Source organism: Magnolia sinica, chromosome 6 (genome assembly GCF_029962835.1).
Source record: "Magnolia sinica isolate HGM2019 chromosome 6, MsV1, whole genome shotgun sequence".
Lineage (NCBI taxonomy): Eukaryota > Viridiplantae > Streptophyta > Magnoliopsida > Magnoliales > Magnoliaceae > Magnolia > Magnolia sinica.
The window spans coordinates 62644401-62788579 of record NC_080578.1 but is presented as its reverse complement, the minus strand read 5'-3'; the positions used below and the strand labels follow the sequence as shown (position 1 = coordinate 62788579).

The following is a 144179-nucleotide window of genomic DNA, read 5'->3' as shown; positions in this document are numbered from 1 at the left end:
GCGTATGCCTCGCGACAGTTGAGGAAGCACGAGGAAAACTACCCTACGCACGACCTAGAGTTAGTGGCCGTCATCTTTGCATTGAAGCTCTGGAGACATTACCTCTATGGAGAGGAGTTCGAGCTCTTTTGCAACCACAAGAGCCTCAGATACATATTTACACAGAGGGACCTAAATATGAGGCAGCGACGATGGATGGAAACCTTGAAAGACTTTAAGTTCGAGGTCTCCTACCATCCTGGCAAGGCTAACCTTGTGGCAGACACATTGAGCCGCAAGAATACGATAGCATTTGCGACTCCGCTAATGATAGATGAGTGGAACATGGTAGAATTTGTGCGAGACTTCGAGTAAAAGCTTACGGTAGAGGAGCCGTTCGAGAGCGTCACACACATTCGTGTGCAGCCACTCATTGATGATAGGATTATTGTGGCTCAGAAAGACGATGAACTATTGGCAAAGATGAGAGAGCAGGTGAGCGATAGTGAAGACTCGGAATGGAGAGTTGGTATGGATGGGTGTTTATGTTATCATGGCCGCCTATGCCTCCCAAACCTTCATGACTTGAGGAGGGAAGTTCTCAAAGCTGCTCACAATTCAAAGATGGCGATGCATCCTGGTAGTACGAAGATGTATCGAGATATGAAGCATTCATACTGGTGGGACAACATGAAAGTCCACATAGCATATTTTGTATCCCGTTGTCTTACGTGCCAGTAGGTCAAGGCCAAACATCGCCGACCTCCTGGTTTACTACAGCCCATGCCCATAGCTGAATGAAAATAGGATTTCATTTCTATGAATTTCATCTCAGGGTTGCCGAATATGAAGAAAGGACATGATTCCATTTGGGTGATTGTGGACCGGTTGATGAAATTGGCTCATTTTCTCCTGATTAGAGTCTCAAACTCAGTAGACAATTTGGCCAGGCTGTACATTAAGGAAATAGTGCGTCTACATGGAGTCCCTATGAAGATCATATCGGACCGAGACACGCGATTCACATCTATCTTCTGAACTTGTATCTAGAAAGCAATGGGTGTGAAACTGAAGTTCAGTACCACATTCCACCCACAGACTGACAGGCAGATGGAAGGGGTGAATCAGGTGTTAGAGGATATGTTGCAGGCTTATGTGCTTAATTTCAAGGATAGTTGGGATGACTGTCTTCCTTATGCCGAGTTCACTTATAACAACAGCTTTCAAGCAAGTATTGGCATGGCCCCCTACGAAGCACTGTATGGGCGTCCATGTAGAGCACCGCATTGTTGGGCAGAGGTTGGCGAGAAGAGTTTGATTGGCCCAGAGTTAGTGCAGGTGACCTCAGAAAAGATCGACATTATCAGTTGTCGACTACTTGCGGCACAGAGTAGACAAAAGAGTTACACCGATACGAGACGGCGACAGCTAAAGTTTGAGGTCGGGGACCATGTGTTTCTTAAGGTTTCCCCATAAAGAGAGTCCTCCAATTTGGAAAGAAGGAGAAACTCATGCCACGATTTATTGGTCCATTCCAGATACTAGATCGAGTGGGTGTGGTAGCGTACCGCCTTACTTTGCTCACACCACTCGCAGGCATGCACAACGTGTTTCACGTATCGATGCTGAAGAAATCAGTTCCTGATCCTTCCCACATCATCAAATGGGAGCAGGTACAGTTGAGTGAAGATGCTATTTACGTACTGCGACCGACGCGTATTCTAGACAAGAAGGAGCAGGTGCTGCACAGTAAGGTTATCCCGCTTGTGAAGGTACTGTGGACACACCACATTGAGGAAGAGGCTACTTGGAAAACAGAAGCCAAGGTCCGTAACAACTACCCTCAGATTCTCGAGGAGTACGAAAAGGTACTAATTTCGAGGATGAAATTTTTCTTTAAGGGGGGTAGATTGTAACGTCCGGGAAAAATCCGTATAAAGACCTGAGTATCACCTCAGGCGAAAATCACTAAGGACCGAATTCTTTAGAAATTAGGCAAAAAATGAATTAAGTACTAAACTAAATTAATTAGTAGATTAGATCGAACCACTTTTTATACGAACTGTAAAACCCAAAACCAGTAGAATCACTAACTCTACATCACCTAAAAACCTAGGATTAGTCTCAAAACCCAGTTGCTCTCAGGAGCAAATTGAAACTCCGTATCGGACCTGGACCGCGCGTCGAAAGTCTAATTGCCCTGAAACTATATAGTTATGACCGCCTTACTAGGCTTGAAAATAATCGTGAGAATCGAACCCAAATGTATCAAAAAATGCACAACTAAAGCTTTAAGCGAAGTGTGTGAGAAACGCGAATATCTTTAGAAAATAAACTCAAACTTAAGTGATTTGGGCCATTCACTTGCAGGCCAAAATTTAAGGATTCAGACAGTTAGATTCTGACCCAACTACACCCTTGGATCAGGGAAATTTTCCTACACCTGTCAGTGTACTTATGGCCCTGATCAAGTAACGATAACCATTGAACTGAAATAGGTCCGCTGTGGTCGATCCATAAATTCGATTGGACTGAAATCTTAACCTGACATAGATCCATTGTCAGGGAACTTTTTCCAAGCTATATGCAAACAATGGACCTCCGAATGAGCTCCGTTAGCCCAAAACAGATGTCTTTTGGCCATATCCTAAGTATACCATGGCCCTGAGGCCATTGACTTCACTTCTGGGCCTATATAAGACACTAAATCCACCCCTCTCTCATTCCATACGAATTCCCTAAACCCTAGGAGAGAGAAGAGAGAAAAGAGAAGGAGAAGGTGAGGAGAAGTGAGAGAGAGTTGTGGTTTGTTGCTGGGATTCATTCCCGTCACTCCACATGCTGAATCCCCTCCTCTGTGTTGCTATACCGGCAATTTCGACTCCACTTTTGGGTAAGGAATCCTAACCCTAATCTGTTTTAGGTATCTAAATAGGTAGATCGGTAAAATAGCTAACATATTTCATGCTATAGGTAGTCGTTGTTGTCACGCCCCAAACTCAGTAACCGGACTTACAAGGAACTCGTGGCCGGTTCTGGCTGTAACAGCCTCCGTAGTACCCTATTCTCGGCTCCTGAGGCAAGTTCCGATCTTGGGATCCTACAAGGAGGATTTCCATAATAGTATAATCATTTTCAATGCGAGCATACCCAAGATCACAGTAAGTAGATCTGGAAATAACAAAGGATACATATCACAAAATCCACTAAGAATTTGAACTTTTATAAGTTTACATCAGGTTCAAAAGAACACACATAAGGTAATAGGGAAAGAGAGAGAAGTCAGCAACACTGGAGTCCTCAAGCTCGACTTTACTCCACGCTCTGCTATTACGACGCCTGCCTAGAGTCTCCTGCATGCATCAATCATGTATAAGCTTATAGCAACTTAGAGGGTGGTGTAATGTGTATCAATGGTGCATAGAAGAATAGCAGGAAGTACAAGGAAAGAATATGCTTAATGAGAATATCACTAGCCTTACCAAGGCTTATCATGAATACCATGCAATGACTACTGGACATTATACCAAGTCAATGCATGAAAGGCTTATACGGCCAATGCTAATGCGATGCAAGTAATGTCAGTGCTCAAATTCAAACCACATGTCAAGTACATTTCCAATCATAAGGTAATCACCGGGTTCCATTACACTGCTAAATAACTTCCGCTCTACAGACCCACACAGTCAAATGAGCGTAAGAGACCTCACTACCTGGCTGTGGACAGCCAATCACCAATAAGGCCTGAAGGTAACGAACCCATTTCACGAGCTAGTCAAACTCAGCCTAATAATGCCCTCCCTCACAGGCAGATAAGGCCACATCCCTGCCTAACGACTACACGACAGTGGGTGTCACAGCCTAATGGTATAAGGCCCTCGTGCGCTCATAGTTTCCACTCAGTCACGGTGTTGGGGCATTCCCTTAGTACCATGGAAGTTTTGGAAATTTCACCTATGGGCATCCTATGCACCCGGTATGCTCAAGTAATATTTTCGGTGTCCACACATACGGCCATCCATGAATGTCCCTATGGAGGCAAGGCCCTAGTGAAGCAAGGGCGACATCACCATGAAATGTGATGCCAATGCATGAGTCATACATACAAATCATACACTTACTGCAAGCACACAATGTGCACGAGGGGAGAAACTCCATCCCTTAATGACCACCATACAATGCAATCAATTCATACAAATGATGCATATGGGTCACAAAAATGTAAGTGTGCTACCTGTGGAATACGGAATCCTCCATCCTAAGGAGGGTCAAGGTCTAGGCACATGGACAGGTATTCTAAGAAGAAGAGAAGTTCTCTAGTAGGGGCCCAGTATTTGGGATGGCCCTTAAGCTAAGAGAGAGCTATGGCCCTAAAGAGGGACGGTCCTAGCCAACCCAAGGTGGGCCTTTAACCACCTATAAAGGCCTCTATGGGACTACCTTAGGGCCACCAAGGAGGACATGCATCCTCAACTGGGTCCCAAAAAGGTAGCTCGCTACACAAATGATAAGAGATCTAAGGTCTAAGCAATGTATAGTCTAATGGGCCATACCCCAAGCCCAAATCATAGACCATGAAGTGAGCCCTCAAGTGAGGTTTGGGTCCAACCATAAGGATCATGGGTTCACTCATTGTGGTGGGCTTAATGGGCAGCCCATTATCCTAACATATGGGAAATCCTTATATTTAACACAAGTTGGGCCTCACATCTTAGCCCAAGTATGGATTTATTATAGTGGGCAAGCAAGGGCCCAACTACTTGAGTATTTGGCATATAAGACCCATCACAATGGCGTGGTAAATATAGGACCCAAGGGTCCAACGGGCCTATCAAAAGTTCTAGCCCAACCAAGGCTATAAGGCCCATTAACTAGAAGACTAGCCCAAGAAGAATCCAATTAGAATGGGCCCTTAATCATGCACTAATTAAGCCTAAGAATAAAATTAAAATGGCAAGATAACTGACTCAAATCCTCCTCAAATCTAGTGGGACATACTTCCCTAAAACAGACATTTATGAGGCAGCAACATTGGGCCTATTACTGAATTTCCAGCCCACCCGCTTTCTAGGTTTGTTGGAGTCCCGCAAATAAATTAATTTATAGCATTTATTTTCTAATGACCCACACACATCACTGTGGGCCCCACCAGATGAGAGGGGAATGCACAACACACACTAGGAGTGGGTCATGCTGCTGGAATGCACAACACACACTCAGATGTTCGTTGGGTCTGAAATCTTTTAGAGTGATATTTCCATGAGTGTGCCATAGCCCCACAAAATTTCATAATTTTTAGATATTCTTAAGTATTTTAATTAATTTATATAATACAGTCCGTCCAGAAAATCAGACTGACATGGACGTCCCAACGTGGTGGGACAGTCCGGCCCTTACCACGGTGTACACAGAGGTCTATTGGCCCCAAAAATAGGTAGGTGGGTCCCACCATGAGTAGACCTACCTCCAAAAAATTTTAAAATTTTTGGACATCTAGAAATATTTTAATTCATTTAAATAAATCAAGTTATCCTGAAAATCGGACTGATCTGGACACCATAATATAGTGGGCTGGTCCAGCCACCACCATGGTGTGTACAGGTGTCCATTGGCCCCAAAATTTTGTAGGTGGGTCCTACCATTAGTGGTCTACCTCTTTGTAAATTTTCATAATTTTTAGATACCCAAAAGTATTTTAATAAATTTCAGAATTCCAACCTGTCCACGGTAGATTGTTGCTGGAATTGCATCTGTCCCTATATTTGGGACCACATGGAGTGGGCCTAGACCCACCCAAACCCCTGAAAAATTAGGGGAAAAGGTGGCTCTACATCTGGATAACAAGTGGGGTCCACTGGAGTGGCCCACTTCTTCTAAAAAGTCAGGTGAATATAGTGTTTTTTCTCCATACTATATTGTTGAACTGTCCAGAAATTTCTGGACAGTTAGCCATCTTTGGCCCAACCCATGGGCCTCAAACATGGGTAGTAGGGGTGTGGGCCTCATACCACATCAAAGTGGGATCCACACACTACAAAAACCCTAAAGAAATTTTGGATAAAAAGGCATGCAGATAGGTCTAAACAGTAACTCAAAACGCATGCTCCAACTGGGCATGAAATCTTGACAGCAACATAGGCTCTCCATATTTCAGCCCATGCAAATAAATCAAGGGATCCATAGCCCTGATTCCTCATGTGGGGTCCACCCTGATAGGTTCACAAAATTTCAGACCCATCAGAGCTCTCAAGCCTCCATAAAAATCTATTTTAGAGGCCATCCAAACCATGCATGCATGATTGGGCATGGACGTCCAATCAAGGTGGGCTTGACGTCCCGTCTTGCTAGGGGCCTAAGATGTTGCTGACCTACTTTGGTGGGCCACACATCATCAGAGAATGTATAGAAGAAGATAAGAGAAAGGAGGGAGAGAAGGAGCAAGATCAGCCATAGGTGGGAGGTCCGGCCACTAATGGGTCACCCACACACAAATCCACACCATCACTATATCATACACTTACATGCAAGCCAAGATACATCAAAATAAGTTGTTGGATGATAGGGATCCCTTCCCTACATGCATTCAAAGGCCTAGGTGGCCCATGTGATGCAAGAATTAAGAGGAAATCATCATAGTGAGTCCATGGAAAATGGCCCACCATGAAATGGATTGTGAAAGATCTAGGCCCTTGGCCTTCATCCTAGGAGCCATGATGGGCCTCCACCATGGATTGGTAGGACCTACATGCTTCCATGCATGTAGAAGAAAGAAGAGAAGAAATGGAAGAAGAAGAAGAGATGAAGAATGTTGATGAAGCACCCACCTCAAAGCTTATCCTCCTTCTTCCACACTTGGGTTTGATAGCTCCAATGGTGAAGTTTTAATGGTTAGGATAGGTTTTTAAGGGTTAGATTGGGAGAGATCTAGATTGGAAGGGGCTGGAGAATTTGAGGATTTTTGAAGAAAGGTTGCTAGCTAGAAATGAGGAGGGAGAGATAAGGAGAGAGAGAGAGAGAGAAAGACCATGATGGGTTTGTAAGAGAATCCATCATTACCATAGGGGGGAGTTTACAAAGTTGTAAGTTAGACTAGGCCTCTTGGTGGTGTTTATGGTTGGTGGTGTTAGTTATGGATCTTTGTGTAGTGTGTGGGTAGAGTATCTTGGAACTTTTACCTAGGGTGATGGTGGTCCACATACATTCCACCTAAGTGAGCCACATGATCAATGGTCATATAATGAAATGTACACAACTTTTGATCTACATATCGGATTTATACGCGAGATGTGGCGTTGGAACCGCAACGACGATGTGATCGCAATGGCACAGGTCTTGGGTCAATCCGAGTCGAGTCTACATGACCGAACTCAAGGATGACTGCAAACACTATCCGAGGGTCGCGGGTCGCTGGAATTTGACCGGTACGACCATGGGACCAAAATAAAGTAGATGTTACTCACACACACACATGCACACATGCGAACTCGAGTCAGGTCTCACAGTTTTGCCGTAAACAAAGGTGTAGTGTACGAGCCAAGTTTGTAATCGGTGTACCGACGAAAGGTGTGGACTATAAACGTTTAGGTTATAGTTTTCAAGGCTTTCAATGTCAGTTAATGGTTTATAACTGACTTGATTGCTGTCACATGTGCTTAGATACGATGTTTCCATGTATTATACATATATATGAACTATGTTGAATATAATGCATTCCATGTGTTTGTTGAAATGTCTGAATGAATATGGAATTATGATTTGTGCTTATCATGCTTATTAATTGAGAATGCATGATTGTTGAATGTGTGACAACTCCTTTGTGAAGGGATTCGTCATAATATATGTTATGACTAATTTATTACATATATGTTGAAATGTGTAGCCTAAGTGTTTGATAAAATGTCTGAATGAGTAAGTGTTTGATAAATTGTATTTTATAAGGGTGTTGAGATAAGATTCTCAACCACCTTAGCTACAGGTATAGATTCCTTCATGTAACCTAAATCCAATTACAAGATTTATATATGAAATGCATGTGTATGATGTCATGTTCACTATGTGTTATATAAAGTGCTCAAATGTTTGCAATGCTTGAATTATTTGTTCAATACTGTTATGACTACCATATGTGAATGTTATTGCTTTGGAGTGTTATTGGGACTACGACATAGTCCAGGCAATTGGTAATGACTTTCGATTAAGTGGCTGCATCAGTTTCGCCATCACGGACACGTTCGATGAATCCGAGTCGTACGGTAATTATCGATAGTGGTTAGGCCACAAGGAGTGCGTATGCACTCCATGTCGATCAATTTAGCATGCGCTCATACCAATCGAACTTGTCAAGTAACCCGGTTGTCAAGTAACCCGATTGGGCTATGGTACCATGATCCGCTAAGACTCATGAGCCGGGCATGGTGGTATGGGACACCGTGTTCGAGCTGTCAGCCTACGCTGGGGTGACGAGCCTCCCCGTAGTGACCAGTGAGTAACTCAAACTCATGAGACGAATACGGTGGTATGGGACACTGTATTCGAGCTATCGACCTACGCTAAGGTGACAAACCTTCCCGTAGTGACCTCGAGTATAAACCAAGGCCTACGCTGAGGTGATGAGCCTCTTCGTAGTGACCTGAACTTGCCTATCCACTACTTTCAGATCAGGGATGATGTTGCCCTATAACTTGCCTATCGTACACAATTAGCTAGGATTGACGACCCTATATGGATCATTATTTAGGTAAATGATATAAAGGGAGGTACCTTAGCTTCCCGAATCTGCTATATGAATAGGTCTAATTAAGAACTTAGCTAACATGACCATACACCGCATTGCACATGCCTTTGGCGTGGGAGTTGAGCATAGTGGGAGTTTAGCATGTGCGACCATGAGATGATGTCGCTGAGGGAGTGCAAGCGAGGGCATGCATCATTAATACATATCATCCTTGCATTAACCAAAGTACTTACGAATGCTTGTTGTATTGCTTTATCATTACTGCTTGACAGAATTTATAACATGTTAACCTTTGCCTTATAGCTCCACTGAGTTGATCACTCACTCCCACTCTGGGATGGTGTTTTAAAACACCAACCAGACTCTGTTGTAGTTGCAGATGATGTTGCGGCTTATGAGTCGGAGCCGGCCTTCTATGATGACGAGGAGTTCTCCTACATGAAACTCTCTGGCGGGTCTATGTAGACTTAAAGTTACATCACAGGGATCGCAGGGATATGGACTATTTGAACATTACACCTTATTATTTTATAAATTTTGGAATTATACATGTAATTATTTAACCTAGTGACATGATCATACTCTAGGGTTCATATCCACTTATACACCTTCTATATTTATCATAATCTTCTGCTTGATAAATTTAATCATCTCTGGAGTATGATATGCTAATTTAGTATAATCCCATTCATGTTTAATGCACTAATACGGACAACATGTAATCATCATTTTCTATGTGGTATAAGTGATGTGACGGATCTTGGGAGTTGAGCCTTGGCTCGACCCTTGAAATTCGGGGTGTTACAAGGAGAGAAGGTAAAAGAAAGAAGTTAAAAGGAAGAATAAGAGAGAAAGGAAGAAGATTAGGGAGAGAGAGCCAGACTCGAACTTGATTTCACTGAGTCGGGACCGAGTTCATTCCAGTTTGGGCTATGACTCAGTGCGAGTCATGTGGTCGGACTCGAAATTGGGACTGAGTTCAGGTCGGGTTTGGCTGCCAAGAAGAGAAAGAAAGAGAAAGCTAAAGGAGGGGGAGAAGAAAAGAAGGAAAGAGGAAGAGGAAGGAGGAGATTGTAGTATGTTTGGTTTTGCTGAGTTGACTCGGTTGAGTTCACCGTATCCGGGGATGAGTTGTCAACTCGGCGAGGTAACTCCTTTCTTTCAAACTTTTTTGAGATAAATTTAGGGCTAGATTAGGGCTATCTTCAGTTTTGATATTTTAATTGTTAGAAAAATCATCTAACCTCTTTTTGGAATCCACCTCTTTCAATTAACAAGTGGTTGTCTTGTGAACGTGAGTTAACCATATATTCCCTAATTTGAACATCAATTATAGTTAAACAAAATTATTAAGCCCTCTTTGAATTGAATGTAAGATGTCCAAATTCTCAATGCAGATCTAGCTTGGAATCTAGTTTGAGGGCATTTTTAGGGTCATCTCAAATTAGTAAGGTAAAGGACCTATAGAACTATTCAACTAAACTTTTCGTAGTCAAACATATGTTAAATGACTGATTGAAATGTGGAAATTGGGTTTCCTAATTTTTCATATTTTAATCTATAACTGTTGGAGTACATTTAAATCCATTAAATCCTAACAATTCGTGTATGGTATTATAGGCTAGAATGGGCATTTAGTGATCCTTAGTGATATCTAATCAAGCAAGGAATAAATTCACATCTTAAGGTGAGGATCAACCTTCAAGCTTTTTCCACATCTTGATAATTATCCCTGTTATTTTTCTTTACACATTTATCTTATTAATTGGTTAATGTAATGAATTGCTTTTATGAATTTTGATTCCTTAAGATAATTGGTGAATTGGATTCAATGTGAATTAAACGCCTCTAATCTAATATGAAATGTATGCTTTAGATGTGCATGTGATATCTCGATATTATTATACATGATTTATTCTATCATCCATGATTACTTGATAGTGTTTTTAGAAAATCCTTAAACTAGTGGCCACCTGTGTTGTGGATTAAATAAATTTACATTGTGGACTTATCACCTGGTGGATCATTTATGCCTATATGGCTTTTGGGGAATAACCCTTCTTATCATACCATTATATCGAATATTCGGCCCTTGTGGCTTTTATGAAATAATTGCCCCACGTGGCATTAATGAATTATTTTATATAACTTTGCGGTGGTAATTTCCACTTTTTGGACAATGGTTGGCCACTAGTTGAAGAAGTTTCCCCTAAAATATCATATTTGTTAGTCTCATGAGCCAGGAATGGTGGAATGGGACACTATGCCTGAGTTGTCGGCCTATGCTGGGTGACAAACCCCCAAAGTGACCTTTGAGCTTTCTTAAAATGATTATTTAAAATTGAAATAATAATGGTTGGGCTAATCAAGCATTCTCATGGCATATATTATGGTCTTTTCCGGGTGGTTAATTCACCTTGGGCGTACCTGTGTACTTTTCCGGGTGACTAATTCTCCTTGGGTGATCTATATATTATTATGGTCTTTTATGGGTGGTTAGCTCGCCTTAGGTGTACCTTTATATACTTTTTCAGGTGACTAATTCTCCTTAGGTGATCTATATATCATAGTCTTTTCAGGTGGCTAGTTCTCCTTAGGCGTACCTTTGAGTATTTTTCTGAGTGGTTAGTTCTCTTTGGGTGACTTTTTACCAGCTGGATGCACATCCCCAGGTCTGTGAGCATGTGCATGCATCCATGCATTTAAACAAGATCATCTTTGTGAAATTTATTTAATGAATGTGTATCTAATGAACCTTATCCGATTTTCATGATAATCATTGTGTAATATTTGCTATACACTATCTTTGTTAACTATGCTTGATTATCTTGATGTTATGATAAATCTTGAGGGGTATACCTCACTGGATAGCCATTGATGCTATCGAACCGTATTCAGTGTGTAGGATACACAGAGGATGTGTATGCTGGTGTTCTTGTGGAATGGGAGGAGCCAGATGATCTTGCAACTCTCTATTCCTGATTTTATTTGTATTTAATTTATACTATTATGTTGTAAATATTTGGACATTGGTTTGTATAAGTTTTCGGGTAACCGCTTGAAATATTTGGTTTTGTATACTTGGACTCCCTCTTATACTGTATTTGCTTATACTCCGCTAGTTTACTAACTCTGATGGAAAAAAAAAAAAAACGTACGCGAAAATTTGGGCGTTTTCAAAAGTTAACACTCAAGTTTTTGGAACATGAGTAGTGTACTCAGGTTTTAGCAACTAGGGTGTTACACGCTTAAACCTTGCATACAACACATCTAGATCTTGGGTCCATGCTTTAGAATAAAGAAAAATCACAAATAGATAACAAGAATAATGAAGATCAGATTTTGGAAGAAACCCACCACCCACCAAGAAAATGGTTTCTAGATTCAAGAAAAACCACAAAATATTTATAATCAAGGAACAAAGAACTTAAATCTAGAAGAAAAATGCTTAAAATCGACTTACAAGAGAGATGAGAAAATGGGTTGGCTGAATGAAGCATCAGCAGACCGAAGAAGAAGAATGGTGAAATGAGCAAATGGGGTTTCCCCCCTTTTTGTACATTCATGCGCTGTTCGGCTAGCCCGAGTTGCTCGATTAGTGCCGGTCTAGACAAAAATCCAAATATTTTTATATTATTTTATTTTTATTTTTTCATTTTTCTTTTCTTTTCTTTTCATGCATACATTATTTACATATAAGCAATAAGAAATAAATGCAAAAAGAAAAGTAAAAACAAAATAATTATTTAACAACACATAATCTAATATCATGCTTTAAATTTGAGAACATGACACTGTCAAGTGGCTTAGTCAGGATATCTGCAAGCTACTTCTCAGTTTGAATGTATTCTAGTATGATAGTATTATCATCAACTAATTCTCATATGTAATGATATCTTATGTGAATATGTTTTGTACGAGAATGTTAAATTGGATTTTTCGATATATTTATCGCACTAGTGTTATTGCAATATAAATTCATCCTATACAGAATTGTGTTTCTTGCTCAGCCATGATATAAGGTTGTTTCCAATATCGAAACATCCACCACTAGTAGATTTTCTATCATCCACATTACATGCCCAATCTTCATCAGTATATCCTTCAATTTGTACAGATATATCAGGTGGATAACACAAACCTAAGTTAACAGTACTTGCAACATATCTGATTATCCGTTTAACAGCGGATAAATGAGATTCCTTAGGATGATATTGATATCTGGCACAAATGCCGACACTGAAAGAAATATCAGGTCTACTGGCGGTGAAGTAGACTACCAATCAGGTTGCGATAAAGTTGAGAGTCAACACTCTTACTTGGTTCATCCTTTGATAATCTAAGTGTTGAACTCATAGGAGTGTTAAAATTCCTAACATTTTCAAAACCAAACTTCTTTACCAAGTTCAATGCATATTTGGTCTGGGAGATGAATATTCCATCTTTGAGTTGTTTGACTTGTAGTCGAAGAAAGTAATTTAGCTTGCCGACCATACTTATTTCAAATTTGGATTTCATAAGATCTGCAAAATTAGAAGAAAGATTAGCACAAGTAGATCCATAGATAATGTCATTGACATAAATTTAAATGATAAAGATATCATCATTATATTTTTTGACAAATAGAGTTTTGTCAGCACTACCCATCAAAAAATTGTGACTAACCAGAAATTTAGTCAATACCATACTCTAGGGGCTTGTTTTAAACCATACAGTGCCTTTTTAAGATGGTATACATAATCTGAAAGTTTGGGATCTTCAAAATCCTTTGGTTGTTCAACGTAAACTTCCTCACTTAAGTCACTGTTTAGAAAAAATACTTTTAACATTTATTTGATATATTTTGAACTTTTTAAAACAAGCAATGGAAATAAATAGTATGATAGATTCAAGACGCGCATCTGGCGCAAAGGTTTCATCATAATCAATACCTTCAGTTTGAGTATAACCTTGCACAATACCCAATTCACCAGATTTATTTTTGAACATTCATTTTGTTCTAATCACATGTTTATCTATTTGTCTCGAAACAAGATACCATACATTATTTCTTACAAATTGGTTTAATTAATCTTGCATGGTCAAGATCCAACTTTCATCTGCTAGTGCCTCATTTACATTAGCAGGTTCAATATAGGAAGTGAAGAAAACATGATTGCTTATATTTTCAAGCTGTCTTCTAGTCTAAACACCAGCGTGAGGGTCACGAAGTATTTGATTAGTCGGATAATCTTTAACTAACCTTAACTTAGTAGAATCTGATTTAGATGATGGTTCTGCTTGATTAACCAAACTAATATCATTATCATCATCATCATCTTGATCAAAACTGGGAATGATCAGTTGATCATCAATTACTACATTTATTAATTCTTGTATAACTCTAGTTCTTTATTTAGAACCCAGTATGCTCGACTATTTAAAGCATAACCTAGGAATATTCCCTCTTTGCTTTTAGCTTTAAATTTGTCCAAATTTTTTCAGTCTTGTAAAATAAAGCATTTGTTTACAAAAGTTCAGAAATATTTAACAGTATGTTATTTGTTAAACCATACTTCATAAGTTGTCTTGTTTTTAGTTGATCTAATATAAACACGATTATTATATAATATACAGTACTCACAGCGTTAGCCCGTAAACATTTAGGCAAATTCATGCTATTTAGCATTACACTAGCCATTTATTGTAAAAATCTATTTTTCCTTTTAACAACTCAATTTTGTTGAGGTGTTTTTGGAGTAGAAAATTCATACAATATACCATGGTCATTATAAAATTTCTCAAAATTGTTATTTTCAAATTCAGTTCCATGATCACTCTTTATTCTGATCACATATAATTCATTTTTAGTATGGATTTTTTTATAAGCTTTCTGACTTCATCAAGAACATCTGATTTTTCTCTTAAAAAGGCTATCCATGAATATCTAATGTAGTCATCAACTATAACTAGGAAATATTTCTTTCCGCCTCTACTCGCCATTCTATTTGGTCTAATTAAATCCATATGGAGTAGTTTAAGAGGTCTTGTAGTGGCTAAGAAGTTCACTTTTTATGACTATTCCTAATTTGCTTGCTAATCTGACAGGAACCACAAACTTTATTTTCTATCTTTTTCAATTTGGGTAAGCCACATAAGTGATCTCTTTTGCTCTATTTATATAGATCTCTAAAGTTTACATGTCCAAGACGTTGATGCCATATTTCAATCTCATCTGTTTAGACCATGTCGCATGAATGATTTGTTAAGCAAAAATCATCAATTATATAACAATTTCCAGACGTTCTGTGACCATTTAATATTACATATCATTTATGATTAATTATCTCACATCCGCGATTCAAAAATTTCACACTATGTTTATTATCACATATTTGAGATATGCTCAGAAGATTATATTTTAAGCATTCAACGTATAAAATATTTTTGAAGATAGGTAAGTTGGGAAGTTGTAAACTGCCTTTACTAATAATCTTGCAATTGCTACCATCTTCGAATGTAACTGAGCTGCCATCGATTTGGTTAATGTTTGATCAAATAGCTTTATTACCTGTCATGTGTCTAGAATATGCACTATCTAAGTATCATCTTGAATGGCTATTTGATTTGAAAGCTATGTGGATAACAAGACACTTAACCTTTGGAACCTATTTTATTATGGTTCTAGGTTTAGGAGGGTCTCTTACCTTTCGTTGTGTTTGGGAGTTAGGATTTCTTATGTTTTTGTTTACTCATTTCTTACCTGAGTTAGATTTTAATAGAGCAAGTCCACAATTTTATCAACTAAAGAAGGATTTCTATTATAACACTCCTTTGATATTTGTGGTAGTTAGCACATTTTTTTACATTATAAACTTAAAAGGGTTTTGTATTTTTTAAGTTATTATTTTTACAGTTTAACTCTTTTAGAGTTTCTGCTTTAAAGTTCAAGGATTCTCCTTTTACAAAAGTAGGAAGTAGAATCCTTAGACTTTAAAATGTTATTTTTAATATAATCCAGCCTAAATCTGTCACCACATCGCCAAGATGAGGTTAACAACTTTTCAAGTTTCTGATCACCTTGGGTATATTTCCAAGTATCCTTTGAACTTTGAAGGGATGAGACTTCAAGTTTTCATATCTCATTTTCAGATTTAAGTTTTTGTAATTCAGAAATTTTCAGACTTGAATCTGACTTAGTTTTTTCAAAACAATCAGAAAAATGAGATTTTTCTAAAACAACCTTTTCAAGTTCACAATTTTCTTTTTAAATTTTCAGTTTGGCTACAATCTTGCAACTTTCTCTGTATAGGGCATCATATACAACTTCAAGATCATCTTCATCTTAAGAGTCACTTCCTGGAGTTTCATAATCAGATGTTTCGCAATCATCTGAGGAAGTGATTCTGGCTATAGTCATAAAGGATTTCAAAATCATTTGTAGTTTCCTAGTCTGATTCGTCAGTTTCTAAATTAGTTTCAAATTCTAATGATTCATCTCAAGTACCTATCATGCCTTTTCTTCTTGATTTATCCTTTTTAGGACATTTAGAGGCAATATGCCCATATTTAAAACAATTGAAGCATTGGGTGTCTTTTGTTTTAGATTTCTAATAGTTTGAATTTTCTTTTCTTTCATCAAACTATTTTTTAAAATATGTTCTTTTCTTATTTTAAAAAAATCTATAGAATTTCTTTGTGAACATAGCCATATTGTGCTCATTTTCCTCAATATCTGAATTTACATTAGAATCCTTTGATTTAGATTTAGAGGATTTAAGGGCAATGGACTTGATTTTAGGTGCTTTGAAATTCAACTCATAAGTTTGAAGATATCTAACTAACTTCTCAACCTTCATCGTATCAGTATCCCTCAATTCCTATATAGAAATAACTTTCGAATTTAACCTATCAGGAAGTAATCACGGTATTTTTGCGCAAACCTTGCTTTCAGGGATTCTATCTCCAAGACCCTATGTAGAATTAACTATGTCATTCAATTTCGTCTATAAGTCCATAAAAGATTCATTTTCTTCCATACGAATTTCCTCAAATTTGGTTGTAAGGATTTGAATATTAGACTTTTTGATAATGTTAGTTCCTTCATGTGTCATTTTAAGAATATCTTATGCTTGTTTAGTTGTATCACATGAAATGATTCTTTTGAATTCATCTAGGGATAGAGCACAAGTTATTGCATTTAAGGCTTTTGTATTAACACTACTTTTACTTTTCTGAACAGTCATCCAAAAAGTATAAGCTGTTTCTTTCCTGGACGTGGTTCCATTCTTAGCTAATACTTGCATCATAGGAGGGATCCATTGTGTCACAGTAGCTTGCCACGCACTCTCATCAAAGGATTTAAGGAAAATCCTCATCCTGGCTTTCCAATATGAATATTTTGAGCCATCAAAGGGAGGTAGCCTGATAATGGATAAACTTTCAAATTTTGACATCTTATAGCTCTAGATCTAGCTCTATGAAGAAAATCCCAAAAAAAGCAACCTCTCTCTGATAGCACTTGAAAGATGAGTTATCGATGTCCTAGAGGGAGGAGGGGTGGTGGTGAATAGGACATTACCAAATTCTTTAAAATAAAGCGGAATAAATAATCTCAATCTCCCAAAGTATTGAAACCTTGATCCCATATAATTCATAGGACAACATTCACCTAATATTTTAGGCAGGACAACCTTATATCACGTTGTCTTTGAAATCAAACTTTCAAATTAACAAGTGGCGACGAAATAAATATAGCATTTACCACAAAGAATGAAATAAATATAACATTCACAAAAAATAATGAAATAAACAATCACCACATAGGCACAAGGGGTTGTAGTGGTTCGATGCTTAAACCCACACCTACTCCACTCTCAAAATTACTACCCTGGTAATTTTGGATTTCACTATACCAAGGTTTCCACATGTTCACCTTAACCTCTTACAGTTCTTGTGATTTTCATGGGCTATCACATATCAACCTCTTTTGTAATTTTCACAGGCTATCACAAATCAACTCACAGAGATTTCTGGGCTATCTCAGAAAAACCGAATAAAGAATATAATTGACAATTGTACTTACCTTCAAATGACGATTCGAAGATGTGGTCGAAGCTTGAAGTAACGATCTTCTTTCTTGAGTGTCAAGGAGGTAGTATATGCTTAACCAGAAAGAATATAGCGATCTAATGTATTTCGAGAAATGTAAAACCTAATGTTGCAGATTCAATTCTCTATTTCTCAAGTGGAGTATAGATTACTCTCTAAAATAAATTTGAGATCAGCTTAAGAACGAGAATTGAGTAAGCTAGAAAGAAATTATAAATACCGCACAAATAACTTAATGAGGACTTGAGCTTCTCTCTTACTTGCAAAATGTTTTTGAGTGAATTTTATTGTAAAATAGAATGAGAGAAAGTCTCTATTTATAGCCAAAGGATATGAAAATTCGGTCATCCTATAAATAAGTTTGGCTGGATGAATTCAAACGATTCTGTTTCAACATCTATCGAATTGCACGGGATAAGATTTATACAAAATTCAGCTAGCCAAATTTCCTCAAGAATTCGAGAATCCTTTGCTGGAAAATGACCCGAACTTTCCTCGGGCTAGCCAAATTTTAAGTTAGGCTAATCGAACTTCAAATTAGTATCACGCCCCAAACTCGGAAACCGGGCTCACAAAATTTCCGATTGCCGAATCCGGTACCAACAGCCTCCGTAGTATCCCATTCTCGGATCCTGGTACCCATTTACCAGTTTCCGATCCAAGAATCCTACAAGGAGGATTTTCAACATCAGTTTGATTCGTAATAAGCATAACCAAAGGTATAACCCACAAACAACAACCAAAAACTCCATCACATTTCCACTATGATCAAAAACTTATAAGTACAGTGCGCATAAAGGGAAATATAATGATGATAGACAAAAGCTCCAAGGTGATCTATTATGCGCTCCTGCCTCAGCGCTGCTGCGATCCAACGTCACCTACACGCAACGGTCTTGCATAAGCTTACAGAAAGCTTAGAGGGTAGTGAAAGTGTGTACGTAATGTAGTAATGCAATTATACAATATCAGAGTAATGCGGAACATGTTAAAGAATCCATGAACACTATTGGCTGTACCAAGGCCATGCAATGCAAGGCATGAATGATGTCGGCCATACTAAGGCCATGCAATGCAAGATACAATTCAAGCATACCAACCCTTATCTAAGTCCACATATCAATACAGCTCAACTCTGGAATATCACCGAGGTCTAATACACTCTAAACCAGATTGTCACCCCATCACGCGCAACAAGGTGAGTGGAAGAGACCTCACTATCTACCTACCAATATCAGGGACCTCACTATCTACCTACTAATATCGGGCCTAGCTCGTCGATAGTGGACCCATTCCTCAAGCTGGTCAAACTCAACCTAGCTTTGCCCCTCCTCTCGGGCGGGTAAGGCTGCACCCCCTTCTAACCGACCACGACACAGTGGAAAGCGCAGCCATCTGGTATTCGGCACTTGGTGCACATCCATCCACTCGGTGTAGACGTTGGAGCAACTTCCTAATACCATAAGGGTTTAGAGACTTTTACCTAAGGACATCTATAGCACCCCATGTAGAATAAGATTTTCGGTATCCAATCCTGCCAACCACGATATGCCTGTGGAGGCGATGGCCTTGATGTCGCTAGGGCGTATAGTAACCATGTCACACAATGCGAAATGCATGAATCACACTATCCAGTCATACAGCAATCCTACGCGTATCGTGCGCTCATGTAGGGCATCCACGCCTATCCGAGAGTCCATAAATAATCTGCCCGAAGGCATATGCTATGATCATTTACTCCTCATATCAAGCATACATATGATGCGTATGAGCATGAATCATGGAACTATACTAAACATGTTATATGGTGATGGATTCTGTTCATAACGAAGATGGGCCTAGACGGCCTAAACACTACAAGTATGGGCCTAACAATAGGCCCTAAGGAGAGTTACAATGTGGACATTTAACCATTATTGCTCTTACAATGTGGATGTCAAACCATCATTCCTCCCAAGGCATGACCGCCAAAAACATCATCACATACATCATGGTGAAATCTCACATCGTAATGGACCTCATATACATCACATTCAGCCCACACAAAGGCCTCACATACGTCTCATTGGGCCTCATATACATCAAATGGGCTAGTCGAATGGGCCGATCAAATGGGCCGATCAAAATGGGTTGCATCAAATAGGCTGAATCAAATGGGCCGATCAAAATGGGCCACATCAAATGGGCTGATTCAAATGGGCCTCAGCAAATGGGCCGATTCAAATGGGCCAAAGCAAATGGGCCGATTTAAATGGGCCAAATCAAATGGGCCGATTCAAATGTGCCGAAGCAAATGGGCCGATTCACTAGGTCATTCATCTATTATTATAGATCATTCTAGAGTATTATTCAAAGAGAGAAAGAAAGTGGTGGCAAAGGGTCCCACAATTAAGATTCCAGTGGGCCCCACCATAGGGTTTATTGCCCATCTAGTCCGTTCATAATGTCACAAAGACCTAGATTTAGAGGAAAAACAAATATTATATTGGTCCAAAACTCTTGTAACCCAAAAAGGGTTTTAATGGTAGACGTTCTATTTCTGCTATTTTCTGCAGTGTGGCCCACATGATACAAGATCTATCTTATTTTAGTCACAAGCCTTGGGACGAGCTAGCTAAATGGATGGACGGCTGGAAAAACCACATCCATCAGGGTGGGGTCCACGAACATGACCCACCATGGCGAGCATGCCAAAAATAGGTGGATGGTTAGGATGCAACACATGCATCAGTGGCCCTATGGAGATGGACGGCATATATTAAGCACATACCTCCCGGTGGGGTCTGCACATGTGGCCCACCAGACGTAACGGACGGTCGGTTTAGATGGGACACAGCCACACCACATGTGGAACCCCAGAACGTGCTGACGTTAATCAGCAGATGGGTCCCACCATCTGGACGGTTTAGATAACACGTGGGACCCAAAGAACTCTTTGACGTTTAAATGGCAGTGGGTCCCACCACCTGGCAGATGGCTGGCGTGGATCTTTAACTGATGGACGGTGTGTATATGGTACACGTCACAATCAGGCCCACCGTCCTAGCCCATGGACGATGGGGATGTACAACGTACCTCATAGGTGAAGCCCAGGCCACTGGATGAAGTACACCAGCCAACATCCTTCTCAAAAAAAGGTGGGTCCCACATGGGGGACACACGTACAGATGCATCAATATGTATATTTATTATATACATAATATATAATACCATATCATATTGTAATATTATAATATATAACCATGCCATATATATATATATATATATATATATATATATATAGATCTATAGATATATATTTATATATATATATATATATATATCATCTCTCCAACGTCCAGCCACTGGATGTTGCTCCTACATCATGGTGGTCCCACGTAGTGGGCCACTAGATTTAGATCAAGCTGATATTCATCCCTCCCTATCGTCTGGGCCTATGTGACGTCCGGTCATGTAGGCCCCAACTGGGATCAAGGTGACCCACTTGTTGGACATCATGGATAAAATGCACACATCATAGGTGGGTCATAATTGTGGAGAAAGAAAGAGAGGGAGAGAAAGAGGAAGGGAGAGAGATCGGCGATGACGGAGGGGCCCCGCCACTTTGAACCCCTCTTGGATACAAGCATACATCAAGGTGGGTCCCATCATATGTGGGCCCTAAAATCACAAAAGGGAAAATACGAAAAGGAAGAATGTGGGTCCAAGATCACCACCATCCACTTCTTCTTGGCTCCTTAGAAAGGTAATCACCTTAGCTTTGATTTCAATGGAAGATGATGAAGTTTTGATGGTTAAGATGGGAGATGAGAGGGTAGGAAGTGGGCCACACACAAAACTCTCTCATGAAGATTTAGGAAAGCTTGGACGTGTGACTCTTTGGTTGCTTGGAAAATGAGTTTGAGAAATGAGAGAGAGAAGGTTGTAAGGAGAGAGAGGGTGTAACGTCCCGAATCTTCAAGACCCGAGTATATGACCCGTGTCCCAAAAACCCGAGTGTTAACCTTAAAGGATGGTCAAATTCGAGTATATAATTTTTTCCTTTCATCAGAGTAAGAAAATTAGCGTAGTGTGGACAAATCGACATAAAGAAAAATTTTATTATCATTCAAATATACAAGAAGCTGCCCATAATGACTTATACAAATCAATGTCTCTGAATTTAACAAGTACAAGATTTACAAGAATTTAATACATGAAGAATATCAGAAAGCATATAAATATATGCCGCAAGATCACGCAGCTCCTCTAGGAAAATGCAGCCATGCATCCCTGCGATCATACTCTGCTCCTCATCAAGTCTGAACATATATACTACTAAAGCCACCTGTACTACCTGTACGGTTATATATTTGATAGATGAGTGGCCAACTCAGTGTGAATTTCCCTCAAGATTACACAACACCGCATTAGGAAAGCATAGTTATAAAACAAAGTATACAAAACAATACATGATGCAGGTCTTGTTAGATGCATGGATGCGTGAATGCAATCATCACCCCCGGGATGCTCATGCCTGTAGACAGTGAGCCGTCACCCATGCAATCATCGAACCTGGGAAACATCATCCAGTCGGAATCATTGAACCTGGGAAACAACATCTAGTCGGAACAATATGTGCCATGTATGCATGATAAGCCAAGTCATTATTAGTCCATTTACAACCAACCAATTTAGATAAGCTCAAAGGTTACTACGGGGAGCACATGACCCAGCGTAGGCTGATGGCTCGAGCATAGTGTCACATTACCACTATCTCCGGCCCATGAGGCTACCATCTTAAGATGTTTAATGGAAACCTATCAACTAGTGGCCAATCATATTACAGTATATAGGGCTTACCACCGCATGGTTGCACGATATAAAACATCGAACCCACATAGGAAAAATACTAGAACAAAGCCGCATAGGGCGATACCAAAACAACCACGTAGGGCAATTATCAAAATAGGCCACATAGGGCGAGTGTCAAAACTATGCGATAAAAGACCATTCTTGAAAACCATTGGACAAAACAACCCTAGATGGTAGGCCCACATCAATGGTCAATTTAAACCACTCTTCAATAACCTCTAAGCCGAAGGTCCATTTCAATCACAACCGGTCGGGTTACATCCCAAGTATGGGTGTACATTTATAGGCAGGGGTTTCCCACTAATGTACCAGTTTAAAGTCCATAAGCAATCCACCAATAATCCACAAGCATAAACAAATATACAGGATGAACGTTAGGTATGAAATATAGCAATTCAATTTCAACAATTAACACATGTGCTTATATAATGGAGATATCATTTATAAATTAAGATAAAACTAAAACTTGAGCTAATGAGAAGATGGAAAGCTCAAGGGGAAGAATCATCACCTCATGATCGAATCGCCACTAGTGTTGCTAAGTGCTTGCTCCCTTAGAATTAAATCCTACCACAGATCATGAGCTTATGTCATTAGATCCAAGTTCCACACACTACCTAGGGTTTGGATTTGTTTTAGGGTTTTAATATGGAATTAGGGCTTCATCCTGGGGTTTTAGTTCTAGGAGTCGAACTAGGGTGTACGTATAGCTTAAACATAATGTAATGATATGGTTAGTTACAGTTTTAATGTTAATGATATGACTAATATTTGTGACCATGGTAATACTAAGTATTACAATGTTAATTAATGATTAGAAAAATGATTATTAACCTTAATGTTATAATTAATGTTAGCTAACATGGTGATAATAATTATTATGATAATAATAAATACTCTGATCTATTATTAAGGTAACACCTATTATAGTACTAAATCAATCGATTTACTATAGGAGGGAAGGTTGACCTATATCTTAGTTGAGATTAGGAAATCTATTAACCAACTAAACTACAAACTGGAATTTCAATGAGAGGTAGAAGAACGGACCTAGTCGACTCGGTTGAGTCGACTCGACTCACTATTGCTCGCCTCTCTCTTCTTCTTTCTACTCCCTTTCCTTCTATGAATGACAAGTCTATCAGCCGAGCACCCACCCTAGTCTTGGGTCATCAGCTGGGTCAACTCAGCTAAGTATTACAGTGCCTCAGTGAGTCGAGCACACTCAACTCGGCAGCGAGTGCAACTTGCACTTGCCCACTCACCCTCTCTCTCATAAATCTCCTTCTCCTTCTTTCCTTCCTTCTTCTCTCCTTTCTTCCTCTACTCCCTGCTCTCCTTCTCACTCACGTCCATTATCTGGACTCAACAGGACTCAACTCAGTTCACGACTCGCTCGAGTCATGCTACTGCAGCAAACAGCAGCCAGACGCACTGCCTTCCTTCTTTTTCTTCTCATCTTCCTTTCTTTTCTTCTCTTTTCTTTCTTTCTTTCTTCATCAGATCTGTCCAATAAGTCTGCTGGACCAGACAATGTCTGGACTTAACCAGACCGCACCCAACTCGATCTAGACTCAGTCCAGATTCATCGACCGTTAGGCCCAGCTCGGTGCAGCAACACGGTCGTACCTCCCCTCTCTTTTCTCTCTCATCTTTCTCTCTTTTCTTTCCTTCCGTTTCCTAGTGTCCAGCAAAGCTGGAGCAGACTCAGCTCGGCAATGAGTCAGATTAGCACTGACAGCGGGTGTGGTGCAGTACAGCCTGAGTCGAGCTCAACCCCCCTGCTCTCCGCTTCTCTCTCTTTATCCTTCCATTTCTTTCTTTCTTCTTTCTTCTTCTTCTTCCTTTCTAACATGTCTAACAAGGTCAGGACTCGGTTTAATTGAGTTCGAGTGAGCTAGCAACTTGGTGAAGACAATCATGGCCGTTAATGGCGGATTTAGACACGATGCTTCTACCTCTAATCTGCCTCCTTCAGATGATTTGTATGGATCCTAGAAAGCTCATAGACAAGCCTTTTCGAAGTTTGAGGAAGGTTTGTTTGGTGGTTTTAAAGGAATGAAGAAAATGGCCATTTTCGAGTTGAGGCAAGGGAGTGGGAGAGAGACCCGTTGTAACTCCCATCTCTTGGACTTAAATTGGGCCCTGAACTCCCTCAGGATCGTCGGATGAGACTGGAAGGCCAGGATTGAATCCCGCTATCCGGTTTTCTAGAAAACAGTTGGCGGAAGTGAGGTTTTGGGTGCCGGTTTCCCAAGAGAACCCTATCTCACGTGAACAGTAAATAGGTGGTTGAGATTGCCCCATTTGGGACGGTCGAGATGAGCCCTTGCTAGCTCATGTGGATTGCCAAGCTGGCACATGGAAAGCAGTTTTCATTTTTTGGAAACAAGTGTTAGTATGGGCTGTTTATGTCAAGAACCGTGCGCACGCACATGTGTTTTCGTGTGCGAGAGAAGTTGGGTTTTGGTCAGGACCTTGATGTGCACAAGATGGACGGTTTGGATCATGGAATCGGGTCCACCCTCATGGGCCATGATCATAGACATGAACAGTTGTCCGTCTGCTGTTGAAAACAGGAGGGAGAGAGAGAGAGAGAGACTTTCTATTTTAAGAGAAAGCTCGGTCAAAGGAGCTTTGAATACTCCTGCTAGTACGGTGCACAGCGAGTACATCCCCTATGGTGCACATGCGATGCAAGTGTGGGGTCCACCGTGATGTTTGTGGAAAATCTACTCCGTCCATTCCATTTGGAAGTCCCCAAGCAAGGCCCGGGATCAAAGACCAGGCCGATGAATGTCTAGGTGGGGCCCACAACTTGATTTGGGTCTCGTTTATGGATTTCCTATTGATCAGTTGGTCAGATCAATTCGAAATTGAACGTCAACGGTTAAAGGGGTTCAAGGGTCCATTTAAGGCTTTCATCATGTATTATTAACCAATGCTAATATTAATATGAATTTACTTGTAGTTAAAAATTCATACATATATATAAATATAATTTCTAATATTAACAGGCTACTATATACATGCTATTAGTCATATATTTATTAATATAAAATTCCTAATATACAATATCATATCACACATATGTATGAATTGAAAATTATACAATATCTCTTTTAAAATCGCATTATTAAATGATATACTATCTTATTAAGATATCTAATAATTTTTGCATACATGTTTAATACTATGCTAACATTTATAATTCAATTATATATTGTAAAATTATTATCCACTATGTTTAGTTAATGTAATATTATTTTCATAATATCTTATATACATGCGTATCACTCTATTACAATGCATTTTCATACTTTATTTATTTGATAAATAAATTATCAAAATACATCCATAATCTTTTAATCCATGTTTGTGTAAAATTTATAATATAATAAATAGATAAGATAATATACTTAGTATCTTCAATTTAACCATTGGATGATTTGACATGTGGATAGGGATCACCTTCGACGGTCGGATTTAAACTAGGTTGCGCGTGAATGTTCACTATGTTAGGTTTGCAATTATCCTAAATCTTGGTTATATGGTAACACCCGAGTACTGAAAAGTACGGGGTGTTATAGAGGGATGGGTGATGGAGTGATGGGTGAGGTGAGAGATTTGTTAACTTTTAGGGTGGATTGTGTAAGAGGGGTATGGGTTGTGTAAGGAATTGTTGACTTATGGGATTGCTTGGGGATGTGGTGTGAGGTGATATGTACTTGACCCTTGATGGGATTGATTGATTGATTGAGGTGACATGTATAGAGATTCTCTCGAAATTCACACGTGCATCGTTTTCCTCGAACTGAACGCGGGCCGACATCTCCTGGCTTGGGTATCAGACCGGCGCATGAGACGTGGCATCAGAACCGCGGCGACGGCGCGGTCGCTTGGGTACAAGTCTCGAGTTGAGCTTACTCTGGTTTATAAGACTCGGCTTAGTATCGCTCGCAAACATTGGATATGGGTCGAGGGTTGCCGAAATTCGATCGGAAGGACTGTGAAAGCCTACGGAACGATACAATCTAAGATACGAGCCTTATAGCTCTCCCCTCCTAATAAAAATTTCGTCCTCGAAATTTACACATTCATCCCAACTAGACATAAAACATGTGGAAAAGGAAGCATAAAATCACCATATAAAATCGGAGACAACATACAAAATATAGCACATAATCAATCATCAAAGAGATGGGGATAGTGCTCTTAAATCTCGGCCTCGTGCTCCCAAGAAGCCTCCTTTACAAAATGGTGACCCCACTGAACCTTCACCAACGGAATGAACTTGGTCCGGAGGACCTGCTCCTTCCGATCAAGGATACGAACTGGCTGCTCGATGTAAGAAGCGTCCTCACGAACCTCCAGCAGCTGTCAATTAATAACAGGAACTATATCTGACCCACACTTCCTCAACATAGAGACATGGAAAATGTTGTGGACGCCAGACAACTGAGATAGTAAGGCAAGTCGATAGGCCACGGTACCAACACGCCTAGTGATCTCAAAAAGTCCTATGAATCTTGGGGTAAGCTTGCCCTTCACTCCAAATCGAACTACGCCCTTCATGGGTGAGACCTTAAGATACACTATAACGTCTCGAAAAAAATCCGTACAAAGACCTTAGTATCACCTCAAGCAGAAATCACTAAGGGCCGAATCCATTAGAAATTAGACAAAAATTAATTAAGTACTAAACTGAATTACTCGGTGAATTAGCTCGAATTACTTTCTATATGAACTGCAAGACCCAAAACCAGCAGAATCACTAACTCTACATTTCCTAAAAACCTAGGATCAATCTCGAAACCCAATTGCTCTTGGGAGCATCTTAAAACTCCGTATCGGATCTGGACCGTACGTCGAAAGCCCAATTAACGTGAAACTACACGGTTATGACCACCTTACTAAGCTTAACAACCATCTTAGAAATCAAGTCCAAATAGTATCTAGAAACGCACAACTTGAGCCGGAAGTGAAGTGTGTGAGAAATACAAATATCTTTAGAAAATAGACTCAAATTAAGTGAATTGGGCTGTTCACTTGTAGGCCAAATATAAGGTTTCAAACCGTCAAATTCTAACCCAACTACAACCTTGGATCAGGGAAAATGCCCTGTACATGTCAGTGTACTTGTAGCCCTAATCGAGTGACGATGGCCGTTGAACTGAAACTGGTTCTGCGCGGTCGATCTACAAACCCAATCGGACAAAAACTTTAACTTAGCATAAATCCAATGCCAGGGACCTTTCTCCAGACCGTATGCAGGAAATGGACCTCCAGATGAGCTCCGTTGGCCCGAAACAAACAACTTTTGGCTATAACCTAAGTATACCATGGCCCCGGGGCCATTGACATCAGTTCTAGGCCTATATAAGGGCTTTATCCCACCCCTCTCTCACTCCATATAAAATTTTTAACCCTAAGAGAGATAAGAGAGAAAAGAGAAGGAAAGAGTGAGGAGAAGAGAGAGAGAGAGTGAGAGATAGTTGCTGGGATTCGTTCCCACCGCTCCACGTGCCAAATCATCCCTCCTGTATCACTACACCATTGAATCCAAAACTATTTTTGGGTAAGAAATCCTATCCCTAATCTGTTTTAGGTATCCAAATAAGTAGATCTGTGAAATAGCTAACCTATTTCATGATCTAGGTAGCCGTTGTGCCGTAGACAAAGGCGTAGTGTTCGAACTGAGTTCGATGCGAGTTTACCGATGAAAGGTGCAGACTATAAACATTTAGGTTATGGTTTTCAAGGCTTTCAATGTCAGTTAATGATTTATAACTGACTTGATTTCTATCACATATGCTTAGATGCGATGTTTTCCACGTATTGCATATATATATGAACTATGTTGAAATTAATGCATTCCATGTGTTTGTTGAAATGTTTGTATGAATATGGAATTATGATTTGTGCTTTCAATGATTGTTGTTTAGCAATACATGATTGTTGCACGTGTGGTAACTCCCTTCTGAAAGGATTTGTTATAATATACATTATAACTAATTTATTATATGTATGTTGATATGTGTAGTCTAAGTGTTTGATAAAATGCTTATTAAAATGTATTTAATGAGGGTGTCGAGATAGGATTCTCAATTACCTTATCTATCATTATAGTTTCCTTCATATAACCTATATCGTTGCTACGTACCTTATGGGGTGAAATGTCTATGTATGTTAACAAGTGCACTATGTGTTTGTTAAAATGCTCAAATGAGATTTATATTTAAAATGGTTGTCACATACTGTTTTTGGCTAGCACATATGAATGCCTATGTGTTTGAGTATGATTGGGACTGATACGTAGTCCAGGCAATCAGTAACAGTTTACGACAAGTGGCTGAACTAGTTTCACCATGACAGATACGTCCGATGAATCCAAGTCATACGGTAATTATCGATAGTGGTTAGGCCACGAGGAGTACGTATGCACTCTATGTTGATTAATTCAATGTACGCTCATACCAGTCGAGCTTGTCAAGTAACCCGATTGGCCTAATGTATGTTCACCATGTATGGACGCTACTGTTTGAATCTAAGGTACCACTTACCATTAAAAAAAACTCGTTTAACCTTGGTACCATGATCCATTAAGACTCATGAGCCAAGCATGGTGGTATGGGACACCGTGGTTGAGCCGTCGGCCTACGCTGGGGTGGCGAGCCTCCCCTAGTGTCCAGTGAGCAAACCAAACTCGTGAGCTGAAAACGGTGGTATGGGACACTATATTCGAGATGTCGACCTACACTAAGGTGATGAGCCTTTCCTATAGTGACCTTAAGTATAAAATAGGCCTACGATCGGGTGAAGAGCCCCTCGTAGTGACCTCGAGTGTGAATTAAGCCTACGCTGAGGTGACGAGCCTCCGTAGCGACCTAAAATATAAACTCACGAACTTGCCTATCGTATATGATTAACTAGGATTAACGACCCTAAATGGATCATTATTTGGGTAAATGATATAAAGGGAGGTACCTTAACTTCCTGAATCTGCTGTATGAATAGGTCTAATTAAGAACTTGGCTAACACGACCATGCACCGCATTGCATGTGCCTTTGGCATGGGTGTTGAGCATAGTGGGAGTTTAACATGTGTGACCGTGAGATGATGTCGCAGAGAGAGTGTAGGCGAGGGCATGCATCATTAATACATATCATTCTTGCATTAACCAGAGTACTTAGGAATACTTGCTGTACTGATTTATCATTATTGCTTGACTGAATTGATAACATGTTAACCTTTGCCTTATAGCTCCACTGAGTTGATCACTCACTCCCACTCTGGGACGGTGTTTTAAAACACCAACTAGACTCTGTTGTAGTTTCAGATGATGATGATGGCGAGGCTTGCGAGTTGGAGCCGGCCTTCTGCGACGATGAGGAGGAGTTCTCCTACCTAAAACTCTCTGGCAGGTCTATGTAAACCTAGAGTTACATCACCGAGGCTACAGGGATATGGATTAGATGATATTATACTTTATCATTTTGTATATTTTGGAACTATACATGTAATTGTTCAACCCGGTGACATGATCATACTCTGGGGTTTATATATCTATCACAGTCTTTTGCTTGCTTAATTTAATCACCTTTAAAGTATGATATGTTGATTTGGTATAATCCCACTTATATTTAATGCACAAATATGGACAACATTTAATCATCATTATCTATGTTGAATAAGTGATGTGTTGGAACTCGGGAGTTGAGCATCTACTCGACCTTAATTTTTTTAGCATTACAAGTTAATATCAGAGCATGATTTGGATTAAAGTGGACCTGGGTTATGGTAACACGATGCACTCTCACATACTTTGACTTAGGAGGGAGCGATAAAATGTAGAAACGATCGTAGGATTCCAAGTTTCCCCAATGGGCGAAACTGTCCATTGAAACAGGACCTGTACGCGTCTATGATCATGTGAGGTGATCCCAGTTCTTTTCTAGACTATCAATCGATGGGTTTAGATGATAATTTAACATATTCCACACTCAAATAACCTGAAAAGTGTGAATGTGCATGAGATGGAACCCGTAACGACTCAAACAGACTCGAGGGCCCAAACGACGCAAATTGGGGGGGGGGGGGGGGGGACCAAAGTGGACCCCGCACATTTTTGGCACCCTGTGGGAGATGCCATCACCTCTAGGGTGATGCCATCACCCTAGGTCCAATGGACCACGATGGCATCGCCTCAACCACGAGGCCTCGCGGTACAGTTCGTCCGGGCCTGTCGGGCCACAGCGGGCCAGTCCTTGTACACATGTGTGGGGCCCACGAAATCATGTGGGGCCCCTTACATCTTCCCCATTTGCTTCTTTTCCTCTATTCCTACCCCTCCAAGCTTTCCAAACCTCTGAAAATCCCATTTTTCTCTCTCTAAGTTCCCCTCCATTCTCATATCATCTTCTTCTTCATCACCACATACACACCTCCCACCATTCCTTTTAAACCCATCTTTTATCTCCCTTATTTTCCTCCTATTGGGCATACAAACCCTCCTTGTTGTCTCAAAAATCTCAAGGTCCAACAACCCATCATATCCCTCCATTTTATTTCACTTTCATGGCTCTTTTTGAGATTGTGGTTGCTGTATTTTCACTTTCTACACTTCTTTCTCTCATGGGAAAGAAGAGGGCTTCCATAGATAAAGTCGGGCCTAGCCGCCTTACCCGTTCAAGGAGGCAGAAAGGCCTCGAGGCTAGCACAAGTGTCGATTGGGAGCTAAGGATAAAGCGGGATCTTAATCCCAGCTTCCTCTCGAAAGAGCTCTACTAGCGGATATGGCACATGGAAGGTTTAAAGGCCTTAGAGTTCTCTTTGAAGCACACATGGACGAGAAACTATTTAGGCTTTATCCGGTGATGGATCTCCTGTTGGACGCCGGGTGGGGTCCCATAATTGAGGGTAAGTCTCATGCGAATGAGGGCACTGTCTGAGCCTTCTATGCTCATATACGAGAGCCACTGCTGGAGCCTCTACAATTCTCTATCCCCGTGGGAAGGCGGGAAGCCATTGCCAATGTGGGCTTGATAGCCCGACTCATGGGGATGCTGCTTGGTGAGGTTCATGCTAGCGAGAAGAGTCTCAGGAGTGTACATGAAAGAAATCGACATACTCAATTCCTTTGTGGCTGACTGGTCCACTGGAATCGATGCAACTACCTGTCAGCGACCAAGATGACTCACAACTTCTGCCTGCTTCACTACATATTCACGCACAATATGTATCCTAAATGGAGCAATCGCTTCGAATGCACAATTTTGATGGTGGACTTCTTATATCGAGCTGAGCAAAGAGACAAGCTGTGCCTGCCTATGTATTTGCTACTACAGATAGTTCAGACTGCACGCTCTCCCAGGACAGGCATTTCACTCCCATTCAGCCAACTTATATGCAAGCTTGCTAGTGAATTCGATTATGAGCTTGGCTCAGAAAGGCTTGCGCCGATCCATTTCATCAACGACACTACTCTCAATAACATAAATATTGGGCCACGACAATATCAAGCCCGACTTGATGAGAGTAAGGATGAGACGGGAAGTGAAGAGGAAGAGAGTGATGAAGAAGGCGGAAATGAGATAGAGGAAGAAAGTGAGGAAGAGGAAAAGCAAGAAGAGGAAGAAGAGGAGGCCCAAGACTCTGATGGGGGCTCTCCACCTGCTAAACATGAGCCCCACCGTGATCGGGCTGCTATAGAAGCCTGCTTGGATCAGATCAAGGAGGGCCAGGTTGCTCTACGACAGGAGGTCAGTGAGACCCGGGCCAAGCTTGAATAGGGTCAGGCCTTCATGAAATAGAAATTTAAGAAGGTGTCTTGGACCTTGAAGGCTATCCTATGCTGTATGTAGGACAAGGGTTCACCTCCACCATCACCAGATTCAGACGACTAGTCCCACGTTGTAGTCATCTTTGGGTTTTCTTTGTTTTCCTATTTTCTATATTATAGCCTTGATAGGCTTAGTAATATGGTAGAGTGGTTGGCATGTGTTAGTGTTTAAAAGCTTGTTTAGATTAGCTCACATGCATCTTCTGTCATAATCCATGTAATACTACATCTCATGTATTGTGACAATTTTGGTTAAATGAAACGCATGTAGCTCCTTTTGTTATGAAATGTGTAGAATGCTTGAGAAATTAAGTATTGTATGCTAAATTTCACGTACGTTGCACCCTATGTTGTATATAGGGAATGCCACCTAAGGCCACATGGAGTACAACACGTCTTACACTTGGCGACTCGATTGACGGGGCACCTCCCCTAAGAGATAGCCATACGGACCCTAGTTTGGGCCCGAATCACGAGACTATGCCAGATTCTCAGCCAGCCACCGGCCCCACAAATGGGCCGACAACTTTTGCACCATTGGTTCCAGAGCAAAACCGCGTGTTTACCTCTGTACCACATGTGCCTCAGGCGGCTCCTCCTCCTGATAGGTCGGAGCAGATGATGCTCTTTATGCAGCAGCAGCAGTAGATTTAGACCACTATAGCAGGGGCCCTTGCCCAGAATATGAGTGTGGTTCTGCCTGCATCACCTATGCACCCTACTGGGAATATGAGTGCCAACGGCCTATTTAAGCAATTTTAGCCCTTCCAGCCTCCCACGTTTGCTGGTACTCACAGACCTGAGGAGGCCGAGTATTGGCTTGACCGTATCTCTAAGATGCTGAAGCCACTGTAATGCACTAAGGCAGAGCAGGTCGAGTTGGTCACCTACATGTTCGAGAAGGAGGCCAGTCTCTGGTGGGACAGCATCCTACGGACAATGGCTGCTGAGTATGTATGGACATGGGAAGCTTTTGAGACCTGCTTCCATAAGAAGTACTTTCCCCTCACGTACCGCAACGAGAAGGAGAGTTCCTTCACCTCCGACAGGGAGGAATGACCGTGGAAGAGTACGAGAACCGGTTCACAGAGCTAGCCAGATACGCTCCTTTGATCTTAGCAAATGAGCCAATGAAGATGCAGCAATTCTCTGAGGGTCTGCGGCCTAAGATTCGCTTGAAGATGTGTTACGCTAGCATTAACAATTATGCTGAGCTAGTGAGCATGTCCCTGCGAACTGAGCAGGATGGGAATAGGCTATCCCTTACACGTGTACCTATGATTCCTAGGCCTCGGCCAGATTTACCGAGCAGGTCGCTCCTCGGCAAGAGGCCTCGTACAGATTCTCCTCCTTGGCTTACAGCTCCATCGACACACCGAGGTGACCTAATGTATATTATACCTACTGCAAGAGGTCGAGCCATTCTGACACTTATTGCTTCACAAGGATGAGGGACAACGGCTTCATGCCCCCTCAGAAGATTAACCATTGGATGCCACCAGTTATCTCGGCTCCACCTCTACATTTTGTACCGCCTGCACAGCCTTCTTACTGGCCACCTGCACCTCGATTTAGGTCATCTCAGCGACCTATGGCACCGCAGCCAAACCATTCTCAAGAAGCTCGTGTGTACTCACTCTCAACTGAGACATCCAAGAAGGCAGTTACAGCACCGCTGGCCTTCGAAGTCACGGCACATATCCAAGGTACACCAGTCTTCTTATTAGTGGACATCGAGTCCACTATCTCTATAATATTATGCGTAGCAGTCAAGCGACTAGTGTTGAAAATAGCCCCTACGAAGGGGTGAGAATCCTTACTATCACAGGGACCTTTTCAGACATTACCAAGATTTGTAAGGATTGCTTGATATACTTAGGAAGCAGGATGGTACTCGTTGACCTGATTGTTGCCCCATTATACCATTACAATGTTATCCTCGGTATAGATTGGCTCACCGAGATGAAAGCAGAGATCGATTGTGATACCAGAGTGGTGACAACCCGTGCACCTGAGGGCACGGCCTTTACTTTTCCAATTCAGGTCAGTTTGCCCTGCTGCATGAGTTTTTACGCTTCCTTCCTGTAGAATGTTGATAGTCCGACACTGAAAAACACACCTGTAGTCTGAGATTTCACGAATGTATTCAGGACGATACCTGGATTACCTCCTCAGGGCGAGATCGATTTTACCATCGACCGTGTACCTGGTGCGACACCGATTTCCCTATCGACATATCGCATGCCTCCCTGTGAAATGGAGGAACTGAGAAGGCGGATCGATGATCTGCTGAATTCAGGTTTCATATGGCCTAATGTGTCTCCTTGGGGAGCACCTGTGTTGTTCGTGAAGAGGAAAGATGGATCACTGCGATTGTGTATTGATTATCGCAGGTTGAACCAAGTCACAATGAAGAACAAGTATCCTTTGCCAAAGATATATGACCTATTCGATCAGTTGAAAGAGGCACAGTATTTTTTAAAGATCAACTTACAGTCAGGGTATCACCAGTTGCGCATCAGAGATGAGGACGTGCAGAAGACAGTGTTCAAAACCAGCTTTGAGCGCTATGAGTTCCTTGTGATGTCGTTTGGACTCACAAATGCACCTCCCATGTTCATAGATCTGATGAACCGGGTGTTTTGGCCATATCTATTCTGATTCATCATCGTATTTATAAATGACATCCAAATATACTCCAAGAGTCGAGAGGATGACGAGGAACACCTGCGAGCAGTCTTCGATACGCTTAGGAAGATCCAGTTGTTTGCCCAGTACAAGAAGTGTGACTTCTGGAAGGAAGAGGTCAAGTTCGTGGGACATGTGGTGTCCAAGGAAGGAATAGCTGTGGACCTTGATAAGGTGACCGCAGTTCAGGACTGGGAGCAGCCCGGTTCGGTGACTAAAGTGAAGAGCTTTCTTGGCCTGGCAGGTTACTACCGTCGATTCATTAGGAACTTTTCCAAGATAGCTAGGCCGTTGTCTCAACTTACTCGAAAGGATCTTAAGTTTGCCTAGAATGAGAAGGCAGAAGCAGCTTTTCAGGAACTGAAGGACAAGTTGACGTCCACCCCTGTGCTAGTATTTTCAGAGTAAGGGGTCAAGTATACCATCTATATGACGCTTCTCGTGTTGGTTTGGGTTGTGTCCTTATGCAGAAGGACAGAGTGATTGCTTATGCCTCGCAACAGTTGAGGAAGCATGAGAAAAACTACCCTACACACGATCTAGAGTTAACGGTCATTATCTTTGCATTAAAGCTCTAGAGACATTACCTCTATGGAGAGGAGTTCGAGCTCTTTTACGACCACAAGAGCCTCAGGTACATATTTACGCAGAGGGACCTGAATATGAGGCAGCAATGATAGATGGAAACCTTGAAAGACTTCAAGTTCGAGGTCTCCTACCATCCTCGCAAGGCTAACCTTGTAGTAGATGCATTGAGCCGCAAGAAGACTATAGCATTTGCGATTCCGCTAATGATAGACGAGTGGAACATGGTAGAATTTGTGTGAGATTTTGAGCAGAAACTTATGGTAGAAGAGCCGTTCGAGAGCGTTGCATATATTTGTGTACAGCCACTCATTGATGACAAGATTATTACGGCTCAGAAAGACGATGAACTATTGGCAAAGATGAGAGAGAAGGTGAGCAAAAGTGAAGACTTGGAATGGAGAGTTAGTACGGATGGGGGTTTATGCTATCGTGGCCGCCTATGCATCCCAAATCTTCATGACTTAAGAAGGAAAGTTCTCGAAGCTGCTTACAATTCGAACATGGCGATGCATCCTGGTAGTACGAAGATGTATCGAGACATAAAGCGCTCGTACTGGTGGGACAACATGAAGGCCCACATACCAAACTATGTATCCCGTGGTCTCACATGCCAGCAGGTTAAGGCCGAACACCACCGACCTCCTGGACTGCTTCAGCCCATGCCTATAGCAAAATGGAAATGGGATTTCATTTCTATGGACTTCATCTCAGGGTTACCAAAGACGAGGAAGAGGCATGACTCCATTTGGGTGATCATGGACTGATTGATAAAATTGGCTCATTTTCTTCCGATTAGAGTCTCAAACTCTGCAGATAAGTTGGTCAAGCTGTACATCAAGGAGATAGTATGTCTGCATGGAGTGCTTATGGAGATCGTGTCGAATCGAGACACGCAATTCACATCTATCTTCTGGACTCGTATCCAAGAAGCAATGGGTGTGAAACTGAAGTTCAATACCGCATTCCACCCACAGACGGATGGGCAGATGGAATGGATGGGCAGACAGAACGGGGGAATCAAGTGTTGAAAGATATGCTGCGAGCTTGTGTGCTTGATTTCAAGGACAGTTGGGATGACTGTCTTCCCTATGTTGAGTTCGCTTATAACAACAGCTTTTAGGCAAGTATTGGCATGGCCCCCCTACAAAGCACTATATGGGCGTCCGTGTAGACCACCGCATTGTTGGGCAGAGGTCGGTGGGAAGAGTTTGATTGGCTCAGAGTTAGTGCAGGCAACCTCTGAAAAAATTGACATTATCAGGCGTCGACTCCTAGCAGCACAGAGCAGATAGAAGAGTTACGCTGATATGAGGCGGCGACTGCTAGAATTTAAGGTTGGGACCATGTGTTTCTTAAGGTTTCCCCAATGAAGGGAGTCCTTCAGTTTGGCAAAAAGGGGAAGCTCACGCCACGATTTATTGGTCCATTCCAGATTCTAGATCGAGTGGGTGTGGTAGCGTACCGCCTTGCTTTGCCCACCCCACTCGCAGGCGTGCACAACATATTTCATGAATCCATGTTGAAGAAATATGTTCATGATCTATCCCACATTATCAAATGGGAGCATGTACATTAAGTGAAGATGCTACTTATGTACTGCGACCGACGCGGATTCTAGATATGAAGGAGCAGGTGTTGCGTTGCAAGGTTATCCCGCTTGTGAAGGTACTATGGATGCACCATACTGAGGAAGAGGCTACTTGGGAAACAGAAGTTGAGGTCCATAAGAACTAACCTCAAATTCTCGAGGAGTACGAAAAGGTAGTAATTTCTAGGATGAAATTTTTCTTTAAGGGGGGCAGATTGTAACATCTTGGAAAAAAAATTTGTACAAAGACTCAAGTATCACCTCAGGCAGAAATCACTAAGGACTGAATCCTTTAAAAATTAGATGAAAATTAATTAAGTACTAAACTGAATTACTCAACAAATTAGCTCAAATCACTTTCTATATGAACTGCAAGACCCAAACCAACAAAATCGCTAACTCTACATTTCCTAAAAACCTAGGATCAATCTCAAAACTCAGTTGCTCCCGGGAGCATCTTGAAACTCCGTATCGGACCTGGACCGCATGTCGAAAGCTCGATTAACATGAAACTATACGGTTATGACCATCTTACTAAGCTTGACAACCATCTCGGAAATCAAGTCCAAATAGTATCCAGAAACGCACAACTTAAGCCCGCAACGAAGTGTGTGAGAAACGCGAATATCTTTAGGAAATAGACTCAAACTTAAGTTAATTGGGCCGTTCGCTTACAGACCAAATATAAGGTTTCAGACCATCAGATTCTGACCCAACTACACCCTTGGATCAGGAAAAATTTCCCACACATGTCAGTGTACTTGTAGCCCTGATCGAGTGACGATGGCCGTTGAACTGAAACTGGTCCTTCGTGATCGATCTACGAACCTCATCGGACCAAAACTTTAACCTGGCATAAATCCATTGCCAGGGAACTTTCTCCGGACCGTATGCAAGAAATGGACCTCCAGATGAGCTCTGTTGGCCCAAAATAGATAACTTTTGTCTATAACCTAAGTATACCATGGCCCCGAGGCCATTGACTTCAGTTCTGGGCCTATATGAGGGCCTTAACCCACCCACTCTCATTCCATACGAAATTCCTAACCCTAGGAGAAAGGAGACAGAAAAGAGAAGGAAAGAGTGAGGAAAAGAGAGAGAGAGTGAGAGATAGTTGCTGGGATTCGTTCCCACCGCTCCACATGCCGAATCATCCCTCCTATATCGCTACACCGTCGAATCTGAAACTATTTTTGGGTAAGAAATCCTAAACCTAATCTGTTTTAGGTATCCAAATAAGTAGATCGATGAAATAGCTAACATATTTCATGATTTAGGTAGTCGTTGTGTCGTAGACAAAGGCGTAGTGTTCGAACTGAGTTTGATATGAGTTTACCGATGAAAGGTGTGGACTATAAACGTTTAGGTTATAATTTTCAAGGTTTTCAATGTCAGTTAATGATTTATGACTGACTTGATTGCTATCATATATGCTTAGATGTGATGTTTTCCACGTATTGCATATATATGTGAACTATGTCAAAATTAATGCATTTCATGTGTTTGTTGAAATGTTTGTATGAATATGGAATTATGATTTATGCTTGCCATGATTTTTGTTTGGGAATACATGATTATTGTACGTATGGCAACTCCCTTGTGAAAGGATTTGCTATAATATACATTATAACTAATTTATTACATGTATGTTGATGTGTAGTCTAAGTGTTTAATAAAATGCAGGAATGAGAAAATGCTTGTTGAAATGTATTTAATGAGGGTGTTGAGATAGGATTCTCAATTACCTTATCTATCGTTACAGTTTCCTTCATATAACCTATATCGCTGTTACGTGCCTTATGGGTAAAATGCCTATGTATGTTAACATGTGCACTATGTGTTTGTTAAAATGCTCAAATGAGATTTATATTTGAAATGGTTGTCACATACTATTTTTGGCTAGCACATATGAATGCTTATTATGCTTGAGTATGATTGGGACTGATACATAGTCCAGGCAATTGGTAATGGTTTACGACAAGTGGCCGAACTAGTTTCGCAACGACAGATACGTCCGATGAATCTGAGTCATACGGTGATAATCGACAGTGGTTAGACTACGAGGAGTGGGTATGTGCTCCATGTTGATTAGTTCAATGTACACTCGTACCAGTCGAGCTTGTCAAGTAACCCGATTGGCCTAATGTTTGTTCACCATGTATGGACGTTACTGTTTGAATCTAAGGTACCAACTACCATTGAAAAAACTCGTTTAACCTTGGTACCACGATCCACTAAGACTCATGAGCTGGGCATGGTGGTTTGGGACACCGTGGTCGAGCTGTCGGCCTACGTTGGGGTGACGAGCCTCCCCGTAGTGTCCAGTGAGCAAACCAAACTCGTGAACCGAATATAGTGGTATGGGACACTGTATTCAAGCTATTGGCATATAATAAGGTGATGAGCCTTTCCCATAGTGACCTCGAGTATAAAATAGGCCTACGATCAGGTGACAAGCCCCTCGTAATGACCTCGAGTGCGAATTAAGCCTACGCTGAGGTGACAAGCCTCCTGTGGCGACCTAAAGTATAAACTCGCGAACTTGCTTTAAGTGCCCTAGTTTGTCAATTAGCATGAGTGTTGAGTCAGCTAGACAGCAGAGCCTCATAGGAAGATCAATTCAAAGAGTCTGCCTCAACTAGATGTGTGCAAACTTGTCATAGGTAAATCTAACCCTCACATCCCATGTCCCAAAACACCCCTTAAAACAAACTAAAACACCATAGGGTTTTTAAGTTAAGAAAACTTTTTCAAAATAAAAAAATCTCTAAGTTTTCTTGCTTTGTCGATTTATCAATAACAGGTTCAATAAAATCGAGATGTGTTGTCGATGTCCTCGAAAGCTCAATCGATAAAATCGACATAAAGTGTCCAGCAACTACATATACATCTGGATGGAATTATCGATGTATCAATACCCCTATCGATATCATCGATATTTGAATCTCAAGTTTATCGAAGTAGACTCGATATAATCAACAACAGAGTATTTGTGTCCCTTTTTTATAGGAAAATCATGAAGACCTTCGATATATCGAAGTACCCTTGATATCCTCGGAATTCAAATATCGATGATATCGAAAGTCCTTCGATGATATCAGTCTTGGACACAGTCTTTCTAGTAACATTTTTCAGGTGGTTTTTATTTCTAATCGAGGGTCACTCAATAAAATCGATATTCAAATATTGATGATATCGAGATAGGATAATGGCATCGAGAATGGACATAAACTTGTCCGGTAAGCTTACTAAAAATCCTTTGGATTTATTGATGCATTGACACTGCCTTCGATATCATCGATATTCAAATTTCGATGATATCGAGTGTACCTCGATCATATCTTTTGGCCTGAAAAATTTCAAAGCAAGTCTCTCTCATTTTTCAAATATCGAGAAATCGATCCTCGTTTCAATAATATCGGAGTTTGAAATCCAATAACATCGACACATGTTTCGATGCCCTCGACTAGTTGGCAAAAAGTTTCAAAAGCATATGATATTTGAGTTTGTGTCATCGAGCAGAAAGTCGATGTTATCGAGAGTATATGCTCAATGAGACCCTGCTCGATGATATCGAACTCTGTCATAAATACAACCGTTTTATATCCGTTGGAACTTTTTTCCTATATATAAAGAGCTTGTCTTTAGTAGTTGTGAGAGAGAAGAGAAAGCTTTTGAGTGTTTAAACTTAGATCATTTACCCAAAGCCCTTTCTCTCAAGGGAGTTCTTCCTCCAATCCACCCTTATCATTGATATTCAATAGAGTGGATTGGGGAATGAACTTCTGCATTCAAGGATCCTCCAGCTACCACCTTAATGGCAAATCATTAAGCTGGGATGCCTTGAATGCATAGATGATTGGAATCATTCTATCTCATTTATAAGAAAATATTTGAGAGTAGGATTCCATCATAACCTTGACCCAACTCGTCGCCATGCATTAGTATATCTTCTGAGTTGCGGTTCAAGGAAGCAGAAGACTCTTCATCAACAAAGGAGGAGATCTTCATCAACGAGCTAAAATGGGACTCATCCACTTATTTGTAAGTAACTAGAGTCCAGAGGACCCTTTTGATCATTCCTTTGTAGGATTAGGTCTAAGGTGTTTCTCACCCTTGCAAGTCCTCTAGGAGGCCTCCAGCAGGAGTGTACATGGTGGGTACATAGTGTTGACCCTTGCTCTGTGGAGAGCATAAACATCCGGTTAAAGGTGAACCTGTTTAAAACCTTGGGTTCAAGGTGAACCGTGTGAAACCTCTGTTAGGGTCTTGTCGAAGATCCCTAGCCAGTGTGCCTAAAAGTAGGTGTGATGTATTGACCCTTGCTCGTGAGAACATAAATAGTCAGCCTAGGTGTAGGTTGTAAAGGTTAAAGGTGAACCTAATTTAAAACCTTGGGTTTATGGTGAACCGTGGGAAACCTCCTTAGTGAAATCCGGCACACTCAAGGGTTGAGTGCGTCTGCCGGGAGTAGAGTGGACAAGTAGTCGTACCACTATAAAAATGATTGTGTTTGTGATTGTTATTTATTTCCTATTATTTGTGTGATTTCTTTAGACGCTCGCATACTTGATCACACTTCACACACAGTCACATCCATCATAAACTCTAAACTATTTCATGTTTATCATTCAATAGTTTTGTAATTGGATCCTCAATTTGGCTTGGAATCCATTTGAGTTACTCTGATGATATCCTAATGCCTTTCATGCCTATTCACTCAGGATTAGATTAATAGGATTTTTAATAAGCATAAAATATTTAAAAAGTCCTATTCACCCCCCTCTAGGACTATTGGCATACTCCTTCAACTAAAGCGGTCTTCACCGTAATTTCAATTGGTATCAGAGCGGGTCTTTAAGAGCTCCACCGCCTAGACATTGATCTTGACTAAAGTTGGGAATATGGCCAAAGGAGAGAGCTCATCGGTCACTAGGCCTCCAATTTTTGATGCTCAAATTACACATACTGGAAGGCTAGAATGCACTACTTTCTGAGATCTTTGGATCATAATGTTTAGGATATAGTTGAAAGTGGATATGTGCCACCATCTGAACAAATTGTACTTGATAGTGGCACAACCATCACAAAACCCAAACCCAAAGAAAAGTGGACGACGTTCGATAAAGAAAAACAAACTACTGAAGCTAAAGCTATGAACGCCATCTACTGTGCGGTGTCCCAACATATTTTCAATCAAATCAGTATGTGTGGGACATCTAAGGAAGCATGGGATTTGTTGGAAACAACCCATGAAGGTACAAGCACTGTGAAGAGATCTAAACTGCAACTCCTGTCTTTATAATTTGAAAGTCTCAGAATGGAAGAGCATGAGACCTGTATGGAGTTTTTCACAAAGTTGAATATCATTTGCAACTCCATGGGTGGGTTAAGAGAGAAAGTTCTGGTACCTAAAATTTGTCAGAAAATTCTAAGATCCCTACCGGAACGGTTCAATCCTAAAGAAACAACCATTGAAGAATGTAGGAACATTGACGAAATGAAAGTAGAAGAACTAATAGGTTCCCTATAAACATTCGAACTACACTTCAAACAAACCCAAAAATCCAAAAATACTGTCCTAAAAACGTCAAAGAAAACAACAAATGAGGACAGTGGAAGTGAAAAAGAAGATGAAGATGAGGAGGTGGCTTTGCTGGCACAATTATTTAGGAAATTCTTTCAAAAGAATCGTGGTTGTCCTTCCAGAGAAAGAAAGGTGGACAACGGACCTTCTGCAGGTAAATTTGGTAAAAAGGCCAAAGAACCACAATGTTATGCCTGTCAGAAGTTTGGACACCTATCGACTGAATGCCCAAACAGAAAAACTAAGGGCAAGACAATGGCTGCCACATGGGATGATACAGAAGAGTCAAACTCAGAATCTAGTGACTCAGAGAGCGATGGTGACCAGAAATCCTTGAAAATTCTTATGGTCTCCACTACTCCAATCATTCCCATTGAGACTGAGAACGAGAAACCGTAAGCCACTGAATCATTTCCGTCAGATAATGAGGAAACTAAAAAGGAAGAAAAAGAAGAAAAAAACAAGCTACAAGATGCTTACAATCAACTGTACATTCATAGCATCAAGTTATTAAAAGACTTGGAATATCTGAGAACAAAAAGGAATTGCTGAAAAAAGATTTGGATAAAACTCTGGAAATTAATACACACCTAATCAATTATTTATAGCAATCTCACTCAGATAATGATAGACTTGAAAGAATTAACACCTTTCTTAAATCCGAGTCTGAAAAACTAAATAAACTGGTTGAGCAATTAAAAGACAAAAACATGCTCCTTCAAAACGAAAATCATACACTCTTGTTTGATTTAGAGGAATCCAGAAAAATTGCTAAGATAAACTACAAAATTTCCCAGAGTGGTGAGAAGTTAGAAAAACTCTTAGGTATGGGAAAACCTAGAAAAGACAAGAGCGGCTTAAGATATGAAACAAAGACTAGAAATGGAGCACCAACAACTGGAAAATCTGCTGCCTCAAGTAGTAATAGAGGAATTACTCCAGTTTGTCATTTGTGTGGTGATTCGGGTCATTATCAGGTTGAATGCTTGACACCTAGGAGGCCTCAACATTACTCTGGTCAAAAGCTTATTGGAAAATTCAAACCAACCAGAGAAGTACAAAATGTCATGAATCCACCTAGGAATATGGATAAAATAGATTCACATCCACCACCACCTAAAATGACTAACACAGAGCAATTGAATTAAGTGGTCAAATTGAACACGAAAATAAAATCTACTACTATTAAAAATCCTGTCACAAAATGGGTCCCAAGAGAAAAGAAGACTTGTCTGGTTACTCACTCTAACCATATGCCAGGCAATAAAACTAAGTGGTATCTGGATAGCGGGTGTTCAAGACATGTCACAGGTGACAAATCCCTCCTTACAAATTATTCAGATCTTAATAATGGGATAGTCACCTATGGAGATGGAAGCACCGCTAAGGTAATTGGACAGGGAATCATTAAAGGAATCCAGTTGCTTGAAAATGAGAATGCCTTCTGCATAAAAGGATTAACACACAATCTTTTAAGCATTTCTCAAATATGTGACACTGAGCATGTGGTTACGTTCAATGAGGAAAAATGCGAAATCCTGGACCTCTTAGGAAAATCAATAATGAAGGGTTCTCGCACAAATAACCACTGCTATGTCATTAAAGGTAAAGGAAAGGATGATCCTTATGCCTAGAAATACTGAACATAGAGAAAATAAATCCAGGTCATGCATCAAGATCTAGATATTTTTGCTAAAATAATGCAATTTTGCTGAGCTTTTAATGATATATCTGAGGTTTCTCACCTCAATCTTTTTTGTATATAAACATCTTCATGTTTATAATTTTGATTTGTACAATGCTTGTACAAAATTTTGTTGTGTATGTTATCGATAGATAGATATACTAATAGTATACATGAAAGGTTGTCTGAATACTGAAAATTAAAAACATTCACCTTTGAGATACCTGTCGATACATCGAGTGATTGGTTCGATTACATCGACCATAAATCGATACCATCGACGAACTCTCGAGAAGCTGAATCGTCGGGACAATTGGACTTCCCTCTGATCTTCATTGAAAATATCAAATAGGGTTCCCTGATGTCATCGAAACGATGTTCGATTATATCGACGGTTACTACTAAATTAATGACGGAAGAACGGAAAAAGACACTCACTGGTTGATCTCAGGATGGGATTACATTTCTCAGAACAGTTTTCTCTTCTCAAGCAAAAATGTCTAAAGGCGGGGTTCCTACACAACATGTCTCAACAGAGAACAAGAAAGGTAAGAAGAGTGCAACTGACTCATCTCCTTGTCTCAACTTAAACTTTGTGACAGAACAAACTATTTAGAGAAAATGCATTGAACCTTTTGGGATTCCTGGTATCTTAGAACTAATTGGGTGGAGGTATATCATGAATTTTGGTGGAAGATTTCAGCATAATCTGGTGCATCAGTTTTTGAGTTTGATCTTCAATGTTGAGAATAATTCTCCAATCATTACAGTTGCTGTCATAAATCAGACGGAGCACATCACCCCTAGACTAATAAGTCGGTTGATTGGGGTAACGGTTACTAGGATACCTGTATCAGAACGAAATATGAATGGTCTTGGTGTATGGGGAGAAGTTACTCGCGCACTATGTGATGGTGCTACTATACCGAGAAATGCAAAGAATGCTCTTCATGTTAAATACCTCAATCCTACATACAAAATCCTTCACAGCATTTTCAGCACAAATGTTTATCCCTGTGAAGTCTCTGGAAATAAGCTTTCTCCATACATTCTAAATGTTTTATATGATGTTCATCTTGGTATTCACGTCTGCCTACCCACCCTCATTCTTCAACAATTAATTCAGGTGTCTTCAGATGAATTCATCACTACACTTCCATTCCCATGTCTTGTGTCCAAGCTATCACGACAATTTGGGTTGTCTCCTACTAACGATCTTCCACAGCCATGCACCTGGTTTAATCATGAAAACATCTGCAACATCGTTGCCAACTCATCTCGTGGGGAAAAATCGATTCAAGCTCAAACAAAGGCCATCCTGTGCACAGCCCCGTCTCAGTTGAGAACATTCAAGCTATCACCAAACAAGACACTATACAGGATCTGCTTAATAGACAATCCTACATAATAAAAAGGCTGAATGACTGTGAATCCTATCTATTGGAGATTAAAACCATGCTAACAACTCTGCAACATGATACACAGCAAATTCTGGATGTCTTACCAGAGCAGTAAAAGGTTTTTGTCTATGGTACGATCAATGCATCTCATAGCTGGATCCTTCCTTGAAATGCTTAGGGTATAAATATCTTTTTGAATGCTCTTCGCTCATACAGAGGTGTGATGCATTATCAACTTACAATGTTGACAAGTCTCTTTTTGGTATAATATCCTCTGTGTGAGATATATTTTCTTATGACTCTCGATCATACTACCAATCTGGGGTAGTATGTGTTTTGGATATTTTTGAATATGGCTGAATATAATTCACTTCTATTTACTGCCATGATTATGTTTTAAGATCTCCTGGTTTATCTAGTTTCTGATATGGAATGCATGTGATGTTTTTGATGATTATTTTATTTGCTTTTATCACTGCTTTATTTGATCTGATATGCATCCATAATTTCTGAAAATGATGTCCGCTCAAACTGAATTAATCATTATACATCTATATATGCATGCTCTGTGAATGCTGGTTCGCTCAAATACTACAAACTTTAATCAATATCAACTGTTATACCTTTACCAATGGCTGACAAAAAGGAGGAGAACATTTCAAACACCCCACAAGGAAAATTGCATATCTACTTGAATGGTGATGCAGGTGTTAGGGGGAGCAACTGCACCAAGATAGGGGGAGTTTGAAGTCAAGGGGAGCAGCTTTTAAATCCTTCTGAATGATTATGTGTGTGCCCACTAGATTAAATTGTAAAATTGTGTAAAGTGTATGTACACACAATTTAGGATGTCAGTATACAAGTTGTTCTAGGGTGTTTTGGTATTTTGTCACGTAATTGACAAAGGGGGAGATTGAAAGTGCCCTAGTTTGTCAATTAGTGTGAGTGTTGAGTCAGCTAGACAGCAAAGCCTCATAGGAAGATCAATTCAAAGTGTCTGCCTCAACTAGATGTGTGAAAGCTTGCCACAGGTAAATCTAAGCCTCACATCCCATCTCTCAAACTACCAGGTAAATAAAACCCTTAAAACAAACTACAACATCATAGGGTTTTTAAGTTAAGAAAACTTTTTCAAAATCAGAAAATCTTTAAGTTTTCTTGCTTTGTCGATTTATCGATAACAGGTTCGATAAAATCAAGATGTGTTGTCGATGTCCTCGAAAGCTCAATCGATAAAATCAAATGAGGACATAAAGTATCCAGCAACTACATATACATCTAGATGGAATTATCGATGTATCGATACCCCTATCGACATCATCGATATTTGAATCTCGAGTTTATCAAAGTAGACTCGATATAATCGAAAGCAGAGTATTTATGTCCCTATTTTTTATAGGAAAATCATGAAGACCTTCGATATATCGAAGTACCCTCAATATCTTCAGAATTCAAATATCGATGATATCGGTCTTGGACATAGTCTTTCCAGCAACATTTTTCAGGTGGTTTTTATTTCTGATCGAGGGTCACTCGATAGAATTGATATTCAAATGTCGATGATATCAAGGCAGGATCAATGGCATCGAGAATGGACATAAACTTGTCCAGCAAGCTTACTAGAAAATCCTTTGGATTTATCGATGCATCGACACTGTCTTCGATATCATCTGTATTCAAATTCCGATGATATCAAGTGTACCTTGATCATATCTTTTGGCCTGAAAAATTTTGAAGCAAGTCTCTCTCATTTTTCAGATATTGAGGAATCGATCCTCATTTCGATAATAATAGAGTTCGAAATCCGATGACATCGACACGTGTTTCGATGCCCTCAACTAATTGGCAAAAAGTTTCAAAAGCGTATGACATTTGAGTTTATGTCATCGAGTAGAAAGTCGATGCTATCGAGAGTATATGCTCGATGATATCGACCCTGCTCGATGATATCGAACTATGTCACATATGCGACCGTTTTATATCTGTTGGAACTTTTTACCTATATATAGAGAGCTTGTCTTTAGTTGATGTGAGAGAAAGAAGAGAGAGCTTTTGAGTGTTTAAACTTAGATCATTTACCCAAAGTCCTTTCTCTCAAGGGAGTTCTTCCTCCAATCCACCCTTATCATTGATATTCAATAGAGTGGATTGGGGAATGAACTTCTGCATTCAAGGATCCTCCAGCTACCACCTTAATGGAAAATCATTAAGCTGGGATGCCTTGAATGCATAGATGATTGGAATTATTATATCTCCTTTATAAGAAAATATTTAAGAGTAGGATTCTATCATAACCTTGACCCAACCCGTCACCATGCATCGGTATATCTTCTGAGTTGCGGTTCAAGGAAGCAGAAGACTCTTCATCAACAAAGGAGGAGATCTTCATCAACGAGCTAAAATGGGACTCATCCACTTATCTGCAAATAACTAGAGTCTGATCATTCCTTTGTAGGATTAGGTCTAAAGTATTTCTACCCTTGCAAGTCCTCTAGGAGGCCTCCAACGGGAGTGTACGTGGTGGGTACGTAGTGTTGACCCTTGATCTGTGGAGAGCATAAACATCCGGTTAAAGGTAAACCTGTCTGAACCGTGTGAAACCTCTATTAGGGTCTTGTAGAAGATCCTTAGTCGGTGTGCCTAAAAGTTGGTGCGATGTGTTGACTCTTGCTCATGAGAGCATAAACAGTCAGCCTAGGTGTAGGTTATAAAAGTTAAAGGTGAACCTGATTTAAAACCTTGGGTTTAGGGTGAACCGTGGGAAACCTCCTTAGTGAAATCCGGCAGACTCAAGGGTTGAGTGCGTCTGCCGGGAGTAGAGTGGACAAGTAGTCGAACCACTATAAAAATGACTGTGTTTGTAATTGTTATTTATTTCCTATTATTTGTGTGATTTCTTTAAACGCTCGCATACTTGATCACACTTCACATACAGTCACATCCATCATAAACTCTGAACTGTTTCATGTTTATCATTCAATAGTTTTGTGATTGGATCCTCAATTTGGCTTGGAATCCATTTGAGTTACTCTGATGATATCCTGATACCTTTCATGCCTATTCACTCAGGATTAGATTAATAGGATTTTTAATAAGTATAAAATATTTAAAAAGTCCTATTCACCCCCTCTAGAACTATTGGCATACTCCTTCTTCAACTAAAGCGGTCTTCACCGTAATTTCACTTGCCTATTATATGTGATTAACTAGGATTGACGACCCTAGATGGATCATTATTTGGGTAAATGCTATAAAGGGAGGTACCTTAGCTTCCCGAATCTGTTGTATGAATAGGTCTAATTGAGAACTTGGCTAGCATGACCATGCACCGCATTGCATGTGCCTTTGGCGTGGGTGTTGAGCATAGTGGGAGTTTAGTATGTGCGACCGTGAGATGATGTCATAGAGGGAGTGCAAGTGAGGGCATGCATCATTAATACATATTATCCTTGCATTAATTGGAGTACTTAGGAATGCTTGTTGTACTTCTTTATCATTACTGCTTGATTGAATTGATAACATGTTGACCTTTGCCTTATAGCTCCACTGAGTTGATCACTCACTCCCACTCTGGGACAGTATTTTAAAACACCAACCATACTCTGTTGTAGTTGTAGATGATGATGGCGAGGCTTACGAGTTGGAGCCGGCCTTCTGCGATGACGAGGAGTTCTCCTACCTGCAACTCCCTAGCGGGTCTATGTAGACATGGAGTTGCATCACCGGGGCTACAAGGATATGGATTAAATAACATTACACTTTATCATTTTGTATATTTTGGAACTATACATGTAATTGTTCAGCCTGGCGACATGATCATACTCTGGGGTTTATATCCACTTACATACTTTATATATCTATCACAGTCTTCCGCTTACTTAATTTAATCACCTATGGAGTATGATATGTTGATTTGGTATAATCTCACTCATGTTTAATGCACAAATATGGACAACATTTAATCATCATTATCTATATTGCATAAGTGATGCATTGGAACTCAGGAGTTGAGCATCTGCTCGACCCTCGATTTTCAGGGCGTTACATACACATGGTCCCCTACATCGAACTCCAAGGGATGATGCCGGTGATTAACAAAACTCTTCTGTCGGCTCTGAGCTATGCGCATCCTTTGCCTGATGATATCGATAGCCTCTGACGTCTGTTGCACAATCTCGGGACCTAGGAGACGGCGCTCTCCAATCTCGGTCCAATAACTCGGTCATCTGCAAGGTCTGCCATATAGTGCCTCAAAAGGAGTTATACCAATGGTCGCTTGATAGCTGTTGTTGTATACGAACTCAGCCAATTGTAGATGCTCATCCTAGCTACCCCCGAAATTAATCACATAGGCCCGAAGCATATCCTCAAGGATCTGTTTGACCCTCTCGGTCTAGCCATCGATCTGCGTATGGTACGCGGTGCTGAGCTACAAAATCAGTCCCCATCGCTCTCTGTAAGCTCCCCCAAAACTGAGACGTGAACCTCGGGTCTCGGTCAGAAACCATCGAGATTGGAACGTCGTGCAGTCTCACAATCTCCTCGATGAATAACCTCGCAAGCCAGTCCATCGGCCAAATCGCAAGCATCGCAAGAAAATGTGCTGACTTCGTCAGACGATCCATAGCAAGTCAAATGGCGTCATGACCACGCTGAGTCCTCGGCAAGCCCATAATGAAATCTGTCAACACATGCTCCCACTTCCACATCGGGACACTCAACGGCTGCAATGGACTAGGGGGTCTCTGATGATTGGCCTTGATATGCTGGCATGTGTCACACTCGGCCACAAAACTGACGATCTGACGCTTCATCCCCACTCAAAAATACTGTCACCTCATATCATGGTACATCTTCGTCGAGATAGGGTGGATAGAAAATCGTGATCGATGTGCCTCGGTCATAAGGTCTCTATGCAACTCAGGGATATCCGAGACACATAATCGGCCTCTGAAGCGAAGTTCACCGTCTGAACCAATCTGTCAATCTGCCTGACTCTCAGATGCCGCCTCAACCATATAACTCTACAATGACTCATCAGCCTACTGAGCCTCGATCACCCTTGCGACAAGAGAGAATTGAATCGATAGGCTCGATAACTGCACGATAGAAGACTGCAGGCCAAAATCGAAATCATATTCTACTATATCCTCGAGCATCCTCCACTCCTGGACCATCATATGCGCCACCAGGCCTTATGGCTAACGACTGAGGGCATCTGCCACTACGTTTGGCTTGCCCAGGTGGTACTGAAAATCGAAATCATAGTTCTTTAGAAGCTCCATCCAGCGCCTCTGCCTCATGTTCAACTCGGACTGCGAGAAGAGGTACTTCAAGATCTTGTGATCGGAGAAGAGCTCTAACCTAACCCCATAGAGATAGTGCCTCCACACCTTCAGTGCGAAGACAGCTGCAGCCAGCTCCAAATCATGAGTGGGGTAGTTCGGCTCATGGACCTTGAGCTAACGAGATGCGAAGGCCACTGGTCTCCCATGTTGCATCAAGACAGCACCCAAACCAATATTTGAGGCATTGGTAAATACAACAAATCCATCACTCCCAGAGGGAAGAGTGAGGACAGGAGTGGACGTGAGGTGGTCCTTCAACTCCATAAATGCTCGCTCACAGGCGTCTCTCTAAATAAACTTTGTGCCTTTCCGAGTTACCTAGTCAGCGAGGCTACAATAAGAGAGAAGTCCTCAATGAAACGCTGGTAGTAGCCCGCCAAACCAAGGAAACTATGGATCTCGAACGCGTTCGTGGGCTGGCCCCACTAACGCACTGCATCAATCTTTGAGGGGTCCACTGCGACGCCCTCCCACGTCACCACATGACCAAGGAACTTCACCTCCTGCTACTAGAACTCGCACTTCTCCAGTTTCGCATACAGCCGGTGTGCGTGGAGGGTCTGCAAGGTGACCTCCAGATGCTGAACATGCTCCTCACAGTCCTCGAAAAAATCAGGATGTCATCGATGAACACCACAACTAACTGATTGAAATATGGGCGGAAGACCTCGTTCATCAACTGCATGAAATCACAGGTACATTGGTTAGTCCGAAGGACATGACCTGGAACTCAAAATTACCGTAGCATATCCTGAAAGTCATCTTCAGAATGTCCTCCTCTCGGACCCAAATCTGATGATAACCGGAACGCAGGTCAATCTTCGAAAAGAACTGTGCACCCTACAGCTGATCAAACAAATCATTAATCCTCGGGAGCGGGTACTTATTCTTGATCATGACTTTATTGAGCTTGTGGTAGTCCACGTAGAGCCTCAATGAGCCATCCTTCTTCTTCACAAAGAGTACTGGCGCTCTCCAAGCGAACTGCTCAGTTGGATAAAGCCTAACTCGCGCAACTCATCCAACTGCTTCTTTAGTTCCCACAACTCTAACGGTGCCATACGATACGAGGCCTTCGAAATAAGCGCGGTACCAGGCACGAGATCAATCTGAAACTCGCTGTGTCGACAAGGCGGTAATCCCAGAATCTCCTGGAACACATCGGAAAAATCAAAAACCACAGGCAGCTGGTCGATACTCACCGCCAAGGGCTCCTCTATGGCACACGACATCATACAAGATAGCAGCTCTCCTCTGAACTCGGCAATGAACTGAAACTGCAACAAGCCGGGTATACAGAACATGACTGTCCTCGCGGAGCAATCCAATATGGCGTGGTACTTGGCAAGCTAAACCATGCCCAGGATTATATCAAACTCGGACATCGGCAATGCAAACAGATCGGCAGGAAAAAAGATATCCCCAGCCAGAATGGGGCAAGACGAGCAAAATCGGCCCAACACTGCAGTCTTCCCCAAGGGAGTAAATACTGACAAGCCCTCACGAGCAGACTCCAATGGCAAACCAGTCGATCAGAAGAAACTCTCGGCTATAAAGGAATGCGATGCACCAGAATCAAACAACACATATGCAATCCATGCAAAGACTAAAAGTATATCCTCGACAACCCCTCCAGATTACTGAGGATCCTGATGAGCCGCTTAGAACCTATCTTGAGTCGGCTGGGGAGGTGTTTGTCCCCTCTGAGCGTGCTGCGCTGTCTCTGAGGTGGTCGAAATTGCTGCCTCTATTGCTACAACCTCAGAGGCTGGTGTTGATGTTGCTGTTGAGGGGGCCTCGATGGTGGGGGCTGTTGTTGCTGCTGTTATGGGGGTCTATGCCACTGCTGTGGTGGAAGCTGCTATGAACCTCTCGGCTGCTGCTGCTACTGGGGGCGGGGACACTCCCACATACAGTGCCCCGTCGCACCGCACCTAAAACAGGTGCCGATGAACTGCCTCGGAGTTGGTGCTGGAGGTGCTGCTGGCGCTCGGAAGGCTGAGTGACCTGTGCACCTCTGCTGTGGTCAACGCTGCTAGGAGTCACCGAAGGGAGCTGCCTCTTCCAGTCGCTCCTCTGACCGCAATCACTTTGAGAACCGGTCCACTCAGCCTTAAAAATCTGGGCCTTCCGTACCACCTCTTCAAAAGTTGGGAGCTCATGCCCAATAACACGGCCTTGGAGACCGTAACGGAAGCCGTCCTCTAAGCGGCGGGCTCTCCACTCCTCATCATTTACCAAATAAGGTGCAAATCTAAACAGCGCTACAAAATGAGTCGCATACTAAGCTACTGTCATATCACCCTACACTAGGGCCTCAAACTCCAGCGCTCGCTATCGTCGAATGTGATCAAGAAAATATTGTTGGTCAAACCAATCAACAAAGTCCTCCCAGGTCCACTCAAAATCGGCGCCTTCTACTCGGGAGACTGATGCCCACCAGTGCTCAACCTCACCTTGGAGAAGAAATACAGCTAATCGGACCCGCTGCTGGGTCGTACATCCCATCATATTAAATATCTTCTCCACATCGGAGCGTCATCTCTCAGCTGCTGTCGGGTCTGGCTGGCCATGGAAACGCGGAGGATCGAGCTATCGGAACTCTTGAAGAAGGGCGCTCGCGCGCTCCGCTCTACCTAGGCTGGTGAAACGATAGGATGCCTGCCCTGTCCCTGAAGAGCGGTCATCACTACCTGTAACATCTGCTGTAACTGGGCAGCGCTCACACGCACGGTCGGATCCACACCAGTCTCGGGTAGAGGAGTTGCATCCTCTGGCTGGGCAGTAGGAGTCTCTGGTGGTGGAGTGGGGATCGTAGGTGGTAACGCGGGAGTTCCAAGTGGTGGAGCGGGATTCGCTCGGGTCACTCTCCTGGGCTGCATGTCCTACAGGAAAGAGAAAAGTCGCCTATTAACTTTGAAAACTCTCGAAGGCACGCAATTAAGGGTCTGCAACAAGGATCGCTAAGTTATCCAAACTCGAGACTTAATCATCCAGAACTCATAACAGACATGTAATGTTGTTCTTAGTTATTCCCAAGTTATGTTTTAATACCAATTTCTATTACGCCCCAAACTCAGAAACCGAGCTCACAAAATTCCCGATCGCCGAATCTGACGCCGACAGCCTCGGTAGTACCCTATTCTCGGCTCTAGATACCCATTTACTAGGTTCCAATCCTGTGATCTTATAAGAAGGATTTTCAACATCAGTTTGATTCGTAATAAGCATAACCAAAGGCATAACCCACAAACAACAACCAAAAACTCCATCACATTTCCACTATAATCAAAAACTTATAAGTACAGTGCGCATAAAGGGAAATACAATGATGATAGACAAAAGCTCCAAGGTGATCTACTATGGCTCCTGCCTCAGTGCTATTGCGATTCAACGTCACCTGCACACAACTGTCATGCATAAGCTTACAGAAAGCTTAGAAGGTGGTGAAAGTGTGTGCGTAATGTAATAATGCAATTATACAATATCGGAGTAATGCGGAACATACTGAAGAACCCATGAACACTATTGGTCGTACCAAGGTCATGCGATGCAAGGCATGAATGATGTCGGCCATACCAAGGCTATACGATGTAAGATGCAATTCAAGCACCCAACCCTCATCTAAGTCTACATATCTATACAGCTCAACTCTAGAATATCTTGGGGTCTAGCACACTCCAAACCAGATTGCCACCGCATCGCGTGCAACAAGGTGAGTGGAAGAGACCTCACTATCCGCCTACCAATATCGGGCCCAGCTCATCGATAGCGGACCCATTCCTCGAGCTAGTCAAACTCAGCCTATCTTTGTCCCCTCCTCTCGGGCGGGTAAGGCCGCACCCCCTTCCAACCGACCACGATACAGTGGAAAGCACGGCCATCTGATATTCGGCACTCGGCGCTCATGCATCCTAGTATAATAAGGGTTTAAGGACTTTCACCCAAGGACATCTATAGCACCTCATGTAGAACAAGATTTCCGGTATCCAATCATGTCAACCACGATATGCCTGTAGAGGCTATGGCCTTGATGTCGCTGCGGCGTATAGTAACCATGTCACACAATGCAAAATGCATGAATCACATTATCCAGTCATGCAGTAATCCTGCGCATATCGTGCGCTCATGTAGGACATCCCTACCTATTCGGGAGTCCATAAACAATCTGCCCAAAGGCATATGCTATGATCAGTCACGCCTCATATCAAACATACATATAATGCGTATGAGCATGAATCATGGAACTATACTAAACATGTTATATAGTGATGGATTCATTTCATGATGAAGATGGGCCTAGACGGCCTACACATTACCAGTATGGGTCAAACAATGGGCCCTAGGGAGAGTTACAATGCAGACTTTTAATAATCATTGCTCTTACAATGTGGACATCAAACCATCATTGCTCCCAAGGCATGACCACCAAAAACATCATCACATACATCATGGTGGAATCTCACACCGCAATGGGCCTCATATATATCACATTCAGCCCACACAAAGGCCTCACATACGTCTCATTGGGCCTCATATACATCAAATGGGCCGGTCGAATGTGTCGATCAAATGGGCCGAATTAAATGAGCCGCATCAAATGGGCCGATCAAAATGGGCCGCATCAAATGGGCCGAAGCAAATGGGCCGATTCAAATGGGCCAAAGCAAATGGGCCAATTCAAATAGGCCGAATCAAATGGGTCAATTCAAATGGGCCGAATCAAATGGGCCGATTCACTAGGTCATTCATCTATTATTAGAGATCATTCTAGAGTATTATTCAAAGAGAAAAAGAAAGGGGGAAAAAAAAAAGGAATCATATCAAAGGATCATCTGACCATACCACACTTAATAGTGGTGACAAAGGGTCCCACAATTAAGATTCCAGTGGGCCCCACCATAGGGTGTATTGCCCATCCAGTCCATTCATAAGGTCACAAAGACCTGAATTTAGAGGAAAAACAAATATTATATTGGTCCAAAACTCTTGTAACCCAAAAAGGGTTTTAATGGTAGACGTTCAATTTCTGCTGTTTTTCTGCAGTGTGGCCCACATGATACCAGATCTGTCTTATTTTAGTCACAAGCCTTGGGGCGACCTAGCCAAATGGATGGATGGCTGGATGAACCACATCCATCAGGGTGGGGTCCATGAACGTGGCCCACCATGGCGAGCATGCCAAAAATAGGTGGATAGTTACGAAGCAACACATGCATCAGCGGCCCTATGGAGATGGACGGCATAGATTAAGCACATACCTCCTGGTGGGGTCTACACATGTGGCCCACCGGACATAACGAACGGTCGGTTTGGATGGGACACAGCCACACCACACGTGGGACCCCAGAATGTGCTGACGTTAATCAGCAGATGGGTCCCACCATCTGGACGGTTTGGATAACACGTGGGACCCACAGAACTCTTTGACGTTTAAATGGCAGTGGATCCCACCACCTGGCAGATGGTTGGCGTGGATCTTCAGCTGATGGACGGTGTGTATATGTTACATGTCACAATCAGGCCCACCGTCCCAGCCCATGGACGGTGGGGATGTACAACGTACCTCAGAGGTGGAGCCTAGGCCGCTGGATGATGTATACCAGCCAACCTCCCCCTCAAAAATAGGTGGGTCCCACATGGGGCCCACACGGACAGATGCATCAATATGTATATTTATTATATACATAATATATAATACTATATATCATATTGTAATATTATAATATATAATATAATATTATAATATATAACCATGCCATATATATATATATATATATATATATATATATATATATATATATATATATATTCATCATCTCTCCACCGTCTAGCCACTGGATGTTGCTCCTACATCATGGTGGTCCCACGTAGTGGGCCACTAGATTTAGATCAAGCTGATATTCATCCCTCCTTATCGTCCCGGCCTATGTGACGTCCGGTCATGTAGGCCCCAACCGGGATCAAGGTGGCCCACTTGTTGGACATCATGGATAAAATGCACACATCATAGGTGGGCCATCAATCGTAGAGAAAGAAAGAGAGGGAGAGAAAGAGGAAATGAGAGAGATCGGCGATGACAGAGGGGCCCCGCCACTATGGACCCCTCTTGGATACAAGCATGCATCAAGGTGGTTCCCATCATATGTGGACCTTAAAATCACAAAAAGGAAAATACAAAAAGGAAGAATGTGGGTCCAAGATCACCCACCGTCCACTTCTTCTTGGCTCATTGGAAAGGTAATCGCCTTAGCTTTGATTTCAATGGAAGATGATGAAGTTTTGATGGTTGAAATGGGAAATGAGAGGGTAGGAAGTGGGCTACACACAAAACTCTCTCATAGAGATTTGGGAGAGCTTGGACGTATGACTCTTTGGTTGCTTGGAAAATGAGTTTGAGAAATGAGAGTGAGAAGGTTATAAGGAGAGAGAGGAATGAGTGAGGTGAGAGATTTGTTGACTTTTGGGGTGGATTGTGTAAGAGGGGTATGGGTTGTGTATGGAATTGTTGACTTATGGGGTTGCTTGGGGATGTAGTGTGAAGTGATGTGTACTTGACATGTACTTGACCCTTGATGGGATTGATTGATTGACTGAGGTGATATGTTGTAGAGATTCTCTCGGAATTCACATGTGCGGTGTTTTCCTCAAACTAAACGCGGGCCCACATCTCTTGGCCTGGGTATCGGACCAGTGCGCGAGACGCGGCATCAGAACCCCGACGACGGCACAGTCGCTTGGGTATAAGTCTCAAGTCGAGGCGACTTTGGTTTGCAGGACTCGGCTTAGGATTGCGCACAAACTTCGGATATGGGTCGAGGGTTGCCGGAATTCGATTAGGAGGAACGCGGAAGCCTACGAAACAGTACGGTCTAAGATACGGGCCTTACAATTGGGCTAGCCGAATTTGCAACAAAATTTTCAATTTTTCAAATCTGATAAATTACCAAAACCTGAAATTAGGTTAGACGAAGTAAGTTGAGCTGGCCGAACCTGAAGTTAGGTTGTCCGAACTTCAATGAACTTATACAGAAGTTATCTCACATTAATCATTTTTTGAAAGCACCTAACCTAGGGTCTTTCTAGGGTCATTCTACCTAGTCATTAGCCTATATAGAGATCTTCTAATCTTGATAAACTTAAAACCGAGCAACGTCATTTAAGTCTTGAGATGTTGAGTCAATCTTCACGAGTTATCATAAGCTAATGTAGTGTACTTGCGATCTAACTAGTATCTTTGTCTACGAAATTTGATAATTTGATGTGTACTACAAATATAAGCACGAGTTATCATAGGCTAATGTAGTGTACTTGCGATCTAACTGGTATCTTTGTCTACGAAATTTGATAATTTGATGTGTACTACAAATATAAGCACTTACAAATACAGATTTCAGAGTATGCGGAAGATGATGGAGGGCTAACCTATCAAGTCCATGAATGTTGTTAGCCATTACAAAGCTATGCAATACAAGGCCTATGGTCGAGTGTCATTATGGTCTATTACACGAATGAGAGGTGCAACGCAAACAAGCCAATCCTCATCTAGTCCGCATATCAGAACAGTTCGTTACCGAAAACATCATCGTGTCTAGTACACTTCAACAATGGTTATCGCCCATCGTGCGCATGACCAAGTGAGTAGAAGAGACCTCACTATTCACCCGTCAGTGGTATGCCAATGCCCACCCAGCTCATCAATAGCGGACTCATTTCACGAGCTGGTTAGACTCAACCTAACTTATAGCCCCCTACACCTGGGTGAATAAGGTCACACCCCTTTCCAACCGACCTTGACATAGTGAGAGATGTGGCCTACTGGTATTTAATACTTGGACACTTATATTATCCACTCGGTGTCAATGTTGAAGCATTTTGCTAGTACCATGGGGTTTAGGGACTTTCACTCAAGGACATCCATAGCCGCCAAGTGCTAGAACACATATTTTCAGTATCCAAATCCGGCCATTCACTGCATGTCTGTGACGGCCACTACCCCGATGTCGCTAAGGTGTAAAAGTGATCATTACATACAAGATGCGAAATGCATGAGTCATACTATCCAAGTCATGCACCAAAAATGCGCATACCGTGCAATCATGTGGGACGACCCTATCTCATATAGAGTTGCTTAAGCATCTCAAGTCGAATGGCATATGCTATAAATAATTATTATCCACAACAGGCTTACAAATGATGTGTATGAGCATATAACTTGACATGATATCATTACACTAAGCATGTTATTAGTGTATCCTATCAGGCCAAGTACACTAGTATGTTATCAGAATATCATGAGATAATCGACCTTAATTGGCACATCATATACAAATATTGAAACCCGAATGACAGGCCCCACTAAAAATATAGAGGTTTATGTGGTGTGGCCCACGTTAGACTAACATCAGCTCTTCATGTAGCTTGTACATAAAAACTCTAGTAATTAGATATAAAGCATGGATAAAATACATATGCCAAGATGGGGCCCATTGGGAATGACCCGAGGTGGACACCCACATGTGCAACATGTGTGCCACTAGGCTACCAATCTATTAGGCACATGGCCCATTGATGATATCCCTAAATAATTATATTATCAACGACATCACTATAATTACTTTAATAGTATGATCTGTACTGTCTAAACATTGCTAACGTAAACAATGGTCATGGATCGTTGGTTAGTCATTAGGATGTGATTCTGTGCTTATGGCACATCCAAGTCTTAGAATTTCATCATTTTAGGCAAAGTAAATGCTTTAACAGATTTATTACAACTATAGTGTCAACATTACATATGTACACTAATTAGAAATATTAACGTTGATTTAATAATTAAATACAAACCCTTGTAAATATATTATGCATATCACCTTAGGATTATAAGGATTTTGAATCCGAGGTGCTAAACATAGCCAAGGGATTCCAGAAATCTAGGGATCCCAAATCTAAGAGAACTTCAAATCTAAAGAATCCAAAATCCAGGGGATTCCCAAATCCAAGGAATTCCAAATTTAAGGAAATCCCAAAACAATTAGATTTCCACCCCCACAGTTCCTGTGGTGCGGATCACCTAAGATTAGAGTTGTACACGAGTCGAGTTAGCTCGGTCAGCTTGCTCAACTTGACTTGCCTCGGCTCGAAATTGGATTCAGACCAAGTCAAGGTGGTTTTTGGAGCTCGAGTTCGAGCTTGCCCGAGCTCGACTTAACTCAAATCGAAGCAGCTCGGTGACTCGGTTATTTTGATATTGACGTTGCTTGTTGAGTATTTGATGAAATGACTCAACGAAGTGTTGTTTCGGGTGTATACATTCTTCACAGGATTGGATGGTGGCGAGGAAGGAATGGATACGAAACAAATCACAACAACAACAACAACAACAACAACAACTTTACATTATAAAACTGCCCTTATATCTTGATTTTGATGCTACCCCATCAAGTGTTAGATGAAATACCAGTAAATTGTTATTACTGTTTTGCATTATGTAAGAAATTAAAAATGCACTCTGTGTTTGAGAAAATGTCGCATAGGCTCGAACTTAATTTGAACTGGGCCGAGTTGCTTGCCGAAGTGAGCCAAGCTGAGTTCGAGCTGGGGTAAGATTTGGATCGGTCTCATTATAGGGCCCAAGGCCTAGAACAATCTGACAAAATCGGATGGGCAGTGTGGATCGCACATAAACATCAAGGTGGAATTGTTGCAAAAAGGGGCAGCCCTCCCCTGCCCAACTGTTCCCCTCAGTGAGGTCCACCTGAGAGCCTAAAATGATCTGGCAAAAAGGATGAATGGCTCGGATGAAACATATATACCATGATGGTCCCACGAGTGGGACCCGACTCCACGCCCCTGGAGGGCGTCCGCCCCTTTGGACGCTTTCAATAGCTCCAGTCTGTTGCTGGCATTGTATTTTTTGTTTATTATTTTTTATCACACAGTTGGGGCGCATTTGGATGATCTACTTCGTCCACCGAAATGGCCAACTCGAGTGGTGTCCAATAGGCCCTGGCTTGGGCTGGTTTGGAAGAACATGAATCCGACGGTGGGCCTTGAAAGGTTTCAACAACAGGTATTATATCCCACGGTGCGGCCCACCTAAATATCGGATCTTTCTCAATTTTCGGTCTATGGTCTAAAATGATATTTAGAAACAGATGAACGGTGTGGATCTATAAAATATGCCGATATGGTCCCACGAGGGGGACACCCCTCCCACGTTTGCATGAATCTGACGTGGGTGTTCCCAGCTCCACCGTTTCCTGTAGTGTGGTCCACCTGAGGGTTGGATCAGCTTCAATTTTTGCTTTAACCCATTAATGAGGTGGGTAAACAGGTGGACGGTGTGGATATAAGAAATAAATCAAGGTGAGTCCCACGAGTGTGGCAACCCACTTCCCAACTCCCCGCAATGTAAATTCTGTTTACTGAAGCACAGCGTCATTGACGCTTGGGCTCTCCAGCCCATTGCTACTCAGGGTTAACCCACCTGAGATATGATTTTTGGACTCAAGTACTAAAATGAGCTGGGGAGTTGGATGGACGGCGTGGATGTGATTTATACACCATATAGTGGGACCCATGAGTGAGCCACCTCCCAACGCCCACGGAGGGGCTGCGTCAACAGGGACGCAGCATCCAGCGAACGTGCTCCAACGTCCGACTCTCTCTCTCACTCTTTTGTTTAAATGGTAGTGGGCCCACCTAGAGGAATCCACTCCGTCCCATCAGATTGGCCAGCTCATGGGCTAAGGAGCTTTGGATCAACCCCATCTTGGTGTTTTTCCACCATTTAAAACCATGTGATCAAATCCATGGGTTAAATGGAAAATAAATATCACGGTAGCCCACATAAATTAGTATGATAGCGTGTGGAGCATGCTCTCCAACAGTGTGGCCCACTTGTCGGCCCCACAACATCATCAAAGGAAGAAGGAGAAAGGGAAATGAAAGGGAAAGAAGAAAAATAAGGGAAGAAGATCCAGCCATCAAAGTGGACCCCGCCACTATGGGATCCACTATACACTCCGTACATGCTCAAGGTGGGTCCCACCCTTATAGGCCCACAAAAAATGGGATAACACAAAGAAAGGAATGGTTTTTTTATCTTCCCATGCACTCACAATATCGAATGAATGGTTGGAACGGCGATTGGACGGTCCACCAAGCTCCTCTTCACTCCTAATATCATATAATCTCTCTTTTCTAATCTCTCTTCCTCTTAACCTCTAGATCTCTCCATAATCTTAGCTTTCTCTTTCTCTCAAACCATCTCTCTCTCTGTCTCTCTCTCTCTCTCTCTCTCTCTCAGACACGGAATGCGTACTAAGTAACTCAGCACGCTAAGCGTACTGAGTAAACTCTGTGGGGTCCACCATGATTTACATATTTTATCCACTCCATCCATCCATTTTAAAAGATAATTTGAGGGCTTTAGACCAAAAATAAATTATATCCAAATCTCAAGTGGACCTCACCACGGGAAACAGTGTAAATTGAAATTATACCTTTGAAAATTTCTTGGGGGCCACAGAAGTTTTGGGTCAATCTGTTATTTGTGTTTTCCTTTCATCCATGTCTGTGTGATCTTATGAACAGGTTGGATGACAAATAAACATCATTGTGGGGCCTACCAAGGTTTTTTGCGGTGGAAGTCATTATTCCCACTGTTTCCTATGGTGTGGTCCACTTGAGCTTTGTGCATGCTTCAATTTTTGGCTCAACCACTAAAATTAGCTAGAAAAATGGATGTACGACGTGGATAACCCACACACATTCATGATAGGCCCAACTGAGTTTACTCAGTACCATAAAAGTGTACTGAGTAACTCAGTACGCAGTCCGATTTCCTCTCTCTCTCTCTCTCTCTCTCTCTCTCTAGAAGAGAGCAATGGCTTGGCATGGGCAAGGGTATGTGCTTCTTTGACTGATAAGGGAGAGAGAGGGGATGGGTTGATTAATGGCTTGATTGATTGATGGATTGATTGGACAACTTTAGAATTTGTGCAAGTGGGGCCCGCATGCATTGCGTAGCCAATCTCAAATTGTACCAAAACTGTAACTTCTAATATGGGGTCGCAATGGGGCGTGCCGCACGGCGTTAGAATCATAGCGCTCGTATAGTCGATAGAATACAAGTCTCAAGTTGTTGTGATACTAAAATAAAGTCGCGATCAAAACTCATCGATCTAGTCCACCTAAAACATGTCAGTGCCAAAGTTGAAGCGTATGGAAGGTCTCGTGAAGTTACAGGTCTTACAAATAGTGCCCAACTCTAATAGTGTATTAGGTACAATGAGAAGAGTATTGTTATGTTGATTCCTATCACAAAATGTAATTTTTCATGTTAAGGTGTTAGGGCATGGACTGATTATAATTGTTTTAGGCAAGGATTGGTTTAACATTTCTCTCTTGTTTGCTATGCATCTGGTGCATGTCCCTCCCTTTTTTGTTACTCATTCGGCGGGCTGTGCTCATTTTTTTGCATCTCTTCTCTGGGAACTATTATTATTATTATATTATAGATGGTTATCATTTTCTTTTTGACAAATTTTTGGGAAGGCAGCAACAACCTTTAGAGTTCAATAAGGAGGATTGTGGTTATGAATGTTTTCACTTCTAGCGAGATCAGTCAGTATTTTTTGGTAGTCTTCGCCAGATTTTGGAGAAGTAGATTTTTCACAACCCTTTGAAGCAGCTTCTAAGCTTTCATTGCCATCAATATGATTATAGGTGTAGAGTCAACCTTGCATCTAGCAACCCCTATTGCTTATAAATATAGCCTAAAAATCATATTTATTTGAACATACTTTCTCACTGCTTATTTGAAAATGAATGGGTAAAGAGGAAAATTGCAAAAGTCCATTTTTAATTGGTAAAAATACAAAGCCATGCGTTTTAGGTAAGACTAATCCACTATGGAGACTTGATTGATGAATGGGCGAATCCTGCTGCTTTCAGTTTAGCTTGACCTGAACACACACACACACACACACACACACACACACACACACACATGTATGTGTGTGCGTACACAGACACATATCATGGTAAGATGTAACATAGCTCGGGTGGTAGAGTCTCAGGAGTTTCAACACCCGGTCGGGTGGTTTGAGTATCCATATGTGGTGAAATTCCACTAGCGTGAGCGTGTGGGGTGTGCGTGCGTGTGTTTGAATAAAAAAAAGAAGCATATTTTTTACTTAATATCAAAGCCTAAACTGCCAGTTGTATATTATTTTTTTTTTCAAAAGAAAGTTTCATCACCAACAAGAACATTTAAGTCTTATCCCAACTAATTGGGCTCAGTTGCATGAATCTGGTTCCACCATTCCACTATCAAGGGTCATAACTTCTGTTAGACCATTGGTCATCTAGTCTTTTCTAAAAGAACTAGTCTCTTTATTTTTAAATGGACTTTCAGGAATGTCTTCTCCATGGAAAGGAGAACGCATCATAAGTTCTGAAAGAAAAAGCCACTGGAAGGGCATTGAAATGAATATGCTTCAAATAAGAAGTGAGAAAGTCACGACAAGAGACTACAACTTTTCTACTTCTTTTTGAATAGGAAATGCGCGACTATCCATTCTTCTCCATCATTGTACCCAAAGAGCTCAGCAACTGAAATGAAGAACGTTCGCCAGTAGGCGGTCCACTTGGTAGCCGATTCCTTGCCGTATGTGGATTCCATTATTGGTGTTATGGAAGCTGAGTTCTTGTCCATTCTTTTAAGCCACTCTTCACTGCAACACAACATGTTTTGACCTTCTTAAAATGATGCATAAAGATCAACATTTATCAAGAATCATTATTATCATTAGAGTTGTACACGAGTTGAACCGAGTTGAGCTTGGCACAGCTTGACTCGGCTCGGCCACTAGCTGACCCCAGCTCAAACTCCTCTCCGCTTGGTTCTCGAGCCTGACTAGCCAGCTCAGCTCGGTTCGGTCAGCGGCTCGGGCCAGTTCGAGCTGAGTTCGAGCCAAGATCGAGCCTGTGCGGCATTTTCACAAACACATTGAGTATACCTTCAATTTCTCACGGTATGTAAAACAGCAACATCAATTTGCAGGTATTTCATCAAACACTCAGCAGGCAATATCAAAATCAAGATACAAGGGTATTTGTTTCATATCCATACCTTCCTCGCCACCAGCCGACACTTCATTGAGTCATTTCATCAAACACTTGGTGAGCAACATCAATATAAAAATAACCAAGTCACCGAACTGGTTCGATCCGAGTTCGATTCGAGTTGGGGTTAGATTCGAGTCAAGTCGAGCTCAAGCAAGCTCGAACTGAGTTCAAAATTTTTTCAAGCTCAAAAAATCAGCTCGACTCGACTCGAACTCAGTTTCGAACCAAGTCGAATAGAGCTTTTTCAAGTCGAGTCGAGCGAGCTAACCGAGCTAACTCGGTTCGTGTACAGCTCTAATTATCATAAGACTATTACTCAATTCTAAATTTATCAAACTAAGAAGAAAAAAAATATAAGACAATGGTTATCATCCAAAAGGGTTAGAATCCTCACGGTAAAGACTGAGGGAGCTTAGTCCCCTAAGTTAATCTTTTGATAGCTTTAAACCCTGTTTGGTAGATGTCTAAAAATGGGGTCATCTCATTTTAGTTAATAGTAATTACGTATTAGAGATCTTGATATCTAATACACAATTATATTGTTAACATTAACTCATTATGTATTTGAGACAAGATCTCTAATACATAATTACTATTAACTAAAATTAGATTAACTCATTTTTAGGCGTCTATGAAACAAAGCCTTAGTCATTGTGAATATACATTTTTCCTCACTAGCTTTTATAGGTAATTTTATTATTAAATTTGTTGAAGATGGTTAATATGAGCAGTGTGAAAATACGACCCACTTAATCCTCCTTTTGTGTTTTTGTTTTCTTCTTATGCATATTTTATATTTTTTGTGGCTTATAGTGTAAATTGTAAAAGTGAAAGGTAATTTTGAAATTTTCGTTTTTATTACTCTTAAGTGAATAAAGGCTTGACCATGGAGAAACTGGATGAAAGGGATAGTAAGTATGATGAATGGATTCACGAGATTTCTCAGATTATAACACAACTATGAAACAATATGGAATCATCCATGACTAAGAATGTGATATTTTTGGATATGGCAAAAGAAGTCTGTGATACTCCACAAGAGATGTATTTGTTAGAGAAGAACGTCTCTCTTAGGGCATGCTTGGCTGGGCCGAATACACCGTAATGTGATCGTATGAAGCAATGATTACGGTGTCAACCAGTATTGTCTAAAATTTGGGTGTATCGAAGCCCTAGTATGGTATTACTTAAATAGGAGGGAAATGGAGGGAAACCAGACGAAATTCCACCGTTCCATGGTTTGACAGGAAGCTCTTGAGCTGGGTAAATGATTTCACACTACGTATGGTGTTCCCATTCAAAAAATCCCTATTCAGCATCCCAATGGCCAGTTCCACTGTGTAGGAGAAGTTATTTTGACCATGTGAAGAGATTATATGAGAAGTTGAATTTGTTAACATTGTCAACACTAGATGACCATTGACAATCCACAATCCTGATTGTCAATTTCAATGGTTCCAAAACCCTTTATAATGTGCGTGTTCTATCCTTTTAACTGTGAAGCTGTTAAATATGTGGAATGGCAGTGGCATCCAATCAACTAGCACCTACCATGACTTCAACATCGCCAGTCATAGGCCAGGTAATGGCAGTGGCATCCGATTAGCCATCAATCGTGGGCTGAGAAGCCTTGATCCGGAGTAGGAGTTCATGGTGCGACGAAGGTCTATGCGGATGTCCACCTCTTAGCGTTGTAATCCAGACCCATTAGGATGTCTTGTTCATGCCGTTTTGGATTGGCTATGACAAAAACTTTAACAGTCAGTCAAACAAAACCCATTATTAACACCCTCATTCCATTTTCTTCAGAAAGCAGAGAAAGGAGATGTGGCATTTCATACCTTGGTCTTACTGGCCCTTCCTCTGACCTTGCGTAGATTCAATTAACCATATTGAGGTATTGACGCTGGTCCTATACCACTGCAACCATGGTATCATGGAGAAAAAGGCTTTTGTTTTTACTTGTTTGCAACATGGCATCTTTATATAGAGGGAGAAGTGGGCACGGGAATAAACATAACCCCCCGGACCACCAATAGTAGCAATGATCATTTCCAAATGAATGTCGAATTCAGGTGTAATGCAGCCCTGGATTCACCAAAATCAGGCGCATTACATCCAACATATAAAGGGACTGCAAGACTGCATTTTCCCTCCTTATCCAAGCAGCATGTAGTAAACTTGAAAGCATCACAATACACTGATGTATTTTGCCAATCCAAACACACACTTATGTATCAGTTGTTCAAAGAAATCTTCATATTCCAACAAGGGGATACATCCCTAGGCGAATATTTTTCAAAACTCATGGAATGTGGGAATAGTTGAATGTGTATTAGATGCTTACTAACGATGTAGAGAAGCAGAGACAACAATGTGAAAAGTTTCATGTGGCTAAGTTCCAATCTGGTTTAAAACTAAAATATGAGCCAGTGCGTGCATAAATCTTGGGTGGTAAAGATAATTTCATAATTAAATGAAGTCTTTGCCTATCTTCAGCGTGTATCCGTTGGTTCTAATATCAAACCGATGGCAAATCTACATTAGTGTCATCGTCTGCTGGACGAGAAGGAGGTCATGGTGGATGAGGTTATTAAAGTGGTGGAGGTGGTCATAATGATTTTGGTGGGGATCATGATAGAGGTCCTGGGCCTCGGAAGTGTACTCATTATGAAATAACTAATCACACAGTGGAGAGGTGTTGGGATATCCGTGGGAAACCAACCTGAGCTAATCGCTAATTAGTCCTCTTATTCTAAAGATAATGGTGGAGCTCGTCCAACTAGTTCCATGACTGCATCTTAGTCATGTACTACCTCAGGAGATGTGGTCATGTTCCCTAAGAATGAGTATACAAACTTATTGAAGACTTGTCATACCTTTAGTGCCTTCTCTTCCTCTTTGGCAATATTTGTAAACTCGGGTATAACTTATTTAGCTTCGCATTCTCCTATTCCGATTGATTCTAGAGCATCTAATCACATGACAGGTGCATACAGTGTTTTTTTCCTTCACTACACCTTTGTTAAGTTCCTCTGTTACTTTGGCAAATGGTACCCTATCTAAAATAGTAGAGTGGGTACGGTTCATGCTAGTCCCTCACTTTCATATCTTCTATTCTTTATGTCCCTAATTGCCCATTTAGTCTTACTTAGTAAACTCACTAAATCTCTTATTATTATATAACATCTTATCCTTCACATTATGTTTTTCAGTATCTAGGACAAAGAAAGGGATTGGTTGAGAGTATCAATGCAGTAGCCTTTACTATCTTGATTGTGAGCTAGCTAGAGCAATCGTGTAACAAGTCTCTCCTCGAAGTCGCTAGTGGCATTTTCGTCTTGGTCAACCACTTTGACAAGTCTCAATAGTATTGCTCCACCATTGTCTAGTGTGTTAGAGTTAGAATGTAAGGTACGTGAGTTGAGTAAACACCAAATGGTCTCTATTCTCCCATGAGTGGAAAAGTGCAGTAATGTTCCATTTGCTTTAGTTCATTTAGATATTTAGGGTCCTATTCGAGTTTCTAGTATATCAAGGTATAAGTAGGGCTGAAAGTTGGGCGGGTTCAACCCGACCGACCTGTGACCGACCCGACATTGGGTTGGGCTCGCAGGATATATTGGGTCCGATCTCAAGCTTGGGCTATACAAACACCAACCCGATAAAACTTGGGTTGGGCTCAGGTTGAGGTCTCGGGTTGCCCGACCCAACCCAAACCCGATCAATATATTATTTACTTATAAATTATAATTGAGTGTGGATCATTTGTGTCGAAGGCACACTAGTGATGTCGGGTCTCATTTGTCCACGTCATTTCCAAGGACTCAAGCTAACAAGATATGCCGGACTTCTCTCTCCCAAATATATTGCGTGCTATGCTACATGACTTTTAAAGGAGTAGTTGTCCTATATTTTAGCTTGATTTTTTAAAGAAAAAAAATGAAGTTCTTTATGATGAATAATCACATATATAGTTAATAAAATCATAGATACAAAAAATGAGTCTTATATTGAAATATAATAAACTAATGTAATAACGAAAATATTAGCACGTATACACCTGACCAACCCGATCAACCCGACAGAGCCCCCTTGGGTTGGGCTTGGGTTGAGAATTCCCAACCCGAGATTGGGTTGGGTTGGGTTGGGTTAGGGTTGAGGTATAGGAACCTTGGGTTGGGTTAGGGTCGAGCACCAACCCGACCCAACTCGCCCGACTTTCAGCCCTAGGTATAAGTATTTTATTACTTCTGTTGATGATATTTCTCTCAAATGACTTGGCTTTATTTAATGAAAGATCGATACAAGTTATTTTCAATTTTTAGAATAGTTCATGTCGAGGTGCAAAATCAATTCAATTCTAAGTTGTGTGTGCTTCAATCTGACAATGATAAAGATTATGTATCAAATTCATTTAATTCCTAGATATTTGAACATGCCATTTGGGATCAAACATCATGTGCTCACTGTCAAAGGAAATATCAATCTACACAGCAGATTTACAGCTTTACAGATTTACAGATTTACAGCTTTACAGATTTACAGATTTACAGATTTACAGCTAATATCTACAGCAGATTTACAGCTAATATCTACAGCAGATTTACAGCTAATATCTACAGCTTTGACTGATATGACAGTTATACAGATTTATTCCTTCCTTAATTAGGATATATTAGTTGTACAGTATATTTAGATAGATGTATATATGGTAGGGGCTGAAGATCAGCTTGTATTTCTTCCCTAAATAGCTTGTAATCTACCTATATAATGGGCAATTGTCAATAAAGAAAGGTAGACTTTTTCAAAAGGACTCTAAACTGTCATGGTATCAGAGCTATAGCTCTAAATTTCCATTTGTCTCGTGCTCTCAAGTTTCTTAGTCTCGGTTATTCTTGTTCTAGTTCTGTTGACCTCATGTCTTCCGATAAGTCTGATGTTTCTTTGATTCGTTTCAATGGCAAGAACTACTCTGCTTGGGCGTTTCATTTCAGGATTTTCGTCAAAGGTAAGGAGCTGTGGGGACATGTTGATGGCAGTAACCTAGCTCCTGACAAAGACAAAGACAAAGACCGACACGCCAAGTGGGAAGTCAAGGACGCACAAGTTATGGCATGGATTTTGGGATCCGTTGAACCCAACATCATCTTGAACCTTCGATCTTCTCAGACTGCAGCTCAGATGTGGACATACCTGAAGAAGGTCTACAGTCAACAAAACACTGCTCGTCGTTTCCAGCTTGAACATGAATTGGCCACTCTCCAACAGGATAGTCTTTCTATCTTTGATTTTTACTCTAGATTCACTAATCTTTGGGCTGAATACACTGATATAGTTTATGCTGACTTACCATCCGAAGGTCTTAGTTCTGTTCAATCTGTCCATGAAACTACTCAGAGGGATCAATTTCTAATGAAACTAAGGTCTGAATTTGAAGGCACCAGATCCAATCTTATGAACCGAGAATCTGTCCCCTCCTTGGATACATGCCTAAATGATCTTCTTCGCGAGGAACAGCGCCTTCTCACTCAAACCACCATGGAACAACGACGATCTACATCTGTTCCTGTAGCCTATGCAGCACAAGGCAGGCCACGAAGCAGGGATATGAGCACTGTTCAGTGCTTCTGTTGCAAGGGATTTGGTCATTATGCTGCAAACTGTCCCCGAAAATTCTGCAACTATTGCAAAAAGGATGGCCATATCATCAAGGAATGCCCAACTCGACCCCCCAAGAAATCGGAGACAGCATATACTATCTCAGTTGGCTCTTCTAGTGCGGGTAGTTTGGTGAATACAACACAAAGTGCTCCTGCTCCTGCTCCCGTTTCAGTCCAACCCGTGACCCCTGACATGATTCAACAAATGATCATTTCTGCATTTTCAGCTTTAGAACTCTCAGGTAAACCCTTCACTACATCATCTCCTTGGTACTTTGATTCCGAGGCTTCCCATCATATGACAAACAATGCTGCTTCTCTTACCAATGTAAACAAATATTTTGGAAATCTCAAAATTCATACTGCTGATGGCAATCATTTACCTATCACGGCCACTGATGATGTTTCCTCCTCTCTCACTGATGTCTTCGTATCTCCCGATCTTACCACCAATCTTGTGTCTGTCGGTCAGTTAGTTGATAATGATTGTAAAGTAGAGTTTTCTAAATCTGGTTGTGTTGTGCAGGATCAACAGTCAGGGCGGATGATCGCGAGGGGGCCTAAAGTGGGACGTCTTTTTCCTCTTCAATTTCCTTTGTCTTCTTTTTCTTTGCCTTTTGTCACTTGTAATTCTGCTCATGTTGATTACCGAGCGTGGCATAAACGTCTCGGACATCCAAACTCTAATGTACTTCATGCTTTATTGAAATCTGGTTTTCTTGGGAATAATGAAACACCATCCCTTAGTGTTGTTCAGTTTGATTGCAATTCTTGCAGACTTGGCAAAAGTAAAACTCTACCCTTTCCTTTTCACACACCGCATGTTGTCAAACCTTTCGATCTGATACATAGTGATGTGTGGGGTATGGCACCAGTCACTTCGCATGCTAATTACAAATACTTTGTCACTTTTATTGACGACTATAGTCGTTTCACATGGATTTATTTCCTTCATTCCAAAGACGAAGTATTTTCTGTTTTTAAGATTTTTCATGCATATATTCAGACACAATTTTCGGCCCATGTCAAAATCCTTCGTTCTGACAATGGGGGTGAGTATATGTCTCATTTGTTTCAGGACTTCCTACAGAATCATGGCATCATCTCTCAACGGTCTTGCCCTTCGACACCTCAACAAAATGGAGTGGTGAAAGGAAGAACCGTCACCTTCTTGATGTGGTTCGCACTCTTCTGTTAGAATCTTCCACGCCCTCTCGATTTTGGTGTGAAGCTCTTTCCACTGCTGTCCATCTCATTAACAAATTGCCTTCTCCCACATTGAACCATGACTCACCTTTCACCAGGTTATTTGGTCACCCTCCAACTTATTCTAACCTTCGTACCTTTGGTTGTGTCTGTTATGTTCATCTTCCTGCACATGAACGCACAAAACTTACGGCTCAGTCAATTAAATGTGCTTTTCTAGGATATTCAGTACAGCAGAAAGGTTTTCTTTGCTATGATCCAAATCTATGTCGCATTCGAGTTTCTAGAAATGTGATTTTTTTCGAAAATCAATATTTCTTTTCTACCCATCAGGATCATGTTTCTCCTTCATTTTCTGTTTTGCCTATGTTTCCTAACTCTCTTGCAGATCCAGTCCCTTCTAAACCTCTCCTAGTGTATCGACGACGCTCCACCGCCACTTCCCACCAACCTTCAGCACCTCCTGAGCCCCCTCAAGCTTCTTCCCCGATTGCTGCTTGTTTCAACACCTGCACCTCCCTCTCTCCGACTCAGTACTCGGGTTCGTAGACCCCCAGATAGGTTTGGTTTCTCTTCTCCTTCATCCTTCACAGCCACTTTGTCGTCTATTTCTCTTCCTTCATCTTATAAACAGGCAATGGAGCATGAGTGTTGGCGAAAAGCAATTGAAACCGAACTTCTCGCACTTGAAGAAAACCAAACATGGGATGTTGTTCCATGTCCCTCCTCCGTGAAACCCCTTGGCAGTAAGTTCGTGTTTTCTATCAAGCTTAATTCCGATGGGTCCATAGATCGTTACAAAGCTCGGTTAGTGGCACTTGGCAACAAACAAGAATATGGTCTCGACTATGATGAGACCTTTGCACCGGTCGCCAAAATGACCACTGTCCGAACTATACTCGCTCTTCGCATCCCAATCCTGGCCCTTACATCAAATGGATGTTAAGAACGCATTTCTCCACGGTGATCTCAAGGAAGACGTTTACTTGAAACTTCCCTCTGGTATGCCCACTTCCTCACCTACTGATGTTTGCAAACTGAAACGTTCTTTGTATGGTTTGAAGCAGGCACTAAGAGTATGGTTTGAGAAGTTTCGATCCACTTTGCTTAGTTTTTCTTTCACTCAAAGTCAGTATGACTCCTCTCTTTTTCTACAAAGGACATCCACAGGTATCGTCGTCCTCCTTGTTTATGTGGACGATATCGTCATCACTGGCTCTGACTTGGAGGCAATCTCTGCGGTTCAGACTTTGTTGAATTCTACATTTCACATGAAAGATCTTGGCCAGCTCACCTATTTCTTGGGTTCGGAGGTGCATCATCAGCCGCACGGTCTCCTCTTGCATCAGCACAAGTATAGTCAAGATCTGGTTCAGCTAGCCGGTCTCACCAACGCTACTTCGGTTGACACCCCCATGGAACTTAATGTGAAATATCGACATGACGAAGGGGAGCTTCTTGAGGATCCTACTACCTATCGGAAGTTGGTTGGTAGTCTTATCTATCTAACCATTACCCGACCAGACATCTCTTATGCTGTTCATACCGTCAGCAAATTCATGCAAGCACCGAGGCATCTCCATCTATCTGCAGTCCGCCGCATAATTCGCTGCATTCTTGGGACACCTACTCGTGGCTTATTCTTCCCTTCCGGTTCTTCACTTCAGCTACAAGCCTATAGTGACGCTGACTGGGCTGGCTGCCCAGACACCAGGAAATCTACTACCGGCTGGTGTATGTTTCTTGGTGATGCCCTTATCTCTTGGAAATGCAAGAAGCAGGACCACGTCTCCAAATCATCTACTGAGGCCGAGTACCGAGCCATGTCTGCAGCATGCTCCGAGATCATTTGGCTGCGTGGTCTCCTCACAGAGCTCAGTTTCATTCCCGTACATCCTACTCCACTCCATGCTGACAACACTAGTGCCATCCAAATTGCCGCAAATCCAGTCTATAACGAACGCACCAAGCACATCGAGGTTGACTGTCACTCAATCAGGGAAGCCTATGATCATCAAGTCATCACTCTTCCACATATCTCCACAACTTTGCAGATCGCTGATATCTTCACAAAATCTATGCCACGTCAGCGCCATCATTTTCTCGTTAGCAAATTGATGCTTGTCGATTTACCAGCATCAATTTGAGGGGGGATGTCAAAGGAAATATCAATCTACACAGCAGATTTACAGCTTTACAGATTTACAGATTTACAGATTTACAGCTTTGCAGATTTACAGATTTACAGCAGATTTACAGCTAATATCTACAGCAGATTTACAGCTAATATCTACAGCTTTGACTGATATGACAGTTATACAGATTTATTCCTTCCTTAATTAGGATATATTAGCTGTACAGTATATTTAGATAGATGTATATATGGTAGGGGCTGAAGATCAGCTTGTATTTCTTCCCTAAATAGCTTGTAATCTACCTATATAATGGGCAATTGTCAATAAAGAAAGGTAGACTTTTTCAAAAGGACTCTAAACTGTCACTCACATGTTGCAACAAAACAACATTGCTGAAAGGAAGAATTGTCACTTTCGCATTATTAATTCATATGAAATTTTCAAAGGTCTTTTGGAGTGATATCATTTATCACTATATGCTACTTGATAAATCGAATGCCTACCACCATTCTAGCAGGTCAGTTACCTCATTTTGCTTTACTTCCTAAGACTCCATTATTCTCTCTCTTAAGTCATTGGGTGTGTGCGCTTTGTCCATAAATTAAAGTCACATTTTGATCAATCAAATCCTCGTGTAATAAAATAGTATCTCTTGTATATTCCAAAATATAGAGGCTATAAGTGTTACATTCCCAATATTCGTAAACAAATCATGTGCGTCGATGCTACGTTCTTTAAATCGACACCTTTCTTTTTAGATGAAGGAAACACTCTTACAATAGATGATTTTTAGTACTCTCATACAATGCCAATGCCTCCCCCTTTACGCTCATTCTATCTAGCCACTTTTTTTCACAAGTCGGGTCTATTCCTGCAATTTAACCCATCTCGAGCTTTACTCATGACAGAAGAATGCAGATAATAAAGTTGCCCATGACTTGTCATCCACCGCATCTTCTTTCGAGCCTTCAGATTTTGTACCTCATGAGTCTTTTGGTCTTCCTATTGCACAAAGGAAAGGTAGATGTCAATCCTATTTCTAGATTTTTCTCTTTTCATTGTTTGTCTTCTAAATTTATTTTTAAAAAAAAAAAATCGTATTATCTATCTCCTTCTATTTTGTTTTAAAATCAAATCAGGAAGCCCTGTCTCATAAGGGGTGGAAGTAGGCAATGGAAGAGGAGATGACTGCTCTTCATTGTAACAATACTAGAAAGTTGGCCCATCTTAAGGCTGGTATGCATGCTGTTGGATATAAGTGGGTGCATTGTGCATGTAATTAAGTTTTGACTTGGAATAATTGAAAGATTGATCAATGCTAAGGAATACACAAACTCTCGAAGTTGATTACACTGAGACATTCTCTCTAGTTGATAAGCTCAATTTCATTTGAGTTATTTTCTCAATTATAGTTAACCATGGTTGGTACTATTCCAACTTGACATTAAAAACACCATTCTTTATGGAGATCTCACAAAAGAGGTCTGCATAAGCAAATACATGTGTTTGCTACTAAGGGGAGTCAAATGAAGTGTGAAAGCTTATGTGTTGTCCCAATCAGACCCAACTTTGGTAATCAAGGCATCGTCTCTCCTAGATCTTTAGGGTATACTTGACATGTATTGTCAAGCTAAAGCGGTTGTCGATCATCTTGAAGCTGAGAAACAAGCGACCGATCTCAAGAAAGCCAATGTGCAAGAAGTTGCCCCGCACACTCTCGGCAAAAAATGTTGCAGCGAGAGCTTCTGAAACGAGGATCGAGAATTTAGAGATTAGGATTACAGCTTTGGAGGTCAAACTGATCATATTGAGACAGCAATTAGCAGACGAACGTGCGGAGCAGCTTAAGACTGCGGATGAGATTTTCCGATTAGTTGCTACAACACATTCACAAGCAGAAGAAATGAATCAGGCGTCTCGATCAATAGTAAGGGGAGAAGCATCGCTATTAGCAGCCAGAAAGCAGATGGCGATGGCCGAAGCACTCTTTCAACAATTTTTATCCTCTAATCTGTAACATTCTTTGTGTGGATGAATGGCCCTCGAGCCACTTTGAGACTTTCAATTCCTCGAGTAATTGTCTGCAATTACGCTTTCTAGAACATTCGCTAGTTTTTGGTTGAACATGAACTGCTTCCGAATATCTTGCCTCAACTGCCCATACCACGAGCAAACTGGAACGTGTAGTTTCTTCTAGCCACATCTTCTACGGATAGTGGGCTTTCTGAACCCACTATTTAAATAGCATTGAATTCCAAAATCATCATAACTTTTTCAAATTCGAGTGTTCCCATGGCTATTGAGCTACCTTCCCTCATTGTTGGAGCTGAGTCCTTTCTCCAAGAGATTTTCGACGAAGGGTTGAAAGACTTCTCTTTCTCCTTTCTGCCATCTGACGTAAGGAGATTCATTACTGATGCTCCATGTTCGCTCAACCTTCATCCTTCGGCCAAGCTGAATGATAGACTCAATACGAGACATCGTGCTATCTCCATGGGGTGCACACATGTTTCCTAAAACAGCAAGAAGCGTCCGTGAAGGGCTCGGCCGATATGAGTGGCAAATATGAAAGAGACTGGTACAACAAGTGGCGTTGTGTTCAGGCATACCAATTCAACTGATCGATGCTCAGGATTTTGTAGTCTTACCACTCCGACATGATGGGTGAATTATGAGAGCGAGGCAGCGCCTTTTATGCAAAAGAAATGGCTGACCCAGTGGACCTGGAGTTCATAGATGAACAGATTCATCTATACCGAACTCAGTCGATGGCAAGCCATTTTGATAAAAAGGTGGCCGAGAGCGAAGTACACTCTGTTTCTGTTCGTGTTAATCAATTACTTCACTTCTTGCCACATTTCATTGAGGAGGGAAACTGTTGGGGGCCCACTAAAGAGAAGAATGAAGCAGAGATGCAGACCCTCCTCAGCAGAATTTGACAGCTTAAAGATCTTATTTGTTTACTTGACTTCAGTATTCTTGCTTTCTTCCTCTTGTAACCAAGCCCTTGGTCAACATTTAGATGTCGTGTATTTTCTATCCTGACCGCACTACATAGGATGAGTGATCATCTTGTGATTCACCTACCCTCTGTATAGCAATATGGATTCCCGGTACTTAGTCATCCTCAATCGTACTTGCCATATATTTGCTTATAGCAATATATCACATCAGGAGGAATTAATCTTGTTGTATTCCAACGCCTTAGAAACAGCTGCATTTACATCTTGGAAAACTCAATTGACGCCACTCCTTTATGTGCGTTAACTGCTCCTTTACTTCATTTCGTCTATAAAAGAGAGGCTTCAGACTCCAAGTCCTCACAAACCCAACAGCCTTCGCCATTCCATCTCCATCTACGATGGATTTCCTCCCTTAGGCTCTGAAACCATGGAGGGAAGATCACCATTAGGCCTAGATCCCTTCCCAAATTCTTTCGCACTCATTGGTTCCTTTTTCATCCAAAGCATCGTTGATCTTTCTATAGATAACCAGTCCACTCGGACGGTAATGGAGGCTTCCCCAGTACTTCGACGATTTAAGATGACGATGCAGCGGTCGGACTCGATCATTTCACCGTTCTCTCCCTTATCCCAGAATATGGGACTTTGTCAAGAGACGGCTCAGCAGAACGTAATGCTGGGGACTCGCGCATATTACGCTAATAATGAGATGCCATGGTCGATGGGGCTTTCCCTTAACACTTTGGCTGCCGACTCAGCTCAAGTTCATTTGCTTTACTGAGGCCAAGTCCAACCGAACATCAAGGGATTGGTCCCATTGACCAGATCCCCAGCAACTTTTCGGCAAGACCAGTCAATCTCCAGCGAGATTGACCGTGTATTGGTTGAATAGATGCTTGTGGTCCTTGGTCATGTGGGGCTCTATCAATCTGTCGAGAGATGACTCGGCAGAACGTAACGCGTGGATCCCAAATAAAACTATGCCAGAAAAACCTGCTTGTCTGTTACCAAAAAAACAAGTGGCAAAGGAGGTAGAAGCATCCGACCAAGAGGGGACGTAAGGTCATAATCCCGACCATCTTCTTCATCAACGGCTTGTCCCCTCCATCCTCTTCTTCCTTATCCCTACAGTTTGTAATTAATCGGCCTTGTCCTTGATGTCATCCTTACTAACAGAAAAGCTTTCCAATTCCATGTAACCATGCGGTTTTAAAACCAGCAAAGATGAAATAAAATGATTTTGATCGATCGATGACCCATTTGCATATTTTTTGTAATAATAAGGATGATGTACTCATGACTGATCTTCCTCATGGATTTAGCCCATTTGGTAAGGTAATTGGTTGCTATTATGGTGAATATATCAGGCTCAGTCGAAGGTGGATGGATCTGTCCGATTAAGTCGGTCACCCATCCTTGAAAAGGTCATGGTTTTCATATAAGATGTAACTCAGACTCAGCTGTATGCACATCGAATTTATGTGATGCATGTCTTACACATCAGAACGTGGACGCAACATTTAAACGTTCTGGACTTCGAGCCATGCTTCATGAACAAGTTTCGCTTGTCCTGTGACCTACCCATGATCTCGGGAATGGCTTCTTTAATATCGAGTAACCAAACGTCACTTGGCATAATCGTGCACATTAAATGTTGCTCTTTAATCTTAGTCTATAAAAGCAGAAGTTAAGAATTAAATGAGCTAACCTTAACCACCATTCTTGTAAGCGAGCTTCCATCTTCAATGGATCATTTCACTTTATCCTTCAAAATTCTAGATGAAATCATTGACGAAGGTATAGAATCCTTCTCGCGCTCCTCCTTAGCAAATGAACGTCTTCCTTAGCAGATGAACGTCTTTCATTTCTCAGGGATATTAACAATATTCCTGAGAAAGAAAGACCTCCTCAGGAGATCTTGAATATCTTCTCTGAACTCGGATGACTCGGGGATGAATATGCGGCAGCGGATGCAGAGGTTGAGCATTGTACAGCCGCTTTGAATCAGTTGCCAGCCCTTAGTGCCGAGTACAGAACACCAGCCCACTCCGAAACAAGCTGGAAAAACCAATTGTACTGGACTCGTGAACACGAGTCCAATCAAAAAATGTTGCGGACGATGAAGCATTTGCTCGATCGGCTGCTTGAAGACCTGGCCGATACCAACAGGCTTTATCCCAACCACAATTGGCTAGAGAGCACTGAGCTAATTGCGTTCAGGCCTAGATAGTTCTCTATCAAGGGCACGTTGAGGTCAGTGAGGTTGAGAAGCGATCGGCCGACTTGGAACAGGCGGACATTAACCACCGCATAGCTTATATCGAATGTTCCCCAGAGGCGCTCGTGAGCCAGCGAGCATCCTAGAGCGAGAGGAGGAACTGGGCGAGGGACACAAAGCTTGAAGCTGCTCGGGCTTTTGCTCATGCAAAATGGGCTAATGGATAGCTCCATTGCCTGGCCTCTCTCTTTTTCTTTCTCTTATTATATTTTTCTCTTGCCTAGTGGGTGGCCTCCGGGCCTTTATTCAAACATTCTTAACAGACCCTTATTCAGGGTTTTTATTAAATGAAAACTTCATTTTTCCTACTGAACTGGCTCGGCCCGATTTCTAATGACTTCTCATAATGGAGGGAAATATTATTTCAAAAATCGGCCGTTTATAGGTGCCTGAGCAACATTACCACTTAAATCCTTAAGGAGGTAAGCTCCTCCCCTCAGGACCTGTTCAATGGTATACGGCCCATCCCATGTATGAGACCATTTTCCTAATGCTCGGTCCTTTTGACCGATAAGCAGGACCATCTTCCAGACTGTATCTCCTTCCCTAAAGGCTTTTCCTTTAACTCTTTTGTTGTATGCTCGGGCAACAGCCGCTTTGTCAGCCATGATGGAATTCAACACCTTGATACGAGCATCATCCAATCCCTCAAGCTCGGCCAACATCGCTTCTGTAAACTCTGGCGGGCTTAATAGAGATTGATGTGCAACTCGCAATGATGGGACCATGATTTCCAAAGGTAAGACTGCTTCATGCCCGTAAATCAGCATAAATGGGCTAACCCCTATACTGGTACGAGGTGATACTCTGTAAGCCCACAAAGCCTCAGATAGCTTAAGATGTCACTCACGTGGATTTCCTCGTATTATTTTCCTCAAAATGTTTTCGATTACCTTGTTGCTGGCCTCGGCCTGACTGTTAGCCTGAGCATAATATGGGGTCGAATGTAGGATTTTTATACCATATCGGTCGGCCATAGCACGCTTTTCCTTGGCCAAGGAGGCAACACCTCAGTCCATTGTAATGGATTTCTGGCACGCCAAAACAATCAATGATATTAGTCTCTATGAAATTAATGATATCTTCGTGACCAACCTTCCTCATAGGTTTTGCTTCAACCCATTTGATAAAGTAATCGGTCGCCATGATGATGAATGTATCCAGCTTGGTTGAAGGTGGATGGATCTGCCCGATCAGGTCGATCACCCATCCTCGAAAAGGCCATGGCTTTATGATAGATGTAATTCAGCCGCGAGCACACGTTGAACTAGCCCATTCCTTTGGCAAGCCTCACAGCCTTTCACATATCGGACACAATCGGCCATCATTTCTAGCCAAAAGTATCCGTAACACCTAAGCATAAGCCTCATTTTCCTTCCTGCCGGTGAGCTCCACAAACATCTTCATGGACTCCTTTCATGACTGACATGGCTTCGTTTTTTTTTTTTTGACAAACAACGAAGCAAAACTCCATCGGCTCCTTTTTGATATAATTTGTTATCAACCATAACGTAATTAATGGCCAATCACCTTGTACTTCTATCAGCCTTGGTTCGAAGACTTTGTAAGTAACCCATAAGGGGAGCCCTCCAATCGTCCTCATCTGTTTCAATCAAACAAACTTCCGCTATACTTCCCCTTAGGAAAACAAAAGGTAATGATCTTTTTCGAATTGTAATCGACGGACCGGCCACTCCCTTCCATGCCTCAAGACTTGCTGCCAATTGTGCGATTTCATTGGCATCCACATTGTTATCTCGAGTGACATGCATCAATTGGACGTCATTGAATCATTCAAGCAATTGGTTGGACACCGCGTAGTACGGTAATAAAGATGGGCCGGTGCATCTAAACAAACATGCCATCTAATTTATCACCAATTGTGAATCCCCAATAATCATCACGTCCTTCACATGTAATTCTAACAAAATTTCCAAGCCGATTATCACAGCCTCATATTCGGCCTAATTATTAGTACACTCGAATTCTAACTGAAATGCAAACTCTTGCCGATTTCCATTGGGAGCGATCAACACTATACCGACCCCAAATGTTTCATGGGTCCTTGACCCATCGAAGATTAGTTTCCAGGGCGTGAGTTGTACGCAATATGAATCCACAATGTTTGGTGGGATTTGCTCCTCTAAATCGGATGGATGACAAGCCAAAAAATCTGTTATGGCTCTACCCTTTACTGCTTTCTGCGGCAGATAATGCAAGTCGAATTTTGATAACACCAATACCCATTTACCAATTCGGCCGCTTAAAATGGACCGATTTAGCATGTATTTGAAAATCCGTTACAGATACCATATGAACCCTTTCGCCCAACAAGTAATGTCTAAGCTTGGTGGCTACGAAATACAAAGACAGACACAATTTTTCCATAGCTAAATATCACATTTCTGCATCAAGAAACACTCGGCTCAGACAGTAGATTGCTCTCTCTTTCCGTAAATCGTCCTCTTGTGCTAAGAGGGCTCCGATTAATCCTATGGAAGCAGCTATATATAACTTGAGCAGCTGATTCTTGATAGGATGTATTGACACGAGCGGCTTCATCAAATATTCCTTGATTCGGTCAAAAGCTAGCTGATGTTCTACTTCCCATACAAACTCAGTCCCCCATTTTAATTTCAACAACAAGGAAAAAACGTTAGTCATGCCTGCACAGTTAGATTTGGAGCGTCGTAAGAAATTTAGGTGGCCCAGGAACTTCTGTAACTCAGGCTTGTTCCTTGGTGGCCGTGCGTCGATCACGCCCTGAGCCTTATTTTGATCGATTTTGATCCCTCTCTGATGTACAAGGAATCCTATAAAAAAAATTACCGGCTGATACCCCGAAAGCATATTTCATAGGGTTCATTTTCAATTATGGAGTCTCATTCGTTCAAAAGACTGGCATAAGTGGGCCAGATGCTCTTCCGCATTGGTCGACTTAACCACTACATCGTCAACATAGACCTCCATAAAACGGCCAATCATATTGTGAAAGATGGCATTCATTACTCTTTGGTATATAGCCCCTGCATTCTTCAAGCCGAAATGCATTACCACCCAGCAATAAGTCCCTAAAGGTCTGAGACATCTGAATGCGGTCTTTGGCATATCATCCAAAGCTATGTAGATCTGATTATACCCCGAATGTCCGTCCAAGAAAGACACAATTCCATGTCCAGCAACCCGATCGATTAACTGATCGGCCATAGGCATGGGGTATTCGTCTTTAAGAGTGGCTAAATTCAAATTTCTGAAATCAATGCACACTCTCAACTTACCATTCTTCTTCATTACTGGGACTATGTTTGACATCCACTCAGCATATTTGATCAGCCAAATGAACCCAGCTTTCAAGAGTCGTTCGATTTCTTCTTTAATCTTAAGAGTAACTTCAGACGTCGTCCGTCTTAGAGGTTGTTTGTATGGTCGATGTCCCTCTTTGGTGGGCAATCCGTGCTCGACCAAAGATCTGTTCAGTCCTGGCATATCATGATAGTCCCATGCAAAACAATCTACAAAATTTTGTAGCAGCCTTATTATTTCGTCCCGCTCAGGCAATCATAACAGATTACTTGTAAACGTGGGCCTTGGATTCTGATCCATCCCCATATTTATTTCGTCCAGCGGGTCTTGAACTTACAGTCAATGCTCCTCTGCTTCTTCTGTCAATCTCTCTCAGGCTTTCTTCAAGCCTCTTTATTCTAGCCCCGAAGTCAGCCTCGCATACTATTCCTTCAGCTGTCTATCACAATCATGATATCTCTTCGATAACACGACTTGTAACTGGCCGATAACGGAAATGTCCTTCGGCTGAGCCTCGTTTTCCTGAGTCGGCATCTCTTGTACAATGCTGCCCTGATTCTTCTTTACTATAATGTCGGTCAGGTGACCGTATTTATTCCTTCTAGTGAACCTAATGGGCCCTATTTCTTCACCATAATAATAGGCTTCATTAGCGTTCGAAATGGCTAGAAAGGGTTTATTATTAGCCAAGACAAGCTCGACCCTATCTTGATTCACTGGTGAAGAGAAGATGGGATGCATGCAAAAGAATGAATCCAATCTCTCCCTAGTAAAGCATTGTAACTTGACGACGTGTCAACTACAAAGAATGGTGCTAGGACAAACTTGGTGCCTACAGTAAGGTCGACCGGTAGGACACCATGTGTATTGGTAACGTGACTGGCAAAATTACTGACAGTCACTTCAGACGGAATCAGATCAGCCGCAGTTTTTCCTAATTTGGCCAGCATTCTTTTTGGTATTAGGTTTACTACGGCTCCGTTTTCTACTAGAATTCTAGTAACAGGGCAACCATCTAGATGGGCTGATATGTACGATGATTTGAAGAGGGTCTTCACTTTCTTGATCAACAGGCGGAATGATGGCCTCAACTGTGTTTACAGCCACTTGTCCGTCAGGTGAGGGTCCTTTCCAGAATGGACACAGTAGCCTGGGCTCCGGTCGAAGAAGTGTTTCGTTCCCTTCTCTTTCTCTTCTTGTTGCGGCTCTGTTTCTCTGCCATCGGCGTTTTTGGGTTTTGGTCAAAGCTTCCAGTACCGCCGGGAACTTCGGGTGAGTAAGCCATTTCCACACTCCCTCTCGCGTGGCAGGAGGTTTGACCATCCTAATCAAAGGTGACCATCACGGCAATTGGCGGTTGGACACTGGTTGCTTCGACCATTGATGGTCTCAACCGAGGCCAGGGTTGGAAATTCCCAACTTGGGATGATTTATTGTTCATGAAGGGATTTCTCGAACGCAGCAATCACATAGCTGTGATTTTTTATTGTTCCTTCGATCACATATATACTGAGATGCCCATCGCCATCTTGGCGTGTATCGACCGTGCGCTTTACACGGATTTTCTGAACCAAGTTCAACTTTCAGTCGAGGTCAATCCCTTGAATCAGTTTTGACAATGTTTATCTCCATGCCGGCCAGGAATGGATCAGTATCAATCAGCATGGCTTCCTTTTCCTTTTCTGGAAATTTCAGTAATCCGCGGTCGATGTGATCTTGAATGAGATTCCTGAAAATGATACATTTGTTAGTAGAATGGGACCAAAATCCATGCCATTTGCAATACTCAACCTTTTTTAATTCGTCGGCCGAATGTATCTTATGATTAATAGGAACCTTATAAACTTTGCCTCTAACATGAAATCAAAGATCTCTTCGGCCCGAGTAATATCAAAGGAATATATTTTCTAGGCTTTCTGAGCTGCTGGGGCAGTTGATTCTACCTTGACCAACATCGAGCATACTAATGGCTTTTTAGCCACTACTTCAGCAACCGTAATTTCGTAATTAGGATCGTTATAATACGTTCCAATTGACGAATTTTCTTGTCTAGCCCCCTCCTCATATCGAGAAACCTTCTTAGTAAGGTCGTATAAATCAGCAAACTCCGTGCTTACGAACTTTTTACGAAGTTTGTACTCTAGGCCGTCTTGTGCAAGCTGCACGAATTCGGCCTCGGTCATTACTCATGACTACCTTACAGCGGCTTTTCGCCCACTTAAATCGCATAATATAACTTTCGCAGGATTCCCCAGGTAGCTGTCAGAAACGTGCGAGCTCGGCCATGGTTATATCCCTATTCCTTGAGAAAAAATGAGCATGAAATTTTTCCTCTAATTCATGCCAGCTATGTATTGAATCTAGTGACAGGTTCGAATACCATGTAAAGGTCGTGGCGGTCAATTAGTGACCAAATAACTGCAATATATAATAATCATTATTGGCTAGCTCACCACATTACATAGTAAACCGGCCGACATGTTCAATAGTTGACTGACTGTGCTCACCTGAAAATAAGGTGAAATCTAGTCAATAGTTCCTCGGTACTGGGTGTTGTCAATCCACCCATTTAGGGTATGTTTATGATACGTAGGAATAGTATTGCAGCCTAGTACTTGGCCAACAACTTCCTGCACAAGCTGCAGTATTTGGTCGCGATTGATCCGTTGAGGCTCCATGGCTGGCGAATGATCCGGACCAAATCGATTAAAATTCTCCTGAAACCTAGGACCTTGCAACGGGTAGAACCCAATTGGCGGCCCTTGGTTTCTATTTTCAAAATTCCCAACCTCCTGCTCAGGTCACCTAACCTCTACAGGGGGTGGCACATTCCTGACCTCTAGGGGAGGAATATGTGGAGCATTGCGCTGTAAAAGTGGTGTCGGTGGGAATGGGATAGCATTACCGACCGAACTCCCATTATGTTGTTGTGTTGGTTGTGTTTGCTCCGTCACAATGGCTAACAATCGTTGCATGGCTTCACTCTGACTGGCCATGAAGCGATTAGCACTTTCAGCCTGTTGACGAAATTGCTCTGCTTGAGCTCTCCCATATTACTGCACCATTTGGAAGCTCGTATGAACATCCTTGAGTATCGTTGATACTTAAATTCAGAAGAATAGGACAAACCGTGGATGGCCATGCTTGATTTCCGGTCAGGTTAACATTCAAATTAATTTCCCTCGGGGGTGCTTGAACCTAGACATCATCCCCCGGGGGTGGTGCGGTTGGCATTGCAAGTTCGTTTCCGGCAATTCTACCGCTTCTTCTCTGCATTCTTGGCAACAGCTAGACCGATAACCTAATTAAATATGGTCCCACCGAGCGTGCCAGAAAATTGTTCGTCGCGGTTTTCTCGTTCTCTAGCATGGGTGGCGCACGGGCGTGCCAGAATTGGGATTGCAATTACAATTCAAACCGAACAACAATGACCCCGAGCACCAAAGTAGGCAAACACTGAGTATGACCGAGGTCTGAGGGGACTGGTTGCCTATTTAGCCACTCGCTCAAAGTGTAAATGGATTAGGCGATAGTTAGAGGGTGGAGTTCGTCCTCCGATGATGGGTTACTTTATGCCTTCCGTACGAAAGGACTTTCTCAATGCAAATGAAACGGAATAAGAAAGAAAACTTACAATCGGCCGTTATCGACCACTGGAGAGTGCTCCAATTACAGCTATGATTATCAGTTGTTGTACTTACACTATGAATTAAGCTAAGAAATATAAATGGCAAGTGCGGAAAGTAAATAATTATGCTAAGGAAAAGACTTTACTTGATAAGGAAAGACGATTACATTATGGAATGTAAATCTGACGAGATAATTGAAAGATAATTGGATTTGTTGATTTGTTTGGGTTGGTGTGAGACGAATTTTTAAGCTTACTTGATCTTCTATTTACAACATTGCTTCATTGCTCTAGATGCTTCCCACGTCTTGACGGTTATTGTAACTGTTTCTTCCCTCGCTCTGCTTCCTAATACTTCCCACGTTCTTGCTCTCTGTGATCTTCAAACACCTCTCCAGAAATCATGTGAACTTGGCCATTGGCTACTTGTTGCTTAGCCACTCAGACCCAGTCGCACCTATGTCGATCGCTTTTAATGCAACTGATACGTTGTTGCCTCCTTTTGACATGCAATCATACATATCCACAGAAAATCCTGCGACCGTTGAACAAGCGTACATACAACTCACACGTGTTCGATCCTGAATAGTCGGAGATAAGCTTTGGCCAGAGGTACAAACAGATTGATAAAGGTTCTGCATTACATGCCAACCAAATGAAACATGCTTCCCTATATATCATTCCTTATAGTTTGTATCGAGATAAAGCATTACTTACATCAATCAATCCTAATCATCCTATCCCTGATTATCACCCAACCCTTCTTTCAATATAGAACTTTTGTATTTAATCTTTGGTTTGTTGTTTACCACTACACAATAAGGTACTTTTCATCATCTTAATATTTTCAATGAAGTATGATATCAAGTTTTTTTTATTAGTTGACATTGAAGTAATAATGTCTTCATGCTTATTTTCCATTGCTTATGGCTACAAGTGTTTGTCAACAATCATCTCACTAATCATGCTAGAATTGCTACTACTACAACTGGGACACCTATCAAAAAAAAAAAGATTTTTTTTTCTAAAAGGCTACTAAAGTTTTATTAAATAACCTTTAAAAAAAAAAAAAAAAAAAGCATCATCACAGATACATCAAGGTACAGATAGTGAGTGATTCTCTTGTCACTCTCTTTAGAGAGCCTATTAGGCACCTAATTGACATCCCTTAGAGCAATGGAACACCTAGCTCCCAAGTTTCTACAATAAATCACAATAATAAACAAAGCAGACCTCCAAAGCCCTAGCTTATTAGTTATAGCCCATTGAAAATCCGAGCACCTCCTCTGGTGATTAAGATTTTTAGAATAGTAAGAGAAAATACACAATCCTCTTAGCATGGGTATCTTCTCGCAGCATTTGTCTGCCTCGCAAGACCTAGAGAAAACCATTAAACTTTTTCATTTCCATGTTTCAAATTGCCTCCAATCTTCGAAGGCCAATATGGTGAAGCTTCTTCATTCTGCAATTGCCTTACTCTTAGCGGCTATAAGAGCATAGTTAAAGATTTCTTTTTAGCTTTTTAACAAGAATATGTAATTGCTTTCTTCTAAGAATATCTTAAATATTTCTTCTTCTTCCTTTTCTTCTTCCTCCTCTTCTTTTTGTTTTGTTTTTAATCGACACCTGCTTCTTAAATTATATTTCTCAAACTAGTGATCTGAGGCATCTCCATTGTTTCTTTAGGGTAGTACAAGATATTGCCCAAAGTTCGATATTTTAAAATAACATTCATGATATAATTCTATTTCTTATCAGCATCAACATCAAAAATTTTTTCACTGTCATCATTATTTAATGTTCATAGTATCATATCATATTCATACCTTGTGCGTGCATAATGCATCCCATTTACAAGCCAATGATTGACAATCGAAACATCATCCTGCATTAAACAATTATGGAAGCAAATCTAAGTTTAGAAGAATAATGCTTATCACATAAAATAAAAATATTCATGGTATTCCCACACTGCAAAATACTAAAATATAATAATATGGTATTCCCACATTGCAAAATACTACAATAAAATAATATTTAGCTTGTGAGGCTAAATATAATAAAATTATGGTATTTAGCACTAGTATTCAATTTACAACTTTTTGTATTTGACTAAAAAAAAGGCCATTTCAGCAGAAGTAGAATACCATGTTATTCCCACACTGCAAAATACTACAATATAATAATATCCAGCCTGTGAGGCTAAATATAATAAAATTAGGGTATTTGGCAATAGTATTCAGTTTAAAGGTCTTTGTATGGAGCAAGGTAATGCAACAATTATCATCAATTTTTAAAAATAAAAACAAGTGAATGCAAGAAAATAAAATAGTAGTGCTTTTTTTTTCCTTTCATTTCAATGTAATAGAATAAACAAGTTTGGTTCGATGAAGCATATCAAAGAGAAAATGACTAAGAACAAAGATATTCCTCAGGATGGAAGACCAACTCAGATGAAAGCTTAGTTTTCACGCTAAGAGCATGTGTAATAAATTACAGTGAAATAGAGTATTAATAGGGTGCTAAATGCGCATGAATTTCAAAGATAAGCCACTATGAAAGCATTTTGCAATGATATGTGAGGCTTTACTATGTTAGCATGTGTCTCATGTTGGCAACCATTTATTGGTGGATTTTATGCTATTTTTGGTTGCCAACTACTCAAACATGACATTTCATGCACAAAGCTTCATGCTTAATGCTTTTCATAGCTACTACCCCTCCATGATCCTACCTTGCTCGCTCACCCTTTGGAGAGGGCATGTAATAGTTGAAAGATGGCCTAGATGGGTGGGTCTACAGGTCTAATAATCTACACAATCTTCGGACCTTTGCATAAAGCCAAGATCAACAGTCTATGTCTAGAGGTCTATTGAACCACTATGGGAGTAAAGAGATTCTTGTCCTTTGATATGACCCCTCTGAATCAATCAATGGATTAGATCGTCTAAAGTCGAGCTAAAGAGACAGGTATTTTCTCTCCCTAGGATACTCTCTCATTGTTTATATACACCTAATGGGGGAATGCCTCCCATTTTCATAAAGGAATGGATAAAAATGTGAGGGAGGATTTTGGATGAGGCAGGGGTTATCCCATCTCATTCGCTATCTCTCCCTCCACTTTTCGAAAAGAAGAATTCAGAGGAACACTTGTGTGAGATCCACCCACTAGTGGTTGTCCACATGTGGGCCCCAAAGGCCCATATCCAGCATCTCCCAATCAATCATATTGTTGGTGAGCACAATATAGAATGTCCATCTACCTCGTCTCCCATAATGAAGACAAAAAATCATAATCATAAAAATAAAAGGCATGGGACCAGTTGGAATATTGTTTTCTTCTTACACGTGTTTGACTACTAAGTGACCACCTAGCAAGCAATTAATAACCTAAGTGTTGCGATGCTTGTCATAGTTCACATGACCACATTATGGAGCTGACTCTTGACCTGGAGTACATTTCCAATATACTTATTTATTCAATTTATTGAGTTTATTAAAAAAAAAAAATAGTTTCTCACAAGCATCAATTTAAATTCTTTTAAAGTAATAATATAATACATAGTTTTAAAATAATATTGTTTGTAAAAAGCTATAAAAACTCTATATTACCAGTGGATAAGTCTTTTAGTGTGTATTAATAGTTCTTATTAATAGTTCTAGAAATTTGGTATATTTGTCATCGAAATTTTTCCACACAAATGTGTAAATTGGAATCAATTAAGTCATTTTTCTTGTGTAATTGAGTCAGGCCAATTTGCAGACCTTCGTTATTGTACACTAAAGTAGTGATACTCAATCTCATTCTCTTATACACAAGAGGCAAGACGATGACACAAATAATCACTTATAGGATTAGCTACTCGCACGTTGCAATAATTATATCGTATTAAAGCAATCTATAGGTAATAAGTCACTGTATGCGGTCACAATTCACGTTGTAAAGTAGACGATAATAGGCAAACATTGAGTCTACAATATACAGGTCATCACACATGAGGTATTACTCATTTCATATTTTCATGATCTAGCTTTTAATCATGCCATGACATTAATTAGAAAAGTAATTGTGAGATTATGTTATTTCAACTTTGATTTGTTTAATCTTAAGTCCCTTAGAGTTGTAGGCGAATACAACATCTCATCACCTGTATCCTCATCCTCTATTCTTTATGATAAAGGGTGGTTCACACCTCAATGTATGAACATCACCTTGATTATACCTCTTATACATTCAGAGTTGGTCTACCAGTGCAAGTAGGCGATTGACCTGCTAACAAAAGTGGAGATCCCTCAAAATCTCTAGATAAATATTGATGATCCATATACTTAGTCAATAATAGTGCTCATTAATAAAGAAAATGAATGTTTATAAATTTATTCCTCAAGCTCTTCTCAATTCCATTTGCCTGACGTGAGCTTGAAATGTCTCTAGCGATAGTTTTCATCATGAGGCCACTAACACCTCTTTGGTGAGGATATAACAGATGGTGACCTTTTTAACTCTTGCTTGATCATGTGCGTAATGATATTTTATCTCAATGTGATTGGACTCCCGGTGGTGTTTAGGGTTCTTCACTAAGTCAATGGCAGTAATGTTCTCCATTCTCAATGATACAGGCTCACAAATGCCTAATACAATGCCTAGACCTAGTAAGAATCTCTTGACCCATGCACATTCCTGAATAGTAACATAACATACAATGTAATCGGCCTCTATGCTAGGGTTATGGATGGTTGTTTCTTACTCGAGCATGAGATAACACCTTATCGAAAAAAGAATACATAGCCTGAAGTCGACTTTTTCACATCAGGGTCATTACCTCAAGTGACGTCTAAAATCCTTTAAGCTAGAGATTCGTGCCTTCATAACACTACATCAACTCCTTAGTTCCTTAGAGATAACGAAATATACATTTGACAACTTTCCAATGAGATTATCCTGGATAATTGTTCACTTGTACCCCAAGTGCAAGGTAGCGATGTAGTGATCGGTGAGACCGAGGTCGTACCCACAAGGACTGAAAATGTATAAATTTCTGAACTAATTAAGAATTAGAACCAACAACTAAACTTAAAACTATAATTGAGATATTTTGTGAATTAAAACTATCAAAATTATGGAAACTAGAGTTGCCAAGGATCCACTTGCAGTTATCTTAATGCATCCTTACTTGATTCAATCAATACTTCAACTGAAATCGAAGTCCTAATCTATCCAGTTGGATGATAGAGCGGTTAAAACATCATAAACAGTTCCAATATAAGTTTGGACATTCATAGTAATGATCCAAGTATAACAGTCTTATTGAATTGATTGTAGAGAGTTCAAAGCATCTACTATGCCCTTAGTCAATGGTAGATTAGATAATTTTATAGATCAAACAATCACAAATATGAGAGAAAGCATTCATGAAGTTCCCAAGCATCTACCGTGCCTGGAGTCGACGATAGATCAAAGTAAATCCAAAAACACCTCTTAAATTCAAACCATAAATTATGAAATATCCAACATAAAGATCATAACTTGAATCAAAGTAAGAAAAACATTAAAATAAACTACAAGCTTCACCTCTTAGCTCTAGCTAAGAGATTAGCCAACCAATGACATGATTAAGCTAAAAACTAATAAGAAAAACATGAAAAACTAACTAGAGAATAAGAGAGAACTCCTTGGAAGTTGCTACACCCTTTGCTCTACTCCTTCAACCCTAATTCATGCTTAGATTGCCTCAGAGAACTCCTTTATATAGGCTTTGTTCGGTCAACTTTGCAAACTGCCTCAAATTTTCGCACACTTCGCAGCTTCGATGACACCTTCAATGGGACTTCGATGTCATCGAATGATCGAAGTCTAGTTGGAATTGAATTTGGAAACTATCCCACGCGTATTCTATACGCCTTCGATGGAATCACGCCTCCTTAGATGGCATCGAATTGGCTTCGACATGTTCGATGGAATCGAGAATCGTCCGAAACAGTCTAGCGAGTTGAGCTCAAAATTCCTGAAATTATCAATGCCATCAAACTGGCTTCGAAGGCATCGAACTACCTCTTCGATGGGATTGAAGGGTCTTCGATGGAATTGAGAATTACTCCCAATTGTCCAACGACCAAACTTGATTTTTCTCTGATTTTCCAATGGGATCAAGCCTCCTTCAATAGCATTGAACACTTACTTCGATGGCATCGAAGTGTGTTCGATGTCATCGAACAATCAAGTTCAGCAGCCCTTGAATTCTACACTTTGCAAACTCGGTCTTCTTCCTTCTTCACTTGGTTTTCTTAGATCTTGGACTCTTGAATTCTTCAATCTTAGTCTCCAAAGATCCATCCTTGCTTTGGTAATTCTTAAGCACCGAATTCTATGCTTTTAGTATCCTTTTCACCTTAAGCTCTCAAAATCACCTCGCAAGACACAACATGCATGAATAGATCGATTAAATGCTATCATGTTCATAAAACCAAGGCATAAATAGGGGGAAATGTGCAATATTTCACACTCAACACACCCCCCAACTAGCATTTTACTAGTCCCGAGCAAAACATGTGTGAAACAATCTTCCTAACTTTCAAAAATTCAAATCTTTTCCAGAAAATATAAGTCTACATATTCGTGCATGAAGGAGTAAAAGTTCAAGATGAAAGAACGATATTTTGGCAATCCAAAGCCTAATCTCATGGGTAAACAAATGAATTAAGTCCTCATTCATCGATTAATCAATAGAATGCATTCAAACGTCAAGTTCCTAGTGTGCTTAGTGAATCCCAACTCACATTCCCAATAGTTGGGTTGGACTTGGCGGGACCATGCTGGCTTATGAGTAGTATCAACATGAGATTCTGCAATGGCCAATGCCCATAAACCATATTAAAGAGGAAAGTTGATCTCTAGTGGCGGGTCGATTGCAAAACATTTTTCCATCCTACCATTTAAAATCCAATGCCAAAATGCTAGGAAAAGGGACTAAGATGATGATTATGATGAGTTCGTAAAGTTTTTTGGCTACCTACCATTCAAAAGATAACCCAAGATTATGATGATGACGATGATTAGAGCTGTACATGAGTCGAACCGAGTCGGGCTTGGCTCAATCCTTGAGCCTGACTACCTAGCTCAGCCCAGTTTGGTCAACAACTTGAGCCTAACTGACAGTAGTCGGCCCAACTACCATGGACAATGGCCGGCCAGCAAGGGGAGGGAAGGGGGCAAACAGAGAGAGAGAGAGAGGGGGGGGGGGGGGAGAGAAAGAGTACCTCAGTGCTTGTTGGATCGGACCAGAACTTTAATCAGAAAGAGGGAGAGGGAAATGGCCCAAATGGGTGGGGTGGTTAAGTGGGTTATACCCAGTCAAATGTGTGGAACCCGATCCGAACCGAACCGAGTTAGGTTCAAGCCAAGGACCGAACCGAGTTGAGTCGAGCTCAGACTCGGCTGGGATTTTTTCGAGCTCCCAAAAATTAGCTCGACTTGGCCCAAACCCAGTTTTGAGCCGAGTCAAATGAGTTAATCGAGCCAACTCTGTTCATGTACAGCTCTAGCGATGATGATGATGATGATGACAATGATGATGAGTATATCAACATGGGAAGCTGCCAACCTCACCTGAAAATATAGAAGTAAGTTTGCGGAAGGCATCGTCCCTCCAGTGAAGAAGTATCTTGTAATCCAGTCATCTTCATTTGTGTCCTGAATGAGAACCATGCTTAAAGTCCACATGTTAATTTGAGTAAGAATGTAATATGTTTCCTGCAATCTTTGTCATTGCAAAATAAACTAAAAGTTTATAATATCAAGATAGAATCAAGACTGGGGGAAGAAGTATGGAATAAACAAGAGAGAGCATACAATTCCTAAGAATATTATCTATTGTTTGCTCAACAATTCAGTTTGTAGAGGTTATGGTTTAGTGATCAAGACCATTGAAATAATTGGTCTCCCTGTGGATGGCCCATGCACCAAAATCTCTCAAATGGGAAAATCCTAATTTTTCATTTGTTGACTAGAAATTATTCAATTAAGAAAGAGAATGCAACAACTATCCACATTCAACCAAAAAAAGCCAAGGCTTCTGTGGCTAGGATCTAATCTGGAGGAATATTGGTGCATAGCAGTGTTTTAAATAGCAGTAGCGTGATGCATAGCGCTTAGCCATCTATAGCGTGTAGTGTAAATATGTAGAGTGTAGCGTAAGCTACATGATACTTCTATTTTTTAATTTAAAAATAGGACAAATATAATAGAGAGTGGAAAAAAAGGGGGGAAATATAAAAATGCCTAAAAAATGATTCATTTTATTAATTATAAGCATGTTCAAACAAGCTATTAGTGATCATTTATCAAAACCCAACCCACATATATAGACCAAATCAAATAATTATCACATCAACAACTTTCTAAGTAAACCACTTTAATTAATAATGTCTAATCGAAACCACAAGTCACAATTATGAAAAGAAATAAAAATCACAAAGGTTAAAAGTATCAAGTACAATACAAGTGTCACATTCCTCAACATTAGATACAAAGAAAACATTTTTTTTAAAAAAAAAAGTTGAAAAAAAAATACATTGTAGCATACGCTACGTAGGTGTAGTGTACGCTACAAGGGATTTACACTATTTAGGATGCTACATAGCACTACAACCATGCTACACTACGTAGCGTACGCTACGGGCACTATTTGAAACACTGGTGCATAGAGCACCCATGGTGGAATCAATTCTGTAAAAAAAGTTTAGATCAGTGATGAAAGGGCCCTGCACAAAATGAAAACCCGAGCCAAACTACAGATATGCCTTGTTCAAGAATTGTATAATACCTCGAATAAACAATCAAATATTTTATCAACAAGCGAATATTTAATTGAATAATTTTGAAATAAATATAGTAGTAACATCTATCTGAAAATGACAACCATAATTAAAGCTTTTGATAAGCATCAAGATAATACACATGAATGGTTATTGTGGAGGGAGGAGCATTATATGTTTTTTTTCTTTTGGCTTACAAAATATTAGCCATGCCAAGTAGCAGTCCACATTTTGTGCCATATAATGGGAGTAGAACTGAGCATACCTCAAAGTGGTAAGCAAATGCTTTGTGACAGAAGTAGTGAATGAAAAGTAGGCTATCATCTTTCATCCATTTGGATATCTTCCTAAGAAGTTCCTTGTAATTCTTCATGTGCTATCCAAGCAAAAGAAATACAACTCTCAGACCAACATCAGTTAACTGTGAGCCTTGGAAAAGAGAAAGATCAATCTATAAGATTGCATACCTCAAACATTTCTATAGATAAAATTCGATCAAAGGAGGCCTGCATTTCAAATTTACTGATATCTGCAACAATGATCTCCACATTTGAGAGTTGAAGGTCCCTGTACAAGGAAGTGAATAGCCGATGAAGTCCAAAAACCCATTTTCAGGACTACAAAATTAATCACATGCTTAATAAGACTCAGACAAATTGCACGTACATTTTGTGAGAATATTGTGCATATGGGATTGTGTATGGGTTATTAGTTGTAATATAATATATATAGAGAAGCTCTAAATAAGCTTCCATGTATAGTCTTGTAGAGTGGTTATTTAAACCCACCTTTGGGTTGAAGAAATACAGAAAACATTCTCCAGATTCTTCAGTTTACATGGTATCAGAGTGTAAGGTCCTATGTTCGAATCTCGATAGCAGCAAATATGCCTCGCTAATATATTATTCTCCCACAGGGGGTCAGGAAAATCAAATCCGGCCCAGGGATTGGGAAATCAAGCCCGGCCTATTTATGGTGTGAGTGTCCCTCCACCCTCGTCAATATGTTCCCGTGCGGAGTTCCCACCCTGCACGTGTGGGGGGGGTGTTGAAGTCATAAAGTCCCTTGATATGCATTGAGACACCACACTCTGACAACTTAAGCTTTTGGAGTAAATGGTTGTTTGACATGGTATCAAAGCGAGGTTTCTGAATCTGCTGCACAACCGACGCTCCTCCATTGATTCCGGCAGCCCATCATCGATTCCGGCGCTCCCACATCGAGATTCCGGTGGCCCCCATCTAGATTCCGACAGGCCCAATCGATTCTAGCAGCCTCCATTGAGATTCCATCGGCCCTCATCGATTCCGACGGCCCCCATCGAGATTCCGGCGGCCCCCATCGAGATTCCAGCAACCCCCATCGATTTCAGCGGGCCCCATCGAGATTCTAGCAGCCCCCATCGATTTCGGCGGCCCCTCCAGATCCATTGCAGCAGATTCAGCAACAGCTTCCAATTTCTTAGATCCATTGAAACCCATCTCTGGCTCGCTACCTCTATCTTCACATCTAGATCCATTGATCTGAGATCTGTTGAACCCATCAAGTCAATTATTCTCCATCGACGACAGCGGCTCTACCTCTGCTCGTCAGATCCAGTCCTGCTCACCCAGAAATCAATGGTACATTTCTTCTTCGTAGTTTTTCTTTCTTATGGCATCTATGAATCCCTCCGATAAGATCGAAACTATCCATGTTCGGTTGGATGGGAAAAAATTTTCCCTGTGGCAATTTCGATTCAAGCATTTTTTTTTTTTTGCAAGAAAGAGCCTCTACAGCTATGTAGATGGTTCTACGGGCAAACCAAAAGATGAAAAGGAACTCCTATCTTGAACCACAAATAATTCGTAGGTGGTCACTTGGATCCTAAACAGTGTTGAGACCAACATTGCAATTAACCTCATGTCATTCAAGACTGCATCCGAAATATGGGCTTACTTGAAAAGGTGTTATCAACAATCAAATCATACCCGTCGCTATCAAGTAGAGTATGAGCTGTCAAAATTAGAACAAGGAGCTCTGAGTATACAAGATTTCTATTCTAAACTTACCTCCCTTTGGCATGAGATTCAACTTCTGGATCCAATTATCCCCGCTACGGCAGTAGAAATAGTAAAGATACTTCGCGACACAAGTAAATTGATGCAATTTCTGTATAAACTCCGTCCGGAGTTTGAACCAACCCGAGCCGCTCTGATGAACCGACCTCAACTTCCATCTCTTGAGGCAGCTCTATCTGATTCAATGGCAGAAGAGACGTGTTTGAAAACCCTTGCTTCCATGAGCGAGGTTGTTCCTGATGCTACCTTCATTACTCGCAATTATTCAAGAAAGTCACGAGACTGTCGAAAGTTAAATGTTTTGAATGTAATGGATTTAGTCATGTGGCTATTCGTTGTCCTAACAAGAAAGCAAATTTGAAACCCTCTGAACCAAGTACTCTGTTTTGTCGCTACTGCAAACAAGAAGGACATGATATAGCCAATTGCCCGACTTGCCCTCCCCCATCTCCTCACTACCAGCGACGTGGACGTGCATTTCTAGCTCCCTCTACTGAGAAGCCTGACTCTTCATCTATGGCCCCATCAGTGCAGCCTACTCTACTTTCCCCAGAACAAATTCAGCAAATCCTTCACGCAATGGGTTCTTTAGGTTCGATAGGTAATATTGATCCTCTAAATCTTTGGTATATTGACTCAGGGGCATCTAATCATATGGCTGGTAACCCTTCTTGTATAACCGATTGTGTCCCCTATAAAGGAATGGGTTCCATCTACACTACGGATGGGAACCATTTACCTATCTCTCATATCAGGTCCTTGAAAGTCTCACCTTCATCATCTCGCAATTTCTTCCTTTGTAAAGTGTTTTATGTTCCTAAATTATCTGCTAACTTGATTTTGGTTGCTCAACTAGTAGAAAATAACTGTTTGGTTTTCTTTTCTCGGTCTGGTTGTTTCATACAGGATCTGGAAACAGGGAAGCTGATTGGGAAGGGTCATAAGAGAGGAAGGTTATTTACTTTGGAGTTCGATCCCAAAGTTGTCTCATCGTGTTGTTTCTTTTTTCCATCTTCTCATGATATTTCTTTTGCTAATAAATGCTAGAAACTTTGGCATAGTAGTTTAGGGCATCCAAATTCTAAAAATATGCTTTTCTTATTTAGATCTGGTCTTTTAAATGATGAAATCAATATTAGTCTCATTTCCATTTATATGAATTGTGTTAGTTGCAAAGTGTGTAAATCTGTTGTATTGCCATCTTCATTGAGTAACTCTCGTACTCAAAACCTATTTGATCTCGTTCATACTGATGTTTGGGGTCCATCTCCCACATGGCTCCTGGTGGTTCGTTGTATTACATCATCTTTGTGGATGACTTTTCAAGGCACACTTGGATTTATTTTATGAAGCACAAGTCTAAAGCATTCTCATGTTACTGACAATTTTCCTCATATGTGGAGACCCAATTTGCAAAGAAAATTAAAATTCTATGGTCTGACTTTGGGGGAGAATATGTCTTCCAAGTTTGACACTTTTCTAAGTTCAAATGGTACTATACATCAGCGAACGTGTCCTTACACACCGGAGCAGAATGGAGTAGCAAAACGAAAGAATCGGCACATTACTGAGATAGCAACTACCATGATGGAATATGCACATGTTCCAAAATTTCTTTAGGCTGAAGCAAAATCAACAACTGTGTATCTGATCAATAGATTACCTTCCAGTGTATTGGCCAACCGGAAAACTCCCACGTTCTTCCTTCATGATAAAGATCCAAACTATAGTCGATTAAGAGTGTTTGGATGCATTGCTTTTGTTCATCTTCCAGAACGAGAATGGGATAAACTTAGTCCCAGGGCAGCTAAATGTGTATTTCTTGGATATGGGAAGCATCAGAAAGGGTATCGTTGTTATGATCCATGTGCTCATCGTATTCGTGTGTCTAGACATGTCACATTTTTTGAAAATTTACTATACTATAAAGTTGTCCATGCATCTCCTTTAGTTACCGTTGTTCCATCTTCCATTTCTCATATGTCATCATTTGAAGAAAGTCATTCTCTGCCTCCTTCTCCCACTCTCCTTTGTAGGTCTACCAACGTCGTGTGAAGCCTATCTCTCTTGGGTCCTCTCCCTCAGCTGCTCCTGCTTCCAATCAGATGTCCTCTTCTCATACAGCGCAGGTAACTGTCCCACTTTCCACTACGATCCAATTACGTTGTTCCAGTCATCCATCTGTTCCTCCTTGTCGATTAAATCTTTTTGCCTCTCGTCATGCTTTGTTTTCTGGATTAGATTCTTTGGTTATACCTACTTATTCTCAGGCATATACACAACCATGTTGGGTAAAGGCCATAGATGATGAGATTCAAGCACTCGAGGAGAATGCTACTTGGACGCTGGTTCTGTTACCTGAGGGGAAGAAAGTGATCGGCAGCAAATGGGTATATACTGTAAAATTAAAATCTAATGGGAGCTTAGATCGATACAAAGCTCGGCTAGTGGCCCAAGGCTATAAACAAGAGTATGGAGTTGATTATGATGAGACATTTGCTCCAGTGGAAAAAATGAAAACAATTCGTTCCTTAATCATTATAAGTTCTTCTAAAGGTTGGCAATTCAGTCAATTCGATGTCAAGAATGCTTTCCTCCATGAGAATCTCAAAGAAGAAGTTTACTTGAAGCAACCTCCCGGTTATAAGTCCAAGGATCCATGCTTAGTTTGCAAGCTATCTAAAGCTTTATATACACTCAAACAAGCACCAAGAGCATGGTTTGAAATTTTCCATGGGGTGTTAACCACAGCAGGCTATTCTCAAAGCCAATATGACTCATCACTGTTTATTCTAAAGTCTAATTCAGGTCTTGTTGCTTTATTGGTTTACGTCGATGATATTCTCATCACAGGAAGTGATGCTCAAGGAATTGCCAATCTCAAATCCTTACTTCACTCCTCATTTCATATGAAAGATATGGGGCTGTTAACATATTTTTTGGGTCTTGAAATCTCTTGTAATACTCAAGGTTATCTCATGAGTCAACAAAAGTATACCTGTGATTTGATCAAGCTAGCAAACCTTACAGACAACAAGACCCATGAGACTCCTTTAGAATTAAATGTCAAGTATGGGAAAGATGATGGAGACCTTCTCTCAGATGTTATATCTTATAGGTAGCTGGTGGGGAGATTAGTCTATCTCATTATGTCTCGTCCTGATATCTCATATGCAGTTCATGTTGTTAGCCAATTTGTCAAGGCACCTTGCACATTGCATATGACGGCAATTCATCGCATTATTTGATACCTTCGGGGTACCCTCAATCAGGCGCTTCTCTTTCCATCATCGCATGATCTACAATTATCTGCTTACTCTGATGCAGACTAGGTAGGTTGTCCCATTTCACGACAGTCCACCATTGGCTATTGTGTTTTCTTGGGACAATCATTGGTTAGCTAGAAGTGTAAGAAGCAAACCACAGTATCTAGATCCAGCACAAAAGCCGAATACCGTGCAATGGCAGAGGCATGTAGTGAAATTACTTGGTTCCAGGGATTGTTGACAGATTTTGGGATTTATTTGTCTTTGCCGACTCCATTATATGCTGACAATCTCAATGCGATTCAGTTGGCTTCCAATCCAATATTTCACGAGCGCACTAAACACATTGAAGTTGACTGCCACTTTGTGAGAGAAAAATATACAGCTGGAATCATTTCTCTTCCTCATGTGACATCCAAGCTACAACTTATTGATTTATTCACCAAAACTATGACCTCATCCCGTCATAAGTTTCTTCATGGCAAACTGATGTTGGCTCATTATCCCACATCAGTTTGAGGGGGGGTGTGAGAATAGTGTATATGGGATTGTGTATGGGTTATTAGTTGTAATATACTATGTATAGAGAAGCTCTAAATAAGCTTCCTTGTATAGTCTTATAGAGTGGTTATTTAAACCCACATTTGGGATGAAGAAATACAGAAAAACATTCTCCAGATTCTTGAGTTTACACATTTTGATTGTTGAAAATGATAAAAGAAAGAGATACTCAAACTACTTGGCCAATGACAATGTGTAAGTCTTGATTATATTTGGTGGAATTTTCAGAAATGGTTTTCTTACTTTCACTATATTGTTTTCCAAACTAGAAGAAACTAAACATTAGAAAAAATATAGAAAGAGAAACAAAACTTGGAAATTTGCATGTATTGCTTGCCCTAGGGAAACCATTCGTACAAGTTTAGATGGCAGAAAACAAATAATAGGACCATGGTTTCATTGCCTAATAGAATCAAATTCGTTGGTCATGGATCTCTACTTGAATAATTGTGATTTCTTTGCAAGTCTTTGACAACGGATCTTTTGATTATACTATTTGGTATTCTATCCACGTTTCAAGGACATGAAGCGGCCTGCTTCAATGTATCCCTTTTTGCAACAGAATATATGATTAAGAGAAGAGACATGAGCCAAATGGAACATTTAACGAATTAGAATAAAAAGACAAAAGTATTTAACTCAGGTTTGAGAATCAATTGATGCCTTCAGCATTCAGAGATCAAGTGCATTTGATGACTACTAATTAAGATGGGGATTTGTCTTACTAAGCCTACTTCTCACCCAGATAACATTGGTGTAGTTTATATCACCTCAAATCGGATCTTTCACGAATGCACCAAACACATTGAGCTTGATTCTCATTCGATTTGGGAATAGTTGGAAATATCATTAGTCTCTCTCATGTTTCTTCTCATCCCTAGTCAATAGATATCTTCTCAAAGGCAATGACTCGAGATATCATAATTTCTTAGTTCAAGAATTAATACTCCTTGATCCTCCACGTCAATTTGCAGGGGAGTGTGAAACAGATAATTATGTGTGCCTGCAAACCATTACATATTATTTTCTACCATTGTTATACATTGTCAGGTACTTTGTACTTCTTTCCTTTATTGCATTTCCCATTTCAGCTAGGTATTTATCCATTCTCTCAAGGATCTTGAGGGGAAAATATATACTTTGTCTCCTGTTTAGTCTCTATATAAACTGGGTATTCACCAAATGGACGGAAATATTTTTCTAGCATAATTGCACCCTCCTTTTGAAGTTATCTTAATTCCTGGGTCTTGATTCTCAATCAGAACTCATTGGTTACCATGTTCTATTGGAAAGGAATCAATGTTGGGCATCATAGAAAAAGAAGCATCTTCAGTGTAAGTGCGTAAAAAATATAATGAAAGCTGCGTAAAAAATATAATGAAAGCTAAACGCAACAGGTTATACATTTATTAACAATGATATTTGAATATGAAAATGGTTATTAATCATCATCTTCAAACTATATGTAGGTAATTTCAGTGTTGCTTTACCCAGATACAAGTAGAGCTCTCTCTCTCTCTCTCTCTCTCTCTCTCTCTCTCTCTCTCTCTCTCTCTCTCTCCCTCCCTCCCTCCCTCCCTCCCTCCCTCTCTCTCTCTCTCTCTCCTTTTGAAGTTATCTTAATTCCTGGGTCTTGATTCTCAATCAGAACTCATCGGTTACCATGTTCTATTGGAAAGGAATCAATGTTGGGCATCATAGAAAAAGAAGCATCTTCAGTGTAAGTGCGTAAAATATATAATGAAAGCTAAACACAACAGGTTATTCATTTATTAACAATGATATTTGAATATGAAAATGGTTATTAATCATCATCTTCAAACTATATGTAGGTAATTTCGGTGTTGCTTTACCCAGATACAAGTAGAGATGTCAAATAGGAGAAGCAACACCTATGACAATCCTCCAGATTATAAAATCTTTAGATAACTGTACGGCAAAGATATGATGTGGTGTTGGATAGGGTCCTTTTTTCTAATTGTACTCAAGTGATATATAATATCAACAAACATAAGAGGTTGGTTTCACCAAATCAAAATGAAACCAGGAATATGGTCCATCTACTTTGGGGCCCATGATTTCTATAGTTTGGAATTTCGTAAACTCTGTGCATGTGTTCAAGTGCGCATGCCTCTGTGCATAATACATTTATGGTCAAGCTGTATGTCAGCTGTGTCCCCTCCCTCATTTGTACCATGCCAGATCACATTCACTAAAGTGTTGAAATTAGTGAACATTTCAATCTAATGTATTTGCAAAAAATCCACGAATCAACCAATATTTTTCTTTATTCAATGTCACTAGCTCTTTTAAGCCTCTTTGAATATATGTAATAAATTGAGCAACTAAATATTAGTCATTCATAAAAAATTGCAAATCTTTTCAAATCATCACTCAATAAAAACAGGGTTTACAATCACATTGTTCCCATGAAGAGGTTTCAAGTTTATCATCTAATTTTATTACGGAAAGAATATAGCAAAGAATTTTCTAACCAAATCCTAAAACTATTTGAGGCATTTAAATCTTTGTTAAAATATATTAACTCTGAGACTTAAACTACCTTGTAAGAGATTATGTTAATTAATTTTCTTAATGAAAATTGTCCGAATACTAAATGAATTTGGCGGTGACTAGAATATCTGCATAGAGAATGAGTAATGCAATGAGGGTCACAGTTCTCAAATAAGTAAAGCTAAAATACATGTTAGTTAAACAAGTGCATACACAATAATTCAGATGATGAACTTCATAAATCTACTATATGAATCATGCAATTACCTACAACGCTCCTCTATATGTTCTTTTTGTGTCATGGAATTGCAGATCCCTGTAACACTGCAGTTATTATACTTCTGTGCAATGTACAAAGAAAGGGATCCCCAGCCGCATCCAACATCAAGGACAGTTTGACCATCCTTTATTTGTGCCCTCTCACAGTACAAATCCAACATCAATTTCTCAGCATCCTCCAGTGTGTTTGCCTTATCTACGAAGTAGCAACAGCTGCAGAATTTTATATCAAAATCAGTTCAGCATATGCAGGCGGAGATCAATGTGAAACTTTAAGAGAAAACATCGGATGCAGATGGAATTCAAAACAACCACTTGACATAAATGAGCATATTCTCTCATCTCAAAAGGATGCATTTGGTTTTACATTTAAAACTTTTGGTATTGAAATAATTAATTGAATGAATGGGCATATTCTCTCATCTCAAAAGGATGCATTTGGATAAGATCAGCGTTCGAAATATAGATACGCTCGGCCGATATTATCGTTATCGCCCCCCAGCGAGACAAAACCCGCGCGATAACCCCCGGAAGATTTTAAAATAAAAACCCAAAATTGATTGCAGGGGAATCACGAGTCCCACTGTAGCCAACAACCCACAACGACCATAAAAAGCCGATGCAGGGTTGTGGAGAATCAAAAAAAAAAAATTGAATTAGAAAAAAATAATAATAACAAGAGAAATTGGAGAGTACCTGTAGGCTGTAGCGAAGATTGGTGATCGGAGGTGGGCATTCAACTGGTAAGTACGATTTCCTTCTTTCTTCGATGATTTTTCTCGCTATTTTCTTCAATTTTCCTCTTTCTTCACTGATTGGAAAGTATCTGTGGGGATTTCTCAAAGATTCCAGCGAGAAATCAGGCCCGATTGAGGAACCCCTTCCTTCCGGAATGAGAATCTTCGCCGCGAACGTCGCTCCGAAACCCTTGCATTCGTGAAGGAGAGGGAAAGTGAAGGAGAGGGGCGCGGATGGGGTGAAAATGGGATTGGATTGCGTGGTGGGTTACTCAGTACACTCTTATCGTACTCAGAAAAAACTCAGTTGGGCCCACCTTTAAGGTATGTGGTCTATCCACGCCGTCCATCCGTTTTGCCATCTAATTTAAGGGGTTGATCCCAAAATTTAGGAATATTAAAAGATCATACCACAGGAAACAGTGGTGATACTGATTTCCACCGTTGAAACCTTTCTCGGCCCTGCAGTGATGTTTATTGATCATCCAAACTGTTAATAAGATCATACAGACGTGGATGAAGGGAAAATACGAATATAAGCTTGATCCAATCATCCAAGACTTCTGTGGCCCTCAAGAAATTTTCAACGGTAGATGTTCAAGTCAACTGTTTTCTACGGTGTGGCCCATTTGAACATTGTATATGCTTTATTTTTGGGCTAAAGCCCTAAAATTATCTGGTAAAATGGATGGACGAATCAGATAAAATATATAAATCATGGTGGACCTCACAGAGCTTAATCAGTACAGTAAGCGTGGTGAGTTACTACGCAGAGGTCATTTACTTAAGTCACGTCACCAAGTTCTGTGGATCCCACAGTAATGTGTTTGTCGTATCCACACCGTCCATTCATTTGGAAATATTATTTTAGGGCATGACACAAACATTTAGGCAAATATCATCTTGATCAAAAACTCTTGTGGCCCTCAATAAGTTTGTAATGGTGGGCATCACTCTCTCCACTGTTTTCTATGGTGGGGTCCACTCGAGCTCTGGATCTGACCCATTTTTTGGCTCATGCCATAAAATGATCTCTTCAAATGCATGGACGTGTGGATACAAAAAATACATCATGGTGGGACCCACATAACTTGGTGACGTCGCTTGTGCCCCGTCAATGAGGGGCCGATCATACAAACGTGGTGACGTCGCTTGTGATTGGATTGCGTACTGAGTTACTCAGTATGCTTTTATCGTTCTAAGTAAACTCTGCTGGGCCCACCGTGATTGCACGTGGTTTATCCACACCGTCCATCCGTTTTTACTGATCATTTTAGGTGTTGAGCCCAAAATTGAAGCTTATCCACAACTCAAGTGGACCATACCATAGGAAACAGTGGAACTATTAATTTCCACCGTTGAAACCTTTCTAAGGCCCACAATGATGTTTATTTGTCATCCAACCTGTTAATAAGATCAATCGGACATGGATGAATGGAAAACACAAATATCATCTTGATTTAAAACTTCCGTGGCCCCCCAGAACCTTTCAATAGCAGAAATTCAATTCACATTGTTTCCGTTGGTGTGGTCCACTTGAGATTTTGATAGAATTCATTTTTGGGCTAAAGCCCTAAAATTATCTGTTATAATGGATGGATGGAGTGGAAAACATGCATGAGGGTCAGCCCCACAGAGTTTACTCAGTGCGCTTAGGTTAGGCAATCAGCTTCCACGTAGAGGAAACGGATTGGCTACTCCCCCTACCACCAGCCAATGGCTGGTGGTTGGTGCTGTGGGCCTCACCATGATGTATGTGTTTCATCCATGCTGTCCATCTATTTTTATAGATCATTTTATGTTATGAGAAAAAAAATGAGGTATATCAAAATATAAAGTGGACCACATTACAGGAAACAGTGTTGAATGAACGTTGACCATTAAAAACGTTTTGGGAGCCATAAAAGCTTTGGATCAAGCTGATATTTATTTTCTCCCTTCATCTGGGTCTTTATGATCCAATCAACAGATTGGATGTCAAACAAACAGTAGAGTGGGCCTTTTGTTTTCCTGTGGTGTGGTCCACTTGAGATTTATATCCCTATAATTTTTTGTATCAATCCCTAAAATGATCCGTAAAAATGGATGAACGGAATGGATGAAACAAATACATTATGGTGGGGCCCACAGAGCACCGACCTCCAGCCACGGGGCTGGTGTCAGGGGGAGTAGCCAATCCGTCTCCCCGCGCGGATTTGTAGGACGCGGATTAGATACTGACAGGTTGAATAGCCAGACTGGCTCCTGAAGTGACGTCACCAAGTTCTGTGGGGCCCACCATGATGTATGTGTTGTATCTACACCGTCCATCCATTTGGCTAGATCATTTTAAGGCATGAGACAAAGAATGAGTCAGATCCAAATCCGGAGTGGACCCCACCACAGAAAACAATGGGGAGAGGGACGCCCACCGTTGAAACCTTCCTAAGGTCCACTATTATGTTTATCTGAGATCCAACCTGTTTATAAGTTAAGACAGACATGAAAGAAGGGGAAAAAAACAAATTTCAGCTAAATCGAAAACATTTCTGGCCCTTCGAAATTTTTAATGGTGGGCATCACTCTCTCCATTGTTTTCTGTGGTGGGGTCCACTCGAGCTTTGGATCTGACTCATTCTTTTTCTCATGGCCTAAAATGATATCTCCAAATGGATGGACGGTGTGGATACAACACATACATCATGGTGGGCCCTACAGAACTTGGTGACGTCACTTCAGGGTCCACCATGTCATTTATTTTCCATCCAACCTGTTGATATGTTCATATACACCTGTATGAAGTGAAAATATGCTAAGAATAAAACAGTCACAGCTCTGTAGGGTAAAACATGCTGTAAATGTAAAATCCACCGTTCATCCAGTGATCCGTACATACAAAATATAAGTCTGTCCATGTGCTTGCACAGACGATGTCCTCGTCACCCTGTGAAAGGAATTGGAGTACATTCTCCATCATCCACACAAATAAACGTAATAGACTAGGATATGAGAGGCTTTAGAAGCTAGTGTATTGTCACTACAATATGAAGTTACGAGAGAGGTTGCTCCACATGGAAGGAAGAAGAAAAGAGCAGGAAGACCCACTGGACCTGATGACGGTCGGACAGTATGCATATGCTAAGGATGTGGAGCATAACCCAGTTTACCAGTGGGTTAGGTCAGATGACTTCGATACCTCGGATGGGCAACCAGAGCTATATGTTGTGGCGGAAGCGAAGACATAAGGGATTGATGTTAACGCACATGTGGAGCAGCAGAGGTCTCCTGCCGAGGCGTTCAACCCATTGACGAGGAGGCCGGAGGGCAGCCCGCGGCAGTCACTATCACGCGGGACACGTGGCGGGGAGACATTGTCTGACACCGAGACTGAGTCAGAGAGTGATGCGGGGAATGAGTCCGGTGATGATGATGGCGGCGATAAGGGTAACGATGACTCTAATGACAGTAAGGATGATGATGATAATGATGATGATGGCGACGCGGGTGGGAGTCAGGATAAGAGGCCTCTTAGCCCTTTCACTGGGGAGGAGAATTTCGATCATTCCACGCAGGACCCTGACCATGGTTCTCGTCCAGGAGAACTGCAACCCCGTCTTGTTTACAATAAGACATACATGCGTCAAAAGCTACGGAAAAAAAAAAAAAAAAAAAAAGCAAACTCAAACTTTCAGATTTTGAGGAGCTGTTGGCAAAATGCATGAGAGACACAAGCGTTCGTGACAGGCGAGGTGGCTCTAGATTTGGATCACAGACGAGAGAGGGGAGCTCGAGTTACAAGCCACAACATAAATCTGGATCACAAACACGAGAGTAGCTCGAGTTATGTGTCATAGTATAGGCATGGATATAGACCTAGTGGATATGGGACGAGTGACTCCAGTAGTTATGGCACATCATTTTTCAACCATGGTCAGGAGTTCACTTCTGCATATGGGCAGGGGTATGAGCAACAGTATAGATATGACCAACAATATGGATACCAAGGAGCTTCATATGTACCCTTCCCAGATCCATATCAGTTATAGACTGTGACGATTACGCAGTACCCACGGATGGGTGTATTGATTCTGTTCGGAGAGGATGAGTACCAGCATTATGTCAAGGAGTATCTTAACTGGTACCACTCTACTATGACCTGGGCACAATATTGTCGATTTGTGGGGAAAAAAAAAAAAAACAACTTTCAGCTTAATCAAAGACTTTTGTAGCCCTTAGAAATTTTTAATGGTGGGCGTCACTCTCTCCACTGTATATTTCTCAAATTTTACTTCTTCAGTTCTTCTTTTGTTTTTCAATGAATTGGTTGTGTTTTCATACATGACTATGATATATTTATAAATATCATGCATCCAATTTAAATATAGTTGTATTAGTTCAGTTAAACATCGCATAGCTTAGGACCCTATACAAAGGAAAATTATTATGTGCATCTTTTTTTTGAGATGTTATGATTTAAAAGTGTATATTAAGGGCTTTTTTAACAATCCTCAAAGTTTCATTAAAAAATTCAACCATTTTCCCAATGTTTCCCCATGTTTCCCAAAAAGTGCGATAAATTATGCGATACAAACGATATATCCCGTGCGATAACCGATACGTATCTGTATCCTAAGGGTGTGATACATAGTGCGATACCGATATTTCGAACACTGGATAAGATCTTAATTCAAGTGTTCCACTCAGGGACTACCACGTGATAGGCCCACCACTTGAGCTAAACATAGAGCATTAGAGCAATCATCAAATGGGACAAAGTACAACTAACTTGTATTCATTTATCAATGCAATGGATCATGCCTATCCTCTAAATTGTTAGCAGTACATGACAGATGAAGCAAACTCATCTTGAAGCAAATTACAATATAGTTAAGACATGTAGCCACCACCCAATGTCTGAGCTGCTAAACTCGGAAATGCAGTGCAGAATATTTCAAAGAAACATAAAGCCATTTGTTTCACCTAACATCTTATCAACTAACTTTTCTCTTTTTGTTGATAACTCTAATGATGTGATTGTGCAAGAAACATCAATAGCTCAACTCTAGAAATAGCAAATCATCCTGATCATCAAGACATGTCCTCCAACAGTAATGAGATTATATCTTTCTGCTACTTCTGCAACTAGTTCTTCTGAGCCTTCTGTTAGTGACACTGCATCTACTATTTCTGTTGAAGGTCTTTCCTTACCTTTGACTCCAACGATGCTCTAGCAGATCGTGCAGGCCCTTTCTACGGCCAGTATGTCAGGTATATCCTCATCTTCTACATGGTTCTTCGATTCGAGTGCTTCCAATCATATGACTGGTGACGTATTACATCTTCGTGACATTCGTCCCTACACTGGAAATCAAGTTATTTCTACTACGGATGGCACTAGACTACCCATTCAGTCTGTTGGTTCATTGACTTTCTCTCCTTCTGCCCATCGCCAGTTTACCCTTCGTGATGTGTTTCATGTCCCTAAACTCTCCTCAAATTTAATTTCTGTTGGTCAACTTACATCCAATAACTGCTAAGTCATATTTCTTCCAAATTGTTGTTTTGTGCAGGATCTGGCAACGGGGAAGATACTTGGGAAGGGTAGGCGGCATGGATGTCTGTACGTGCTGGACTTTGACCCATCCGTCACTCCAGCTCGTTGTTTCTTTTCTCCATCTTCCTCGGATATTTCTTCGGCAAATAAAATGTGAAAACTATGGCACTTTCGCCTGGGTCATCCACATTCCGATCGGTTGATTCAGCTATTTTCTTCTGGCATGTTAGGGAATATTTCTATTAATAAAAGTAATTTGGATTATTCTTGTTCTTCCTGTTATCTTTCAAAAAGTAAGTGTATTCCTTTTCCTCTACGTACTACGAAATCATCATCTATGTTTGAGCTAGTGCATACGGATGTCTGGGGTTCTTCACCAATTATGTCACTCTCTAGACTACAATACTATGTTATATTCATTGATGATATCACACGTTACACCTGGATTTACTTTCTGCACTCTAAGTCACAGGTTTTTGAAAAATTCAAGATATTTCACTCTATGGTGGACATTCAATTTCGAGTAAAAATTCAAACTCTCTGCTCTGACTCAGGGGGAGAGTATCTCTCCACAAATTTTTGTACATATCTTCAGGATCATGGGATTATTCATCAGACCACCTGTTCTGATACTCCCCAACAGAATAGGGTGGCTAAACGAAAAAATCGGCATATTGTTGAAACTGCCAATACCCTGATGACAACCATGAGTGTTCACCGTTCCTTCTGGGCGGAAGCCATGATACATTCAGTCTACTTGATTAACCGAATGCCAACCACAGTTTTGAACAGTAAATCTCCCTACTTTGTTCTCACCAGTTTACTTCCTGCATATTCCACATTTCGTGTTTTTAGTTATGTATATTATGTTCATCTGGCATCACGTGAACGTAACAAACTTTCCCCAAAATCAGTCAAATGTATATACCTGGGATTTGGAGAAACTCAAAAGGGTTTTCGTTGCTATGATCCAATCTCTCGTCGTGTTCGGGTGTCACGACATGTTTTTTTCTTGAGCATATTGCCTTTCATTTATCTGTTCCTCTGTCGCCCGCACCAAACTCTCCTGATCTTACTGTTTTTCTTGATATTCCTGTTGCCTCGAGTACACTCCCTTGTCCGTTGCAGGTTTACTCATGACGACCACGTACAGATCCACCACCTACTACTCTACCTACTGTACCTATTACCGATCCAGATCCTACCTTGGTACGTCGTTCCACTCGTGTACATCGACAACCTGATCGCTTGGTATACTCTATGTCTGTCATGAATGCTACTCTGGATACTATATCTATTCCTACTTCATACCATCAGGCAGCCACTCGTGATTGTTGGAAAAAGGCTATGGCAGAGGAACTGGAAGCATTGGATGATAACCATACGTGGGACATTGTTACTCGACCCACTGACCAACAATTAATTGGGAGTAAATGGATTTATTCTATAAAGCTCAAATCTGACGGATCATTGGATCGATACAAAGCTCGGCTTGTCGCTCAGGGATATAAACAGGAACACGGAATTGATTATGATGAAACATTCGCTCCTGTGGCCAAGATGAAAACTGTTCGCACTCTTCTGATAATATCATATGTTCTTTCTTAGCCACTCAGATGGATGTGAAAAATGCTTTTCTTCATGGCGACCTCCAAGAAACAGCATATTTGAAACCTCCTCATGGGTCTTTAATCCCTGCCAATAAGGTCTGTCGCTTAAAGAAAGCTCACGGTCTCAAACAGGCCCCTCGGGCATGGTTCTAATGCTTTCATGATGTTGTTACAGGTGTTGGCTTTACTCAAAGTGGTCATGATCCATCCTTATTCTTGCGCACCACTGATCGTGGAATTGTTATTATTCTCGTATATATTGACGACCTACTTCTGACTGGTAGCGATGCTACTGGCATCTCGGCATTAAAGGAAGTTTTGCAATCATCCTTCAAAATGAAGGACCTTGGACATCTGACATACTTTTTTGGACTTGAATTCTCACATTCTAAACGTGGGATCCTGGTCAACCAGCATAAATATACCAAGGATCTTCTCGCCTTGGCCTCATTGACGGATCAAAAGGCAGTTCAGACTCCCTTAGAACTTAACGTTCAATATGGCCGTGACGATGGTGATCTCCTTGCGGAGCCCACATTATACCGCCATTTGGTTGGGAGTCTGGTTTACTTAACAATGACTCGCCCTGATATTGCCTAGCTTCCACTTCGTCAACCAGTTTGTTTCTACTCCTCAGACTCTTCATATGACTGTTGTGTTGCGCATCCTACGGTACCTACGTGGAACTCTGGATCAATCACTGTTCTTCTCCTCCACGGCTACTCTGGACCTTCGTGCTTAATCAGATGTTGACTAAGCCAGATGTACTCTCACACGCAGATCTACCACGGGCTACTGTGTTTTTCTCGGCACTTCTCTCATCTCTTGGAAGTGTAAGAAGCAGGCCACTATTTCCAAATCAAGCACGGAAGCCGAATATCGAGCGATGTGCGATGTCAGCTGCATGTAGTGAGCTTATCTGGTTATGTAGACTTCTTTCCGACTTGGGCGTTCATCTACAAAATCCTACTCCACTCCATGTAGATAATCTAAGTGCCATTTAGATTGCCTCTAACCCTGTTTTCCATGAACGGACAAAGCATATTGAAGTTGACTGTCACTTCATCCAAGAGAAGTTTCAGTTTCGGCTCATTTCTCTTCCTCATGTCGCATCCCATGATCAGATTGCAGACATTCTCACGAAGTCCCTCACTTCTGCAAGTCACTCATATCTCGTTGGCAAACTATTACTTGTTGATGACCAGCATCAGTTTAAGGGGGGATGTTAGACAGGAAACGTGTCTTGTTTCCATGTATAGATAATTGATTCTGATTTTATCTTTTTCCTTGTATAGTTGATTCTTATTTTATCTTTTTCCTTGTATAGATGTTGTATATCTCTATATATTCAACCTTTTAGGGTTGTCTAAAATACAGAAAACCAAAGGAGAATCATTTTCTCTTTGCTTTCATACTAAGGTAGCAACCACCATGATGGAATATGCACGTGTCCCAAAATTTCTTTGGGCTGAAGCAAAATCAATAGCTGTGTTCTAATCAATCGATTACCTTCCAGTGTTTTGGCCAACCGAAAAACTCCCACGTTTTTCCTTCATGATAAAGATCCAGATTATAGCCGGTTAAGAGTATTTGGATGCATTCCTTTTGTTCATCTTCCAGAACGAGAACGAGATAAACTCAGTCCTAGGGTAGCTAAATGTGTATTTTTTGGATATGGGGAGCATCAGAAAGGGTATCGTTGTTATGATCCATGTGCTCATCGTGTTCGTGTGTCTAGACAAGTCACATTCTTTGAAATTTTGCTATACTATAAAGTTGTTCATGCATCTCCATCAATTACCGTTGTTCCATCTTTCATTCTCATGTCCTCATTTGAAAAAAAATGTTCTATGCTTCCTTCTTCCTCTCCTCCTTTGCAGGTCTACCAACGCCATGTGAAGCCTATCTCTCTTGGGTCATCTCCCACAGCTGCTCCTGCTTCCGATCAGGTGTCCTCTTCTCATATAGTGTAGGTAACTGTCCCACCTTCCACTGAGATCCGCTTACATCGTTCCAGTCGTCCGTCTGTTCCTCCCAGTCAATTAAATCTTTTGTCTCTTATCATGCCTTGTTTTCTGGATTAGATTCTTTGATTGTCCCTCCTTCTTATTCTCAGGCATATACACAACCGTGTTGGGTAAAGGTCATGGATGATAAGATTCAGGCACTCGAAGAGAATGCTACTTGGACGTTAGTTCCATTACCTGAGGGGAAGCAAGTGATAGGCAGCAAATGGGTATATATTGTGAAATTAAAATCTGATGGGAGCTTAGATCGATACAAAGTTCGGCTAGTGGCCCAGGGCTATAAACAAAGGTATAGAGTTGATTATGATGAGACATTCGCTCTAGTGGGAAAAATGAAAATGGTCCGTTCCTTGATTGATATAAGTTCTTCTAAAGGTTGGCAACTCAGTCAACTCGATGTCAAGAATGCTTTCCTCCATAGGAATCTCAAGGAAGAAGTTCACTTGAAGCAACCTCCCGGTTATAAGTCCAAGGATCTGTGCTTAGTTTACAAGCTATCTAAAGCTTTATATGGGCTCAAACAAGCACCAAGAGCATGGTTTGAAAAATTCCATGGGGTGTTAAGCACAGCGGGCTATTCTCAAAGCCAATATGACTCATCACCATTTATTCTCAAGTCTGATTCAGGCCTTGTTGCTTTATTAGTCTATGTTGATGATATTCTCATCACAGGCAGTGATGTTCAAGGAATTGCCGATCTCAATTCTTGGGTTGACAGGTAGAGCAATATTTATTTAGTTAGTTTCGTGCAAGATTGAACATTTATGTATTAAGTAGATTGGGAAAATGGAATTAAACGTGTCAATGTAATTCATATTATGGATCTTTACTGGATGATTGTATTGGTTATTTGAAATATGAAATGAATGTTATTGTAGTTTCCTTTATTTTGGATGATTGTGATTGATATTTGAGTCATGCCCATGGGTGTGGTATCGGGGCCCGTGTATGCGGGTACCGGATTCTAGGCGTGATAAAGTATGCAAACAAAAGGCCAACAACGGTGAATTTTTGTTTCAGATAACAAGGAAGAATAATGAGAAACAATGAGTAAGGTATCTTGACCAAGAAAACTTATGCCCTAGCATAGAGTGGCCAGACCTGTGCAGCAAGCCCTATGCGGCCAACCGTGGCCATAGTACTAGCACCGTGCGGCTAGCCCACATTTTTTGAGTGGTTTCCTCCAATCGGTTACAATTGTTAAAACTAAGCCAAATTTTTTTCCAAGGAGAAAAAGTTTTTTTTTTTTTTTTTTTAAAGAAGAAGTCAACTTCTACACCAATACTCTACCAGATTGAGAAATCGAAGAATAGAAAAGCACGACCACTTTTCTTGTACCCATGATTTCTTTAAATTACATTGTAATATGGTTGTAAAGATAAATTAGAAAGAATCGAAGGCAAGAGTGCATTTTTTATTCATCAAGAAATCAAACTTTAGTTTTATTTTCCTCCTTTTAATTTCATGTAATAGATCATCTAATTGATCTGCATGCCCATTGTTCCTATGTATGAGAAAGAACTACAATGCCCCTGATATAGGTAAAATAAACAAACAAAAGTGTTATATAAATACTGAAAAAATGGCGCTATGATGCATATATGCTCCAACATGCTACTTGTGGCTCCTTGCAAATGCTAATAAGATACGTGGGCAAAATAAGTTAGACATTTATACAATATAAACAACTTGTAGAATTGTTATAACTATTTTATTATTTAGGTAAAGATACTATGATGGCTAACATTATTTTCTTTCCCCCCTTTAGTCTGCATTGTAGTGGCTAATTAACCACAATTCAAGCAATAACAAGATAATTAAAAGTTTCAATAATGATGGTTTAGTTGTAAAACATCCATTTCCTTCAACAATGAAGCATCTAAAATCACACCATAAAATCATTGTTTGAAAATTAAAAGTATAAGGCATGGATATATGATAAAGGAAAAGATAGGTTTAGAAATCACCAACCTGTACTTGAGATTCTTTCCTAGCACTAACTTGAAAAAGGAGGTAGGTAATTCATAATGTTGGGATTTTGGTTTATCAGTCTCCACAGCAATAGGCATATGTTCAAGAGCTGCAAGACAATAGCCATTCATTAAAAAGGAGGTGGGGAATTCATAATGTTGGGATTTTGGTTTATCAGTTTCCAGTCCACAACTACAGGCATATACGTTCAAGATCTAAAAAATTAGCAATATCCACTTCCCTAATCAATGAAATCATCCAAGCCTATTATGTTATGTTAGATTCAACTAGTAATAAAAGGGATTCCTTTAAGCATCATTCAAACCATCGTATTTTTCTGATAATGGATCCTCTCCAGCATGAATAAGAATCCAACAACCTACAATGCAATTACAGAAGACGTGGTCATTTTTTAAAGGGATTTAGTAGTAACTGTCTTGTCAAGAAGAGGAAGGATATAAAAAAGCTTTATATATAGAGAGAGAGAGAGTCATGATCTCATGTGCGCTGGTTGGCAAAGGCCTTATTTACTGTCTTCAAATGTGGCCGCCTGAAGTGGGTTTAAGTGAAATTCAAATCCACATAGATCAACAAGTGAGTCACCCCATTTTAATAGTAGAGCCCATAAATCAACCCAATTCATGACTCGGGTAAGCCATTCATAGAGAAACACGTAATCCTAGAAGCACAGCTCTAGTGTAGATTACAGTCGTGTGTTTATTAAATACCCAGCCGAAAGGCTCTTATCCACGCGTGGTTGAAATACTCAATTTGATTAGGTTGTGACTGTGGACCCACCTCAATATATATGTTATATATACACACCATACATCTGCTTTACTAGCTCATTTTGGGGCATGATCCTAAAAACAAAGTAGATCCAAATCTCAGGTGGACCACACTACAACAAATAGTGGTGATTGAATGCATACCATTAAAAACTTCCTAGGGCGCATCATAATGTTTATTTTTCATCCAATCTGTTGGTAACGTCACACAAACCTGAATCAAGGAAAAAGACAAATATTAGCTTGATCCAAAACTTTTATGACCCACAACAAACTTTAACGGTCAATCACAGTTGTTTCCTGTACTGCGGTCCAACTGAGGTTTGGATCTGCTCCATTTTTTCAAACCATGCCTTAAAATGAACTGGCAAAATGGATGGACGGTATGGATATATAATACACACATGAAGGCATGATAGATTAATTTGGAAAAACTTGTGTGTGTGTGTTTTATCCAAGAAAGAGGTTTGTTTTATTTGGTCCTCCATCATGTTTTGAAACGGAAGCGACCTGCCTATGGCACAACGTGGCTTTGTGCAGCCCATCGGGATGCGTGTGTTTCATCCACATTGTCATCTATTCTGGCACATAATGTTAGGGCATGAAATAAAAAATGGCCCAGATCCAAAGCTCAAGTGGACCACCCCCACACAAAACTGTGGGGATTGAAGACTCATTGTCCAACACTTTTTGGAGACCACAAAAGTTTTGGATCAAGCTTGTATCTGTGTTTTCCCTTTATCCAGGTCTGTGTGATCTTGTGAACAGGTTGGATGGCAAATAAAACATCAAGGTGGGCCTTAGGAAGTTTTCAATGGTGGGCGTTCAATCCCCACTATTTTCAATGGTGGGCCTTAGGAAGTTTACTTGAGCTTTGGATCTGCATCATTTTTGGGCTTATTCCTTAAAATAAGCTGGCAAAATAGATGGACAAAGTGGATGAAACAAATGCATCATCAGTAAGCCCACAAACCTTGGATCAAGTCGTGCCACTTTCTTTTGAAACTATGGATTCCATGCCAAGCGGTCAAAGAGGAAAAAAAAAAATTATGATTTTTGTCATTTAGATATCAAAGAAAAGAAAATGGTAGAATCTACCAAGCAATTATTACACTTCTCCCTTATTTGAATTCCAGTACAAGAAACTATGAGAGGAATATGAGATTTCCATTTGTTGCCAAACAAGTCAAAATTAGAATCCACGTTTTAATGTTTTAATGTTTCTAATGGAAATTGTCATGGAATAATTATTTTTTTCCTTGGATTACATGTATCCAAAGAAGCTAATAGGATCAATCTTGACCCACGGCCATATGCCAGAACTTGGGCGATCAATGCCATTGGTTTGTTGAGCTCCATTGTGTATGAAGCACGCACAAAATCTCTGGGATTGAAACGCGTTCAATTTGAAGCATTACTTCATCTTCCTTCTTGACCGTTAATTGCTTGCCATAAGATGAAAGGTCGGGATCTTCTAGTTTTGGAGATTTCCAAAGCTTGGTCCATCCACATGTTGGGACTCATGGAAGCACACAAAAAGGAATCAAACAAGGTAATTATAATCGCACAAGCAAATCCAATAGAGAATACTCTGAATTTACATGGAAAAACCCTTGCAAGAAAAAACCACGGCATAAAGCGATGATGCACTATAAAAAACAAAGTTACAAGAGATGTGACCTTACCGATTCAAAGCCCCAAGTGAAAAGTTCTAGCTTTTTCTCTCTCCAAAACCCTCTCAAACCCTTAAGCACGTCCAGCCTTCACCCTAATCCCATTTACACCCATATATTTAAGCAAAAATAGAAATAGAAAACAAATCGTGCAGAATTTGTGACCCTTCAATCTGTCAAAATGCTTCGATCGATCGGGTCGACCTATCGAAAACTCCAAAATCTATCCAGAGAGTTTTGCCAAAAATCCGAATATTTTCAATATCCTTCAACCTATCAACTAGACTGTCAACTGGTCGATGGCCCCTATTTCAGCATAGATTTGAGGCATTTGATTTTCAACAATTTCCACCATGACTCTAATCTTCATGCTGCAACATGCCATGTTTAGATCTCAATCGCGAAGATCTACTATCCAGCTCAAAATTTCTCCCCTCGTAACTAGTGCATCTTTGTAAGCACCCACATTGCCGCTTTTCTTTCTCATCGCCTTCAACTGAAAAGCAGAGATAACGGTCTCAATGCTAATTGTCGTCTTACCGGTGCACAAAGAGTCTTTAAACAACTCGTACGATTTTAGAAGAGAATTCAACAAAATACAGGATTGATCTTCATCCACATCCAACAATTAGCAAACAAGCCTATTAAAATTACTAATGTGGGTCTCAATGTCATCCCCCTTAGTCATCTTCAGATTGAACAAATGTAGCTTCAGATACAATGATTCTCAATGTTCTCTGACTTTGCCCATGTATCAGTCGTAGTCTTCTTTCTCATAACATTATAGAGGACCACATCCATTAGACACAACTGGATTGAGATATTGGCCTTTTGATATAACTTGTTACACTCTTCTTCTTTCATTGTTTGTGGTCACTTTCCAAGGAGTGCGTCTTCCAATCCTTCCTGAACTAGAAAGCCCTTCATCTTCACCTTCAACAGTTCAAAAAAAATAAAAATAATAAAAATAAATAGTTCAAAGTTCTTTTTCTCGAAATACTTCTCTATGTCAAACTTCATGTTAGATGCATAGATACCTTCTCTTTAGATTTGATCTACTTCCCAACATTAGCTCTAATACCACTTGTTGGGACTCGCGGAAGCACACAGAGAATAATCAAACAAGGCAATCACGATTGCACAAGCAAATCCAACAGATAACACTCCAAATTTACATGGAAAAACAGTTGTGGGAAAAAAACTACGACACAAAACGATGATGCACTATGAAAAACAAAGTTATAAGAGATGAAACCTTATCGATTCGAAGCCTCAAGAGAAAAGCCCTAGCCTTTTCTCTCTTCAAAACCCTTTCAAACCCTTAAGCACGTTTAACCTTTACCCTAATCCCGTTTATGAAAATTCACCTGTGGTGCAATGGGATTACCATGGTTGCGCGTGCGGAAGCTTGGTGGAGCTAAGTAATAAAGGTCATGTCCTGGGGGGGAGGACCTTATTGCCTACTTAAGCTAACATACGATTAAGCTAAGCAAGGAAATTAACTCTAATGCTTCCAAGCCAACAGAGGATCTAATCACATAAACTACAAATGATATGGCAATAACTAGTCTATAAACATAATAGTGAACATGTGTGTGGGGGATGTGCTAACTATCAATTCCTAACATTCATCTAATCATGCATACATATAATTAAATATTTAATCACATATGCATAATTAAACAAGTGCGCAAATACAATCCCAAACACAAGTATGTATAGTGGTTCGATTTCCCTACTCCACTCCCGGTAGATGCACTCAACCCGTGAGTGTACCGAATTTCACTATCGGAGGTTTGAAATCAGGTTGACCTCTAACCTTTACAATCCTATATAAGGATTGGCTCCAGCAAGAGACTTTCCGTAGTTTTCTATGGGCTAGCTACGAACCTCGGTCCTACACAAGAACCTACTGATGTACACTCCCATTGGAGGCTCTCGCAAGAGATAGAGACTTTAGTTGGTTTTCCTTAAGCTAACCAACAACCTCAGTCCTAATCCAAGGACCTACGTTTACTTCCGTCGAAGGCTCACGAAGACTAGCACGTACGCACCAGTGTCCGGTGGCCTACACAAGGACTTGATTTAGGCCCTACACAAGAGCTAAAATCCTACAAAAGAGCCTAATTGAGTTTGGGTCACAAACTCTTAGCCTCAAACTTACATAAGGAAAGAGAGTATCCAGACTCTTACAATTGACAACTTACTTGTCGGATTGAGCCCCTTTTGTAGCGTCGTCTCGGGTTGCTTGATTAATGCTCTCCCGTGCTTCAATCAGCTCCCCCGATCATACTGCCGATGTTTTTCCAAGGCTTTAGCTCCAAGAGCAAACACCTTGCATGTAGTGTGCTCCTTTGAGGTGACCAATGTGATAAGAGGTTAGTTGAATCACATACACTAATAGGAAGTTATAATTCTTATGGAATTCACCTAAATGGGTCTTCCAGAAAATTTAGACAATGATATATCTATAGAGATTGAGTCTTAATCTTTAGAAAATGGTGGAGTTCAAGCTTATCTTCAAGGTGGAGGTTGGAATCCTTATTAGACTTGCGATGCTCAAGGAAGGTGACTTAAAACTCATTGGTTTAGAGGCTTGGGATGAGGGATATAATCATGGAATCACCTAAGCTTCTATTGCACCAAAAACCCATGCAAATGCCGAAGAATTGAATGTACTTTGTAAGAAGTTCGAGTTCCAACGGTAAGAAAATGGGCAGATAATGGATCTGTCGATGACATCGATTGGTCTTCGATAGTATCGAGGTGAACCCTCAATGCCGTCGAGAAAATAAGATAACATGATTAATTCTTGCTAGACATATCTGAGTTACCTATTCGATGTCATCGAGTAGTCTTCGATGCTATCTGAGTTACCTATTCGATGCCATCGAGTAGTCTTTGATGCCATCGAGGTGAGCCTTCAATGCCATCGAATGAGGCCTCAATGCTATCAAAAAAATCAGATAAAATGATCAATTTTTACTGGACCTATCTGACTTATCTGCTCGATGCCATCGAGGGAATCTTTGATGCCATCAAAGACCCCTCGAAAGTCTATTGTTTTGTGTGTATAATTTCATGGCAGACTTGAACCTCTTCTAGCCTTACTTATCATGTTTCAATTAGTTTTCTAAGGCTAAGGGATAATCGACAAGGTTTTCCTATCAAGCCAAGATCATTTAAAGGCTTAAGGGTTGTTTTGGGTCAAGGGTTAGGGTTACCAAGGCACCTCATTTACTTGTTATTTGCTCATTGATGCTCTTGTCCTCTCGTGTCTTCGATCTTCAGCTTCCAAAGACTCAACTGACTACATGACACAAGGACTCACATAATTGACAAACAAGATGCACAAATCAGTACACTAACAAGTTACACATATATATTTAAGCAAAAAATGAAAATAGAAACAAATTGCGCAAAAACGCGGAGAACTGCACAACCCGTCGATCTGTCCAGTTGACAGATCAAAACGCTTTGATCGGTTGGGTCGAGTTGTCGATCAAAGTTTTCGATCCGTCGAAAACTCTAAAATCTGTCTAGAGAGTTTTCCAAAATCTGAATATTTTTTATATCCTTCGACCTCTCGACCAATCAATGGCCTGTGTTTTAGCATAGATTTTAGGTATCTAATCTTTAACACCACAAAGGATCCCAACAATTCAATCTCTAGATAAGTAGACTCGAAAGAGAGAGAAACCAAAGCAGATAAGGTGCGCCCTGGCCTCACCCAAAACAGTGAGGCCTGACCGTGGGGCTCACCTTGATATATGTATAGTATATCCATGCCGTCTGTCTGTTTTGCCAGCTCATTCTAGGGCATGAACCCAAAAATGAAGCAGATACAAATCTCAGGTGGACCACACTAGAGGAAACAGTGGTGATTGACCATTAAAAACTTCTTGGGGCTATAATCACCACTGTTTCCTCTAGTGAGGCCCACCTGAGATTTGTATCTGCTTTATTTTTGGTACAATATACTAAAATGATCAGAAAAAACGAATGAACGGCGTGGATATACTACACGTACATCAATTTGAGCCCACAGTCAGGGCCGCACTGTGTGGGTGAGGCCGTGGCCGCACCTAATCGTACGCGGATTGCCTGTGCCACCGACCACAGGAAGTTCCTGTTTGTGGAAGGTACGTGGGGGCCATAGAGATGCCCATGAGAAATCCACTCCGTCCATTTATTTCTCAGCCTCGCAATAGGACAGTAAGCCAAAAATCAAGCAGATACAAAGCTCATGTAAGCCACGAAAGGAAACAGAATGCTACCATTGGAAACTTTTTGGCAACAGAATGGATTGAACGCCTACCATTGGAAACTTTTTGGCAACAGAATGCATTGAACGCCTACCATTGGAAACTTTTTGGGGGCCCCCAAAAGTTTTGAATCAGGATGATATTCGTGCCTATAGTTTATTCCACAATTAATAAAATCATGAACGGTTTGGATGTCATATAAGCATCAAAATGGGCTCCAGGAAGTTTCAACGGTTGGCATTTCCATTCTCACTCTTTCCTCTCGTCTGGTGCACATGAATTTTGAATCTGCTTGATTTTTTAGAGTCCTATTATATTGTGAGGTTGAGAAACTAATGGACGGAGTGGATTTCTAACGGTCATCTTTGTAAGACCCCACATAGCTTCCGACCACAGGAACTCACCGTGGTCGGGGCACAGGCAATCGGCTTCCGAGAGAGAGAGAGAGGCGAAGAGGACTGACAGTGGGCGAAATGGAGGAGGCGGGAGAGCTGGAGGTGGGACGAATGCTGGTACTCGGAACGGAGGCGGCTTGCTAATAGGAGCTTCGTCAGCTTCCTTACCACCAGGTCCGGCAGCAGATTCCGCTCCAGTGATGCTAGCATCAGGCGCACGGTAGCGTTGTACGGGACTTGAATCAGTGCATCCATTCTCTCCCTCTCTCTCTCTCTCTCTCTCCCTCTCCCGTCGGTTGCCTGGCAGGTAGTAGTAGGTACGCCCTGACACTGGTTGGAATGTAATAGCTGGATTCTGTTAATAGCTCAGAACGGACATCAGTTGCGTGTAACCCCTCTTCCACGGAGCTCCAAGTAACCCAAAGCTCTGTGGGTCCCACCGAGATGTTCATGTGACATCAATTCCGTCCATCAATTTCGAAAGATCATTCTAGTCTGTGAGCTTAAAAATATGATATATCAAAAAAATCAACTGATGTACACCTTATGAAACACTAGGGATTGAATGTCCACCATTGACACCTTATTAGGCCCACAGAAGCTTTTCATCAAGATTATATTTGTGATTTTCATACATATGAGTGGAAATTACCTTATGAATGGCTTAGATGGCATGTAAAAATCACAGTGGATTCTCTGGAACGTTTCAATGGTTGCGTTTCCATTCTACTTTTTCCTATGGTGCGTCTGATTTGAGTTTTGAATCCGTCTCAATTTTTTTATATCAAATTTAACATAATTGGGTAAAAATGATGCACGGATCGGATTTTATAAGAAGAATTCAATGACCCCAACAGAGCATTGAGTTACACGGGAACGGTGTAAAAGGGTGACACCGCAGCTCGGGTCCACTCCTCATCCTCCAGGGCCTCCACCTAGCACGCGGCACAGACTCTGATATTCTATACTATTTATAGCACCTTATCCGATAGGACAGGTGGGTATTTGAAGCTTACCTTGAAATGGAATGATATTAACATTAGGGCCATTGGTTACGCCCATAAGCATAAGGCCGATTGTAGATTCGGAACTCCTGTATTTGAAACACTTGAATTTGAAATCCTCCTACTCCATTTGACACCCATGGTTTTAATCTAAAAGTAGCTATATATGGTATGTACATTCACAGGTGTTTGAATTTAATTACCAAACCAATTTTAATATCACTAATTAGTAAACTTATATAATATTTGACATAATGATTATAATAAGTACGTTAAAATATATGCTTTGCTCAAAAATGATGAAATTTTCAATTTCAAATGGGCCACAAGAGTAAGATCATGTCCGAGTGACTAACCAACGTTTTTTAATCGTTGATTTACATGAAAAATGTTTGAAATGTGCTGATCATCATATTAAATTAATTACAGTAATGTAATTGATAATTTAATGATTTTGGGATATCATTAGTGGGCCATGTGCCCAATAGAGTAATAGCTTAATGACACACATGTTACACATGTAACTAACTCTTAGAAGGACTTTAGATGTAATCCAAACTTTCATCGTAGATTTCAAACTCTTTCTTCCAGGGGATTTGAAACCCCTGGATTTAAAACCTCCAATTACTTCATAGTGTCAAACAGAGGAGTTGATGAAATCCTTCAAATCCCCCTAAAGTACCAATCAAACCCTAAGTTATAAGATAATAATTTTCATTTAGTTAGAGCGGGTGTGGCTTCCGCAGGTGGGATCCCTCACTGTGGGGCCCACCTTGATGTATATTCCTTATATCTATGCCATTCATCTCTTTTGAAAACTCATTTTAGTGCATGATCTCAAAAATGAAGTAGATCCAAATCTCAAGTGGACCATAATACATGAAACTGTGGTAATCTATCATTACAAACTTCTCATTGGCCACAAAAGTTTTGGATCAAGCTGATATTTGTGTAGTCTCTTCATCCAAGTCTTTGTGACCTCATCAACTGGTTGGATGGAAAATAAACATTTCGATGGCCCCCATGAAGGTTTTATTTGTGGGAATTCAATCACAACTGTTTCTATGGTATGGTCTACCTAAGATTTGGATCTACGTTATTTTTTAGATCATGCCCTATAGTGAGCTATCAAAATGGATGGACACCATGGATGTGAGGAACATGCATCACAGTAGGCCTCATGGTTAGGAATCTACCGACATGGGTTAAAGAAAGGAACGTGGAAAGGTTTTTACCTTAATTCATATTTCAATAGAAAATATTTAAAATTAATTATTTTTTAATTCTCTAATTAATAACGGTTTTTCATTTCAACCAAATATACGTCTCTCCCTCTCACATAAATATGCGATTAGAGGCAGCAATGACTGAGGTTTCAGCTGGACCTAAGCACGGACCTAGAATAGTGGGCCACAGCCCAAGACCAAGAAAATTAGTTTGATAAGACAAAGCTTGACCTAAAAATGAATAAAATCTTTATATCCGACCTAAATCTTCCCAATCTATCCATTGATTAAGTGGCTCACAGGTACATTAAAAAATATTTTAAAAAGAAAAAACAAAAACAAAAAACAAAATTTAGAGTGCATGGGTTACCTCATTGAAGATTAGAATGACATTTGTACAATATAAGACATAAGACATGTATAAAGTTGGGTTAAGCCAAGCTGGGCGACAACAAGCCAGGCTAAAATGACTTAGCTCAACCACAGCTAGGAAAATTGTTTGGACCATGCATGTTAATTGGTCCAAGCTCAGATCCAAAGGGAAATTAAGCACGCTGGCCACCCAACTCATTTCCGACCTTACTCACCACCCCTCATGAGAAGTATATAACTCAAATTTTAGTCGAAATGACGAATCCCACTTTAAATGATTCATAAACCAAAAACATGAGAAATGTGTAATTCAAATTAAACCGTCCAAATACTGGGCCCACTTTAGATAAATCATAAACCAACGTAAACTACTGAAATGTTATTTAGTTATTAGATTAATGAAATCATAATGACAGTTGAGGAGTTTTCTACGCTTCCCATAATGGCGAATTCTCACACCAACAAGAATGTGCCAATAGCTCAAAAGACTTCTAAAGTGTCGCCGATGGCCCAACCGTCAAAACTTCAACGATTTTGAGAAAATTATAGCACCAGAGGTCTAACCAATAGAGCAAGTAATGGTGAACATGATCAGACGAGGAAGACGCAATGTCAAGGTAGTAACAAATAAATGAAATATCACAAGTTCAGGCTAACCTCGTGAAGAAATTCAAGGCAATGCAAGAGATGATGGTAGTGGTAATCGACTTGAACGCCACTAGGGCAGTTGCACCACCAACCCACAAATCTATGGAAGAATCACAAGGGTCCATGGATTGTCTCCTGCCCAAAGAACTACATGACCGGACGAGAACAATGTCCCATGAACGCACACCCGCTCAGCCACTTCAAATCATGGGGAGAAGTTGTTTCAAACAATGTCCAACGCGCTGAGACGAGAGAGAAAGGGAAAGGAAATGGAAGTAAGTGCCCCGACTTTTTGCCGCCTTTGATGGCCATGGATTGCTCAAGGAGTACCTAGCACACTTCATCACAATGATGGAAAACTTTGCCATGATCTTCCAACATCGTCCAGGCTATTTGGGTTTACATTAACAGGACAACCCTTTCGATGGTACTCCACATTGTCGGCATGGTCAATCAAGACCTGGGAACCAATGCAAGACATCTTTATCACCAATTAATTCTTCTCTACAGAGAGAGGTGTCATTGATGATGGGGATTTTTTCCTCATGGCTCGACCGGTCGAGTGACTCGCACGACCGGTCGAGGGTGGTGCTTGACCAGTCGAGCAGCACTCGACTCAAAGTCCAGCGACCAATTGTGTTAATTCTTCCACGTTGCTCGACCAGTCAAGGAGTCTGCTCGACCGGTCGAGGGTCTGCTCGACCGATCGAGGACCCTGCTCGACCAGTTGAGGTTACGCAGATTCATGTTCGGATTTTATGCGAACTGCGTAAATTTGAGGCGGTTTTCACAGAGGTACGGAAAGGAGTTTATGGGTCCCTAGGGCTGTTCTAGGGAATATAAGAGAGTTTCCCAAAGCTTCGCAAGGGTTTGCTAAAGGGTTTAAGACTATCAAAGGTGTGTGTGTGTGTGTGTGAGAGAGAGAGAGGAAGCTTGTGGAAGAGAGGTTCTGCTCGTAAAGGTGATCTACTATGCACTCGACATCTTAGCGCTTCTACGTCCTTGTTATCGGTGAGATCTCTCCGTTTTCTTTATTCTTTTATTGTTTATCAACTCCTGCGTGAGTGAAGAAGGTTTGGTCCAAGAGAGGTGTGCTTGTGATCGGTTGTAACGTTCAACTTCATAGTGGATTGTTGCTCTGGATGAGGTCCCGTGGTTTTTACATCTTTGAGGGTTTTCCACGTAAAAATCTCTTGTATCGTGTGGTTTGTACTTTGATTTATTTCATTGCTTTATTAACCCATAATTCTGGTGTTTTTTAGAGGCTAGATCATAAGGTTTTGTGCAACGGCCCCCAACAAAGTAGTATCAGAGTCAGGTTCAGGTTGGTTGAACGGAGTGGGACTGGTTCTGAATTATGGAAGTTGGCTCATCAAGGATGATCAGTCTTAATGGTTCTAACTGGACCATATGGAAGGCTAAGATGGAGGACTTACTTTATTGCAAGGACTTGTATTCTCTGACTCAAGGCATATCAGCAAAGTCAAAAGGATATGTTAGATGATGATTGGAAAAAGTTGGACCAAAAGGTGGTGGTGTTTATTAGACAATGGTTAGACGACTCCGTATTCCACCATGTATCTACGGAACCTCAGCCGCTAGCCTATGACTGAAATTGTAAGGGTTGTATAAGAGGAAGACAGCCGGCAATAAAAATTTTCTGATAAGACGACTTGTGAATCTCAAGTTCAAATATGGTGGTTCTGTGGCTGAGCACATGAATGAAGTCAGCAATATATTGAATCAGCTCTCCGCTATGAAGATGGTCCTGGACGATGAATTACATCCTTTACTATTGCTTAGCTCATTGCCTGATAGTTAGGAGACATTGGTGGTGTCTCTAAGTAACTCCGCACCAGACGGAAAGGTGTTCATGGAACAGGTAACTAGTTGTCTCTTCAATGAGGAGACAAGGATGAAGTCTCATGGGTCTACTCAGTAAGAGGCCCTTGTGATATAAGATCGAGGGAGAGGAAATAACAGAAAGGGCGGGAAAGCCCAAGATAAATCAAGAGGCAGGTCGAATACCAGGAAGGATGTTGAATGCTGGAATTGTGGCAAGAAGGGACACTATAAGCATGAATGTTGTAATAAGAAGAACGACAAGAAAGGAAAAGGAAAGGAGAAGGAAGATGAATCAGACTCCACTGTTGTCGCTTCAGATGGCGACGTTGCAGTTATTCTTTTAGTAGACCACGATGCTTGTCTCACGGCTACGAGTTAGGACACCGACTGGGTGATAGACTCGGGAGTGTCATTTCATGTGACTCCACGTATGGACTTCTTCACAAGCTAAAAGTCAGGTGACTTTGAGACCGTGAAGATGAGAAATTCTTACATATTGAAGATTGTTGGGGTTGGTGATATTTATGTGAAGACCAATGTGGGCTATACATTGGTTTTTAGGAATGTGAGGCATATCTTAGACCTTTGCCTCAACTTGATGTCAACGGGAAGGTTGGATGATGATGGATATGAAAGTCAATTTGTTGGTGGGCGCTAGAAGCTCATCAAGGGTTCGTTGATTGCAGCCAGAGGAAAGAAGTGTTGCACCCTTTACAAGGCAAGTGTCAATGTATGCAAGGGTGGGTTGAACGCAGTGAAAGATTCAGCTATTGACATGTGGCACAAGCGTCTAAGCCACATGAGTGAAAAAAAGGCTTCAGCTACTAGCGAGGAAGCGGCTCCTTCTAGACATGACAGGTATACCTCTCAAAACATGTATTAATTGTTTATCAGGGAAACAACATAGAGTTTCATTCGTTAAATCTGCTTCTCATGTTAATAAAGTACATGCATTAGATTTGGTTTATTCTGATGTTTGTGGTCATATGAGAACAAAAACTTTGGGTGATGCATATAGGAGGGTTTGGGTTTATGCTTTGAAATCCAAGGACGAGGTCATTGGTGTGTTTAAATTGTTTCATGCTATGGTCAAGAGAGAGACAGATAGATCATTAAAGTGCATCCACACTAACAATGGTGGTGAATACATCGGTGACTTTCATGGGTATTGTAAGTCCCTAAGTATAAACATGAACAGACGGTTCCCAAGACCCTCCAGCATAATTGTGTGGCTGAGCGAATGAATCACACCATTGTTGAGAGAATCAGATGCATGTTATCCCATGCGAAGTTGCCCAAGACATTCTGGGGAGAAGCAATGCACACGGCAGTGTATTTAATAAACAGGTCTCCATTAGCCCCGTTGAATGCAGAAGTACCTAAGAAGGTGGGGATTGAATAAGATCCATCGTACAATCATCTCATTGTGTTTGGATGCAGGGCATCCGTTCACGTACTAAAGGATGAGAGGTCCAAGCTTGATATGAAAATCAGGCAGTGTGTGTTCTTGGGATATGGTGATGAAAAGTTCGGTTACAGCTTGTGGGATCTGACCGAGAAGAAGCTCGTCAGGAACAAAGATGTGGTATTCTTTGAAAATCAATGTATAGAAGACATTTGTAAGCCAAAGAAGAACCAGCCTAGTTCAAGAGAGCTAGAGGACATGGATTCGATGATTCCTCCCATGGTGCCTGATGACGGGGGAGTATAGCAAGGTGTAGAGGACAAGGAAGTTTCTAAAGAAGATGGACCGGGGGAGCAGCCCCCACTTGATCCACCTATTGAGCCACGGGTGAGGAGGTCATCTAGGGATAGACAACCGTACAAAAGATACTCGCTGCATGAGTATATTATACTCACTGATGGGGGAGAGCCAGAAGATTATTCTGAGGCCCTAGCCGACGAGCATAAGGGAGAGTGGTTGAAAACTATGCAAGAGGAGATGAGATCCTTACATAAGAACCACACCTATAATATGGTGAAATGGATATTGCGGTATCTAAGAGGCTCATCCAGGTTGAGCTTATGCTATGGTGACAGAAAACCTGTGTTAGAGGGCTACACAGATGCAGATATGGCAGGTGACATAGACTCCAGGAAGTCTACATCGGGGTTCATATTCAAGTTTGCAGGGGGAGCGACCTCCTGGCAGAGCAAGCTACAGAAGGTTGTAGCATTATTGACGACAGAGACCGAGTACATTGCAGTCACAAAGGCATGTAAAGAGATGCTTTGGATGAAGAGGTTCCTACAGGAACTTAGCCTTAAGCAGGAGCAACACGTGGTCAATTGCGATAGTCAAAGTGTTATACACTTGAGTAATAATCTAAGTCAGCACTCCAAGTCGAAGCACATAGAGATTCGGTATCACTGGATTAAGGATACTTTGGAACAAAGGGTGTTACAGCTTGAGAAGGTCCACACGGACGATAATGGGTCAGATATGATAACTATGGCTTTGTTCAATGACAAGTTTGAGGTTTGTAAAAATCGGGTTGGCTTAAAGAAGGTGAATTCCTCCTGAGTCGAAAAGGAGGAGATTTGATGGGGACTTTCTCCTCATGGCTCGACCGGTCAGTGCCTTGCACAAACGGTCAAGGGTGGTGCTCGACCAGTCAAGTGGCACTCGACTCAAAGTTCAGCGACCAATTGTGTTCATTCTTCCACATTGATCGACCAGTCAAAAAGTCTGTTCGATCGGTTGAGGGTCCACTCGACCGGTAGAGGACCCTGCTCTACCAGTCGAGGTTACGCAGATTCATGTCCGGATTTTGTGTGAACTACGTAAATTTGAGGCGGTTTTCATAGAGGTGCAGAAAGAAATTTCCTAAACTATAAATATGGATCCCTAGGGCTGTTCTAGGGAAAAGAAGAGAGTTTCCTAAAGCTTTGCAAGGGTTTGATAAAGGGTTTAGGGCTATCAAAGGTGCGAGAGAGAGAGAGAGAGGAAGCTTATGGTGTCACGCCCCAAACTCGGAAACTGGGCTCATAAAATTCTCGATTACTAAATCCGGTGCCGACAGCCTCTGTATTACCCTATTATCGGCTTCCAACGCCTATACACTAGATTTCGATCCTGGGATCCTACAAGGAGGATTTTTAACGTACATTTATCTCGTAAGAAGCATAACCAAAAGTTTACCCAAATCACAAAGGCAACATCATCATCACATATCCACTAATATAAACATTTAAATACAGTGCTGAAAGGAAAATACATATATCGAAAATCAAAACTCCAGAAGACAGCTGCACGCTCCAAGCTTAATGCTACTGCAACCTAATGCCACCTGCACGCATTTATCATGCATAAGCTTATAGGAAGCTTAGAGGGTGGTATAAGTGTGTGCGCAAGGTAAGTGCCAAGTATGCAATATTAGAGTAAGCAGAAATATTGGCAAGTCTATAAGTCATTCAATATCAGAGTATGCAATGCAATATATAAATCCTGACGAGTCCACGAATACCGTCAGCCGTATCTAAGCCATGGGATGCAAAAACATAATACGCCAATATCATATACTGAGGAAGTAATGTAGATCAGCGATGCAATGTGAAGACATAGTAAACCAAATATCATATACTGATGGTACAATGCAATATGCGGTGTGAATGAAATGACCAAACTAGAGTATGAAGTTAGGATGATAGTACGTAGTATCGCAAGCTATGGGGTCTATCACAAGAGACTTCTATCCAAACCAGTCTCATACCTAAATTTGGATAGCTAGACTCAATGTGGTAAACTCCTGATCTCAGGTTCGTCGCGCACCCCAACTGAAATCCTTGCGAAGGTACATATAATAAATTAGTTGCACACCACCAGCCTGAGTGGACAGTGAATGAATGAATGAATGAGTATGCAACTCCTACTCAATAAGTCCACATATCAGTACCGTACATCTCTGAGATCATCACCGAGGTCTAGTACACTCCACATTGGTTGTCGCCTCCCTAGCTACACAGTCATGCAAGTGGAAAAGACCTCACTACCCGCCTGCCAGTAGTATACCAATGCCTACTCGGCTCAACGATAGCAGACCCATTTGGGAGCTGGTCAAACTCAGCCTAGCTTATAGCTCCCTCACTCGGGCGGATAAGGCCACACCCCCTCCCAACCGACCACGACATAGTAGGAAGCGCGGCCTCTTGGTATTTGGCACTCGACGCTCATGTCTTTCACTCGATCTAGACATTGGAGCATCCCCTGGCCACGAGAGTTTAGGGACTTTCACCCATGGACATCCAAAGTGCTCGTATGCTCAAACCAAATATTTTCGGTGTCCCATCTGGCCATCCACAATATGCCTGTGGAGGCCGGAGCCCTGTCGCTAGGGCGCTAAATGATCATGTCACAAAATGTGAGACGCATGAGCCGTACTATCCAGTCATGCATCAAACCTGCGCGTATCGCGCGTTTATGTGGGGCAACTCCGTCACTCGGGGAGTCCCATAAACAATCAGCCTAATAACACATGCCATATTTAATCACTCCTTATAACAAGCATACGAATGATACATATGGGCATGTATCATGAATTATATTAAGCATGATTATAATCACATACATCATGGTGGGCCTGTATAAGGAGGCCCATGACCCATAATAATGAATGAGTGGCGTACACACAATCACATACACATGGTGGGTCTCACACATCACAATTGGGCCTCGTACATAGAAGGGGCTTCACACAATCACAATGGGCCTCATATAATTACACAATGGGCCTCATGCAATCGCGATGGGCCTCACATAGTCACAATGGGCCTCATACAATTACACTGTTATGCTAACACATACTCAGTGTGCATAACAATCATAGTCGTTATCGATAATTGGCCTATATATATGGCGGGGTTCATAGAAGACAGCAGATCTAATCTATAACATGAGGATCAGTCCTCAACAGTGGATATACCAAATCTAATACCACAGATTCTTTTCCCTATGGCCAGAGGTGATGATGCATCCTCCTCAAATCAAGGTTGGGCCTAGGTGGCCTACTCATGGGCCTAAGAGTGGGCTTCCAGGTTTGGGTATTTCTACTAACATCAATGAGGACCCAAAGAATTATGATAGCCCAATAAGGTGAGATGGATCATACAAATAATAATAGGGGCCCATTAATTTGGGCTAGCCCACTAAGGGAAATGAGAATGAGTCTAATACAATCACAATGGGCCTCATACCATCTCAATGGCTTGTATGATATTATACTAGCACGTACTCATAGTCGGCATCGATAATCGGCCTATACATAAGGCGGGGTCTATAGATGGACAGTAGACCCATAACATGAGGGTCAATCCTCAATTGTGGACATGCCAAATCTGATAGCACAGATCCTTCCGTCTACGGTGATGATGAACTTTCCTCATAACAAGATTGGGCCTAGGTGGCCTACTTATGGTCTAAGGATTTGAAATGGGCTTCCTTCTCCATACTATTATATGGCCCGCTAGATGCCCTAAGGGGCCCAAATAAGTCCTAAATGGGCTCTACGATTAAAAATAACCCTACTGGCAACCAATGGGGGCCCAACATTATGGGTTATCCCAATATGAATGGATGGATCATACGCATATCAATGGGGCTCAATAATTAGGGTCAACCCATTTAGAGAAGGATGAGAATGAGCCTAACAAGGCCTAAGGGAAGGTCACAATGTAGACATTTAACCATCATTGCCCATCAATGTGGAAATTTAACCAACATCGCTCTCAAGGAGTGGCCCACATAGAGCCGAACATATAGTGGGCCCATGGCCTCATACAAGGGCCTCATATATACCACATTGGGCCTCATCAAAGGCCACAAATACATCACAATGGCCTCGCAAAATGGGCCACAAATATATCACAATGGGCCTCACCAAATGGGCCACAAATATATCAAAATGGGCCTCGCCAAATGGGCCACATATGCATCATAATGGGCCTCATTCAAGGGCCACAAATACATCACAATGGCCTCGCAAAATGGGCTACAAATACATCACAATGGGCCTCACCAAATGGGCCACAAATACATCATAATGGGCCTCATTCAAGGGCCACAAATACCTCACAATGGGTCTCATCAAATGGGCCTCTCATATACATCAATTGGGCCACACCAATGGGCTTCATATACATTAAGTGGGCCGCATCACATGGGTCGCACCAATGGGCGTCATATACATCAAGTGGGCCGCATCACATGGGTCGCACCAATGGGCTTCATATACATCAAGTGGGCCACTTCACATGGGTCGCACCAATGGGCTTCATACACATCAAGTGGGCTGCATCACATGGGTCGCACCAATGGGCCCACCGACCTAGTTGGTCCATCTACACCATTCGTCTATTCTAGAGATCATTTTAGAGTATTTCCCAAAAAATGAATCATATCAAAAGATCATCTGGACCATACCACAAATAGCAGTGGAGATAATGATTTTCATGGATAACAACTCGCAGGCCCCACCATAACGTTTATTTTTCATCCAATCTATTCATAAGGTCACAAGGACCTGAATTAGGAGGAAAAACAAATTTCATGTTGGTCTAAAGCTCTGTGATCCCAAAATGGGTTTCAATGGTAGCCGATCATCCTCCACTGATTTTTGCAGTGTGGTCCACCTGATAGACGGTGTGAATATAGAACATATATATCAACGGTGGGTCCCACCGTCTAGCCATCTGAACGGTGTGGATAGGACCCGTACATCATGATCGGACCCACAAAACTTGTGACGTCTATCCAGCAGCCATGTAGCTAGTGTAGGCATACACCAACCAATGCTCTTCTACAAAGGTGGGTCCCACGTGGGGCCCTCCAGATATTTATATATTATTATTATTATTATTATTATTATTATTATATATACACTGAAAGAACCAGCAACCACCGTCCAGTGGATTGGACGGTGTGGATATTACATCAAGGTGGGCCCCACACCCAGAGGTGGACAGCCTGGATATATAACACATCATCAGGTGGGATCTCCACAGTCCAGACAGTGGACGGTGGGGATAAACGGTCTAGATATCATACTTACCCCATGTTCAGACATGCAGAACTTGCTGACTTCATTACATCAGCTATATAGCTACTATAGGTACACCGACCAACCTGCTTCCCATAGCAGGTGGGTCCCACATGCCACGTGGATGGTTGGGATCAAACCCATACCTCATGATCCGACCCACACTTGCCGAAGTGGATCCAACAGCAGGTGCTGCTGCGCGGGATGTGCAGATGGACGGTGTGAATGCTACACACGTGCAACGAATGAGGTCCACAAGTGGACGGTTTAGATGTAACACATACATCATGCTGCTGACGTAATACAGTAGCTACATATCTGGTGTGAGGGACTCCCGCCAGTCTGCTTCCCACCGTCCAGAGATTGGACAGTGAGGATATAACATCTCCATCATGGTAGGCCCCACACAACCCATCCAGATGGATGGTGCTGATATACAAAACATACATTAAGGTGGGATTTCCACCATTCGGATGATGGACGGTGTGGATAATATCATGCATCAAGGTGAACCACTAGATGGGAAAGAGAGATAAAGAGAGAGAGAGAAATGGCTACGAAGGGAGGAGTTCTGCCACTAAGAGCTCCTCCATGTACATGCATACATCATGATGGGTCCCAAACCATGTGGGCCCTACATAAAAATCAAGGCCTAGTGCTATGAACACCCACCGATCGTCTTCTTCTTTAGCTCCTAGGACTCCTAACCTTCGATTTCGATGGAGGATGATGAAGTTTGGATGGCTAGGATGGGAGAATGGGTGGTAGGGAGTGGGACACACTTGGGGTTCTTTCTTTTCTCTCCTTAGTCTTTTCTCTCATAGAAGCTTGGGAAATGGTAGAGAGAATGAGGGAGGAGAGGGTGTTGTAAGAAGAGGGATCGGCTTGGTTAAATTTTGGATGAGAGAGGGATGGGTGGAGAGAGAGAGTTGACTTTAGGTAGGGCTTGTGTACTTGCTTGATTTGATTGATTGATGTGATGGGTGGTAGAGATTCTCTCAAAATTCATAACGCGTGGTGTTTTTCTCGAAATAAATGCGAGCCCACATCTCCTGGCCTGGGTATGGCGTTGCCGCGTGAGATGTGGCGTTGGAACCGCGGCGACAGCACAGTTGCTAGGGTACAAGTCTCGAGTCGAGCCGACTCTGATATACGGGATGCAACTTAGGGTCGCGCGTAAATGCTATATACGAGTCGCGGGTCGCCAGAATTCAATCGGGAGGATCGTGAAAGCCTATGGAATGGTACAGTTTAGGATACGGGCCTTACATGTGGAAGAGAGTTCTGCTCGTAGAGGTGATCTACTTTGCACTCAACATCTCAACACTTCTACATCCTCGTAATCGGTGAGATCTCTGTTTTCTTTATTCTCTTATTGTTTATCCACTCCTGTGTGAGTAAAGAAGGTTTGATCCAAATGAGGTGTGCTTGTGATCGGTTGTAACGTTCTACTTCATAGTGGATTGTTGCTCTGGACGAGGTCCCATGGTTTTTACCTCTTTGAGAGTTTTCCATGTAAAAATCTCTTGTGTCGTGTGGTTTGTGCTTTGATTTATTTCATTGCTTTATTATCCCATAATTCTGGCATTTTTGGGAGGCTAGATCCTAAGGTTTTGTGCAATAGCCCCCAACGATTGACGAATCTGATGTTAATCCAGCAAAGGCCGCGAGATCCTGTGAAGAAATTAATTGACCAATGGAGGTATGTGGGTGCGATGTGTTGGGAATTGCTGAGTGAAGAGCAACAAGTAATAATGTGTATGAGGAGCATAGAGCTAACCATACCTTATGGATTGGCCAGCAACAACTTCTAGACATTTCAAGATTTGGCCACCAAAGCTCACTTGGTGGAGGAAGTTGTTGTTAAGGCTTCCTTTAGGACAGAGTAGTCGAGATGAGAGATGGGAGGAGTGGCTGTGTCAAATTACATGGACAAGAGGAAAGGTTCCGGTGACAAGAAATGGGACAATCTTGACAAGAAGGAAGAAGGGAAACCAACCCAATCTGAAAGAGAAAAAAACATTTAGGATTTCTCACCCCGCCACATTGAAGAGCGGGATCGGGCCAACGAACTATATATTTCCAACTAGAGGATTAGTTCCTCTAATGGATTGCCTAGTCAAGGAAGGAATATTGAAGGTACCCGAGCCACCCCAACCAAATGTAGTGGGGAGTGTTCAGGGCTCGAAATATTATTGATGTCATCAGATGATCAGCCACAAGACAAAAAGATTGCTTCACGCTAAAAGGAATAATCCAAAGGACGATCAACCATGGAGTCATTAACTTAGACCTAGACAAGGATGAGAAAAGAGGAGTCACAGTGGTGTCAATAGTGCCAGTTACGTCAGGAGTAGTTGTAACAGTACCTCTACCTACATCCTCGTGTTGTGAAACTGATGAGCTGTGAACGTTGGTCAGCAAACAGTAAAGGTTAGAGAACTGGTGGAGGCTTATAGAAAGGAAAAGGTAAGGAAGTTATCAAAGGGAAGTATCCTATTCGGTTTGGCAGATCGCCCGCAACCAGGGGGGAGATGAGAAGAAAATTTGCGTGGGGCAAAGGAAGTTTGGGCAAATACACGTACAGTGTAACATGATGTCAGCGATAACACCTGTAGTGGCCCTTGATTCTCCTAAAGTGTCTAATGAAGATGTTAACATGGTGGCTCTGTGAGCAGGAAGGCGGTTAGTAAAGTTGCATGTACTGGGGCAAGACGACTTAGAAAGGAAAAGTGACCGTAAACAGGCCTGTAAGACGATCTCAATGCCATGAAAGAATGAATATGGAAATCAAAGCAACAGTAAGGCAGTCAAGATAGGAGCAAGAGGCGACGCCAATTACGTATGATGTAATAGTACACATGAAGAGAGTACCTGCAAGGTTGAGCATCTATGATGCCTTACATGTCACGCCCCAAACTCAGAAACTGGGCTCACAGAATTTTCGATCGCCGAATTCAGCGCCGACAGCCTCCGTAGTACCCCATTCTCGGCTCCTAGTACCCATACGCCAGATTCCGATCATGGGATTCTACAATGAGGATTTTGAGTATGAGAAATTTTTTGTAAAGAAGCATAACCACAAGTGTACCCCAAATCATAGGAATAACATCAACACTACATGTCCACTAATATAAACATTTGAGTATAATGCTGGAAGGGAAATACATAAATAACAAAAACTCCAAAGTGATCTCCACAAGCTCCTGCCTTAATGCTACTGCGACCTAACATCACCTGCACACAACAGTCGTGCATAAGCTTAAAGAAAGCTTAGAGGGTGGTGTAAGTGTGTACGCAAGATAAGTGCCAAGCACACAAATATTAGAGTAAGAGGAAATACTGGCAAGTCTATAAGTCATTCAATGTCAGAGTATGCAACGCAGATTGCTATGCAAAACGGAGTCGTGGTGAGTCAAATATCAGACGTCGAGGATGCAATATGATATGCAATTACTGACGAACCACCAATACCATCAACCTCATCTAGGTCATATAAATGCAGAAACATATCAACTTAAATGCCATATGCCGTGGATGTAATGTAATATGTAGATCCTGACGAGTCTATAATACCATCAACCTTATCAGGTTATGCAATACAGAAGCATAGTAAACTAAATGTTATGTACTAATGATGCAATGCAATGTGTGGTGTGAATGCAATGACCAAGCTGGAGTATGGAGTCGGGATGATAGTACGTAGTATCGCAAGCTGTGGGGTTCATCACAAAGGACTTCAATCCAAACTAGTCTCATACCTAAATTTGGGTAGCTGGAATCAATGTGGTAAACTCCTGATCTCAGGTTAGTCGCACGCCCAATCGAAATTCTGGCCATTGCGAAGATACACATAATGATTTGGTTATGCACCACCAACCCGAGTGGATAGTGAATGAATGAATGAATGAGCCAAGTGCTGAGTACGCAACTCCTGCTGAGCAAGTCCACATATAACTACCTCAACACTTCCGATGTGGAACAAGGTTCCGCCCCATTGTATGCACAGTAGCTTGCTAACCACTGGTAGCTCGTCCAGACCCTTAGACCCCTCCCACATCAGCGTCCGCCCACGTCTGCAATAGTGACGGGGCATCACAATATCAGAACCGTACATCTCAAGGATATCACCGGGGTCTAGTACACTCCACACTGGCTACCGCCTCCCTAGCCACACAATTCAATGAGAGGAAAAGATCTCACTACCCGCCTGGCCAGTAGTCTGCCAATACGTACCCGGCTCATCGATAGCGGACTTATTTGTGAGCTGGTCAAACTCAACCTAGCTTATAACCCCCTCACTCAGGCGGATAAGGCCACACCCTCTCCAACCGACCACAACACACTGGGAGACGCGGCCTATTAGTATTTGGCACTCGTGTGCTCATATATCCACTTGGTCTAGATGTTTGAGCGTCTCCTAGCCACAGAGGTTTAGGAATTTTCACCCACGAACAAATAACGTGCCCAGATGCTCAATCCAAACATTTTTAGTGTCCCATCTGGCCATTCATGACATGCCTGTGGAGGCCACAACATTGATGTCACTAGGGTAAATAGTGATTATAACACATAAAATGAGATGCGTGAGTCATACCATCTAATCATGCACCAAACTTGCGCATAACGTGCGAGCATGTATGACAACTCCATCTCACTGGGAACCCCATAATCAACCGGCCCAATGACATTTGCTATGGTCAGTCACTCCTCACAACAAGCATACATATGATGCATATGAATATGTATCATGATGTAATAAAGTACATAAGCATGATTATAAGGCATACGACAATAATCCACAATCGACCTTCTCCAGCATATCACATATGAAAGGTATAAACCAAATAACATACTCCTTTTATAACTATAGGAGTCCATGCGGCATGTCTAACATTAGCCTTCCAAGGCTCTGCATAATCCAAGACGGGGATGGTGGGCCTAGCCCATACGTCGAGATAGGTCCTATACACCTAATACCACATATTCTTCCATCTACAGCATGCAAGGAGGTGATGATGATGTATTGATGTCAAGGATGGACCTTACACTTGCCCTAAAAAGTAAATGGATTGTGTGGGTGATACATACGAGATACTACGGTCCTAGCAATCGGATCCAAGGGTAAGATATACCTCATAGGGGAGTCAAGTGGGTATACAACAAGGCGAGTTAAGAGGATGAGTCTAAGTACAACAAGTGGGCTTCCCACCCTCTCTATTATGTAATAAACTAGGCTTTCCTATGGGGCCCTATACGTACACAATGTGGGCTTTGGTGGGGGTCCATACATCTAGGACTATGTGTCCTTCCAAACGGGTTAGGTGGTCCACTCAACATCTGAGTGAGCCTGGGGTATAGACACTAAACTTTAGGTAGTCACATATATCTAGGTGGGCCACATCTCCTATGGAAGGCCCGATATGAATACAAGGTGGGCTCTAAGGTTTGGATAATCTTACAAGGTATGGTAAAACGCACCATCATTAAATGGGGGCCCAACAGATTGGGATAGCCTAACAAGGGAAAATTGAGAATCGCTAACATCAATGGGGGCCCAATAGTTTAGGTTAGCCTGGTAGGGTGAGATGGGTATCATCAATGGGGGCCCAACGGTTTGGGTTAGCCCGGTAGGATGAGATTAGTATCATCAATAGGGGCCCAACGCTTTGGGGTAAGCCCAATAAGAGGAGATGAGAATGGGCCTAAACAATGGGCCTTAGGGAGATTACAACGTGGACATTTAACCATCATTGCTCCCAAGGTAATGGGCTTAACAATGAGCCCTAAGGAGGATTTCAACGGTGAACATTTAACCACTATTATCACTTAGGGTGAGGTCCACTTGGGATCTGACTCTAACTCTCTATGGGGCCCCATGACCCTTACACAAATCGGGGAAATGGATGGACATCGTGTATGTAACACATATATCATGATAAGCCTCATAAGGCAGCCCCATGGTGGGCATATAGCCCATAAATCAGGGTGGGCCTCTCAAGGCAATGGCGCCCACGGCCATAGAGAAATGGATGAACATGTGAATATAACACATACATCATGGTGAAATCACTCATCACAATAGGGCCTTATATACATCACATCGGACCTCACACAAGGGCCACATATATACATCACTTGGGCCTCATACACGGGCCATATATACATCACAATGGGCCTTATGCACGGGCCACATATACATCACAATGGGCCTCATTACACGAGCTGCATATGCATCACATTGGGCCTCAAACACGGGCCGCATATATATCACATTGGGCCTCATTACATTGGCCGCATATACATCACATGGGCCTTATACATGGGCTGCATATACATCATAATGGGCCTCACTCATGGGCCACATATACATCACATTGGGCCTCTCCAAATGGGCCTTATATATATCACACTGAGGTGGGCCCTGCACATTCCAAATGGGCCCCTACAGATGGACAGCTCGGATCAAACACATACATCACGTGGGGGCCACGTGGATGGACGGTGTGAATATACAACACATCATAAGGTGGGCCCCACCCGTCCAGCAAACGGATGGATGGCTGCATATAAAACACATATCGCAAGGTGGGCCCCACCCCTCACACGTGCAGCACGTGTGGGGTGGGTCCCCCGTCCAAAAAAAGATGGACGATGTGACTGTAGAATACAGACATCAAAGGTGGGTCCCACCATCCAGAGTGTTAGACGGTGTGGACGGTCGCATTCATCACAACAGGCCTTATTGTCCAGCTTATCTGGACGGTGAGGATAAGGCATATACATCAAGGTGGTCCCATGGACGGACGGTTGGGATAAAACACTTATATCATGGTGGGGCCACTGCATAGACGGTGCAGATAAAACCCATATATCACGTGGGCCACAGAGATGGATGGTTTGGACATAACACAAACCTCATGATCAGGCCCATAGAACTTGCTAACGTCAATACTGGTGGGACCCACGACACTTGCTGACGTCAATACAGGCGGGACCCACAGAAATTGCTAACGTCAATGCAGGTGGGACCCACAGAAACTTGCTGATGTCAATACAGGCGGGACCCACAGAAACTTGCTGACGTCAATGCAGGTGGGACCCACAGAAACTTTCTAACGTCAATAAAGGTGGGACCCACAAAACTTGCTAACATCAATGCAGGTGGGACCCATAGAAACTTGCTGACGTCAATGCAGCAACTATATAGTTGATGTGAGATACACCAGCCAATCCGCTACCATGGTAGGTGGGTCCCACGTGGGGCCCACCATAACATTATATATATATATATATAATTAATTAATATCTATTATATTATTATAAGTTTTATTTTTTCTTTTTAGTTGGTAGCTAACATTCAGGCCGTAGATGTTTGCCTGACGGACGGTCTGGATATAACATACGTCCTGGTGGGGTCCACGTCAGCGTGGCCCACCCGGTTTGGATCAACTGATATTTGTGTTCTCCTTGCATCCAGGCCTGTCCACTGGACGGTCAGTCTAGGCCGCTGGATGGATGGATGAAACACTTAAATCATGGTGGTGTCCCACGTGTGTGTGGGCCACACGTGCTATACACGGATGGTGTGGATCTAATCCATTCATCAAAGTGGGCCACAACAAGGAAAAAGAGAGAGAGAGAGAGAGAGAGAGAGAGAGAGATGATGATGGAGGGGAGGGACTCCGCTACTATGAGCCCTCCCTAGGTTAGGTGGGCCATGCAAATACAATACATACATCAAAATGGGTCCCAAATTATGTGGGCCACAACCCAAAAAAAAATCAATGGTGGAGATCCCTTTCCTACAAAAAATGCAAGGTCTAGATGACTTATTCACAATGGAAAAGTAAACATCACGATGGGGTCCATAGAGGATGGCCCCATCATGGGATGATCATATGAATCATGGTGGGCCATTGACCCACACATAAGGTCCAAAGTGAGATCCATACCATCAATCGGTAGGCCCCACTCGGCCCATCATCAAAACACAATCTAATCCTACAAATCACCCACCCATTGTTAATCTTCTAGACTCCTTGGAATGCTAAGCTCCTCGGCTTCAATTTTGATGGAGGATGATGAAGATTGAAGGGCTAGGATGAGAGATGAGGGGGTAGGAAGTGGGCCACGCTTATTCTCCTTGGGGAAATGCTTGGACGGTCCTCTCTTGGGTTGCTCAAAAAATGGTAGAGAGAATGAGAGAGGGGAGGGTGTTGTAAGAGGAGATGACATGGAGGGTATGGGCTTTGTTGACTTATGGGGGCATGAGGTGGCATGGGGTATGGGTTGCCTTAACTTGTTGGTAAGAAATGGATGGGATAGGCATGGGTTCATTTGACTTGGTGAAGAGAGGTATGGGTGAGGGATGAGTTATACTTGATTGATTGATGTGACGTTTAGGCAGAGATTCTCTTGGGATTTGCAATGCGCGCCGTTTCTTTGGAATAAACACGGGCCCACAACTCCTGACCTGGGTATTGCATCGGTGCGTAAGACGCGGCGTTGGAACCATGGCGACGGCACGGTCGCAATGGTACAAGTCTCGGGTAAAGTTGACTTAAATCTATAGGATGCGACTTAGGGTCGTGGGAAAACACCGATTACAGATCGCGAGTTACCGAAATTCGACAGGGAGGATCACAGAAGTCTAAGGAACGGTACGAACTAGGATACGGGCCTTACATTGCGGTTGTCCAAGCAGTACAGAGAAATACTCATCAATGCACTGATGAATGAAGAAGTTCAAAAAGTAATGATTACAGAAATTATAACAAGCTGGGAGGATTGGATCTATAAACCAAGTGCGGGGCATCAGTCAACTACGTGTATGTCATCTTGTTTTTAAAAGAGACCGAAC

At 41.3% G+C, this 144179-nt stretch overlaps 1 protein-coding gene across 8 annotated transcripts; it reads right to left on the bottom strand.

Annotated features, from left to right (window-relative positions):
• Positions 1 to 64590: 64590 nt before the first annotated feature.
• LOC131248807 ((S)-coclaurine N-methyltransferase-like) lies at positions 64591 to 123526 on the bottom strand. 8 transcript variants are annotated; one of them, XR_009172466.1, is made up of 10 exons: positions 123256 to 123526; positions 116067 to 116175; positions 104177 to 104401; positions 95976 to 96075; positions 95774 to 95884; positions 94301 to 94384; positions 88521 to 88579; positions 67360 to 67438; positions 67070 to 67258; positions 64997 to 65124 (listed from the first exon to the last, which is right to left on the bottom strand). XR_009172466.1 is itself a non-coding variant. In XM_058249275.1 (9 exons), the coding sequence occupies exons 3-9, from the start codon at positions 116162 to 116164 to the stop codon at positions 64932 to 64934; spliced, it is 870 nt and encodes a 289-aa protein (XP_058105258.1). In that variant the 5' UTR covers positions 116165 to 116175; positions 116999 to 117068; positions 123256 to 123393; the 3' UTR covers positions 64591 to 64931. The 8 variants fall into 8 exon arrangements, 5 of the variants coding, with proteins under 5 accessions (XP_058105258.1, XP_058105253.1, XP_058105254.1 ...); XM_058249275.1 differs by lacking the exons at positions 67070 to 67258; positions 67360 to 67438 and adding an exon at positions 116999 to 117068 and having other exon boundaries at positions 64591 to 65124; positions 123256 to 123393; XR_009172467.1 differs by lacking the exons at positions 67070 to 67258; positions 67360 to 67438 and adding an exon at positions 86952 to 87229 and having other exon boundaries at positions 64987 to 65124.
• Between the last annotated feature and the right edge of the window lie 20653 nt (positions 123527 to 144179).

Excerpts from the sequence above, each read along its gene's own strand:
- LOC131248807 (XM_058249270.1), bottom strand. The coding sequence starts at position 123,442 with ATGGATGCACTGATTCAAGTCCCGTACAACGCTACCGTGCGCCTGATG. Across the intron at positions 116,176-123,255 it reads CCTCCTCCATTTCGCCCACT|CTCTTGAACATATGCCTATT; the intron begins GTCAGTCCTCTT and ends ATTGTCTTGCAG. Across the intron at positions 95,885-95,975 it reads TATCTATAGAAATGTTTGAG|CACATGAAGAATTACAAGGA; the intron begins GTATGCAATCTT and ends TTGCTTGGATAG.